The 144,179-nt window shown below is 42.5% G+C and overlaps 2 protein-coding genes across 4 annotated transcripts; both read right to left on the bottom strand.

The window, feature by feature from the left end:
* Positions 1-11,773: 11,773 nt before the first annotated feature.
* On the bottom strand, positions 11,774-12,469 carry Tpd52l3 (TPD52 like 3). Its single transcript, XM_075975062.1, has one exon. It carries the CDS (start codon positions 12,467-12,469, stop codon positions 11,774-11,776), a length of 696 nt encoding a protein of 231 aa, XP_075831177.1.
* A 38,976-nt stretch (positions 12,470-51,445) lies between these two features.
* On the bottom strand, positions 51,446-91,593 carry Il33 (interleukin 33). 3 transcript variants are annotated; one of them, XM_075973821.1, is made up of 9 exons: positions 91,136-91,593; positions 65,951-66,058; positions 63,347-63,469; positions 62,708-62,827; positions 62,091-62,159; positions 57,056-57,184; positions 56,587-56,637; positions 55,148-55,245; positions 51,446-53,567 (listed from the first exon to the last, which is right to left on the bottom strand). In XM_075973821.1, the coding sequence occupies exons 2-9, from the start codon at positions 66,045-66,047 to the stop codon at positions 53,379-53,381; spliced, it is 876 nt and encodes a 291-aa protein (XP_075829936.1). In that variant the 5' UTR covers positions 66,048-66,058; positions 91,136-91,593; the 3' UTR covers positions 51,446-53,378. The 3 variants fall into 3 exon arrangements, with proteins under 3 accessions (XP_075829936.1, XP_075829935.1, XP_075829937.1); XM_075973820.1 differs by lacking the exon at positions 91,136-91,593 and adding an exon at positions 69,294-69,413; XM_075973822.1 differs by lacking the exon at positions 62,708-62,827 and having other exon boundaries at positions 91,136-91,590.
* Between the last annotated feature and the right edge of the window lie 52,586 nt (positions 91,594-144,179).

The following is a 144,179-nucleotide window of genomic DNA, read 5'->3' as shown; positions in this document are numbered from 1 at the left end:
ACTGCCTAATATCAGCAGGATGACAGGGTTCCAGAATGACAGAAACCAGTGTCAGGACTTAATTCTGAGAGGCCAAATAACTGTAATTATTATAACAGGCATCCATGCCAGAGTAGCAATTAGAATGCTTTAATCTACACAGATTTGTGGCTATTTTAGGGGAAAGGCAGATGGAAAACTGACAAGGATATTGTTTGATTTGTAAGATGAAAGAAAGTTAAGACATGAAGAGCAGCAGGCTGATATCAGTGTTGCAGCGGGAACCCCGCCGAGTTTCAAGAGCTAAACTGAGTCACACACCACCCAGAGTCTCCTGATGAACTGTGAGAACCAAGAGTCCCTTGAGAAGGATCTTGACAATGCTTCCCAAGTAAATACTCTGAACCTTTCCTAAATGGACTCTGAGCATTTGCAAGAATAACTGTGTTAGTCTATCAACTTGCACTGGGAAAGATCCTGAACTGTGGACTAAGGGCTCAGCATCCTCCCACCTCAATCATGACCCTATATCCTAAAGGTTTGACAGCTTCTCAAAGCAGTGCCACCCAGCTAGGGACAAAGTGTTCAGACTCTCGTGTCTGGAGACAGTTCAAATGCTCCCTATAAAAACTGCACCAGATCTGTGAATATACAGTCTTGTATCTTTTCCTCTTTTTCAGCTTCGATGTCTTTTATCCCTCACTCTTGACTCCTTGGTACGGAATCTCCAATGAACTAGCACCAGGATTGTTTTGTGTTCTGTTTTCACAGAAATTTCAGCTTAGAGAATGGTCTTCATACTCTCTTTAGCAACTAAATAGATCTAGAAAGCAAACAAATGTGTAAGCAGAAATCACTTTTGAAAGACAGCTTCTCTTCACTGTTTATATGAATAGTTACAGAATGCGGTACAAATAAAATATTGTTATTGAGAGTTACCTTTTGAGTACCTGAATAGCATCTAATTATTTTTATTTATGCGTACCTTTAGTAAGTGTCAGCAAGCTAGTGTTTGGAACATTCTTTTCAAGGTAACAAAGAGTAAATATTCAAGTCTCTGCACCAGAATTGAGTTATAACTGGTCCTTTGACTTGGGAATAGTTTAAGGAGACCATTGTGTTAGTTACTGTGGGAAGGAGAAGGGAGGAGTCAGGAGGCACCAGCCAGACACAGAGTGAATAGGAGATGAATGTGCCATGATAATAAAAGTACCTCCACATGGCAGAGTGTAATAAGGAATTAATAAGAAATATGAGTTAACTTAAAGTGCAAGAGCTAGTTAGTAATAAGCCTGAGTGATTGGCCATGCATTTATAAGCAATATCAAGACTCCAAATATTAATTATTTGGAAGCAGATGCAAGGTTTTTGGTGTAAATGGAGACTGCTCTTTTATTTCCCAGCTGTCAGACCTGTATCACACAAAACTATACTAATTAAAACACTGCTTGGCCAATAACTCAGGTGTATTTCTAGCTAGCTCTTACATCTTGAATTAACCCATTTCTATTAATCTGTGTAAAGCCATGAAGCTGTGGCTTACCAGTAAAGGTTCCAGTGTGTCCTTTCCTTAGGCAGGTACAGAGTGTCTCTTTGACTCCGCCTACTCTATATATATCTCTGTTTGGATTTCCCTCCTGGCTTTACTCTGCTAAGCCATTGGCTGAAGCAGATTTTTTATTAACCAATGGTAATAAAACACATTCACAGCATACAGAGGGAAATCCCACATCAGGCAGGCAGGAAAGAAACATCCAATCACATAACACTGTACTGGCTGGATTTGTGTGTCAATCTGACATAAATAAGGCTCATCAGAGGAAAGAGCCTCATTGAGGACATACCTTGATGAGATCCGGCTGTGTAATTTTCTCAATTAGTGATCAGTTGGAGAGGGCCCAGCCCATGGGGGGTGCTGCCATCTCTGGGCTGCTGGTCCTGGGTTGTGTAAGAAGGTGGATTGAACAAGCCAGGAGAAGAAAGTCAGTAAGTAACTCCCCTCCATGGCCTCTGCATCAGCTCCTGCCTCCAGGATCCTGCCATTTGAGTTCCTATCATGACTTTCTTCAGTGATGACCAGCAATGCTGAAGTGTAAGCCAAATAAGCCCTTTCCTCTCCAACTGTTGTAATAGGGAGCTGCGGGGCTGCGTCCCCAGCACCCCGGCCGCCTGGCTAGCTTATGCCCCGAAATAATTACATGGACACTGTATTCTTTTAAACACTGCTTGGCCCATTCTGCTTGGCCCATTAGCTCTAGCCCTTACTGGCTAATTCTGATATCCCGATCAACCCATCTCTAATAAACTGTGTAGCTCCGGTCTTACCGGAAAAGATTCAGCATGTCTGACCTGGCGGCTTGCTTCATTGTGCGCGTCTACCCTGGAGAGCAGAGCATGGCCTCTCTGTTCCAAAGAGCAGAGCTGTCGAGTCTGAGCTCACTTCCTCTTCCTCCCAGCATTCTGTTCTGTTTACTCCACCCACCTATGTTTTAACCTATGAGGGCCAAGCAGTTTCTTTATTGCTTAACCAATGAAATCAACAGATTGATATATGACACTCCCACATCATCCAACTTGCTTTTTAGTCATGGTGTTTCTTCAAACAATAGAAACCCTAACTAAGGCAAACACCAATTTGATCATGGTCCATTTTTTTATGTTCTTTAGAATTTTTTTTTGCAAGTATTTTATTGAGGACTTTTGCTTCTACATTGCATTTATTCCATTTTTTTCTTCCTCCCATTCCTTTTCCTTCTTCTGGAATTCCCATATTATGTCTATTGGTTTACTTGATGACATCCCACCCCTTAGGCTCTGTTCACTTTCCTTCAGACTGAGTATTATTTAATTTCATTCTGCAGATTCATTGATTTTTTTTTTCATGGCAGATCTTCCTTTGAATCTCTGCAATGCATCTTCACTTGTTTACAGTACTTTTCAGCTTCCCATTTCTTGTTTTTTGAGGGTTTTCATAGCCTTATCACAATTCCTATTATTTATTGCATTGTGTTCCTGTGACTTTCTCCCAATCTCCCTTTAGTTCCTTGAGCATCTTGAAAAAAAATAGTTTTCAGAGTACTGTAGTAATATGAGCGGCAGCGGGGCTGCCTCCCCAACACCCAAGCCGCCTGGCTCGGCTAGCTTATGCCCCGAAATAATTACACACAAACTGTATTCATTTAAACACTGCTTTGGCCCATTTCTTTGTAGCCTCTTCTAGGCTAATTCTCACATATTAATTTGGCCCGTTTCTAATCATCTGTGTAGCGCCCCTAGGTGCGCTTACCGGGAAGATTCTAGCCTAAGTCCATCCTGGGTCGGAGCTTCATAGCGTGCGTCTTCCCTGGAGCAGGTAGCATGGCGTCTCTCTTGCGTCTGCTCCGGAGAGGAGAGCTGTGGAGTCTGCCCTCACTTCCTCTTCCTCCCGGCATTCTGTTCTGTTTACTCCACCCACCTAAGGGTGGGCCTATCCAATGGGCCTAGCAGTTTCTTTATTGCTTAGCCAATGAAATCAACAGATTGACATATGACACTCCCACATCAGAGTACTTGCTTAGTATATCTCCACTAGGCATTTTCGTGAGTTTGTTTTCGTTTATTGTCACCATTGGATGTACTACAGTTATTTGTTTCTTCATATGCATTATGGCTTGCTATAGTATTTAGTTGCCATTGAAAAGGGTAGACATTTGGACTAATAGTATGGAAGCTCTGGAAATCAGATTCTTGACTCTTCCTCAGTGTCTGTGTGTGTTCTTTCATGACTGTTGACTTTTGTTTTTTTCTTTTTGATTGCTGTGGCCTATCCTGCTGTTCAGCCTAATGTGTACACTTAAGGCCTATTAGGCCTTTTTCCTGGACATATGTGGTTATCATCTTATGCTCTTCCCTATATGTAAGCTTAAATTTTTTTTAGACACACCCCCACACTCTTGTGGGCTTGGGGACCAGCTGCTACCACAATGAAGAAGAATGGATTTGGGTGATGAAGAAGTGAGAAAGGGCTGAGGTCGATAGTGGAGTTGGCAGAGTGGTGTGCAGCAGCCTGCAGTTTACTAAGACACAGATGCAGCCCCCAAACATGCTGCAGCTGCAGGATTACCCTGGCTCTGGGCAAGGAGGAGGCCTGAGATGAGGAACAGTTCACTTTCTGGACTTCCTCTGAAGGACCACCATGGTCCATGATTTCACTGAGGGCTATGTGTGGGTCAGTGGCCCTGATGTGGCCAGGGCCAGGTTGTTATCCTAGGCGAGTGTTACTACCTAGTGCATACCGAAGTCCATGTTCCATGCCACGGCCTGAAGCCATGCTGCTGCCAGGGGCCATGTTGATGTGTATGGTCTGAACTGCCACCTGATGCCATGGTAATGTCTGGATCTGAGCTGCCACCAAGGACCATGTCTGTATCTGAGGCCCTCCTACAGCTGGGGTCTGTGTTGATGTCCATAGCCCATGTTACCACTGAAGGTCATGTGGATGCCCATGGCCTATGCTGCCACCTGAAGCTATGTTGTTTGTGTGCCATCGGGGCTCCACTGATCTGAGTGACCTGCACTACCACCTGAGACCATGTGATGTCCAAGCCCATGCTGCCACAGAGGACCATGGCTGGGTCAATGGTCTTATTGCAGCCAGGGTCTCAGTTGATGTCCATGGCTCATGCAGATGTCCGTGGTCTGTGCTACAGCCTGAATCCTGTTGATCTCTATGGTCTGGGCTGTGTCCGAGGTCCTTGTTTGAGTCTGTGAGCCAGGGGCTGTGTTCATGGCTGTGCTGTCACCAAGAAACACATGGAAGTCCATGATCCGTGCTCCTGCCGACTATAAAGAGCAAAAAAGCTACTCTGGCAGTGATCTGATGTCTGCAGATCTACAGTTGAAAAAGAGGGACATGGATAATTCTGTGATAATCCCCACCCTCCAAGCCCCCCAAAAATAACAGCTTAAACAGGAAGCTATCAAAGAAAACTCTTTAAAAGTGTGATAAGGATGCTGAATTGTAGCTCTCCACAATAGATGGCTTTGGATGGGACATGGGAGGGGAAGGACCCAGTTCTATTTAAGGAGCAGGCCACTGAGGTTTGACCACACTCCAGGCAGCATCATGGAAGGACCGGGAAGTGAGTGTGATCTTGTGTATGATGTGAGATTCCCAAAGGATCAATAAAAACATGTTGAAAAAAGTTCCTGCTAATTTTGTTTTTAAATTTTCTTTACATATTTATTTACTTCTACTGTTACTTCCTTCTTTCCTTTCTCTCTTTCTGTGGTGCTGGTGATCACGTCTAGGGTCCTGTCAATGCTTCTCAGGTTATCCACCACTGCACGGCATCCTTAGTCTCTGTGCACTGGTCTGTTAAACACCCCAGAGATTACTTTTGCCACAGTGGGGAGGTAAAACGGTACTGGCTTCCCGTTTCCTCCTGTGCACATCTGTGATCAGACGCAAGAATCAACAACGTGCTGGTGTTCTGTATTTGAAAGACAGCTCTCTGCCAAACCTGGCTCCTATAAGCTGTATTCAGAACACTCAGTGAGCATCGACTTAGCTGCCTGACACAAAGGGTCAGGTAAGGATCACCTGCTAGGAATTAAATTTCAAGAAAATTAACCATAATTTACAGTTCAAGCCTTATACTTAAGGTTGCAGTATCTCAGTAGTTTCCAGAGTCCATAAACTATCCCATCCAACAATTTTGCCAGTGAGACTGTTGTCTGGGTCAGAAGACAAAATTGCTGTGCTTTTTTTTTCTTTCTTTTTTTTAAATTCATTTTACAGCCGAGCGGTGGTGGCGCACGCCTTTAATCCCAGCACTCGGGAAACAGAGACAGGTGGATTTCTGTGAGTTCAAGGCCAACCTGGTCTACAAGAGCTAGTTCCAGGACAGGCTCGAAAGCTACAGAGAAACCCTGTCTCAAAACAACAACAACAACAAATAAAATAAAATAAAATTCATTTTACATAGCAACCACAGTTCCCTCTCCCTCCTGCTCCCCCACACCTCCTCCCATCCCCTATCCACTCCTTAGAGAGGGTAAGGCCTCCCATGGGGAGTCAACTAAGCCTGGAATATCAAGTTGAGGCAGGACCAATCCCCCCAACCCCCACATCAAGGCTGAGCAAGATATCCCACCGTAGGGAATGGGCTCCAAAAAGCCAGTTTATACACCCAGAGATAAGATTCTGGTCCCACTAGATTCATAGTCCATGAATCCCACTAGCTCAGGTCAGCTGTCTCCTGTGGGTTTCCCCATCATGATCGTGACCTCCCCCAACCCCGCCTTGCTCATATAATCCCTCCTCCCTCTCTGGACTCCAGGAGCTCGGCCCAGTGGTTGGCTGTGGATCTCTGTATTTGCTTCCATCAGTTACTGGATGACAGTTAGGGTATTCTGCTGCGCCATCGCAGCCTGGATGCCAAGTCTGAGCGAAGGACGCCAGGATTAATGAAACACACACTCTGGATGTTGCAAAAGCCCTTTATTGTACATCACCAAGGGGGTTTTATACCTAACCCAGACAGGTGGGTCAACAGGATGGAGACCTCATCGCGGGATCCCTGGGTTAGGGCCAAGACAATGAGTACTCAGGAAGCAGGGTTGGCAAACAACTCTGAAAGTAAGGAACTTGTAGGTTTCTCAGAAACCCAGAACAAGGTCAAGAAAGGTCACCAACAGGGGAGGTGAGTAGGAAGGCCAGGTCCCCAACTGTAGTCACCAATCTGATTACAGAAGGCTGGTTCAGGCACCTTCTCCACTATTGCTGGGAGTCATCGCTGGGGGCATCCTTGTGGATTCCTGGGAAATTCCCTAACACCAGGTTTCTCCCTAACCCCATAATGGCCCCCTCCATCAAGATGTCTCTTTCATTGCTCTCCCTCTCCACCCTTTCCCCAACTTGAACATTCTGTTCCTCATGTTCTCATATCCCTTCCCCCGCCCCCAACCCCAGTTTACCCAGGAGAGCCTATCTATTTCTCCTCCCTGGGGAAATCCATTTGCCCAGAAATTTCATGATATCAGTTTTTTTGTTTGTTTGCTTGTTTTTTTCCCCCTGCAAATCTACATTTTATTTAGCCATTCTTCAGTGGAAGGGCATCTAGGTAGTTTCCAGGTTCTGGCTATCCACACACCTGTAAACACCTGATTTTTGACAAAGAAGCAAACATTGTAGTGGAGAAAAGAAAACATCTTCAACAAATGGTGCTGTCATAACTTGATGTCAACATGTACAAGAATGCAAATAAATCCATATATATCGCCATGCAAAAAACTCAAATCCAAGTGGATCAAAGACCTCAACATAAATCCAGTTACACTGTACCTGACAGGAGAAAAAGTGGGAACTGCCCTTGAATGCACTGGCACAGGAGACCATTTCCTAAATATAACACCAGTAGCACAGACACTGAGAACAACAATTAATAAATGGGACCTCCTGAAACTGAGAAGCTTCTGTAAGGCAAAGGACATGGTCAACAAGATAAAATCTCTTCCTTTCCAATCATCTCTCTCCAGTCAACTCGATAAGAGTATTGCTCATCCTTTTTTCTTATAATTTGGCTCATGCAAGAATTGCAATTCTATAACCCAGGTGTAACTGGTCTTACTCCTTAGCACCACCTATCCACTATGTCAACATTCTCTTAGTGGGTAAGGCCATCAAACCCATCACTTAACACAGGCAACTTGTGCAGTTTGGGGTCAGTGGTTATAGCCGACCCTCAGTGATAGGTTTTCCTCAGATCTGGAAGTTTGCATTTTTAATTGGATTATGAGGTAGAAGCAAGGGCTACAGAAGCCTCCAGAAGTTTCTGGTATACTTTTTGAAAGTAATGCTGTGGTATGTAGGGCATGTATAACTTTACTATATATGAGGCTTGGTGGGCTAGCCCCATCCTTACCATGAAGCATGTGCCAAGTGAGACAGAACATTCAACTCTTGTGTCTTGGTTCATTTAAGCTGCTATAACAAAATAGTATAGAGTGGCTTATAAACGACAGAAACGTATTTCTCATTGTTTTGAAGGTCAAGAACTCCAAGATTGAGGCAGAAGGGTCACTGTTTCCTAACCCATAGATGGCACTTTTTAAATTGTATTTTCCTACAGTGGAAAGGGCAGATGTGTCCTTGAGTCCACTTATAAGAATATTCATGAGAACTGGGGTGCCCCATCCAGTCTGAATACGAGGGGAGGTGCCTAGTCTTACTGCAACTTGATATGTCATATTGGGTTGATATCCATGGGGGAGGCCTGCCCTTTTCTGAATAGGAATGGAGGAGAGGATGGGGGTGCAGAGGGGAAATGGGGGTGACGGGGAGGAGAGAAAGGACAGAAGATTGCAGTTGGGATATAAGAAAGAAAGAAAGGAAGAAAGAAAGAAAGAAAGAAAGGAAAAGAAATCCACACCCCCCCAAAAAAAAGAATATTCATGAGATTTAATTGCTTCTTCATAGGTCACATCTCCCTGCATCATCACCATGGCAATTGGATTTCAAGATATGATGGGGGAGGGCCGACTGTTTAGGCTACCTTCTAATCTCTACTCTCTAATCTCATATTTCTGCTAATATGGGTGATGCAAGACCAGAAAATGTCAAGTCACAGGAATTCTGGTCACTATTCTGCATCCAGTGCTTCTCAGGGTTGAGTCAACTTAGCAATGGGCATCTTTGAGCCTACCTATACTCCAGGAGCTGTTGGAAACTACATCCTAAAATAGATTTAAGATAAACTGCAAAATCCAAAGGCCTAAGTGCATAGAGGTGATTAGGAAGATACACGAGACAAGGAACTGAGGGAACCCAACACATGAGGTAGAAGCAGAAGGGGAAAAATGCAGTGGAGAGAAATCATTATAAACCAAACCCATGTTTTTGAAGGCATTTTGTATGACCCCCCCCATCCACTGTTACAGCTATGCTGAAATCAATTTAAAATCCAAAAGCAAAACGAATGTGCCATTTCTGTTTCTCAGTTACACATTCCTGATCACCTTGCAAATGTAGTCATCTGTTTCTTCCAGAGTGTTGGTTCTCACCCTGGGAGATTCTCTCTCTAAAATTGTTCTTAGTCTACTTCTCTGGCCACTGTCGCCTTTGAACTGAAGTGCTCCAATCTGTCCTCATTTCCCCCAGGGTTAAGTACCACTGCCTGCAGAACTGCACAGGGCTACTTACTGATGCTTTGGGCCTGCTTTTCTCGGTACCCATCACTCACCATGCCCTTCCATTTCTGGCTTCAGTGACTTCCAGGTATTTCCTCGAGTATGTCTTCTGGTGCATTCCTTCATAGCTCAGTTCTCTGCACACCACATGAATGTTCTGGCAAACTTCTACTCTTTTTAAGATTTTATGCTTCTGTGAAGTTTATTTCCCCCCCCCCCCCCCCAGACAAGTTTTCCCTGTACAGTTCAGGCTGGCTTCAACCTCTTAATCCCCTACCTTAGACCTGCAGGTACACTCACCACCATGGCTGACTCTAGTCTTTGTTGACCAAGACAGAATTGAACACAACCTTCCAGAGGACTTTGTCTGTGCCACACAGCTCTGTTTAGGCACCTACCACACTACAATCACAATTGATCCAGCAATCTGCATGTTTCTAAAGAACGTGGACCACATCTACATAATCTCTGTGCCTTCATGGCCAGGTACATACAGGAAGGCCTGTTTATCTTTGAGTACCTAAAATGCTTTGGACAAACATTATTTTTGTTTAAAATCAGGAGGTTCCTGTGCCAGTTTATATTGCTAATAATCTCTTGGATCCAAGATTTAATATCTAAAATATGTGATAATCTTGCATTAATTTAGTGAGAATGTATTGACTACTTACTTTAGACATGGTAGGATAATCACTGATCAACAAAATCAGAACTGTGCTTTACTGGTCTCACGGAATTGGGAATTTATTGAAGATATTCAGACATAGTGGAACATAAACATGAGTACTATAGTCCCGGTACTCAGAAGTCTGAGGCAGGAGGATCAAAAGTTTGAGGACAGCCTGGGCTATTATATAGTGAGACCCCCATCTCAAAAAATTATTGAAAAATGTTCTCTCATTCTTATGAGTTATTAAATAAGGGAGAATGTATTTTAGGTGTGGCCCCTGGTACCAATGAACTGTCCACAACGCAAGCCTTTCTGACTTGTAGGTTGCTTATTTTTCACTCTTTCTTGTTGATTTGTCTTTTGTTCTCCAGCCTAGAAAACTATCTCAGTCGATAACTACAATAAATCAAGAAACAAACAAGCAAAAGACTTGTACATCTTATTTTAATCCATATTTTAATCCAAGCAAAATATGGCCTTTGGGACTCTCTGGAGGGCTGGGATTTATCAATGGCCTTACAGTTTTACCCAGAGCTTCTGCACTGACAGCAGTATTTAGGTTCACTTTAGAGAACAAAAGGGATGCAAAAGAAACACTCAAGAAACAGCAAAATGGATAGGGTGCTTGGACGGGAGGGCCAGCTTGTAGGCAAGGAAGGGTTAATGAAATGTACTCAAGCAAACAGCAGAGGGCCCTGAATCAAGGCAGCACAAACGCCTATTTCAATGCAGTGGGAGAAAAGAAGGAAGACACTGGAATAGGTGTTTTGAAAGGGGGAAAGCAGGAAACAAAACCCAAACATAAACCAAAACCAAAATGTAGTTCCTGTGAAAATCAGATATTAGAAAGCTTGAACAAACTCAGACCAAGTTTCCACAGGTTCCTATGGAACTGCGACCTTGGGAGGACTGGCTCCTTCTTCCTTCTGAGTTGAAGTTAAAACCAAGGGCAGGTTGAGAGTCAAGCAGAATAATGATATGCATTCAGTTAGGCTGATTCAAAGGCATAACAGTCAGCATTATAGGGGGCTGGCAGTCTTTTCAAAAGGTTTAAAACGGAGGTTGGGGAGGCTTAGCTTTCTTAAATCTGGTTATATTGTGTCCCTGCTGTCCCTTAGCTTAAAGGTGATTACTAATTAGCAATTGCTGCAGAATAAGATGCGACTTGTGGTGGAGACATGCTGCCACAAGGGTCAAACGTCAAACCCCAACTTTAATATACAAAGAGAGCAAAGTACACACAATGCAAATTTGCATTTTCACTTTGAGTCCAAAATAGTAATTGCCTGAATCAAAGCTAATTTGATTTGCTGAATTAGCCACTCTAAAAAAGTAAAGTTTATAAAATGTAGAGGGTCTAACATTTTTTCCACTTTTCTGGGGGACTTAAGATGGACAATTTTCTTCACTGTTTTTTTAAAAACAAAAGCTATGAGACCAGGGATGTAGTTCGGGGGTAGAGAAATTGTACAGCATTGTTAAGTGCGGGACTGCATCGCCAGCACTGTAATAAAATAAACGTTGTAGGTCAAGCGGTGCTTGAAGGAAATGGGAAGACTATATAGCCAGGTTATTTCACACCTTTCCACAACCCCAAATACAAATCTCTCTGGCCTTCTAACAGGCTAATAGTCCAAAGGGTTTGGGATCTGGTCTACGACTCCTCTGGACCCATTGTCCTGTCCGTTAAAAGTAACCTCAGAAAAGCTAAGGGATGCATTTCTTCTAGAAACTCGTGTCAATCACTACTGTAAAACGTGGGCTTCTCTCTCACTGAAGAGCAGCAAATATCTATTCACAAACGGGCATGCCTGTCATCGAAACTGAACTGTGCCCTCATCCGGAATTATAATAGCTTTACCATCGCTGGTTATTTGCTGGTTTTTGTTTGGCAAGTGTGACGAAGGAAGAGGGCTTCTGGGCCGGTTTGGCAGCCACGCAAGGCTAACAAAGGGCTCACTCTGGCTTCAGGACAGAAAGCAGTTGATCTCCAAGTCCTGGAACAGTTTCACACCCACTCCCCGGAACTGAGTGTGGATCACTGCCACTAGCTGGTGAAGAAAGGAGGCCATTGCCAAGCTCTCTGCCACCTGCAACTCTGGACTTGACTGTCCCCATCAGCCCTTCAAGAGACCTGAAAGCAGACGAATTCTTCATGTCTTCAAGCTTCCTGCAGATGGTAGAGCCCACAGAGGACAGGGCCATTGAAGTCTTCTGCTTCATGCAGGTATTGGAGGCCTGGACGTCATGCCAGCTCTTGGACAGATTCTGCCTCAGTCCCATCAAGGCCATGCAGCCTAACTTCCTCCTGAGTTCCCCACGCCGCTTCTCTTTGGCTGCCAGCACATCGCGTAATGCGAGGATCTCTTCTTCCAGTTTAGTGAGCTCAGATTGGAGCTCCATTTGTTCCGCCTCTGACAAACCCGGTTCTGAAGCTGGGTGGGATTCAGAGGTGGATACAGACGTCTCTGTCATGGCCTCGGCAACAGACAGGGAAACATCTTCATCCAGGGAATCCAGGTCCAGTTCTTGGTAGAGAGAGTCCTGTTCTTGGTTTGGGGACAAATAGTTGGGGCTGGTGGAGTTGCAGTCTAGGTCTGCAGGCTCAGAATTCTCACCAGTGGGACAGGACACTAGGTGAGCCAGCTCCATATCTTGGGAAGTAAAACTCATTGGGCGGGCTGGCTGGCTAGTGAGTCTACGTCCTTGCGAGGAGTGGACACTTCCGGTGGGGATCCACTTCCTGTTGGTGGGGGTTGGATGTGCGGGAGGTGGAAGTCCCAGAGGTGGGACTTCCGGCCCAAAGGGCTGCCAGTCATTCAGCACCTCTCTCAATTACGGAATGCTCTGTGGAGGTATTTCAGGGGCTTGTTTTTACATCACAAGGACCTTGTGAGGTAGGCAGAGCTCAGATTATTATTGAGAGAAATCTCTTTTCCTCTAGTAGTAGTGACATAGGCCGGGTGTACACATCAAATTGTGTGGCGTCACTTTTCTACCACACGAGAGTTTTTCAGACCCCTGGAAATCAATAAGCAGTTACTCTAACAGAAATTTGAGAGGAAATCCAGCACATAATACAAGTAAGTAAGACGGAGTGTAGCACTCAAAGCCTCCAGACTTGCCTACCTCCCCGTCTTCTTGACCCAGGTTTCCGAAAAAGCCCTGAGAAACCATGGACTCTTAAGATAGATTTGAAAGTAATCAGTAGTGGGTAATACAATCTCAGTGAAGTATCAGGAGTGCCAGGGGACTGCAAGGCAGCGTTCAGAGTAAGTCTGGGCAGCCATGAGTGGATGGGAACAATAAGCCTGGAATAGTGGGGTTGGCTTAGGTTTTGCTTTGTTTTAGAATTAAGCTCATTGAAAGCAAAGACCTTGAGAATTTAGGGATAAAGCATTTGCAATGTCAGCATGGATTTTTAATACTGCGATTGTTTTATTTTCCATACTGCATCTCTTCATGTTTCTGAAAACAAGTCTGGCTATTTTTAACGGTTGCCGGTTGTGGGAGCTAGTCCGACCAGCAAACCAGAGTCAACTAGATGGAGTCTGAGAGGGTAGCCAGCTTCTTCCCTCAGTTCTCCCAGAGTTTGTAATTCACGGGCAGAGGAATCAGAACACTAATCCAGGGAAGGCATGTGTCAAGTATCCTGTAGCTCCTTGTCTGGTTGCCTGTTCCCAGGAAATACCCTTATCAAGTCATAGAGCTGATGATCTTGTAGAACAGTCTGCTCATCTTTGCGAGCATGACATTGTGGAACATAATTCATCCCTCCACACACTTAAGGAATTTGCTGTGCCCATGTCTGTGTGTCTACATCTTAGCCAACGTTAGCCCTCTCGGGTTTATATTCAATAAGCCTTTTACCCCACCTCATAATTCTTATAATAATAATAATTATTATTTTATTATTATTATTTTACTAGGGAGGTGTGCTTCCCTGGTTTATAAAAGGATAATTTTTTTTGAGAGTATAAAGACTGGTGGGATTTGGCTATATGTATGAAATTTTGAAAAATACAGTAACATGCCCCGTCCCTAAACAGCGTTTCTTCCTGGATAGACTTTTCCTTCTTTACCTGGTTTAAACTCTAGCGGTTTCAAAACTACTTCCAGTCTCTGACAGCACTCTGCTCATCCACAGCTGATAATGAAAGGTTTTCAAAGTGAGAAGTCCCTGGATTAAACTAGTTGACATGGACCATACATTGATCATTCAGAATTGATATTTCAAATTACTGGGTCAGAATTTCCACCTGATATTTTCCTCCTTGGATTGTTTAGACCACTGACCTCACTGCCCATTTTCTTGTATTTATGTTTCCCTCCTCTTCGATTAAAAACATGAATTCTTTGTTAGCTTTGATTCTATTTGATGCAATAATTTTTATTCTCTCCTAGGAAAACCGGGTTGGCCCTTTTCGAACACTTGTTTCCAAATCCCAGATCCAGGCATAGCAAACAAAGGAGGGCCCCTAGCCGGCAGCGTACGCACCTCCCGCATAAACCGAGATCAGTAAGTGGCGTAGTGGAAACCTTATCCTCTGATCCTCAAGGCCAAGGCAACCTCTTTTGGCTAGAGAAAGAAGAGCTGGAGAGATAGCTCAGTGGTTAAGAGCATTGGCTGCCCTTCCAAAGGTAACAAGTTCGATTCCTGGCAACGACATAATGCCTCACAACAATCTGCAATGAGGTCCTGTGCCCTATACTGACAACAGAAGGGAAAGGCAGGAGAGATAGCTCAGTGGTTAAGAGCATTGCTTGCTGAGTTCAATAAGGACCCAGGGACCCAGGGACCCAGGGACCCAGGGACCCAGGGACCCAGGGACCCAGGGACCCAGGGACCTAGGCTTTTGTTTAACTATATCCAGAAACATTTATATTTCAAGATACATCTACCAAACTAAACTTCATTTAATTTAATTCCTAATTGATTCCTTCATTAATATAATTCCTAATGAGTTGTTTTTAAAAGCTATCCTTTTAAGGTGTAAAAGTAGCAAACAGTGAAATAATCTGTGTGATATAAAAAGACACAAAACTCCTCATCAGAAACTAATGAAAACTTTTTGAATCTATTTAGGCAACACCAACAATCAATTCAGGAAATGGTGGTTTTTCTATCCTTTGCTTATAACAAAGCCAAAGCTGTTGATGACCTACATTTAGTAAATTATTTACCTCTTAAGAGTGATGGATTTATAGAAGTCTCTCTAAATGTAAAAAGTAAATAAAACTTTAAAGAAAAATTTTCTACTATGTATAGAAACCTATCTATTTTATCAATAAAAATTCCTAAATATAAATGCAAAACAATCCCCTCTACTAGAGAGCCTTCCTATCCAGACATTTGGACCAGAGATTCCTCTGTATGTACTGGGAAAGGAGAGCATTGTGGAAAATGAGCCCGGAGGGGGAGTGTAAGAATGTAGACAAAGCTGGCCTCTGAGTCAGAAAAGATTTGGTTCTTTACATGCAGTACATATAGGTTGTCTGCCTCTGTCAAGGGAAAATGAGCTTGGCATGTTTCTCTCCTTATGACCTGGAATTCAGAGGACCCTTTAGAAGGGAGCAGGGGCTGGACAGGATTGAGTTTGTCACTGGGTTCTCATGACCCTCTGTTACCTATATCTGCCTGCGTTGCAAGCCTTTCCAGCAGAGGCAGAGCCCATGCTGTGTTCAATGGGGCTAGTGGCATGTTTTCCATTGCATGGCTCATTAGTGAGAAGGAAAGATTATCTCCAGACTATGCAGCTCTCGAGTACCAGGAGGCCGGTTCTGTCAGGGCAGGGTTCCGAATGTTGGCAGGCATCCCTCTCTTCAGTGGCTGGCTACAGGGTGTTTATCTGCCTAAGGAGAGAACTGAGACACTGGAAGGGTTAACCATGAGCAGCGAGGACTCCCAGAAGTAACTAGGAGGAGAGTCAGAGTGGGGGTTGTGTGTGTGCATGCGTGCGTGAACAGCGTTTATATGTGCCTGGATGCTAAAGTCCTGAAGCTCAGCATTGAGGGGTTAGAGCTGGCAAATTGAGGCCAGAGCATTCCGACTTCCTTGTATCTGAGGCTGCAGGTGCCTGGAGATACAAAGGCTATTAATAGAACTTCCAGACCTCTTAAAGGTTAGGATCATTGTGGTGGATTTGCTGCAATGCAATGCAAAAAAAAAAAAAAAAAAAAAAAAAACCACCACACCCTGAACTACACTCGCTAGCAGCTTAGCTATTCCTGTCTCAAAACTGTCGTGCCTGCTATGGCAACAGCATATAATTATTTTCTCAATCCGGGGGCACAACCAATTATCAGACACATCTTCATTTTAATAAGAGGTTTCTAGAAGGAAAGCCCAACAATATTAAATTGCGCATTAGTTTCTAAGATGAAATTCTGATTTTAGGAATGCGGAAATGCCACACGAAGTGGGTGTTTTAAAATTGGAGCGATGCAGTCGTGATCAGCCAGCAGTAGACGTCAGCGCGGCTGCTTGGTTCTACTGCAGCTGAGATCGGTTATTCTTTCTTCTTCCCATTCTAAGAGAGAAGAAAGATGAGGAAGTGGTTTTTTTGTTCATTTCTGCTATAAAAATAGAACTAACTGAAGAAGAACAAAATATATTGATATTTATGTATGGAAATGCCACAATGAAACTCTTTATTTTACATGCCAACTTACAAAATTAAAACAACCACAAATAGAGACAGCTAATCTTACTATGCCCTAGGTATTGTTAATATTTTCACATGGTTCACTCAATATTTTTCTCCCTTTTTCTCTTTCTTTCGTTCTTTCTTTCTTTCTTTCTTTCTTTCTTTCTTTCTTTCTTTCTTTCTTTCTCCTTTCCTTCCTCCCTCCCTCTTTTCCTCCCTCCCTCTCTTCCTTTCTTTTTTTCTTTCCTTCTTTTTTTGAGACAGGGTTTCTCTGTGTTATCCTGGCTGCCTTGGAACTCGCTCTATAGACCAGACTTGCCTTGAACTCAGAGACTCACTTGGCTCTGCCTCCCGAGTGCTGGGATTAAAGATGTGCACCACCACTGCTTGACCCAATCCTCAATATTCTTGAGAAGGAAATCAGAAGTCTGGGGAGATGGCTTAACATGCAAAGTGCTTGTTAAACAAGTGTGTGAACCTGAGTTCGAATCCCCAGAACCCATGTGAAAGCTGGGCTCAGTGTTTCTACAGCAAGATGGGAGGTGGAGACAGGAGAATGCCCTGAGACTTGTGAGCCCGTCAGCTTGGTATATGCAACAATGAACAACAAAGGAGAGGCCCTGCATCAAACAGGGTGGAAGGCAAAGACTGACCTTCACATATGTGTCTTGGCATGCACATACATGAATATGCACACACATATACATCACAATACATGTATATATCATATACATATACATCATACACTTTTCTAGTTTCATTTCTGTTGCTGTGACAGATACCCTGACCAAAAATAACTTTGGGCAGGAAAGGTCACATTTTACACAGAACTGCAGGTCACAATGTGGTATTAAAGCAGGAACTTGCAGACAGACTTGCTTGGTATCCCACACAGCATTCATTACCTTTCACCATTTACTTCATAACAAAAGAAGCACAGCAGGAAGCACGAAGGATCCTGCTGGCTGGCTGGCAGGAAGGCTTTTGCTCCGCTGGCATTCATATACAGCTTAGGATATGGTCCTAGGATATGGTGCTACCCATAGTAGCCCGAGACTTCCTACATCAGTTAACAGTCAAGACAATCCCTCACAGACATCCACAATCCAGTCTGATCTAGACAATGCATCAGTTGAGATTCTCTTCCCAGATATTTCTAGATTACATTAAATTGATAGGTAAGGCTAACCAGATCCCTCCCTCTCTCACTCCCTCCCCCCTCTCTCCTTCTCTTTCTCTCTCCCTTCCTCTTTGTCTCTGTGTCTCTGTCTCTGTCTCTCTCTCTCACACACACACAGGGGTAGGAGCAAGAAATGAGTATTGTGAGGGCTAAGCACGTAGCTCACTGGCCCTGGTTTTGAAGTTCAGCCTTTCAGACACACAAAAAGCTATTAACATATTTGAGACAATGTCCCATGAAGTGACATTGCCTAGAGGATTATTTTCTGAGGATATTCAGTTATTATTTGCAAACTTGGGATATTAATCTCCTAAGCTAAAAGAAAAAAACCTCATTTTCAAAAAAAATCTTTATCTTAAACTTTCTGAAATGTATCATACATACAAAATAGGTATGTACCTTTGATGGTTATCAGCAAGCAATTTCTTAGCAGCCATTCGTCTAAGAAAATGGCATATTTCGATGATCTCATAGTTCTTTGCATGCCCTTCTTGTTATCTTTCCTTCTCCCCAGTTAATTGCACCAAAATTTTAGATGAGCCATTCCTTTTTTCTTTTCATTATTTTACCACCTATGTGCCAATAGAAAATGTTTTATTTAGTTGTGCCTGGTTGCCGGGTGATGGTGGCGCACGCCTTTAATCCCAGCACTCGGGAGGCAGAGGCAGGAGGATCTCTGTGAGTTCGAGACCAGCCTGGTCTACAGAGCTAGTTTCAGGACAGGCTCCAAAGCCACAGAGAAACCCTGTCTCGAAAAACAAAAAAAAAAGAAAAATAGTTGTGCCTGGTTTTAAACCATCTATAAATTGAATCATATCTATGTGTTCTTTCCAGACTTGCCAAGATCCATCCATGTTGATATTGTCCCTGTAGTTCATTCATTTTCGCTGATGTGTGGTATTTTATGATGTGCCTAAATCTGAATATATTTATATATTTGATAATTGATGGACACTTCCTGAAACACTGGGTGATTTAGCTTCTCCAATGTTCCTCCCCAAGGCTCAAGCTCATCTAAAGTATATTCTCATGCTTATACTTAATGTTGTAGGCATAAGTGATTTTATTCACAGTTAGACTTCCCTTTCCTGAAATATGTCCTGATGCTATTTTAAGATCTCCCTTCTCTAGCCCCGTTTCCTACCACTTCCCAGGACTCCTGGGCTTCTAGCCTCAGTTAATTGCATGTCTACAAACTGTAAGTTTCTTCATATTCTCCTGTTCCCAAGCCTTTGCCCACATCCTCTGCTCACTCTGCCTGGAAGTTCATTGCTTTCCTGCTGCTTTCCCACTTCTTAGGTGGCTCCTGGGTAAAGAAGCCATTTTCTAGTTTGGGTTTTCCTTGAGCTGGCAGAGGTCCTGCTGTTAGTATCTCAGGTTTATTCATTTGGCTTTCAAAAGCCGTCAGATGTCAGGAAACAGAACTCCACAGCTGTTTTCAGTGTCTGGAAAGGCATGCCAGTTCTGCTTTGTGTAATTGTCAGTGTAATGGGCAAGAACTATGGAACTGCCACTTAGCATTGTGAGTACCTAACTTCTCAAGCTTCCTTGGTTAGGGCAAGTATTGTGGGATGTAGAAGGAGCTGTGGGCTGCGTTCCTGCTGCCCAGCTCCTGGCCGCCTGGCTAGCTTATGCCCTGAAATAACAACACACAAATTGTATTCATTTAAACACTGCTTGTCCCATTAGCTTTATCCTCTTATTAGCTAACTCTCACTTCTTGACTAACCCATTTCTAATACTGTGTAGCACCACGAGGTGGTGTCTTACCAGGAAAGATTCAGCATATCTAACCTGGTGGCTGGATGCATCGCGTCTGACCCAGAGAGGAGAGGCATGGCGATTGTCTCACTTCCCTCTTCCTCCCAGCATTCTGTTCTGTCTACTCCACCCACCTAAGGGCTGTCCGATCAAATGGGCCAAGGCAGTTTCTTTATTAACCAATGACTTTCCTCCATCATTTCCCCTTTTTCTGTTTAAACAAAAAAAGGGCTTTAACTTTAACATAGCAAAATTGCATATAATAAAACAGTTATCAAGTAAGAATTACAGTTACAATATTTACATCTATTTTTATCTTTTATCATAACAAAGGAAAACAACTATAACTATCTATTCTTCAACTCCATCAAAGACTCCAGAAGGATATAATATTACCTAAGTATATGAGAAGTAAGCAGCTTACAAAACTCTAGAAATGACAGAGACATCTCGCTGCCTGTACAGTCACCCAAAGTTCCTCTGTACCATTGGGGCATCCATCTTCGGCCTACAGGCTCATAGTTTCCAGCAGACATTTCCATGAAGCAGGAAATTTCAAAGGCAGTTCAGTCACTATCTGCTGTGTCCTGCAGAATGTCTCGCAGACTCTTTCATAAGTCAGGAACCCCGAAAGATCATCTCACCTTTAGGCAAGTTCAGCAGTCCTCTTTCTGTGGGTTCTTTGTGTTCAGTTCATGCATCAGTCCAGGCAAGAGCAGTTTCTTGCCCAAATGGCTAACCAACTCCCTAAGGAGACCCTTTGATGCCCATCTTCCTCTTGAAGTAGATTGGTGCTGCCAGGAGCAGACATGTCTCATTGTCATGAAAAGTCTTAAGTTATTAAAACATTAAATGCCATATTCTGTAGTCTTTGAAAGATATAAAGAATGCCTATTTGAAATATATGATGCACATCTAGAAAGTCTAACTAACATGACTACAAGCTTGACTATTATTGATGATTATCCATTAACAACCTATATACATTACATTTTTTAATGAACTACACTATCACAATACCTTAATCAAGATCAGAAATATATATATACATATACATATATATACATATATATAACATTGACCTTAAATTTAAATCAATAGAGTAAAATTTATACCAATGTAAATTATTCATATCTATATAATTTCCCCTTTAAATGTAAAAGAACATTTATAAACAATATTTGGGAATATGGGCGAAGTTATTTCTCTCCAAACTGCTTCGTGCTGAATGGGGACACTGTTAATTAGATCTTTCATGGTGTAACCTGTGTGCTAGGTTCCTCTCAGTCAGCAGTTGAGCAAAGTAATTTTTTGAGGGTGTTCACAGCAACCTTTCAGGAGGGCATTGTCTATCATACCATATTGGGATAGAAGCAATCCACAGGATCTCATCCTCTGTGAAAACAAAAGAAGAATCTCTTTTCCCAAGTATCATATCCTTAGATTCAAATTCTGAAGTCAAGGTATTTTCAAAATATCTATGTTGGATTAGTTCAGCAGCATTTATAAACAAATATCTTTTAGCAGCTCTTGCTCCTTCCTCAGCATTCAAACAATTCAAAGACAGCATAATAGCACACAGTATCAAGATTCTTTGTGTATTTTCCATCTTTGTGTGGCTTTATTTTAACTCTTTTTCTTTATTTTTACTTTTATTTTTTGAGACAGGTTCTCTGTATATCTTTGTCCTGGAATAACTCTGTAGACCAGGCTGTCCTTGAACTCACAGAGGTCCGCCTGTCTCTGCCTCCACAGTGCTGGGATTAAAGGTGTATGCTACCACACCTTGAACTCACAGAGATCTGTCTGTCTCTGCCTCCCATGCATTGAGATTAAAGGCGTGTGCTACCACACCTTGAAGTCACAGAGGTCAATCTACCTCTGCCCCTTGAAGTCTCAAAGGTCAATTTACCTTGGCCTCTCAAGTGTTAGGATTAAAGGTGTGTACCACCACACCCAACTACTCAAAAAAAAAAAACAGTTCCTGTTTACTCTGTGTCCGTGTAAATGAAGGTGGACAGAAATTATAAGAATATATTCAGCTTTAATTAGGGAAAGACTCATAGAACCCGTGGTTCCAGAGGAGAACAGGAAAGCAGAAGAAGGGTCGGGGAAGAGCACACCAGCAATATTTATTAGTAAAAAATATCCTCAGGTGACCCCGCCCTACAAGCAAGGTGATTGGCTGGGGCTACCCCTACATTACTCAGGTAACATATCCTCAGGTCATTGATGGAGCTAGTATACAGTTTTCCATATTAATAAATTTTAAAAAATTGACATAAGAGATATAACATTTATAAGGTTAAGAAACAAATGCTCACATTGTTTATCTAAAAAGATGTTTTAAGGTTTAAAAGGACATTTTGGGATGGCAATAGAAGTTATGATAAAAATGGTTTAGATATAAAACTTTGGACTCACTAAGATAGCATAGATAATATAGTATTTTCTCCAAATTTGCCAAATACCTGTGGACTAAGCATTGTAAATGCAATTCTTGTCTGATAATGGTTCTCATTGTATATAGTTTTCCTGTGTTAAAATTAAAACCTTTCCTTTTTATTTAGACAAAAGGGGAAATGTTGCAGAATATTTGTGCACCGTGTGAAGATGTGTTTCTGTGATTGGTGTAATAAAAAGCTGAATGGTTACTAGCTAGACAGGAGAGACAGGCAGGACTCCCAGGCAGAGAGAGGAAGAGGAGACACACCAAGTGGTAGAATGAGTTGGGCACACAGAATGGGGGAGAGGTAAAAACTACATGGTAGAACATAGATTAAAAAATATGGATTAATTTAAGTTGTAAGAACTACTGGGGGCTGGAGAGATGGCTCAGTGGTTAAGAGCATTGCCTGCTCTTCCAAAGGTCCGGAGTTCAATTCCCAGCAACCACATGGTGGTTCACAACCATCTGTAATGAGATCTGGCGCCCTCTTCTGGCCTGCAGACACACATGCAGACAGAATACTGTATACATAATAAATAAATAAATCTTAAAAAAAAAAGAACTACTGGGAAAAGTTTATGCTAAGGCCAACCTTTCATAATTAATAAGTCTCTAAGTCATTTTTTCGGGGCTGGCAATTCAACGATAGTCCAACAAGAAAGGACACAAAGCACATTCTTGTTGTTAAAAAGGAGATAACTCGCCGGGCGATGGTGGCACATGCCTTTAATCCCAGCACTCGGGAGGCAGAGGCAGGCGGATCTCTGTGAGTTCGAGGCCGGCCTGGTCTACGGAGCTAGTTCCAAGACAGGCTCCAAAGCCACAGAGAAACCCTGTCTCGAAAAACCAAAAAAAAAAAAAAAAAAAAAAAAAAAAGAAGGAGATACCCACTTAACACAAGAGAAATTATGCCTGGTGATGGAAACCTAGCCAGCTACCCAGGGCTAGTGAAGTCATGGATCTTGGAAGAGAAACTACAACCACCACTTTACTTAACCAGCACAATCCCTAACTACATCCTAAATATTTACCCATCTCTTTACAACAAATGGAAGCTATTACAGAAAACCACAACCAATCACAATTCTGAGTTGTGGAGCCCAGTCCTAAGGGGGTTACATCCCCTGCTCCTAAGATCCAGGAGAAGAGGGGAGTGGAAATATTTTAGAACCAGAGGAGCTAGAAGTTTGCTGTGAGGTTGTATCTCCAAGAGATGTCAGAAGAGGCTACACCCATGGGCTCTCACCAGTATGGCTGCTTAAACATGAGCGGAACAGGAACACGGATAGACATGCTGAGTGGGAGCAAGGACACGGATAGACATGCTAAGTGGGAGCAAGGACACGGATAGACGTGCTGAGTGGGAGCAAGGACACGGATAGACATGCTGAGTGGGAACAAGGACACGGAAAGACGTGCTGAGTGGGAACAAGGACACGGATAGACGTGCTGAGTGGGAGCAAGGACACGGAAAGACGTGCTGAGTGGGAGCAAGGACACGGATAGACATGCTGAGTGGGAACAAGGACACGGAAAGACGTGCTGAGTGGGAACAAGGACACGGATAGACATGCTGAGTGGGAGCAAGGACACGGATAGACGTGCTGAGTGGGAGCAAGGACACGGATAGACGTGCTGAGTGGGAGCAAGGACACGGATAGACGTGCTGAGTGGGAGCAAGGACACGGATAGACGTGCTGAGTGGGAGCAAGGACACGGATAGACGTGCTGAGTGGGAGCAAGGACACGGATAGACGTGCTGAGTGGGAACAAGGACACGGAAAGACGTGCTGAGTGGGAACAAGGACACGGATAGACGTGCTGAGTGGGAGCAAGGACACGGATAGATGTGCTGAGTGGGAGCAAGGACACGGATAGACGTGCTGAGTGGGAGCAAGGACACGGATAGACGTGCTGAGTGGGAGCAAGGACACGGATAGACGTGCTGAGTGGGAGCAAGGACACGGATAGACATGCTGAGTGGGAGCAAGGACACGGATAGACGTGCTGAGTGGGAGCAAGGACACGGATAGACGTGCTGAGTGGGAGCAAGGACACGGATAGACGTGCTGAGTGGGAGCAAGGACACGGATAGACGTGCTGAGTGGGAGCAAGGACACGGATAGACGTGCTGAGTGGGAGCAAGGACACGGATAGACGTGCTGAGTGGGAGCAAGGACACGGATAGACGTGCTGAGTGGGAGCAAGGACACGGATAGACGTGCTGAGTGGGAGCAAGGACACGGATAGACGTGCTGAGTGGGAGCAAGGACACGGATAGACGTGCTGAGTGGGAGCAAGGACACGGATAGATGTGCTGAGTGGGAGCAAGGACACGGATAGACATGCTGAGTGGGAGCAGGGGACCTCGAGAGGCCTCAGACCGCAGAACTACAGGCCGCTGAGGAATGCGGGAGCAGGATCATCGTCTCTAAGGAAGGGCATTTCAATCAGTCATTCAAAAACCAGTAACCAGCCTTGAGCACACATACAAGTAACCTTACACAAACTGAGCAGGCTGTATTTTTATATTTAGGAATACAGACATGCACACACCTACACACACACACACACACACACACACACACACACACACTGCCACCAAAAACAATAACAACAATTAAAGAAAAAGAGGTCTTAAACAAGTGTTGGGGGACACATGGGAGGGAAGGAAGAATGATATAATTATATGCTAATCTCACAAAAATGGTTTTTGAAATGAAATGGATAAATCATATGTTATTTTTACTTGCTTTTGGGACAAGGAAACCCCAGGTTACTTTCTCCAAAAGTAACAAGGTAAATTCACCCCTTTTTCGTGGGAGTTAGTCTTATTGCATTAGAAAGGAAATCTCCCATTTGGGTTCCTCTGTGTCTATTTTATGCTGGCTGCTTATCTGCTGAACAACTCACTAAGAAATACCTGAATGGATAGGTGGAGATGGGAAGTAAACACTAAGTTAGTTAGTTGCATTTTGTTTATCTGTCTGTCATCTATTTTTGTTTTGTTTCTTTTTCGAGACACAATTTCTCTGTTTAATAGTCCTGGCTGTTCAGGAACTCACTTTGTAGACCAGGCTGGCCTTGAACCATCACAGACGTCTGCCCGTCTCTGCCTTCCTGGTGCTGGGATTAAAGGTGTGCACCGCCATTGCCTGGCTAAGTTAGCTGGATTTTTTCGAAATCAGCTTTACATTTTAGAGCAGCTCAAGCCCACGTGAAAGCTGAAAGAGTACAGAGACTTTCCCGGCCTGTCACTTGATTCCTTATCTGCTGCATACATTTGTCAGCGCTAAAGAACCGTTCGTGTGTTGCTATTCACTGAGCGCTGCAGTTTTACTGTTTAGGCCCTTGTGAATATTTGTATTCTCAAATCCCACCCACTGTATTTCACTTCATCTTCTCTTAATGCATCCCTGGCCTCCTCTAGTGTGTGACAGTTTTTCAGGCTTCTCTTAGTTTTGATGTCCATGGAGTCCTGAGGAATTCAGGTTAGGTATTTTGTAGAATGTCTGTCTATTTAAGGTTATGTGATGCTCCCATGTGCAGACAGCAGTGCTGGGTTTTGGAGACGGTGATCAGAGAGGTAGGTTAGCATTGTTTGTGCTGGGTTTGCTTCGATTGGTGTCTCGGTTCAAAAGCCTGGTAGTGAGGGCATGGAGAAGCCAGAAAACCGCTCACACAGAAGCTCAGCCATTTATTATCTGTGCAGCTTTGGAAAGTTACTCCATTTCCAAAACATGGTTTTTAACCTATAAAGAAAGACAATAATCGACTAAGTATTCAGTGTAGAAAGTGATTTAGAGTAGTGCCCGGCAGATGGGAACTGTCGTGTATGTGTGGGCGTATGTGTGCGGTTGGTAGTGTTCCTGGCTGGCATGAGATTTACATGCTTCCCTTATGTACAGCCACCAGCCCTCTTTATCTCAGACGAGTAAGCTATTTGTATTTAGTAGTGAGAGATTGAAATTGTAAACATTGGCAGTGAAAGAGCTTTGTCTTGCTGCTTCTGGGAATTGTGAGTTTACCTCCAAGTAGTTTTCCTTACAAATCGTGTCATCGGGACTGCAGAAATGGCTCAGGAGTTATGAATGTTTGTTGCGCAGTCATGAAGACTAGAGTGTTTGGTTCCCAGCGCCCAGCTCACAGTCCAGGCATCCTGCGGATGAAGATTCATAAGGCCAACTCTGAGAGATCTGAAGCCCTCTTTTGGCCTCCACATATTCATAGGCACTGACTACATCTGCATGTGTGTTTACATTCACAACACACACACACACACACACACACCATGCACCAGTGGGTGCTTCTGCAGAGACTATGGTGTGAATTTTCGTTGTCACTTTGTACAGTGCACGTTAACCTGGCATCTGTGTACCTATCATTTGCACACTCACTTGAGCACCCTGGCTCTTTTACCCACTGAGCAATCGATATGCTTTAGTTCCCTAGATCAGGAGAGTGCTTTTGACTGATAATCTATGATCTAGTTCTGACTGCTTTCTTCCCTTCAGCCCAAGCAGAAGGAGCCCCAGAGCTTACTAGTATTAGAAACAAAGACAACATTGTCCCTTGACTGTGATAGGTCGGTGTGGACATCCATACAGAGGAAGACAATTGCATTTGCAAACTGCTCAGTGTTCAAATGTGCTTCCCGGTTAGTCATCTGGGAGTCTACGTGACGATATGAAATGCTGGTTCCCAATGTGCAGACATGCCTAGGCTGTTTGAGTTTCTGAAAATTCCATTAGAAACTTCACGGAAATGTTTGTGCAAATCCAAATGTGCACTTCTTTCAAATTTTTAATAAAGACACAAGTCTCACTGTCTACAAGGCAAGTCTTGAACTCACTATGTAGCTCACTCTGGCTTCAGTTCCATGGTGATCTTCTTGCCTCAGCCTCCCAAATCCAAGGATTACAGGCATGAACCTCCAAGTTTGGAAAAAAAATGCATATTAACACATTTTGGCCTCAATCTTGCCTTACAATTTTTTTAAAGTCTGGATTTTACAATCTGCTCTGTTTCTTGGTAAATGGGCCAGTGGTCACAATAGAGCCTCTTGTGGAGACTCTTATGAGCTCCATGTGTATACATGCGTTTGCAGGTGGGTGACCACAGATGGGCGGTTCATGTGTTGAGAGGGAAAAATAATCTGCTTTCCTTCATCAGAAGGAGCTTTAACTGAGCACTTCCTCCAGCCCACAGCTTTAAAGGACACCACGTGCCCATTCTTACCACTGTCTTCTGCGCGGAGAACCATTGTTGCTCCCATCTCTGTAGGTGAGGGAGCAGAGGCAGGGAAGCTGAACAGCTTGCTCACATCCGCAGTGCTCATAAGTGTCACCTAGGCCTGTCTGAGTCCCGAGTCCATTTCTTTCCTGGTGCCTGATCTCAGTATATATTTGAGACGCGTATATAACCCACAATACATTTCTGCGGAGTGCGTGGGCATGAGTCCTAGAATTACTTTGAAAAGAAAGATGTGTTTAAAGTGCCTACATCTGAGGTATAGCAGTTGGGAACTTGGAGACACATATACACTCACGTCATCATCCCCAGATCAAGGTAAAGCATATTTCTAGTGCTCCAGAACACTCTCTGAAGCCCCTTTGCCATCATACCCTGCCCCCATGCACACCTAACTAGCAGCTTTTCTGGTCTCATACCAATACACAGCTTTTTCCTTTTTGTGAGCACATATGGACTTGACAAGAAACACTCTTCTATGCTTCTTTCTAAAATCTTTATTACATTATTCATGTGTATGCGTGTGCACACACACACATGCACACAGACAACTTATGAGACATGATTCTCTCCTTAACCTGCAGAGTGAACACGGATTGTCAAGCATGGTGGCAAAGTGACTTCACCCGCTGAGCATTCTCACCAGCCCGGCTTCTTTTATTTGAAACGGTTGCTAAGGGGATTGTTTCTGTTGTTCTTCTGGAGATTTTCTGTAGGTCTTTAAACAAATGTGGGGACGTGTTTCATTTGCATTATCCTTCTGCTAAGTGTAATAGGTTTTTCCTTTCCATGCTGAGGACTGAACCCGGGACCTTGGGCATAGTAGGCAAGCACTCTGTTGCTGAGCTACCTTCCCACCCTCAAGGCTGGCATTCCCTTTTGGCTTTGACAGTAATATTTTCAGAGCAGAACATATGGAAAGTAGGGAGAGGCGCACAGAGGAATTCTGCTACCCGGAGCTAATCATGAAAGCTTCTGATGGTATGTTCCCAGCATGAGTTCCCTCTGTGCTTGTGTGTGCTAGTTTTGGATTGTACGGACACTTCTGTTTTATAACCTGTTATTTTCCCTCAGCAGCCCGAAGCATCGTTTCCCATGCCATTTAACACGCATTCTTTTATAATGATTTAAGACTATTTTAAAAGTACCTTTTATTTTCAAAATTATCCTCTTTTTTATGTCAGTGGTAGGGAAATATGTAAAGTGGTCACAAGACATAATGGTATGACAGAAACCCCGCCTTTTGCCCCTGCTCCAGGCTCCCCAAAGTTCCAGGCCTTTTCCTTCCAGTGTGTTACTCTGCAGCTATTCTAGACGTATATAAATAGATATGGGGAAAAATCGTTTTTCTCTTCTCTTCCTTATGCACAAATGTCAGCACACTGAACTAATTTTACCCCATGCTTTTTTGGCTTAAAGCTTCTGAGAGAAAGCTTTGTATTAGTATTTAAAGAGCTTTCTTGTGTTTAAAATATAGGATTAAATGCTTGCGTGAGTGCAGAGCACAGTTACATAGGAGGCCATTTTTCACCTGATCGGCCCAAACAAATGCCATTTGGCTTGTCACTGGCATCATTCACGTAAGTAGACTGCTCTTATCTCCTCAGAGAGCAATTAGGCAGTGTTTATCAAAACCACGCATGAACTCTCACCAACAATCCACTTTTAGGAACCTGTTTCCCTGTGTGCTGTCTCCCATGTGGCACGGTGTCCAAGCATGAGCTTTGTTGTTTTCATTTCCTGTAGAAATATTGCATTCTATGATAAACATACAAGTGTTTCTTAACTGTATACACACATTTAAACGGTTATTTTTAAAAGATGGTCTGACTATGTAGCCCAGGCTGTAATATCCCTGTGTCCCAAGTGTTGGGATGACAGAAATGTGCCCCAATAATCAGCAGCTTACTTTTAAAAGCTGGAAGGTACAACATAAAATTTGTAACATAGTCTCTTTTGGGCTTTGGCTCCAAGATGACAAAAAACAAAAGAAAAGAAGAAAAGAAAAAAGAAACAATAGTCATGCCCAAAATGATTGTGGCCATGTGCAGTCAGTCTGCTGCACAAACTGCCCAGAGTGTGCCCAAGGACAAGGGCATTGAGAAGGTCATCATTCAGAACACTGTAGAGGCTGCTGCTGTCGGAGACATATCTGAAGCAAGTGTCTTCGATGCTTATGTGGTTCCTAAACTCCATGTCAAGCTGCATTACTGCCTGAGCTGTGCTGTTCATAGCAAGGCAGTCAGGAACCGATCTCACGATTCCTGGGAAGGACAAAACACCTCCATCAAGATTTAGACCTGCTGGTGATGCACCACGAGCTCCACCTAAGCCCACGTAAAGAGGGGACTTCATAAGAACAGAAGGAACGACACCTTAGAGAAATAAAATGGAAGTTACACTTTAAAATAATCTAACATAGACAACAAAATACACAAAGGAAGGTGTGAACATAGTCCCTGTCACCGCAAGTTAGTAGTCACAATGCCTGAGTTTGGGGAAACTATAGAGGTACTAGATCTAGTGGGGTGAGCCTCGGAGTGGGAAGACCACCTCTCTGGTCATAGTATCTCCCCTGCCATGTAAGCACCACACTTAAATGTTTTAGAAGAAAAACACTGGCTAATAGACTATAAAACTTTGAGAACAATCTTCAAACTATTTCACATGATGTGGAAGTTACAGTGTGACGTTGTCAAAGAAGGAATGTTTCTGTACTTTTTTATGAAGACCACTAGAAAGAAACATCATTTAAAAAAACTAAGGTAGGTTGCCAAATGGCTCAACAGGTAAAAACACTTGCTGCCAAGCCTGAAGACCTGAGTTTGATCTCTGAGCCCTACTTAATGGAAGGAGAGATTTGACTCCAGCAAGTTGTCCTCTGACCCCCCCACCCACATGCTGTGGCACAGCCACCCTCCATAAAGTAAATAGATAAAATGTAATGTTAGTGATAATAATAAAAAACCAAAGGGGGCTGGAGAGGGTGGCTCAGTGGATAAGATCTTTTGCTACGTAAGTATGAGGAACTAAATTTGAATTCCTGGCTCACACATTAAAAAGCCAGGTATAATGTGCAAGCCTGTAACCCCAGCTCTGTTGATGGCAGGGGCAGGAAGACTGTTGAGGCGTGCTGCTACCAGCCTAGCTCTGGATTCAATGAGGGACCCTGTCTCTCGGGAATAGAGTGGAGAGCCATAGAATTGCCTTCCTCTGGCTTCCTCTGGCTTCTGCATGCACTCTCCTGGGGACACACCTGGACACACATGTGTGCACACCACACACACAGAATGAGAAGTGCTAGAAGCTGTATCAAAGGCTTAAAAAATTCTTCCTGAATGGTAAGGTAAAAGTTATTAAATATTCCTCTCTTTTTGCCAAATCGTAGCCTGCGTCTGCCCTCATGCCTCTTGCCTTCTCAATGCATCTTTGTGCTTGACTGAAATCAAAGTTTCCCGAACATGAGTAGTTCAATAACTTGGAGCTGTTTGGTACACAGTTATGCTGGTACCTTCCTAGTGCCTGTGACAAAGCATTTCAAAAACTAATCGTCCCTGAAGAGAGCCGAGCTGCCCAGAAAAGGCAGCAGTCCTGTAATTCCTTTTGTGCTATAAGCAAGATATGAATCAAGAGAGAGCTCAGGCCACCCAACAGTGTTAGGTAGACGTCAAGTGGGTCCTAGCCAGTGTAGCCCTGAACTAGAGGTTCTTGTGGTTTTAGCAGCCAGAGGCCTAGGAAGAGGGCTCAGTTAGGAACCACATGCGTGCTGGAATACTGTCAGAGTGGAGAGAAGGGTCCTCAGGCATGCCTCCCTCTAGGGAACTGGGAAAAGCTGCTGTTGGTTGAGGCGTCCCCACTGCAAAAGAGGTGTCTACAAAAAAAGGTGTCTGAGCAAGGATGGATTTGCAGAAGGGGTCCAGCTGGCCAATGGGAGCTGAGTCCTTTGGTGTGAGAGGTCCTTCTGTCTATGTGTTGCTTTTATTGGTTAGAGAATAAAGAAACTGTTGTGGCCTGTGATAGGGCAAAATAACAGAGCTAGGTGGGGAAAACTAAAGTAAATGCTGAGAGAAAGGAGGAAGGGTCAGGAAGACACCAAGGAGCTACCACCAGAGTCTGACATGCTGAAACTTTGCTGGCGATACACAGATTAATGGAGATGGATTAAATTAAGATGTAAGAGTTAAGAAGAAGCTAGAGCTAATGGGCCAAGCAGTGGTTTAATTAATACAATTTCTGTGTGGTTATTACAGTTCCGGGCAGCTGGGATGAACTGGCGGCTCCTTGCAACATCCTTGACAGTGACTCCTGTCTGAGATCACAGTACCTTGGTTGTGCTCCAAGTCTGGCGTGGGAGGCCAGATATTTTCCCATGTGTTCTGTAATTGCCTGTGGTCAGGCTTGAGAGATCACACACAGGTTTCTGGGTAGAGGTCAACCTCCTCCCTAAGATTAGAAACAAATGTTCTCACTTGGGTATTGACTATGGCAAACCTGCACAGTGTTCTACAGTACAGTAGAGAAACCCGAGTCTGTGGCAGCATGGTCAGGAGTCTCGCCAGAGATAGATGGTTTACTTGAGATGAATGATTGAAGAGAGGGTCCAAGGGTTTAAGGAATGCGGTGTCAGCAGGGCTAGCAGCGTGGAGGCCGTTACTGTTCCTAGATTGGACTTGAGCCAGGAGAGATGGACTGGTGAGAGAAGTTTCTTAAGGGATGCGTGGTTCAGTAGATGAAGGTAACTGCTTCCCAGCTACAGCCCAGCAAGGTGCCTGGGCTGTTAATACCCAAAGGGGAGACTCCACAAAGAAACCATCTGTCTTTCGCTAATGCTGTGTATCTGCTTCACCCAACTGAAATCAGAGGGCCAGGAAACCTGTTTGATGTGGTCTGTAACGGAGTGGGACATAAAAAGTGGGGAAAGAAGAGAAGGTTGAAGTTGCAGAGGCAAACAGACTGTCCAGTTCTGCAGTGCAACTATATGCTTGCTCAATTTGGTATCTGTTATGCATTTAGTTTGCTTGCACATATACCTTTTGCTCACTATTAAGCCATTTGATCAATTATTTGCATGCCTTTCTACTTTCTATAAGGTGGATGGAGAAGAGTGGCTGAGAGAACCTTCAAAAAGCTCATATTAACTGCATGTGGACCAGCTTGTCTTCCTGTGCCTTTGTTAACTCTAAGTATAATTATTGATCTTTGCCATTTTAATAGAGGGAAATCCTGACTTGCTGTTTTAACCAGCATGTCTTTGACTTCAAGTTTTAAATAAAAATACAAGAACAAGTTGTTTTTGGCATACCACATCCCATATGACACTGGGGCATCCCATTTGAAAAGGGCCTCCTGATATATCTAATGGGGAAGCCCATAGCTCAGAGCTTTGCATCAATGTTCTAGATTCTCACTTTTATTTGAGGAAAGCTGTATGAAAAGAAAGGTAACAAAACACAGAGACAAAAAATAGTTTTGAGGGTTGGAAATACGATGAGGGAACAGAGGCTCTTGTCACCAAGTCTAAGGACCTGAATTTGACCCTCAATACCGACATGGTAGAAGGAGCTAAAGCACTGACCTCCACACATGTGCTGTCATTCACCCCCAAATAAATAAATCAATTTAAAATGACTTGGAGTAGACAAATCGTGTGGGACTGACGAGATGATAGCTCAGTTGGTATGTAAGCATGAAGACTTGAGTTTGATCCCCAGCACCCATGTGAAAAGTCAGGAATGATGGGACATTCCTGTAATTCCAGTATTGATGAGGCAGAGTCAGGTGATTCCTGGAACTCCCTGGCCACCGAGCTTAGCCTTCCTAGTGGGCTCCAGGTCCCAGTGAAAGACTTTATCTTAAAACAGACAAAGAAAAGAGATAAAAACAAAGTAGCTGGCTCTCCAGGAATGGTTGACTTCTGGCATCCACAAGCACACACCCATGCATGTGATGCGTATGTACCCAGGTGTGCATCCCACAGACATGCAAGCCTACTTCATGTATCCATTCCATTCCCTCACCAAAGACAACTGCGTTTTCATCTCTGTATCAGGATTGAGTCCTTGAGACCTAGGCCAAGGCGTGGTGGAGTTGGGCTGTAACAGAAGGTCTACTCTTAGCCTTTCTGAGGATTCTCCACACTGACTTCCATCGTGTCTGCGCCAGTTTGCAGGAGTGAGTAAGGGTTCTTTCTAGGCCTCCTCGCCAGCATTTGTTATTTGTCTTCTTGACCCTAGCCATTCTGACTGGGGTGAGATGGAATCTCAAAGTACTTTTAATTTCCATTACTCTAATTGCTAAGGATAGTAAACCTTAATTTTCCCAAACATTTCCCATAATTTATTGTACTTCCCAGAGAATGAAGAGCTTTTTTCATTCTTTTTTAAAATTAATTAATTAAAAAATGATGTTTTCTGATTTCACATACCTATCCCAGTCCCACTCCCTCCCCTCCTCCCACTCCCCTTGCCTTCCTCACCCCACTCCCTACTCACTCCTCAGAGAGTAGGTAAGGCCTCCTATGGGGAGCCAACAAAGTCTGACACATCACTTTGAGGCAGGATCATGGCCCTCCCCTCTGTATGTAGGCTGAGCAAGGTATATCTCCAAAAAGAATGGGCTCCAAAAAGTCAGTTCATGCACTAGGGATAAATCCTGGTCCCACTGCCAGTGGCTCTACAGACTGTCCCAACCACACAACTGTCACCCACGTTCAGAGGGCCTAGTTTGGTCTGATGCAGGTTCCCACACTGTCAGTCTAGAGTCAGTGAGCTCCCACTAGCTCAGGTAAGCTGTTTTTGTGAGTATCCCCATCATGGTCTTGACCCCTTTGCTCGTATTATCTCTCCTCCCTCTCAGACTGGTCTCTGGAAGCTCAGCTTAGGGCTTAGCTGTGAATCTCTGCATCTGCTTCCATCAATTGCTGGATGAAGGTTCTATGATAACAATTCAGGTCATCAATCTGACTACAGGAAAATGCCAGTTCAGGCACCCTCTCCCCTATTGCTTAGGGTTTTAATTGGCGTCATCCTTGTGGGTTCCTGGGAATTTCCGTGGTGCCAGAGTAAACACTTTTTTTTAAAAAAAATTATTTATTTTTATTTTGTGTACATTGGCGTTTTGCCTGTATGTATATCTGTTTGAGGGTGTCAGATCCCCTGGAACTGGAGTTATAGACAGTTGTGAGCTGGGGTGCTGGGAATTGAACTCTGTCAGCTGTCAGTCCTCTAGAAGAGCAGCCAATGTTCTTAACCACTGAACCATCATTCCAGACTGGCTAGTAAATACTTTTGAAAGGTATTTCTAGTTTTTCTTAAGGGTATTTATTATCTGTTTTTATTTCTTCTTATTAGAACTCTGCTAAGATCCGTAGCCAATCTGTGTTTCTTCTTCACTTCACTGACTGTTCTTTTGCTGTAGGAAAGCCTTTTAGCTTTATGAAGTCCCATGTGTCAATTGTCGGCGTTGATTCCTGAGCAAATGGAGTTTTATTTGGAAAGCCCGTTCCTGTGCCTGTGTCTGGTAGGGTCCTGCCTGTGTGTTCTTCCAGCCATTTCAGCTCTTCAGGTTTCACACTCAGATTTCTGATTCATTTGAAGTTAAATTTTGTGAAGTGATAGATACAGATCTAATTTCATTCTACTACATATTGGTAAAACATTAAGTTTTGCCAATGCTATTTATTGAAGATGCCATCTTTCCTCCAACGTGTGTTTCTGGCGTTTTTGTCAAATATCAGATGTCTGTAGTTACATGCATTTAAATCTGGGTCTTCTATATTTTCCCATCTATCTAATCATTTTGCATCTTATTGTCTATTTCCGTGTGGGCCAAATATAGCAATCTCTGAGGCCTCAAGGCTTAAGTTTGTAGTCTCTGTATTTAGACAGTCCCCCAATAGGCTCTGGCTTTCCTGACACTGCCAGTGATCATGTGGTTGATGTGACTGACCTATGAATGCCCTCACAGTGTCTGTGTTGGTGACATCACTCTACGATGGATTCTCCGATTACCAACTAGAAAAATGGCACTGCTTGCCCTAGTGTCCTTCTCATGCTTAGGCTGGACCTTTTGCATTTCTCGTTGTCTGTTTCTATTCACTTTCTTTTGCCTATTTTCTTGTATGAAGGGCCTTATTTTTAGTTTAATTTGTTTTCCAGTTTCTTCACGTAAATTTCACACAGTCACTTTAGTGTAGAACCAGTGTGATAGCCACATAGATTAGTTTTCATCTTTTCCTTCTTCTCTATTCCACTTTCCCTTCCATGTGTTTCTCTGAGATTTTCTACACGGGCACAGAGGAATTAGAAGCCCCATGTTTTGGGGGGAAAGAGCAGAGCGTAGTTTGAAGATGGCTCGTCATTGCCAGAGCTTCATGCTGGAACTCCTGAAACAAAGCACTGTAGGCCGTGTTCTAGAAGTTCTAGAAGCTGGAAGATGTACATCTGAAGATGGTGGGAGTTTGCTTCTTGGTGAAGACCTCCCTGCTGGCTTGGTGCCATCTCATCTTGTCTTCATATAGCCAGAGTTCCCTGGTGTCTCTTCCCCACCCCTATGACCTCATAGGGGTCAAATTTTCAATGCTGTGACAAAAACTGGAAGAACAATTTTAGACAAAGAAAGCTAGCCGGGCAGTGGTGGTACTCACCTTTAATTCCAGCACTCAGGAGGCAGAGGCAGGTGAATCTCTGTGAGTTCAAGGCTAGCCTTGTCTACAAGAGTTAGTTCCAGGTCAGCTAGGGATGTTACGCTGTGAAACCCTGTCTTGAAAAAACAAACAAACCAAAAACAGAAGGAGGAGAGGAAGAAGAAAGCTTTATTTGGGGTCATGGCTTCAGAGATTTCTAAGGTTGCCCAGATTCTTTGTTTTAGACCCGAGACAAGGGAGCACAGCAGGGCAGTAGGGGCATGTGGCAGAGAAGGTTGCCACCTTCTAGAAACAAGGAAGCAGACAGTGATAGGAAGGGACCTTCGAAAGTGTGCCACCAGAAATTCATTTTCTCTTGTTATACCCTACCTCCTACATATGCTTCCACATCCCACAGTAGTGCACAAGCTGAGGGCTAAATCTCAAAAACATGATGAACATATCAGGGACATTTCATACTAAGACAATAATGCCTTATTGAAATGAAATGAAAGAAACCATTAAATTGAGTTCCTTAAGGCTCTGTGTCCAAAGATATTACAAACAAGGGTTTCATCTTAGTAATTTGGGGAGCTCATTGAAGTCCTTGCCCAGCCTAAGTTCCATGGGAAATCCTAGCTTCAGTCACTGGCTAATTATTTCATGTCTAACATTTGTAAAACATTTGAAGAGCGGTATCTCTTAAACACTAACATACATGCAGTCAGCCTGGGAGCAGCCTCTGTGTGATGAAGATACCTCAGATCTTATGTGGAGCTTAAGAAGACCACCCTCCTGTCTTCCTCACGTGCTGCTGAGAGCAAACACTGGGCCTTACAAGCACTCTGAGCTCCATCATTAGTCCTTGGTCTTTTGAGATAGAGTCCCAGACTGACCAGGAACTTGCTTTATAGCCCCGAAGGGTCTCAACTTCACGATCCTCTTGTCTGCACTACTGGAGTACTCAAATACTGGGATTACAAGTCTGAGCTGCCATGACTGGAGAGAATCTGTTTCTAACCTTCTGTGATAAGGACTGTCTAAGGATTGTATTTCCAGTAGCTATGGTATAGACCTCGAATACTCAGAAGCATTGATTTGGAAACTTAAAAGAAAAAAGTTTTGAGCTTTATTTATAAGCACCACTTCATACATATGCATAAATTACATATGTATAAAATTATGTGTAAAAAAGTAATGACTGTTAAATATGGCTTAATATGTTAAGAAATCATAGTTGGTCTCAAATAGTATGCCAGGTGTTGTAGATCTTAGTCCTAAACATCCCAAGCGCTTCCTCTGCCTGGTTCTCTTCAGATATTCCAGCTCTATCCTCCTGAGATGGGAATGAACGAAGATTCTCTCTTCTGGGAAGAAGCTTGGAGCTAGAAGATAAAGACAGATGTTGATAGGCACAAACTGTATTGTGCCAGATATGGTAGTGCAGCCTGTGATCCATGCACGTGGAAGGTGGAGGCAGAAGGTCCAGGTTCCAGGTCATCCTCGGCTACGTAGTGAGTCTGGGCTACATAAGACATCGTCTCAAAAACCAAACATTCTGAACAGTGAAAATCCTTCTCATGCTCTAGTATCTATAACAACCTCATAGGACGCTTGCGGACACTAAAAGATGACTGGGCTGTGCTCTGATGTGTTAGTACCAGCAATGGCAGAAGCCAAAGACTAAGGCGGCACTCCAGGTGAGTCTGACAAGTTGGCCTTGGCCCCTGTTTTGAGAAACATGGATTTTCCAGACTGGCAATCACCTCTGGAAAAGTATAAGAAAACAGGCAAATATTCCCATCTGGTCAATTGTAGTTTTGAGTTTTAGTAAGAGAAAAATAAAAGAGCCCCTCCCCCCCCATCAGCAGCCAGACTGCCAGTCATCTCTCTGTAAATTTTCCAAATGCGAATCAACATCACCCCAAATCCACAAGAACCCAGGACTATAGATCTGTAGCCTCCAATGTTTCTTCCCTCATTTCTATATGATCCGTGTAAATGAGCACATTCTCCATGGGGTCCCAGGAAGTATACACCTAGAGGGCATGTTCACAGTGTACACACCACACACACACCACATATACACACATACACCACACACATACACAAACACCACATACACACACCCACCACATACACACATATATATATACACACACCACACATCACACACACACCACATACACACGCATACACAAACACCACATACACACACACACCACATATACACCACACACACACCACATACGTACACATACACCACATACACACACCCACCACATACACACATATATATACACACACCACACATCACACACACACCACATATACACACATACACCACACACATACACAAACACCACATACACACACATACCACATATACACATACACCACATACACACACATACACAAACACCACATACGCACACATACACCACACACACACACATATATATACACACACCACACACCACACACACACATCCATACACCCACACACTTGTCCGAAGCAGAGATTTAATCAGAATTTGTAACACTGACTTTGTGGTTGTTACCCTCAGATGTTTCGCTGCCAGGAAATGTTTCTTTTTTTTTTTGGTTTTTCGAGACAGGGTTTCTCTGTGGCTTTGGAGCCTGTCCTGGAACTAGCTCTGTAGACCAGGCTGGTCTCGAACTCACAGAGATCCGCCTGCCTCTGCCTCCCGAGTGCTGGGATTAAAGGCGTGCGCCACCACCACCCGGCCTCGCTGCCAGGAAATGAGCCATGACATGGGGTCGTGACTAACGTGCTGAACTCACTCCTTCAGAAGCACTAACCTGACATGGCCACGTCTTGTCGCAATGTCACAAGCTTAGGGCAGTAATAAGACTCATCTATGACCATGTAGCTTTGAATAGTGGACCTCAAAGCTAACACTCAGACACTAGACTCTTTATTCAGTGGTAAGTCCACCATGGCCTGATTCTGTAACAAAATGTTTGTTTCACAGAGCCCAGCCAGTTTTCTCCCAGGTCCGGGGACCTCTTTGTAGCAACTTGCCTCTTGAATTATTTTGAAGGGCACAAATGTCTTTTCCCTAAACAAGCCACTAGATGGTGGTGTAAACTCTCCGGACAGTGGGCTTATTAGTTGAGTTTAGCTGGGATAAATTCAGGTTTGGAGTCTGTATTTGTACCCATGTCCTGTGGCTTTCCGAATTGGTACTCCTTTGTTGGGAAGCTGAGAATTATTCCCACCCAGAGAAACAGTGATGCGATAATTTCTTTTAGCATAGAAAATCTAGGAAGTTAAACACATTTGTAGTAGCTTTATACTTACCATCTTCAAAGAAATACTCTGCTTAGGAGAAATAAACCCAATTTTAAAAATGGGCTACAGAATTAAGCAGAGAGTTCTGAAAAGTCAAAACACAAATGGCTGAGAAACACATAAAGAAATTATCAATATCCTTAGACATCAGGGAAATTCAAATAAAGACTACTTTGAGATTTTTATCTTATACCAGTCAGAATGACTAAGATCAACACACGACAGCTCATGCTGGAAAAGATGTATGGAAGGAAGAGCACTTACTCATTGCTGGTGGGAGTGCAAACTTGTCCAGCCACTACGGAATGTCAGTTCCCTGGGAAACTGGAAACAGATTTACCTCAAGATCCAGCTATACCGCTTTGGGCCTATACCCAAAGGACTCTACATCCTACTACAGAGACACTTGCTCATCCATTTTTTGATGATTTATTCACAATAGCCAGAAATTGGAAACAACTTAGATGTCCGTCAGCTGATGAAAATGTGGTACATTTACGCAATGAACTATTACTCAGCTGTTACAAAAAATATAAAATTTGAAATTTGCAGGCAATAGGATGGAATCCTGATGAGATGAACCCAGACCTAAAAAGACAATACTGCATGATTTCCCTTATATCTGGATGTTAGCGATCTACATGTAGCATGCTACGTTCCATATAACCGTAGAAATTAGGTAACTAGTAAGGAACTGGGGGAGGGGTCTTCTAAAGAAGGAGAAATAGAATATAGTGTTATGAAAAGACAGGAGTGGGGGCTGGAATGGGAGGATTAAATGTGGAGGGGAGAGAAAGGAGATTTGGTAGTTTGAGTGAGAATGATCACCATAGGCTCATATGTTTGAATGCGTGATCTCCAGTTAGTGGAACTTTTGGGGAAAGATTAGCAGGTATGGCTTGTTGGAGTAAGTATGGCCTTGTTGGAAGAAGTGTGTCACTGGGGGTGGGTTTTCAGGTTTCAAAAGCCCATGCCAGGTCCAGTTCCTGTTTCTCTGCCTGACACCTGTGGTCAGGATGTAAAGCTCTCAACTACTGCGCTAGTGCCATGCGTGTCTCCATGATGCTCATGGACTAACGCTCAAAAGTCGCAAGTAAGCCCCGAGTGAGATGTTTTCCTGTATAAGAGTTGCTTTGGTTATGGTGTCTCTTCACAGCAATAGAGCAATCACAAAGATGGGGTGGGGTAAAAGAGGGACTCTAGGGAGAAACAGTTAACACTAAGGATTATGTGAGGACCATATGGAAACCTACTACTGTAGATGCTTCCTAAAATATATACATATATAAAAGAAATCTAAATGGAGTCAGCAAACAATGGCAGAGACAATGCACCCAGTGAAGTCTTCACTGCCAGGAATAGGTGCATCCAGTCGGATTTTATACCAAAACGGCATCAAGAAAAACCCCAAACATCTTGGGCATTTGCCAAGACTCTTGGTTGTGCTCTACAAACTGATGGTAATGCCCTATTGCTGAAGACAACACTTGCATATCTCACTGAATACAGAGAGGTTGAGCTGGCTCCTCACTAGGGACTTTACCCCTGCTGACTGTTGTTCACTGTACTCTAAGGAACCTTGCACCCGATTAGAGGAGAAAGGTAACCATCAACCCTGAGATGCACAGTGGTGAGCTGCCTTCAAGGGATGGTGCTGGTGGAATACTGGCACACTGGGAGTAACCAGCTACTTCAATCTGATTGGATTTAAGACCCACTCCATGAGGTAGGACCTATCCCAGACACTGCTCTAGTGGCTAAAACCTTGAGACTAGAGAGGCCGTGGATCTAGGGGAAACCAAATACTACTGTTTCACTAAAGGAACATGGCAACAAGATGACTCCTGATGATATTCTGTTACACCCACAGATCAATGCCTCACTCAGCCATTCTCAAAGACGCCCCTTCTTGTGGGAGGTGGGGATTAGCACAGAGATGTACAACAGGACAACACACACACACACACACACACACACACACACTACTCAGTCCTAAATGGGATGTTCCGGGGAACTCTGCAGAAGAGGGGTCAAAGAGATGTTAAGAGTGAGAGAGGGTGGATGACGCCAAGGAAACAGTGTTCTTCCAACATAACAGGGCTGATGCACACATGAACTCACAGAGACTGTGGCAGCGCGCACAGATCTTGCACATGTTCAAGCCAGATGGGGTACCAGCCCTGAGACGGGAAACCAAGAATAAGCTATTTGCAAATGATGCCCTCTTTCAGAGGAAAATTAGTTTCTCCAATGGAATCTGACTGGGTTTGTTAGCCACATTTCAGATAGGCCTTATGCTAAGCAGTAGATGGGTCAACACAAAACGAACTCAATATTTTTGTCAAATTTTTGGTCTCATATTGCTTTATTTGGAGATTTTTTTTGTCTTATTGGCCTTCTACTTATGTATTTTGGTTTTTATTTTGAGTTTCTTATTATTTCTTTTATTTTTTAAAGACATGAAGGCATGGACTTGGGTGGCTAGGGAGGTAGACAAGATTAGGAGGAGTTGGGGGAGGGGGAAAGTTTAATCAGAATATATAGTATGAAATTTTTCTTCAATTAAGATTTTTTTAAGAATAATGAAAAGAGAAATGTTCTGCTTTTTATATTTTTTTTTAAAAGCTGCATCAAGGGTAGAAGCATGACCTATGCATGTACCACTAGCTAGTAGTCTCTTTCTCTGTGTTGCTCTCTTTCTCCTATTTCTTTATTTCTATCTCCTTTTCTCTTTCTCTCTTCTTCTCTCTTTCTCCATATACTGTTTGCACTTTTTCTTTGAAGAATCCCGATTAATACAACTAACAAGGGGATAGTTTCAATAGGCTACTTTAAAACGATCAATTTAGCATATGAAAAAGAAACTGGGTTAAGGTAAATGGAAAGATAACTGGAAAGCACTGCTGTATTCCCACCCCAGCTGCACTGCTCTGAGGCCTTGTGAGGAGATGCCCATCTGTGACCCGCACTGTTGTCTGCTGACCACAGCTGTACCACATCTGTGACCCGCACTGTAGTCTCTGTCCACAGCTTTACCACATCTGTGACCCGCACTGTTGTCTCTGACCACAGCTTTACCACATCTGTGACCTGCACTGTTGTCTCTGACCACAGCTTTACCACATCTGTGACCCGCACTGTTGTCTCTGACCACAGCTTTACTACATCTGTGACCTGCACTGTTGTCTCTGACCACAGCTTTACCACATCTGTGACCCGCACTGTAGTCTCTGCTGACCACAGCTTTACCACATCTGTGACCTGCACTGTTGTCTCTGCTGACCACAGCTTTACCACATCTGTGACCCGCACTGTAGTCTACTGCTGACCACAGCTTTACCACATCTGTGACCCGCACTTTTGCGTCTCTGCTGCTGGTCACAGCTTTTACCACATCACGAGCACTTGATAATAGTTTTTGGTTGAATGAGTGAGCACTTTTGAAGTCTTACAAACAGAAGGAAAGATGAGCATGTAGTGTCATAGGATCAGGAAAAACTTATGACAGCCATATACTCAACAAAAGGTCAGTACCCAAGATCTGCACATGAGTTCGACATCCCAGCTTTAAAAAGTTCAATAGAAAGATAAACATGGGGACAGGACGATACCAGCACAGGAAAGCTAATCTTATCATTAACACTTTAAACTTTATTAAGACAGTAACAGAATGGCATGAGACTGTCAAAAAGCTGCTAATCTAACAGTAAAGTATGGATAAGAATATGAAGTAAAAGAATTCATACATTATGCTTGTGAGTGTAAATTGGTATGACCACTTTAGAAAACAACGTAGCATAAAAATTCTTTTACCCAGGAGTCTTCAGCTCCACTCTATTAGTTCCATTGACAGAAGCAACATCAGGGAGAAAGATTTAATTTTGGTTCACAGTCCTTCATGACAAGAAGCTTTGGCAGCAAGCGTGGCACAGGGCTGGAACAGTGGAAGCATGAAGTGGTTAGTTACATGGTAGCAGCCAGGAAGCCGCATGTTCATCTAGAATGTAGCCCTATCTTTATGCCCCTGTGTGTGAAGATGGAAGTTTTTTGTCCTGCCTGGTTCCATAGCTGTTCAGTCCCATAGAAACACACAAAGGCATGTATTAATTATAAACTGTAATATATATATATCTGTTTATTATAAACTATTAGCTCAAGCTTGTTATTAACTAGCCCTTACAACTTAAGTTAACCCATAATTCTTGTCTATGTTCAGCCACATGGATACCTTTTCTCAGTAAGGCATTCTCATCCTGCTTCCTCTGCATCTGGTTGGTGACTGAGTCTCTACCTTTCCCCTTTCCAGAATTCTCCTAGTCTGGTAGCCCTGCCGATACTTCTTGCCTTGGCTACCAGCCAATCAGCATTTTATTAAACCAATATAAGTGACAGATCTTTACAGTGTACAAGAACATTATCCCACAACAGCCCTGCAGCTAAGTCACATATCCAAAAGGTTCTACAACCTCCAAACAACACCAAATGGGGACCAGGTATTCAGAGCCGCTAGCCTATGGAAGACATTTTTATCCAAACCATAGCATACTCCTAGAGAAACCCTTGCACATCCGTCATGGGAAACATGAGAAAAGCATGGGAATGTTCAGAGCAGTGCAGCTTAGCATGCAAAGAGACAGAAATTTGATCAGATATCTATCGATAGGTATGTCTAACTATCGATGAGCAAAGAAGAAAGGTGGTGTGATGATGCCAGCTATGGCATAGTCCCCGAACAATGTCTTCTCTGCTGTCCAACCAGAAAATGCAGAATAAATGATTTCTTAAACTCAAGCAATGTAGTTCAGCATGCCCTTTCGTTTTCCTTCCACTTTCAAAATGATTTATAAGCCAGATGTAGCGACTTTAATCCTGACTTTAAGCCCCTTGGAAGACAGGCAAAAGCTGTGAGTTCCAGGCCAACCTGGTCTACATAGAGAGGGTGATATAGCGAGATCCTGTCTACAAACAAACTACAAAAGCAAACCCAAACAAAAAACTTACAGTAGGAAGTACGGCTGTAAAATAGAAATAATTTGCCAAGTTGAAACTCTGACTTTAGAAAGTCTGCAGTGTGAGCGTACAAAAAAAATACTTTTAAAAACAATTTCATGACCAACTTTGGAATGTTTGTTAGTCTCTGACTTGCACACTGCCTTTGTTTTCATTTTGAAACCTACTTACACCCTAATAAAATGATCCAGAAAGGCCATGGGGAGGGTGTGGTCAGTTCCTTTTGCAATAGCAGTGACCTAATGCCTGAGAGAACTGCCCTTTCCACATAGCTGAGGCCACTTCAGCCACGGATGAGAATAGCAGATGCTGCAGGACGGGTCCCCTCCTGCTCAGCAGATGCTAATGGCTCGCTCATTGAAGGCAACAGTGCCAAGGAATCTGTTTACTCTGCGAAGCCCAGTAATGAGAATCCCAAATGTGCCCTCAAGAAAAGCAACAACAGGGTTAAGAATTGAATTCCATCTCTCAGGAACAGAAGGAGGGGGGTGGAGGAAGAAGAAAAACCTTCTCAGGAAGCAGTAGACTCAGTTGGTATGCTAGAGGAAGAAAATATTATCGAGTTCTTAGATAATCTTATTATATAAAACAATAATCTCCAAGCAAAGAGTGAGAAGATTAGCGGGGTCAGACACATTTGGCTCCCAGAGCTGGTAATTGCTAACTTGTCAAACTCTGTTACATAGTTTGAGAAAGCTGCTTAAAATGTTAAGTCTTGGCTCCTTTATTTGAAGACTAGACAAAACAGAAGAGTCACCTTGCAGATTTCTGAGAACATAATAATGTCCGTTTCTTTTGTAACCTTTTCCATGGAAGGCACACAACGACCTTAAGAGGGACTTCTGGGTCCTGAGTTGAGTGGCTTGTTTTATTTATCAAACGTTTCTTTAGAAGTCTCTTAAGGACTTCTAAAGAACACAAGTTCATGTGTTGTATTTAAGCCACAAGTTCAAGATGCCTATCCTGAAGGTACAATGACAATGTAAATCTGCCACTAGAAATGGGTTAGGTAGCAGATTTTATCTCTGTGAGTGAGACCTCGAGGCGCCACAGTCCTACGCAGAAGAACTTGTTTGACATCTGCATGTGGTGTGTTAGGCCTTTGTAACCTAACTCCTTCAAACTGGAGCTCTTCCCTCAATGCGTCGGTTCTCTCTATCTCAGTAAACTATGTTGTTGTACATCCAGATGCTCAAGCCAGAAATCTTTGAATTCTTTCCAAGTCACGCCATCCCTTTTAAAAAATGATATTTTTTAAAAATCTTTGAGAATGCCTAACAATATATTTTGACCACATACAGTCATCCCCCAACTCCTAGATCCATCCTTACGCCTATCCGCCCAATTTCTAGTTGTTGTTGTTTTTTTAACTCCTGAGTTCAATTTGTGTTACCCAACTACTCTTGGGACTGGGACCTGCCTTAGAATGTGGTCATCCTACCATGGGTCACACCATCTAAGAAAACTGACTTTCCTTATTCCAGCAACTATCAAGTGCCAATAGTTTTTAAGTTAGCGGTGGGATTTCATGTCTACCCCAACCCTTTCCCACGATGGCATTTTGGGTGGCACGATCTAAAGGAGGTCTTGTGTGTGCTGTCACAGTCACGGTGAGTTTATATGTGCGACTGCCCTGTGTGTCCAGAAAGTAGGTTCCTTGAAGTTATCTATCACCTCTGGCTATTGCAGTCTTTCCATTCCCTTTTCTTAAAAGATCCTTGAGCTTGAGTGGAGGGGTATGATATGTAAATCCCATTTAGGGCTGAACACTGCAGGGTTTCTTATTGTCTGTGTGCCGACCAGTTGATGGTCTCAGTCTCCTGTTAATTGCCATCTACTACAAGCAAAAACTTCCCTACGTTTATCCCTTTTTAAAATAGAGGGTTTTTTTTTTTTTCATATTAGAAAGTCAATAGTACGTAAACCAATCCTAGCTAAAGAAGTTCGATAATGAAGATAACTTTATTTACAGGTGAATTTCTCACGTAGTCTTTGTTTTCTCTTGATTTGTTTTGTGTGTTACTTAATGAGTCTGCTCCCCTGAGGGTTCTCTGTAAGCCCTTCCTCCCCTGTATATTGTCCACGCATGGCTTCAAGGGTCGTTTCTTCTATTCCATTCTTCACTGGAGCTAGGCGTGTCTCCCGTTGTTTAGCATTCCCAGGACCTCTGCCCTGGCGTCTCTACATCATGATAAAGCTTCTGCTTTCCCTCTCCTTCCAGGTCCTTTCTTCTCTAGGCCATGCTGATGTCTTCCAGTAGTTGATGGATCTCGTAGTAAGAATGTCTCCGTCGCTTATTCTCCCCAGAATCCTCTTAGTTTTAGAAACCTAGAATTGGAGCAATGGAGATGTAGTTTAGTGGCAGAGCACTTCCCTAGGATGGGTGAAGCCTTGTGGTGAGCCCTTGGTACTAAGAAGAAGGGAAGGGAGCATAGTGAGGGAAGAATTTTCCTCGGTTCTATTCTTTACTTCTAGAAAGTTCTTTATAAAGATTTCTTTCTTACAAACTTGACCTCTTCAGAGTCACTGTTATTTCCTGAACAGTTGTTTTTTGTTCCTTTCTTCAATTCTATATTTTCTTTGCGTCCTGAAATCTCAGAAGAGAAAGAGAGGGAGGAAAGAAGAGGAGGATTTTTTAAATGAGCATTGTGTGTGTTTAATTCTGCTTTTTTTGGAAACTTTTCTTTTTAATATACCTCCCTTCCCTTCCACTCTCTCCCTTCCTTTCATCTTCCCTTCCCTTTCCTCCCTTCCCATCCCTGTTCCTCTCCTGTCCCCTCCTCTTTTCTTTCCAAGTTTATCTAATTTCCTGAGAAGTTCTGCTTTTGTCTGGTTGTTGCTAGCATTAAGAATCCAACTAGGCAGGTCCTCTTCACCCTAGCGGCAGCATTCTCCTGTAACGAGCCTTTTGTAGCCATTTCTGTCTGCCAATGCAGTACAAAGCCACCGTTTCTCCTCTCTCCCATCGAGCTATGTTGACATGACCACATCCGGGACAGGATGCGCTGCACGTTTTGAACCTGAACAATTAATTAAGTGCCAATCCCAGATGTCTGTGTTACCTATGACATATTTTTGGGGGTAGCTCCTTTCTGCCCTTCTAATTTGTTTTATGTTTTAGTTCCTGATAGGACTTCAGCCAGGAAATTTAGACCATTCTTTCCTTATTCATCTCCCAAGAGCTTGATAATCATGAGATGGTTCTTATTCATCAAACAACAGCTGTGCCACTTTTTTTTAAAAAATCATTCAGTATTTTCTGTTCTGCCATCTACATCATTCTGATTCTGATTTTTGAGGTTAGATGAAAGTCCTTTTTGTACATGGGACTGAATGATGGCATTTTCCATCCTGGAGTCAGAGCTGGGAAGGGCAGTGGCTATGTCTGTGAGCAACATGACCAAATCCTACTGCCCATCAGAACTTCCTGTCCATCACTTCTTAACCTGGGATGGTATTTGGGAAATTCCAAGAATTTGGAGCATACTTCCCCAGAACTGTGGATAAAGGCCAACCAAATCCCCCATCTCTGTTTATGTATTCTGAGGTGAAATCATGCTTTTAAATATTTTAATAGCATAAACATCTGCTTCTTGGCATTGCAAAGCACGCTGGTTTCAGAAGGGTGTTTACAGCTAAGGGGAACTTGAAATCTGTCAACAAATCCCATCTGAAAATCTGAAGTGAGACAAATGGGCTAAGGGTACAAGTGAAATTAGAGGGCTGTTCATAGCAGAAACACAGTGGAAGCATTCTTCCTAATGTAACCGTGGTGAAACTTTAACACACTGCTGAAAACCAAGATGAACTTCTCTCCTTTGTGTATTACGTATATATGTAAATAAACACACACAGACATACAACATACACACACTTAGTCTCACTGTATGGCCCTGGCTAGCCAGACTTGCTATCTAGACTAGGCTGGCCTTGAACTCACAGAGATTGGCCTGTCTCTGTCTTTTGGGTGCTTAGATTTAATTTATAAATACCCAGCTTGTATAATATTTTTCATAAAGTGCTTCATCCGGTTAGCCAAACACCTTTACATATATAATCATATGTGGGATTTACAAGAGATGTATGTAGGCTAAAATGAGCGGTCTCCCGTTTTACAAAGCAGGTAAGGTGAGCAAGGTTGAGAGCAGTTAATGATTTGCCACTGGGTGGAACCCACAAGATAAACTCTGCTGTCTGCTTTGACAGACTGCTTTAACCTTCTACAGTACTCTATGCCAGCAAGGATGCTACTGACCCAGTAATGGCATGACTTAAAGTGGATTTATAAACATTAGTGATGAATGCCTGAAATTTATCTCTACCCTGAGGCAAGAGTTATTGTGAAACAGGAGTTAAGATGCTGTAACATAATGAAAATAAATATCCGGGCTTCTACCACAGTTATTGTGCATAGCTCCTTAAACACTTGGTAAGAGTGTCTTTTGTATGCTAACAAAAGAGTTGGTGCCTTAAAGGGCTCTTAGGGAACTTCCGATGAAAGAAAAAGACTAGGTCCTAAGTGGGCACCTGGCACTCTCCTACTTGCCCCTCAGACCGCGTGCCTAATCCACAGGAAAGGGTAAAGGGGTGAAGTGGGGTCAGCCAGCAGTGGCAATGATTATTCAGTATCTCTGTAATGGCATCAGCCTGAAAAATCTGTGAAAGAGAAACCTCAAAGGGCTTCCTAGGGGGTGAACACACAAGAAAAGTGGCGTTCCCAGAGAGACGGGTAACCTCAATACCCCTGCCCATACCTCTTTCTTCTTACTGTTCCCGGGCCGTATCCTTTATAATAAATTGACAATGGCAGGCAGAGTGGTTTTTGAGTTCTGTGGATCACTATAGCAAATTATCACAGGGTGTTCCAGGAGCCCCTGAAATTAACCAGATTGGAGGACCAAGGATAGGGTTTAGGGTATGGCTCAGTTGGCAAAGCGCTTGCTTGGTATACACAAGACCCTTGGCTCCATCTTGAGGACTTGGGGTAGACGAAGATAAGGAGAGTGCGGCATCAACTGTGGACTTGTGTGTAGAATATATGAGGTAAGGGTGGTTTTGTAAATCTGAGCTTCTATGTCAGAATTAAACTGTAGAATAGACACTCAGTATCTGGAGAGCTGGAGAAACAGCTGGTCAGAGAACGCGGTATCAGCAGCGTTGTGGGTCGCAGCAGTTTGGGATGCTGCTTGCGCTTGCGGGCAGAGAGAAATTTACATAGGACCTGGAATCTTGATCTTATTTAGACCTCTGTTGTTATCACACAATCTCCTATAAGATAAAGAGCCTCAACAGTAATAGGAAATCATGAGGAAAGTAAACTTGGGTATTGAAGTGTTATATGTTGAAAATAGGGAGCCAAGCGATGAAATAAGTAAGCACCTGTCTTACTTCAATTGAATTTCCACCACACACACACACCAGACGGTTTCTCTGTGTAAGCCTTGGAGCCTGTCCTAGAACTTGCTCAGTATACCAGGCTGGTCTCGAACTCATGGAGGTCTGCCTACCTCTGCCTCCCAAGTGCTGGGATTGAAGGTGTGTGCCACCACCACCCGACTTCATTTATGTTTGTTATGGAGTATTTTCTTTCTCTCAGGAAAACGCTGACAAATATTTATACTCGAGCACTGTACAAACGTTTTAGAGTAACCAACCTTTTTTTCAAATTTGATTTAAGGCATGCTCCATGAGATGGAACCCAGCCCTGATACTGCTAAGGTGGACAAAGACCTAGGAATAGAGAGGTTATAGGCCTAGGGGAAAACCTACTATTTTCTGCTAAGGGAACATAGCAATAAAATTATTCTTAATGACATATTGCTATACCCATAGAGCAGAATATCACTTAGCCTTCATCAGAGAAGCATCTTCTTGCAAGTAGATGGGAATTAACAAAGAGATCCACAGTAAGACAGCATGCAGAGTGGGAGACTTTGGAGCCCTTAGCCCTAAATGGGGTGTCTTTATCAAACTCTTCCCCTCAAGGGCTAGGGATCTATGTGGAAGGGGAGGGAGAAAGATTGGAAAAACCAGAGCTGGTGGATGACTCCAAGGAAACTGTCTTCCAGACACGGCAGTGCTGAGAGGCATAGGAACCCCCAGACATAGACGGTGACAACATGTCCCAGACCCGCACTGTTTCAACCCAGATAGAATCCCAACATTTAGAGGGGAAGTGGACATAAAGTACCACCTCTAACCAAGACGCTATTCGTAATTGATACCTTTTGGGAAAGGGACAATCAATTTTTCCCCCAGTGGAGTGTCCCTGGATATGTCAGTCACACTCCAGGGCAGGACCCATGCCCAAGAGTAGCAGGGGCATCACAAAACAGACACCATGCTTTTGTGTACGCTTTTGGCTTGATTTTGGGAGATTTTTGCCCTAGCTTCTTTTCTTAGTTTGTCTGTTTTGATTTTCATTTTTTTGTTGTTGTTGTTTTATTGATTCCTTTTTTTTTCTTTAGAGAAAGGGAGCAAGAAAAACAGGAAGTGTTGTGTAGGGAGGTAGGTGAGAATCTGAGAGTTGGGGGAGGGGAAAGAAAAAATTATAATTGGAAAACAAAAATCCCCCCGAAACACAGAAACATAAGGAATATAAATAAAATTACAAACTGTAAATTTTGAGATAGCTATAAAATAAAATTATCATTTCTGATATAATTGAATGGACAAATGACTTCCAGTAACATGTATTAAGAGCCAGCAAAGCAATGCAAGTAAGACAAAATGTCAGTACGCATTTGAATATTTTAAGCATGAAACACTGATTGTAATAATGTGGAAAAGATGTATGTATGTGGGATGTGTGCATGAGTACGTGTGTAGAGGCCAGAGGTCAACATCAGGCTTGCTCCCCTACTGCCCCTCTGTATCTGAAACAGTGTCAGAATCGGGGGCTGGGCAGCAGCACCCCAGGATCAGCCTGTCGCTACCCCTCTCCTGCACTGGGGTTTACAGTCACTCTTGGCTTCCATGTGGGTGCTTAAGATCTGGACTCTGTTCCTCTTGCTTGCTTAAAATCTCCTCAGCTCTGAAAATATCTTTTAAAAGAAAACAAAACAGAAAATCAGGCAACCGAGAGAAAGACACCTGAGTAACGAGTTGGAAATTTTAGGTTAATTTCTGAGGCGGGAACGTGTGGGTGTGTGTTTGGGCTGGAGCAAAAGTCAAAAGTCACTTGGGGGAGGGGAGGAGGTCTATCCCAGTGGACACTAGGGTGATGAAGCAAAACAGGCATAATCCCTTTGCTGGCAAATTTGAGTTTTAAATATCCTGAGTTATGAAACAAACTGCTCAGTTCCCTTGTCAATCGTGATGGACTGGAGCATGCCCATTTTCATTAAAGACTCAGAACATTGGAACATTCTGTGATAAAGTCATGGTCACACGTGATTTTGATAAATAGTTTATTCAAGGTTATAAACAATGTCATGGACATATTTGACTACTTAATTATTATTTTATGTATATTGTACAAATTCATATAGTTAACATCGAGGTTTCCAGGGAGATGACATAGATTCTGGTTTCACTTTTGTCTCTATAGTAAAACAGTAAAAAAGATTAATGAAACAGTTATATCATGCTATAATTGTATGATCGTATACAGCAATCCCCAGCCTTTTTTTTCATACATCCAACCAGGTAATATCTATAATAGCTTTCATCAATTGAAATTAAAAGCTTGTACTTTTAGAAGTATGCTTTCTGTTATTATCTTTTGCATTTACTGTAAATTTTAAGCCAATAAAAATGTAGTAGAAATTGCTATTGTCTATATAATCCAGCTATTCCTTTAGTATCTTAAAACATTACTGTACGGTTGAATATAAATCTCACTACTTCAGTAACAGTAAAACACACAAAAACGTTTAGTGAACAAGTTTGTAACTAGTCAGTATATATAAAATTCTAGAGTGTAAAGTAAAACCTCAGAATAAAAGTGTTAGTACATAGGCGTCAGAGAAAACAAAAATGAAGTTTAGGGAGTAGGAGATATGTTAAAGATACATTGGTCAAAAGACCAGAGAAAGGGAGAGAGTTCAGCTAACATATCCCCCAGTGAACAGTGCTACTGTGAACCCAAGCAACGAAAGAATTTGTGTGTAAGAAAAGCAAGCCATAGAGAAATTCCCTCCAAGTTGATGCACACATTCATAGTGATAGCTCTTTGGAAACAGGCGAGAAGGACACAGCGTGCCACAAACCATAGGCCACAGCCAGCTATTGAAAGACACAGTGTGCTACAAGCATAGGCTACAGCCAGCTACTGAGAACGTGAAGTTAGTTCGGTGTCTTCCTAGTAGGAGGACTTCTGACTGCCCTGTGAGGTCCCATCCTACGTGGATGCCCTAATACACGGCCTGGTCATACTCACAGAAGAGTTGAAGTTTAGTAAAGATAGCCAATGATTTCAACCACAGTTGCGAACTAAAATGTGTTCTTTTTTTTTTTAATGTAAGCTTGGCTTGCTTAAACTTAAACTGTTACCTTAAAAAGATATCAGAATTTTCAAAAGGAAACAGAGAGCTGGGTGGTGGTGGCACACACCTTTAATTCCAGCCCTTGGGAGGCAGAAGCAGGTGGATCTCTGTGAGTTTGAGACCAGCCTGATCTACAAAGCAAGTTCCAGGATAGCCAGGGCTACACAGAGAAACCTTATCCCCAACCCCCTGCCCCAAGGAAAGAAGTAGAGGTAACATTATTCCACTTTACAAATACTGGCTTTCTTTTTCTTTCTTTTTTTTTCTCAGTTATCCTGTGTTTTCACAGATTTATCTTAACCTGTCTAGGTAGGAAGGCATTTGGAGCACTAGGTTTCTTGACAGAAAGAGGTGGTCTGAGGGTTGCCCCGGGGGCAGCTGCCGATACATTTGGTGTTCTGTTCTAATTGAGATGTGGTCAGTCTGTGCAGCGGCTGGTCCTCCGCTAGCTGCTCTAGGATTTCAACCTTCTGTTTAGAACTGGGGAGAAACCACGTATTCTTTTTAAGGCTTTTAAAATGAACCCTTGTCTAAAGCCTAGCATGAGCTATGGTGCTTGCTCACCTGAAGAAATCTGGAAGTGTGAATTCATTCAGGTCTCGGAGCAGACAAACGTAGAAGCCAAGGCTGAATGTCTCTCAGTTTCTTTACCAATGCCCTGTGCTATATATGCGTGTTCTTATTGAATGCATAGTGGTACAGAAAAAGAAAAGAATTTTCATATATAAAAAGACAACACTCCACAGCATCTTAAGCCATTCCCTTAGATGTCTATTGCTTTCTCTCATCCTTTCTTTGGTGGTAACATTAAGTCGTTCAACCCAGGACCCACAAGCTTCTTATTTAGAAAGCTTAAACATGATATTTTCATCGTCATTTTTCTCTCCTTCTAGCAGAGCCAGCTTATTATCTTTCACTCCTATGTATGTCCCAGGCAGATTCCTACATTCGAACGAAACATAGTCGGAGGCCTTTTGGTGAACGACGAAAAAGACCGCTGGCGGCAGTGGAGCTTGACACTTTTCGAGCTGAGGAGAAGAAGGAGAGAGAAAGCCGATATGTGAATGGGAAGTCCAGGGCTAACGCTGCCCCCGCCCCCAGGTGAGAACCCATGGGAGAATAGTCACGTATAGCTTGGTCTGTCTAGCAGGTCGGTTTACTGAGTTGAGGAGGGAGCGGGGAACGGCAGAGGGCAAAGGACGTGTGTGGCGCCAGTGGAAGTGATTGACAGGGGGCAGATGCACTTAGAGATGCTGCTTGGTGTAGACTGAGCAGATCTGTATGTGGCCCTTCTGGATTTGTGCCCCTCTTTTGCTACGCATTGTCTCTAATACAAAGAACATGCTGCTTTATCTGGCAAACCTTGACTTTTCAGTCGAGCCAGCCCTCCCTACAGATTGGTTCATTTCCACTTTCACTACAGGCATATTTTTATTAAATTTTCATTAGATTAAATTATTTAATTAAATCCTTAGTGACAGACAAATTATGCTTTTTATTCATGTTATCTTTAAGGGTTTATCTTATTTTAAATTATAGACGTGGGTACGTCTCTGTGTGGGTGTGTGCACATGAATGTAGATGCCTATGGGTGGGCAGAGGCATTTGACCATCTTGGTGCTGGAGTTACAGGTGCTTGTGAGTCACCTGACAGTCAATACTGGGGACCCAACTCAGGTCTTCAGTATAATCTCCCAATCACTATGGACCTATGAACAATTATTATTTTAATCCATTGAGTTTTGAGGCAGTTGGTTGCACAACAGCAATAGATGAGCAGTGTAATTATTCCATTATGAACTTGCTTTGAGGGTTAAAAGAGGCAGGGCTGGTGAGGCATTAAGCAAGGACTTAGGATGCCATGGCACTCTGCTTTTATGTTTTATTATGTATGCTAGAGCTTGCATTATATACACTTGAGAATATTCTCTGGAGCAGAATGCTGACCACTGTCCACTGTTTATGTTGATGTTATATTTATGTGATCAGTGAATCACTTAAATTTTGCCTGTTTCTAGAAATTGTCTTCTTTATTATGCTGTTCTGTTTTCTCCCTAACTTCTTGCTCTGACTCCTTTGCTCCTTGACCTGCTCATAATTATTTGTCATGACCAATGACACCTGCCATTGACTAAGTAAGAATGGATCAGATGCAGAATTTTGTGCTATTAATAACTGGCGTTGTATGGACACTCTTGCTGTCCTCTCCTTGACAGACTTGGAGCCAGAAGTTATTATACACAGAGAAAACAATTCCTGGAAGAACACAGCCGATCGGAAAGGCTGTGAGATCATTCTGCATTATCTCTCAAATTGGAGTGAAGTGATGAAGCTCCAGAAGTTAGTTCTGATTCAGTTGTGGGGGAGTCTGAAATCCTGCTTTCTAGCAAGTTCCCCGGTATTCTGTGCTACTATTGGAGACCAGACTTGTGGTACAAGGCCACATATCACACTTCTCTCCTTCCCTCCCTCCCGAACAAACCCTTAGAACCTGCCTGTGTTCCTTTACAATAGTATGTACACAACTCCGTCTTCACAATTCCCCTAACACCTAACTCCACATAAACGGAATGCGCACGCGGCAGCCACCCAGTTACAGTTCTGTTACCTTCACACAGTGGTTCTGCTTGTTGGCATGCAGCCTGATGTCTGTGTCTTTCACAGGACTCATGTCCACCATCAGCAACTTCCCATCCACACCATCACCTTACAATGAGAAACAATAGCATGTGAGACAATGCACTTGCCATGTGGCTGGATTCTACCATTCTACAAGACAGAGAGACAACAGCTACTTCAAAAGCTCCTGGCAGGGGCTGGCGAGATGCTTCTGTGGTTAAGAGCACCTGATGCTCTTGCAGAGGACCTAGATTCAGTTCCCTGAACCCATAGAGTGGCTCACTTAGCAAAGGGTCATTGCTCTCTGCTGGCTTCCTCAAGTACTGCACATACATGGTATACTTACATACATACACATAAGATAAAAATAAAAAATTTTAAAAGTTTCCTATTGTACATGATTAATACAATTTTACCTGTCAATTAAAAAGAACAAAACAAATTATAAGTAAAAAAAAAACCCTAAGTCTTGTAACTCATCTTAATTTAACTTAACCCAAAGAATCCAGGAAAATGGTTCGTTAATTTCCTTCCTTCCTTCCTTCCTTCCTTCCTTCCTTCCTTCCTTCCTTCCTTCCCTCCCTCCCTCCCTCCCTCCCTCCCTCCCTCCCTCCCTCCCTCCCTTCCTTTCTTCTCCTCCTCCTTCTTTTCTTATTCTTTTTTTTTAAGACAAGGTTTCTTTGTTTAATAGCCCTGACTATCCTGGAACTTTCTCTTCAGATCAGGCTGGTCTTGAATTTAGAGATTGGCCTGCCTCTGCCTCCTGAGTGCTGGGATTAAAGGTGTGTGCCACCAAGCCTGGCCCAAGGGTCTTTCTAAATTCCTCAGAGGAGAAGCTTAGGTTTTGAATTTCTGTTGTTGCTTTGATCTATTCTAATTGAATTGATTCCAACGGACACTGCTGTGAACATCAGCTTCCCTGTGTGCATGTGAAGCCACTGAGTTGTCTTGTAATAGCTGTCATTTCCCTGCCTGTGTTCTCATGGCTTAGTGTTGCTTTTAGGCTAAGTTCTGACAACTGAAGATGAGCAGACGTGATGTGTAGCTTCTAGCTGTGCCCTCAAAGGGAAAAGGAATGTATTCACCCGTTTCCTCTCTCTTGCTGATTGGGCATAATGATGAGGCATTCAACACGAACAGAATGATATAGAAGGAACTGCCTCTGGACAACCTTTGAGCACAATATTTTTAGCTGTGTCTGAGGAGGGCTGTATTATTATAGGTACTATATGTATCTAAGCCTTTATCTTATTAATTCAGAAAGAGATGAGGTGGAATAAATGCTCTAAGAAACTAAGGTCTTACATTACAGTGAGCATGGAGTTGAAGATAATCTTTTGAGCCTCTCTTTATTATGGGCTATTTTAGATTCATCTTTGTTCTGAATGAGAATTCAAGCAACACCCCTCCACCCTGCCTCCACATTACCTGATTCACTTGAGGACTCCGAAGACTCATAGTAACGTAGCAGCATCTTGTCTGAAAGACAACAGGGTATCACTTGGTGAGAAGCAATTGTATCTGAAGGTTTCAGTTCCATCATACACAGGGCCATAAAACCTTGCCCTAAACCTTGTCATATACCAATAAAAGCAAAACTTTGGAAGTTCCTACAAAAATCTCAAAATACATTATTATGCTCTGATGAGTTCCCTAATATGGCTGTTATTGTTTATGGCAGAGAAATACTCTTTCACAAAAGACTTATGCTATGGGACACTGAAACTGTTGGAAAGATCTAGTGAGTACTCAGCATTAATGCACACATGTGGCTTCTCTGTCCATATTTCTCAATAGTTGTTTCTCAACATCTGTATTCTTCGGTAGATTTTTTTTTTGACCTTGCCAGTCATCATTACTAAATATAGACATGAAGAAATAGTCTCGAATTGCCTACCATTTTCTTGGAGCTTTCCAGAATCTTCAACATTGATCACATAGCGTCCGTCATTCAGAACTTTGAAACTAACAGATTGGTCATTGAATGTGCTCAGGGAGGCATGAGATTGTGTAACAGGTAAAATCTCTGTTAGCAAGACAACACACAAATTTGTCAGTAAACAAATTATCCTATGAACAAATTTCTTGGCTATGTTTTGAAGTAATTCCTCAGAAGAATTTTGTTTATTTTAACAAAACATATATTTCGTCATTGTAACAAAAGCAAAACTCATGTACCATAGTTGGTACCAGGGTGGGATTAAAGGTGCTAGCTTCCTGCATGGTGAATCTGGGAGTGAGGAAGAGGACAACTCCATATTTGCCTTCCTACAGTCTAGGGACTGTGGAAAAGAATGGTCATATTTGGGAAGACATAGGTGAACGTATGTCCCTTTATAAAGCATGCCTACTTAGAGATTTCCAACATGCTAGACAGTGGTTCTCAACCTGTGGGTCGCAACCCTTTTGAGATTTGAATAATTCTTTCACAGGGGTCAAATATAAAATATCCTGCACATCAGATATTTACACTATAATCCACAACAGTAGCAAATTTATGATTATGAAGTAGCAACAAAAATAATTTTATGGCTGGGGGTCAGCACAACATCAGTAAGGTTGAGAACCACGGCTCTAGGAGGATGCAGAGGACAGCTAGTTCATGCCTTTGCCTGAGACACATACAGAGCTCATGATAACGTTTTGAAAGCATATGTGGGGAAATTGAAGCAAGCTTGGACCATATGAGGATCCTACTTTAAAATTTATCTTCTATAGGTTATTGAGTTTTGCAACTAAAAATAATATACAAAATAAGCATTTGTATGTTAACATCTAAAGCAAAATAATTTCAAAACAGTTTGTGAGAAATGAATATTGATTAGAAGCTTAATATTATTTGTGTTAAATATATACTAAATACATACTATATATGATACATACTAAGTTGCTTCATATAATATTCCTTATATAGAAAATAATATATATTAAAATAACAACACGTGATTCTTAATCAAGTTCCTTAGTGGTGGGGTTTTCATTTGTTAATTAATTGATTAATTTTGGGTTTGTTTATTTGTTTGTATGTTTGTTTTTGAGACATTGTGTGACTATACAGTTCTGGCTGTCCTGGGACTCACTATGTAGCCCAGACAAACCCGATCCCACAGAAATTCACCTGCTTCCCAAACACTGGGATTAAAGGCACATGCCACTATGCGCAGAATTCACTTTTATTTTTCTCCCACATTGGTAGAGATTAAACGCAGAGCCTTGCACATGAGGCAAGTGTTCTACCACTAACCCACATTTTCTGGACTCTCTTCTCTTCTCAATTAGCGCCGTTTTACTTGGAACTTTGCACAAATGGTGAAAACTTAAGATGAAACTATTCTTCAAGCCATATCGTATAAAACAGTACTTTAAAAGATAATAGTTCTTTATCCTCTTTTATGGTGAACATTTTGAAATTTGGGGATTAATGCATTTTTTTTCTCTCAAACGATAATTCCTCTAGCAGGATTAATGTGGACATTATTGCAAGCTGCGGCAAATATTCTAAAATATCAGTGGAGCGCTAACCAGAGATGGCACGGGCACAGCATCAAAGAAGTCCCTTTCATGCTTTCTACTTGCAAGACAACAGTAGGAGTTGGGGTGAGCCATCCATCTTCATTCTGCAAAGATGCCATCCTTTTGCATGGACAATATGACGACAGTGGAAGTGATCCCAGGTTGGTGGTCACCCAATGGTCTAATGGGATCAGTACCTCCTTAATGCTGAGGTCTTCATGTTAATACCATTTTTTTCATTCACATCCCAGCAGGGCACACCAAGAGGAAGAAAACTACTAACACTTGTGCAACACTCAAAAGCAGCCACTGGGAACCATTTACTTTACTTCCTCCATAGTAAAAATATCACCCCAAGTGATGACGTTCTTATTTAAAATCTTGTGTGTTGTTATTTCGGGTGTAAAGCTAACCATGCAGGAGCCAGGCAGGACAAAAAGCAGGCCTGTCTGCTGCTCCTTCTACAAATGGCGCCCACGTGGATAACTGAATCCACAGAAAGCCTGAGAAAGCTTGGGAAAGAATTGAGTAAAGCATGTTTTCTTGGTAGCAGCAATTTGTTGGGTCTGCTGTGCTTGCTAGAGGTAAACAAACACTCTCATCTAAGAGAGGCTTCCTGACTCAGCTTTAGCTGCAAAACCCTGCAGCTCTTTTAAGAGGTCTTGCCATGAAACACTTAAATGTTGTTGATGAAAAGCTGAACGCATGCTTTTCGGTTTTCAGACATAGCAGGAAAAAAGCTTTGCCATTGTAAAATGCTGGCTTTCTGGGCTGTCCTGCCAGGGCAAACTCTGACTCTTTCAGACAGGCAGGCCGATTGAGTGTGGTCTGTCAGCAGAATGCTGCAGCTTGCTTACTGGCAGGGACCTTGAAACGCCATGGAGTTGTGGCGATAAACACAGCTACAGCTGGTACCTCCACCATGAGGCTGGAAAGCTAAGGAATGGGCTGGATCTAGCTGGCAAAGCCACGGCTTTAATCCTACCCATATTGCTCAGTAATTTAAAGGCTCATGTGGTCAGAAAAAGAGAGAGATACAGTAAAGAGAGATTCAAAAACAAAGAAAACCTCTAAATGATTACAGTATCTTAAAAATATATACAGGCTAAAAGTTAAAGTTCTTAAAAGTAAAAATGAAAAAAGGGAGTAGTTGGGTGTGGTGGTACACACCTTTAATCCCAACACTTGGGAGGCAGAGGTAGATTGACCTCTGTGACTTCAAGGTGTGGCAGGACACACCTTTAATCCCAGTGCCTGGGAGGCAGAGACAGAAGGATCTCTGAGAGTTCAAGGACAGCCTGGTCTACAGAGTTATTCCAGGACAAAGATATACAGAGAGCCTGTCTTAAAAAATAAAAGTAAAAATAAATGAAATAGAGGTTAAAATAAAGCCGCACAATGATGGAAAATACACAGAGAATCTTGATACTGTATGCTATTATGCTCTCTTTGAATTGTTTGAATGCTGAGGAAGGAGCAACAGATGCTAGAAGATATTTGTTTATAAATGCTGCTGAACTAATCCAAGGTAGATATTTTGAAAATACCTTGACTTTAAAATTTGGATCTAAGGACATGATGCTTTGGAAAGGAGTTTCTTCTTTTGTTTTCACAGAGGATGAGACCCTGTGGATTGCTTCTATCCCAATATGGTATGATAGACCACGCCCTCCTGAAAAGTTGCTGTGAACACCCTCAAAAAACTACTTCACTCAACTGCCGACTGAGATGAATCTAGCACACAGGTTACACCATAAAAGACATGATTAACAGCGCCCCCATATAGCAGGAAGCAGTTTGGAGAGAAAAGACTGTGCCCTTATTCCCAAATATTGTTTATAACTGTTCTTTTACATTTAAAGGGGGATATGATATAGATATAAATAATTTGCATTGGTATGGATTTTAAGGTTAATTTTGTTATATGTATATGTATTTCTGATCTTGATTAAGGTATTGTGATTGTGTAGTTCATTTAAAAATGTAATGTATAGAGATTGTTAATGGATAATCATCTATAATAGTCAAGTTTGTAGTCATGTTAATTAGATTTTCTAGATGTGCATAGATATATTTCAGATAAGCATTCTTCATATATTTCAAAGACTACAAAATATGGCATTTTAAATGTTTTAATAACTTAGGGATTTTTATGACAATGAGACACGTCTGTTCCTGGCAGCATCAATCTACTTCAAGAGGAGGGTGGGCATTGAAGAGGCTCCTATGGAGTTTGATAGCCATTTGGGCAAGAAACTGCTCTTGCCTGGACTGTTGCATAAACTGGACACAAAGAACCCGCAGAGAGAGGATTGCTGAACTTGCCTAAAGGTGAGATGATCTTTTGGGGTTCCTGATTCATGAAAGAGTCTGCGAGACATTCTGCAGGACACAGCAGATAGTGAATGAACTGTCTTTGAATTTTCCTGCTTCATGGAAATGTCTACTATGGACCTGTAGGCTGAAGATGGATGCCCCAACGGTACAGAGGAACTTTGGGTGACTGCCCAGGCAGCAAAATGTCTCTGTCATTTCTAGAGTTTGGAAGTTGCTTATTTATTGTTTGCTTAGGTAATATTGTATCCTTCTGGAGTCTTTGATGGAGTTGAAGAATAGATAGTTATAGTTATTGTTTTCTTTAGTTTTGATAAAAGATAAAGTAGATATAAATATTGTAATTGTAATTCTTGCTTGATAACTGTTTTGTTATATGTGATTTTACTATGTTAAAGTTAAAGCCTTTCTTTTTTGTTTAAACAGAAAAAGAGGAAATGATGGAGGAGTTACTTTCATTGGTTAATAAAGAAACTGCCTTGGCCCATTTGATAGGCCAGCCCTTAGGTGGGTGGAGTAGACAGAACAGAATGCTGGGAGGCAATCGCCATGCCTCTCCTCTCTAGTCAGACGCAATGGAACAAGCCGCCAGGTCAGACATGCTGAATCTTTCCTGGTAAGACACCACCTTGTGGTGCTACACACATTATTAGAAATGGGTTAAGCAAGATATGAGAGTTAGCCAAGAAGAGGCTAGAGCTAATGGTCCAGGCGGTGTTTAAAAGAATACAGTTTCCGTGTAATTATTCTGGGGCATAAGCTAGCCACGCAGCAGGGAGCTTGGACGCAGGGCAGCTCACAGCTCAGGCACACCTTTGATACTCTCTATGTCAAGTAGTCTGGCACCTTCTTTAGAACTGTCACACCTTCTTTAGAACTGTCACCTCGGGGCTGGAGAGATGGCTCAGTGGTTAAGAGTACTGACTGCTCTTCCAGAGGACTTGGGTTCAATTCCCAGCACCCACATGGCAGCTTACAACTGTCTGAAGATCCAGTTGCAGGGGATCTGACACATACACACTAATGCGCATAAAAAAATAAAGTTAAATAAACCATAAAAAATATTAAAAAAAAAGAACTGTCACCTCTTGCACCGACTGCACCAGACCGGTTGTTCTTCACAGCAGCAGAGACGTCCTTTTCATGCTTTCTACCTGCAAGACAACAGTAGGAGTCGGGGTGAGCTATCCATCTTCATTCTGCAAAGACGCCATCCTTTTGCATGGACAATATGGCAACAGTAGAAGTGATCCCAGGTGGTTTCTACCACTAACCCACATTTCCTGGACTCTCTTCTCTTCTCAATTAGCGCCGTTTTACTTGGAACTTTGCACAAATGGTAAAAACTTAAGATGAAACTATTCTTCAAGCCATATCTTATAAAATGGTACTTTAAAAGATAATAGTTCTTCATCCTCTTTAATGGTGAACCTTTTGAAATTTGGAAATTAATGCAGTTTTTTTCTCTTAATAGATAATTCCTCTAGCAGGATTAATGTGGACATTATGGCAAGCTACAGCAAATATTCTAAAATATCAGTGGAGCGCTAACCAGAGATGGCACGGGCACAGCTACCCGGCACCCAGTTTGGATGCCACTGAGCCGGCACACGGGCAGGAAACAAGATTCTGAGTAGCACTTGCCGAGGCCCCATGTGCTAGCCCACACCTCACCCCGCACGGCCTCTGTGCTCAGGCACACCTTTGGTAAGCCTTAAGCTATATGGTTGGACCCTTTCTTTAATTCTGGCATCCATAAAACCATCTGGATCAGGCACGTCGTACTGCACAGCATCAAAGAAGTCCCTTTCATGCTTTCCACCTGCAAGACAACAGTAGGAGTCGGGGTGAGCCATCCATCTTCATTCTGCAAAGACGCCATCCTTTTGCATGGACAATATGACGACAGTGGAAGTGATCCCAGGTTGGTGGTCACCCAATGGTCTAATGGGATCAGTACCTCCTTAATGTTGAGGACTTCATGTTAATACCATTTTTTCATTCACATTCCAGCAGGGCACACCAAGAGGAAGAAAACTACTAACACTTGTGCAACACTCAAAAGCAGCCACTGGGAACCATTTACTTTACTTCCTCCATAGTAAAAATATCACCCCAAATGATGACGTTCTTATTTAAAATCTTTTATCAACTGTTGTCACTCACCATAGTACCTATTTCTCTCACGTCACTAAAACTCCTCTCTAAAACAGCCAACATGGTGTCTGTCATCTTTATCATTTTTCTCAAGGAGAACTTGGATGAGGAAAACAACTGTATATATAACTTTGGAAAGTAAAAGCTGCTAGGTGCCCATTCGTCTGTCCAGGAATGAACTTACGTGATTTTTGCGGATACTTTTTGGTGGATTCTTTCTCAAGGTAACAGGTCTTTCCTATGATGAGGCCAGAACGGAGCTTCATTTGGTAGATGTGGCAAATTTCTCTGGTTTTCTGTTGGTATTCTAACAATAGAGGAACAGTGTAGATTTATGTAGGTTATATCCTATAAATATACCCAGCACCTCCAACAGAGAGGTGTTTTATAATGAATCACAGGATATGGTAGGCAAAATGAAATGAAGTCTTGTATTAGTTACTTTTCTCGTTATTGTGATCAAATTTTTGACAAGAAGCAACTAAGAGGAGAAAATGTTCATTTTGCTCGTTTCAGATCCTTTGTAAAGGGAAAGAGGCAGCGAGAGGCTGCCTGCTCACATCTCAGCAGACCAAGGAGAATGGAGAAAGCTGCAGCTTAGCTGTCTTTATCTGGATCTCTTTTAATTGGTTCTGGATCTGGACCATGAGATGTTGCAGCTGCCCATTTTCAGGGTGGGTCCAACATTAATCGTTTCTGGAAAATGCTGTCCTGGGCATACCTAAAGATATGCCTCAGAATTGTAATCAAGTTGACATTTGAAATTAACCATCACGGATCTTGGGATTTAACAGACAATAGGCTGGGGTTGTATTCTGCTGCCAAATGAGTTGTTGAACCGTTTAGGCCTTTAGAAATATTTTTATTGTTGTTTTCATTGTGCCATTTGAGGGGTCATAGCTCTGCATTCAGTAGGCGTCAGCCGTTGCCTAACTGAGGGGACTGTTGACATCCTTATAGATTGGAACTGTTCTCCTGTCATCTAGAATAAACTCTTAGTAATTTTTGGAGGATGATTGAAAACCGTAAAGGGTGTTGATACTAAAACAACTGCCCTTATCCAAGCATCAGCACCAGGCCATTGCTCTGCTGTGTTTCACTTTATGTGCCTTTTAACTTAGCCGCTCATAATAATCTTGCAAAGTATTATTATCATAGTTTTACAGACTTTTCGGGATCACAACACTGTCCAAGTTTACATGGCTCATGAGTTCTGTTAAGGAGTGTGTTCAATGTCCCCACAGACTCTTGTTCTTGAACACTTGGTCCTCTCTGGTGACACTGTTTAAGAGGTTACAGAACCTTTGGGTGTAGGACACCTGCGGATGTAGCTACACCATAGGGGCCAGTCTCAGAAGACTATAGCCTGGTCCTTCAGTTTTCTCCTCCTGGCTGGTGCCATAGGAGAAGCTGCTGCAAGCTATGACTGCCAAAGATCAAACTGATCCAGCTGCCATCCATATCATGATGGACTGTACATTCCAAGACATGAAGCAAAATGAATCGCCGCCTTGAAGTCATGTCTGTAAGCTTTTGGCCATAGAGACATGAAAATAATTAATGCAGTATGTTTAATAACAAAGCTCTTCATTAGGTTTTACCTCCACTGACAAAAAATGACCACAGGCCAGATGTGGTCACACCCCTAGTCCTAGCGCTCAAGAGGTTAACGGAGGAGGGTCGGGAATTCCCAGATAAGTATGAGTTACATAGAGTCTTATTTATCTGGGGTGGAATCTGCCCTGTAGCCTAGGACTAACCAAATACAAATTCTATCACCTGAACTGAAAAAAAAAAAGTCAGCCAGTTATTCAGTAATCTTCATTTTGCTTAGCCAAAGAAAAATTTAAATCTCCTGTGGAAAATCTCATTTGTGTTTTGGACATCATAAATAGTCTTTCAGGGTCAGGTTGTAATAAAGACCGTAACATGTGAGTTTTAAGATCTCAATATTCAAAGTGAGCTCTGGCACCAATGCCAGAAATTCTGGCATGTCTACTCCATAACGCGGTGTCTATGAAGGGCCTCATTTTCTGGATATTAAGACAGCACATTCTTTAATATGAGGAAAACTGGAAACATTGGGTCATTTCTACTGAGTCACTATTTCTGCACATAAGTACAAATGAAAGGATCAGTTAAACTGGGATTTCCTGACCATTCAGTAACCATTGTCAAATTGGTTTTTAAAATCCTGATTACCAAAGAAGTATGTGGATGGTTCAGAGCCACGGGGAGAACAGAAGGGGCATTGCTTTCTCGTTAGGCCATTCTTAATCACTCTCTAGTTTCCTCCCAGGCCACCAGAGCTCTGTTAGCCTTCCTGGTGTGGCTGTTCCAGTATCAAAAGCATGCTGCAAATATTAATGATTCCTTCCTGTATTGTTGATATTAAGACTCAAGGATCCTTACAGCCCCTTCTCATCAGAGGTATACCTAGAATTTAACTTCATTTCTCTTTCATCGAATTCCAAACATTTTAGTTTTTGATGGCAGGGGCTGTGAGAAGTGTGAGGGGACTGATTAAAAAAAAAACCATATTTCACTAAGTCAAAGGTAGAATGATCTAAGCTAGCACTGTCTTGTGCTGTACCCAGTAACAGCAGTGACTATAAACTCTTCAAACACAAGGCTTCCATATCCTCAGGAGTCACCTCTTTTTTTTTTTTCCTGTCAGTTCTTACATTCTTAGGTATTTTCGTAAGGTGGCATGTCTGGGCATTGGCATAGTAAGTGTTTGACGACAGATTTTCAGTAGTGTGTAAAACAGGAATGCGGACGCTCTTACTTGGTAGCTTGTGAATTTTTACCAGGGTTTTGCCTGTTGCGTTGTTCAGCTTGGCCGAGGAAATTTTGGAAGTTGAATATTTCATTTTAGGTCTCATTTTTCAAGTTTCTATGGGATTAAAATATAACATTAGTCCAGCTATATGTACCTGAAATCACCAGAAACAGTCTTGGCTAACTCAACATGAAATCCTTAGTCATACAGAAAAGTAAATAAAGAAATTTGAGCATAGCATTCTGGCTGTGCACTTGTGCTAGAATGTAGCCATAGAATACTAATAAATAAAGCACAGAAAAAAAATCTCAAGCTGAGCAGACTTATTGTTAGTGGCAATATTTATATTGAAACCTTAGGGTTGTTTTGCTCTAGTACATAGCAAAAAAAATAGTCATACAAATATGGCATGATTTTCACTGTAAGGGAAAAGAAACACAAATACATGTAATGTTAAATTTGAGTCAGTATTAAAGGAATGCCCAGCAGTGTGTGTACATAACGTATTTTCTAAATATTTTCTCCACTTAAAAGAATCATGACTCCAGATATAAGGCCAGAAGAGTCATAACGAACATGAAACATGTCATGGCAGAAAAAATTAATGAGGTTGTCGCAAAGCATTATAGCCACCTTGGAGTTTCTGCCTATCAGATCTGGCACCCACTCAATATTCGAAAGAGTCATGGTGGTGAGCAAGAATAAGCTTCATTTCTCAAGAACAAACGAAGGGAATAAGATTGCTGGATTTCTTTGCGCACTCCCAAGTAAGAAGATCAGGGTGACAAGAGAGAAACTATATTCCAAGGAGACAGAGTGGAAGATCACGGGGAACCAAGGGGGGATGGGTAGCTAAAACGCTTGGACAAACAAAAAGATAACGCGGAGGAATAGGAAGCAATACAAAACCGGCTCCCTGCAGGGGTGGAGGATGGGAAGAGGGGCTGGGAGGGGTCAGGAGGGAGGGAAACAGCAATCACGTGGTTAGCCTGGGTTTGGGTGGCCATCGTGAGACCAGAGGAGCCGTGGTAGCAACGGGGGAGAAGCCCAGGATTGACAACACAGTTCTCACAAGCGTTAAACCCAGGGCAGGAATTTGGTCCCAGGTGAGTCCTCTCTCACTGCTGACTAGCGTTAAGGAACCATTTCCTCACTCCCGGTAACTTAGAGCATTGCGAACAGGAGCTAACTTCAAAGGGGGCCTCTTGTTAAGACTGAGTAACCCTGGAGATTAGAAAACACAGGCAGGTGACCAGTCAGGGTGCCTGGGAACACTCTGCCATGGTGACTGTTCAGGAGAAAACCCCGTGAGGAGAGGGGATGGCCGATCCACTATGAAGTTTCAGTAACCCGGAGCCTGGGCTGTGCAAACCACAGGGATCAGAAGTCCTGCCCTCTTGTGGCGAGGACAGGCCTTCAAGCCGGCAGCTGCAGGTTTCTGAGAATCCAAGGCAGATTGATTGCCCTCACAGCACTCTCAGGTGAACCAGGTGAACTTTGCCCCGTGGAGGAATGCAGACCGAGGCTCCCTGGAGTGAATGGGAACCTGCCCAGTCTACAGGACGGAGAGATCAGCGTGGGGTGCAAAGGTTCCACAAATGCAAAGGAAGAAAGCCTCTAGACTTTTATTAGACGGAGAAATCTCTGTCTTATCCAGTGCAAAATAAATCCCACGAAACTCAAAATGTTGTCTATTCCCCCCTTCAATATCGTCCTATCTCCTTTTCCTGTTCAGACGGATTAAAAATTAACTACTCTATAAAAGTTACAACCCTAAATTAAAGGAAATAATTCATTCTGAGCCAGTAATGATGACTGTTCCTGGCTCAGGAGCATGGATTCAGGTTATTCAAAAGGATACATTCCCAAGTGAAGGTGTGGTTACATGAAGGTTTGCAGGCAGCAGACAAAGGAAGTCTTAAAGCTGATACATTCAACAACTGCATTAGTTAATAACCATGGGGAGGGGTCGAGGTTGAGTCAGAACTTGGAATTTTGTTTTAAACAGTCTGCCCTTCTTATACTCAAAGCAAATACCCATCTTCTTTGAAACAGAAATAATAAATTTTTGAAGATGTTAGCATAAGGCAGAGTTCCCTGAGGAAGCTATAGCTGTGTTAGTTACCTACCCCACACACTCTTCATACAAGGATTGACTGAGTAAAATATTATGGTTGTGGAGAGGTGTAAGATTAAGAGTCAAAATTATCTCGGGCTGCCTTAGACTCTTTGTGCAAGAAGCCACCTTTTTTTTAAAAAAAAAAATAATAATGACATCTGATTTGATGCACTCAGAATGTGCTGTTTATGCTTAGCGCAAAGCCAACAAACTCTAAGATGACATATAAAGCCTACAAGAAATATTTCCTCATCTCTCTGTGTCTACTGTTTGTTGAATATGTTATTTATGGCTAAGGCAGTTATTGAATGTATCGGCTTATGATTTCTTTTGTTTGTGGCCTGCAAACATTCATGGAACCACTTTTGCTTAGGAATGCATCGTTTGGGGTAACTGGCATCCATGATCCTGAACTGTAAGTCACCTTTGCCAGTTTAGGAAAATTGATTTCCTTTAAAACAGAGCGGTAACTTTTACAGAATAGTTAATCCTTAACCCTTCGGCATGGAATAATTGAGGTCAGGTACACATATTAAGGTTAGATTTTCAGTTGACAGAAAATAGTTTAAATAGTAGCCCGGACCAGGAGGAATTAAGGTAGCATGGGCCTACTGAACCTTACCCTTCTGAACAGCTTCAAAAACAGTGATAGGTTTTGTTTGCTCTTTCACCCAAGGGTACACGAGTGAAACAACGCTTTCTGGTCATAAAAATTGCCATTTAAATAAATCAGTGTGTTCCCGTCTATAACCTGTCTCCTTGGAGAATTAGAATTCATGTTAGCATAACACAGATGCTGTATTCCCCCCCCACCCCCTCTGAAGCATTGTGCCCAGCTTTGCTTTTCTCTATGCCCAGTGGCTATCATAACCTTCTCCTCTCTTCCTGACTCCCATGGACTAGCTTGAGCAAATACCCGTGGAAAACCTCTGTTCTACAGCACTGTTTGCTTGCATGGTTGAACAAGATAAGAAACTAAGAAATAAACGTTTATGACGGAGTCATCAGCCTAGAAAGTCAGCATCCTTATCATAATCACAAATCGAAACTCTATAATCCGGAACTGTGTTCAAATCCCATTCTGAAAGACAAACCACTTTATTCAGTAACAAGTCCTTTATCTTTTTATATCAGAATTGTTAGAGAGCTTAGAAGAGGTCCTGTTCTCTCCTCCCCACCAACCCTCCACAACAGAGAGCAACTCTGCTGGTAGACTGGTGTGGCACTCACCTCGGCAGGGACACGGAATAGCTGGTGTTGGATAGCCAGTGCACTCACCATCCAGATCTATTTATACGATAGGTCGGATTAAGCAATGTAGGTGTCAGTAGCTGAGGCACGAGCTATGCAAATAGAGCCGGCTATCTAAATGGATTAGAACGTGTGGGTGTGGAGCCTTTCCTTACAGACAAATCCCAACAGAGCACTGCTTTCAGAGTTACACTTAATTGCTAATTTTTTTTTAAAGGTATGATCTTTGAAAGAGATGCTCAGAGGTGCCTGTTCTGGAATGTGCAATATACAGGAACAGATTGTCTCTTCTGGAGAAAGTTGGCTTTTCTTTTTCTAGTTAAATTTCTTTTTTCTAAGTGTAAAACTGACATATGTGCCCTTAGAAAAATATATAAATATCTGGAATGCATCAGTGCTATCAACGTTATCCCTCAATGCATCTGTTTTTAATTAGACTGTGTAGAATCATACTGTGCACATTTGGTGAGCCATCATTTTCAGTCTCTAAAATTAGCACTGCATCCTGGGTGTTCTCTGCTTTTCAGTCATATGAATTGATCTTTAACCGACCCCTTCTTGATTAACACATTGGCTGTTTTCAGCCCCCCCCCCCATTTCCCTAATGTTAGTGTGTTGGTGTTTCCAGCTGAAGGGGAGAGCGCATGTGCATGATTCTTAGAAAACTTTTTGAAGTTTATCAGTAACATGAATTTCATAATAGTGGAATTTACCCTTGGATCACGAGGTGGTTGTATGTATGTATGTATGTATTTATATATATATACATTTGACTTCCAAGAGCCCGTGTTGGTCTATAGTTAGTCAGCACTCTGGCTGAGTTTCCTTACCCCTGGCCCTGAAGTAGCAATAGTTGCTGTCACCTTTGACACGTTTGTATTTCTGAAGAACAGGAAAATTTTACGTCATAACTCTATGTGTCAGGGTCTTGGACCTACCTAAAAAGGGAAAATGAGCCAAACACCAGTATCCATAGCTTTCTGCTTGCTGGGTGTGGACACCATGCGACCAGCTACTCAGTGTTCTCGCGGCCATGCGTTTCTCCGTCCTGACGAGAGGACGGACTGTGAGCCAAAATAAACCCTTTCCTCAGAAGTCACTTCTTCAGGAGTTTGTCACAATAATGAGACACACACACACACACACACTATAAGCTAAGAAATTAAACCCCTATCAGTGATGCTTGTTAAAATGCTGTCCCGTCGTGCTATTTATCAGATTTTTAAATGATAATTTAATCCATATGGTTTTTAAATATTATGTGGAAATGTTTACTCAGAATTTTCATTTAAAAACTTCTGGGTTTTGTATCTTAAGACATCTTTCTCATCTATGACGGAAAGCAAATTTGCTTGTGTTATTTTCTAAAATTTTATTCTTTAATGCTTTATGCTTGGATCTTTGATTGATACACTATCACTGTTAGCACAGAAATGGAAGTTATGGCTAGGCATAGTGGTGCACGCCTTTAATCCCAGCACTTGAGGAAGCAGAGGCAGACAGATCTTTCTGAATATGAGGCCAGTCTCAAATCTCTCTCTCTCTCTCTCTCTCTCTCTCTCTCTCTCTCTCACACACACACACACACACACACACACGTACACACATATATGTACACACACACACACGTACACACACACACACACACGCTGTTGCTGCTGCTGTTGTTTTTCAGCTGCTTGTCCCAGTTACATCATTTGTGACCCCGTGCAGACAAAGTGAAGCTTTAGTGTGTTAGGTTGGGCTCAGTACGTACAGAGTTGTGCATGGACTAAGGAGAACTGAAAGCCAGAAACTTTTAAAATCTATTTATTTTTGTCTTTGAAGCAGGATCTTAGTATATAGCCCTGGATGGCCAGGACTTCTCCATGTAGACTAGGCTGGCTTTGAACTCACAGAGATCCGTCTACCTCTGCCTCCAAGTGCTGAGATCAAAGTGTGCCTGGCTGACAGCAGGAAGTTTTTAAAAACATTGAGAAATGTTCAGTGTGTTTTGTGAGCATAATTTTCTGAATATGTAAAATCCCCAAGGAAAAGAGCGGAAAGAAGATCAGGTCTACGGCCAATAAAAATATTCAAGACACAAAGCAGTGCACGAAGAGCCGGGGTCATGTTAGTAGGACCAATACGAAGTGTACGGAGCTGAAGGCGGGCTACCCACACACTTCCCAGAGTCCTTAAGCGTCAGTGCGAGGAACTCCACCGTTCCGAGTCTCCAACCAAACAAGAGTGAACTGTAATCCGTCCTAAAGTGCAAACGCGGAGGGTGGCCTCTTTGGCTTTTAGAAAGCTACATTTAACAAATATTGTTTTCCCATTTTAGGCCAGGGACCATGCATTTCATCAGCGTGAGCCCACAGGACACTACCTGACATTTCTTTTCATGTTGTTGTATTATCTACATCTGGTCAACCGCCAAACCTCTTCCTGAAACACCTATGTTCCCCTAGGTGCCAGGAGATTCCCTCCGCCGATCAGTGAAGATGATGTATTGCCAAAATGTTAACCCGACTGCTGACCTTTCTTTTCTTAGTGAGAATCTGACTTTGAAAACTTGTCGGGTCGGATCCATTTTCTATAACTGATATCGTTAAAGTGCAAGGTTCTTAAGAAAATTTTTATGAAACGTGCCTTCTCAACTTGGAAGATCTGGATAATACTGAAAAGAGGAAATTCAACCTTTGACACTCAAGAAAGCAATTAAGTGCTTCGGAAATCATTTCAAGAAAGCCCAACTTGCCCGAGGTCCCAGGTCATAGTTATCCTGGGATGTGTTTACAGAGGGCCGCCTCCTGATAATAACAGTAATAAGTCAAACACTTTGTTGCTAGGCTGGGTACTGGGGCTGCGGTAGTGAATCAAATCAAAGTTCTGCTCTCTTTAAGTTTACTCCCCATTGGGGAGGTAGCTACTGAGTAATATTTACACAACAAATACATTCCTGAACGCTGACGTCAGAAGCAAGCATGGAGCAGTACTGAGGAAGTGTGGCCACAACCTTAAATCTAAGGTCCGTCCAAAAGGTGCAAAGAGCATGGGGGAGGGAGGGGCAGAAGTGCCTTCTAGGCAGAAATCTCCAGGACAAGGCACTCAATTCAAGACAGACACAGTCTGCTTAAAGCACAGGAGGCTGCCAGGAGCACAGTACCATTGCACAGAGATGGTGGAGGCTGGAGGCAGGTTTGGCTGGGCTCAAGAAACCAGTGGAAGTAGCTTGGCTTCTATTTAGAATACAGAAGGAGCCAAAGGGGAAAAAAAAATTAAGTAATATGGATTTTCTTTTCTTTTTCTTTTTTCATTATTTCATTTTATTTTATTTTTTCATTTCCTCCCTTCCTTCATTTTCTACTCCTCCTCTTCTAGACAAAAATTCATGTATCCAAGACTCATATCAAGGTTACTGTATAGAGGACCTTATAAAATTACGTCTATTTATTCATTCATATGCCATGGCACCAGAGGACAATTTGCAGGAGCCACTATTCTCCTTTCACTATGTGGGCCCAAGCTTTGAACACAGGTGAGCATCCTTAGCCACTGTACCATCTTAGTGACTCAGCCTTGGACTTCCATCCTCCCAACTCTACGTCACAAGCACTGGAAGGGCAGTCTGCCACCATGCCCAGTTGTAGGATGCTGGGATTTATACCCAGGACTCTGTGATTGCTGAACAAGGCCCCTACCAACTGAGCTGTGGGTCCTGGCCTTTCCAAAAACAAACAAACAAAAAACTAAAACTATGACTACCACACTAGAAACATCTAAAGGACAAGAATTAAAAAAATTATTTTTTAAATTAATGTGCAAGTGCCTATGTGGATTTAAGTTTTCTCTCTTCCTCTCTCTGGGAGTGTGTGTGCGTGTGTGTGCGTGCATGCGTGTGTGTGTCCACAGAAACTAGAAGAGGGTGTCAGATCCCCTGGCACCAGATTTACAGGTGGCTGTGAGCTGCCAGACGTGGGTGCTTGGAGCCAAGCCCAGGTCCTCTGCAAGAACAGCATGCACTCTTAACTGCTGAGCCAGCTCTAGCCCTCAGGTCAGACTCTTAAGGGAGTGAGGACAAGGATGGTGATAGCAGCCACTTTGGCTTTGGCCGCTGGAGGCTTTTCCAGTAGTTGTTTGGAAATGATTATCTCCCTTTTATAGGTGAGTGAGTAGCTCAGAGGGATGGTCTGGCAAAGGCTACATTGATAATAGTAAGTGAAGCCAGATCTGATGTCAAGATCTTTTCCTTAGGATACAGGGAACAGTGATAGAATGGGGTGATGCCAAAGTCCAGGGCCTCAAGTTCCAGTTCACTACTGTGCCGAGCTCTGTGCTCTGTCATGGGAAGAAGATGCACGAGTCTGTGATAGGATCTCTGTTGAAAGGAGCTGCGGGCTTGCTTTTCGTCCTGCCCAGCTCCCGCCACCGGCTAGCTTTACCCAAAATAACAACACACAAACTGTATTCTTTTAAACACTGCTTGGTCCATTAACTCTAGCCCTTACAGGCTAATTCTCATATCCCGATCAACCCATCTCTAATAATCTGTGTAGCATCAGTCTTACCGGGAAGATTCTAGCCTACGGTCCATGCTGGGTTGGAGTTCATTGCATCTGCCTCAGAGAGCAGAACTATCGCGTCTGCCCGGGAGAGGGGAGCATGGCGTCTCTGAGCTCACTTCCTCTTCCTCCCAGCATTCTGTTCTGTTTACTCCTTCCACCTATGTTTTAACCTATGAGGCCAAGCAGTTAGTTTATTACTTAACCAATGACCTTCCTCCATCAGATCTCAAAAACCCGTTGCTAGTTCACAGAAAAAGACAGCATCCCCACCTCCCCCCAATGACCCACCCGAGTTTTATTTTTAAGCTGTGATAAAATATTCCCACAAAAAGCAACGTGGAGAAACAATGGTTTTCCTTCAGCTCATACTTCCAGGTCATGGAGTCCATCACCGTGGGGAAGTCAAGGCAGGAACTTCCAACAGCTCCTCACATCACCTCCACAGCCAGGAGAAGAAAAACAAATGCTTATATATTTGCTTGCTTATACTCAGCTCAGTTCCTCCACTCCTGTACCTGTCCAGGACACCCTGCTAGGGAATTGTGCCACCCACAGTGGGCTAGATCGTTTTACATCCGTTAACGCAACTGCGACCATCCCCCGTAGACATCCATCCAGTCTGGCCCACTGCACACAATCCCTTATTTGGGTTCTTTTCAGAATGGTTGTGGGTTGTGTCAAATAAAGACCATCACACGGTCCCAGCTGGGAGAAAGGAGAAGAAACCGGGACCATGGCTGTTTTCTCACACAGTATGACATCATCCCAGGACTGTAATGACGCAGAGTGGCCTCTCACACAGCCCTCTGCTCTCTGATACAGTGGTTTCACTTCTTTTTAGTAGAAGATGGATTAGAGGATGTATGGGATGGGAAGACTGAAGTGAAAGGAAGCTTCCCATCTGAGCTGAATTGCTTTATCTTTCCTTCCTCCCACCACTCCAAAATTTCCCTCTCCCTGGAGAAAGCTGACAAATCAGAGTGTCAAGAAGATCCACTCAGAGAGGGTCCAGTGGCCTTACAACTGGGAAGATTTCTTTAAAGCCTTTAAAGTGGGGTGGGGAGGTGGTGGCATGTACCTTTAATCCCCAGCACTCCAGAGGCAGAAGCAGCTGGGTCTCTGTGAGTTTGGGGCCAGCCTGGTCTAAAGAGCCAGTTCTAGGACAGGTTTCAAAGCTACACAGAGAAACCTTGTCTCAAAAAACCAAAATAAAAAAGAGAGAAAGAAAGAATGAAGAAAGAAAGAGCCTTTAAATTGAGAGACACTCAGTGTTTTTTAAATTATCTTTTTACACACACACACACACACACACACACACACACACAGTCTCTCCCTCCTTCCCATCCCCCCCCTCTCTCTCTCTCTCTTTCCTCTCTCTCTCTCATGCATGCATGCGCGCGCAGACTACCTGTATGTGGGTACCCAAGGAAGTCAGAAGAGAGCATCATCAGTTCTAATAGAGCTGGAATTACAGGCAGTTGTGAGCTGCCTTACATAGATCCTGGAAACCGAACTTGGGGCTTCTGGAAGAGTGGCGAGTGCTTTTAACCACCGAGCCATCTCTCCAGCCCCAGCCCTTTCCGTCTGTGAATCTCTGCTGTGCTTTTCTGTTCTCTGGATCCGGGGTTCCTCAGTCACTTTCACACCTGCCAGGATGGGCTCCGCCAGCTTGTGTCAGTTCCCTCCACACCCTCTACCTCTGACAGGACAGACTCGTCTTCCTCATGGCCCACCTGCTCTCACACCTGTACGCCTTTGCCCACCTGCTCTCACACCTGTACGCCTTTGCCTACCTGCTCTCACACCTGTACGCCTTTGCCCACCTGCTCTCACACCTGTACACCTTTGCCCACCTGCTCTCACACCTGTACACCTTTGCCCACCTGCTCTCACACCTGTACACCTTTGCCCACCTGCTCTCACACCTGTACGCCTTTGCCCACCTGCTCTCACACCTGTACGCCTTTGCCCACCTGCTCTCACACCTGTACGCCTTTGCCCACCTGCTCTCACACCTGTACGCCTTTGCCCACCTGCTCTCACACCTGTACGCCTTTGCCCACCTGCTCTCACACCTGTACACCTTTGCCCACCTGCTCTCACACCTGTACAACTTCGCACACCTGCTCTTGCCCGAACGTTTCAATTTGACCCTTGGAACATAATTCAGATGTTTATCTCCCTAACAGCCTACAATTTCTTACTTGCTTATCTGCCCCTTTCATTGGGAGCCGGGGCTGTGCTGGCGTCATCGTCATTTTCCAGGGAACTATCGTAGTAGGTACTTAGTACATATTCTGTTATTTGGAACGTTGCTTGTAAAAACCTCCAGGGACTGCTTAAGACAGGTGTCAGCTGCCGACGACAGATAGGACACCACCTAAACCACAAAGGTCTAGAGAGCAGGGCAGATGGAACTTGGGGTTGAAGCTGTACCAACCTGGCGCCACCCCGCTATCTTTGACCTGTAGAGTGATGATTTTATCCATCTTAGCCTAATGGAACTCACACTTCTTGTTCCTGGGTAACAATTCTTCCTAGTGTATTTAAAGTAGCTGACCTTCTGACTGGACCATGTTCTACGATCTTAGGTAGACCATTCAAATCATTCGGTTCAGGACGTCCCTTTATTTCTCATCTTCCCCTCGAGCCCCACCCTGTATGCTCTGTGTTGGATGTTCCCTATGTGGTGGGTGCGTTAAGTCTGTAGTGATTTTGAATCCCTCTCTCCCCCCCATGCGCCACTGCCCCCTCTTGGTCCTTTCAGTGTTTCTATTAGGTTTTCCCATCTTAAAAGCGAGGAGAGTGCATTTCGCGATGTGTGCCTTGCTTCCTGTCTCCCAGAATTTCACACCTGCCCCCCCCCCCCCGCCCCTCTCTCACCCTAAAGATGCCATCCTGGCCTCTTCCATCTACTATTAGCTCCTGCACACAGGAGGAGGCAAGCAACTCCAAACTGGTGCTTGCTTTCTTTTGTTTTTATGTGCTCAGAAAGCTGTCCGTCCTGGAAGAAAGTTGTGTGTAATGGTACGAAGGGTGTGTGTGTGTAACAAAAAGATCTTGGCTTTCGTTTAAGTCTGAAGGACAAAGCCAGTTTTTCTTCTATATTTAGAATAGGTTTTAAATAAAACTTAACAAGTAAATACAAAAAATGACTTTTATAAAAATTCAAAATGAATATGAAAGATGCAGTGAATACCACTTTTCTGTGTTTGTATCATTCATTGTCTCTCTTTTTCCATGCCCAACCAGGAACATGCTTTAAAATCTACACAATAGAAATATAATTAACACTTGAATAAGCACGTGTGACAAGTGTGCTTTACATAGTTAACTATATAATATATATATAATCAGCACTCAAATAAGTACCGTGTGACAAGTGTGCTTTACATGGCTAGCTATATAATATATATAATCAACACTCGAATAAGTACTGTGTGACAAGCACTTTGCTGAGTGCTTAGCATAGTTAACCTGGTTATCATAGCAATCTCACCGGGAATGAAGAAAACGAAGCACAGACCTGTAAGTCCTTTCCCAAGGTACAACGGCTAAAAGCCAAGCAAACACTTTAAGGAAATGGGTGGAGTAACCCAACCCTGTTACATTCCAGATCTCCCTCACCACCTGCACGTCTCAGCAAACTTCCGCTTCCAGGCTGGGTCTACGCTTTTCTAGGTAAGCAAAGGGTTTTGCTGCTAAGAAAACAAAAGCTGGAAGTTTGGAAAGGTGTCTTTAGCTCAGTGTCATCTGGATCATTTGACCCCAGGAGTGAGGGTCATATTCAAGATTCAGGGGGTCATGGGGTCTAGTCTCCGTAGAAAGCAGATTTAGCAGTCTATGAAGAGAAATCTATGCGCTGTGGTTAGAAAAGGGAGCTCTCAAGATATTTCAAGGCAGAAAACCTTTTTTCTGGAAAAAGTAGCATTTCATAGAACCCTAGTGGATAAACAAATAGCAAGATCATTGATTTATTAAGAAGTGTGTGGTTTCTTAGTTTAAATTCATGTTTGGTCAATGTAAATCAATTAGGCAAAAATTTGTTTCCAGCGCAATAGTGAATTAGTTACCATGGAAACCTTCCTGATGAGCGTGCTGAAACTCAAACGCACAGGCAGGCCTGGGAGATGACTTGGTGGTGAGGAGCACACACTGCCTTTGCGGAGGCTCTGGGTCCGTTCCCGGTACCCACGTGTGGATACACAACTGTCAGTAACTCCAGTTCCTGGGGACCTAACACTCTTCTGTTCTCCAGAGGCACCAGATATGTATGAGGTACATATACATACATGCAAATGAAACATTCATACGCATAACGTAAAAACGAAGAAGAATCAAAGAAAGAGTTAAAGGCTGTAGTGGTGCACAACAGCAATCTCAGAACTCCGGGGGAGGGAGCCGGAGGATCTCAAATTTGAGGCCAGTCTGGGCTGTAGTGTCCTGGACAATGGCGAGCAGATGAGCTCGGTGTCCTCTAAACTCATCTTTATGTCTCAGAGAAAAGCTAGACAGTTACTCAAAGTGCCAAGGTTGGGGGATAAGGTCCCGGACGGGCCTAAGATGGAGCTTCTAACAGGAAGTTCATGCCTAGAACAAGAGTTCTCAAGCGACTGCGTTCAGATCAAAGACTGAAATAGATAAAGCCGGAACAGTAAGGGGACAGCTACGAAGCCTGTCTCAACCAGATCCCTTTGAGAATTTGTTTTCTCCTGGTGAGTCAGGCCCCACATGAGTGTGCATTCTGACATCATTCTGTCCCTGCGCTTCCAAAATATTAAACTAGAGAATTAAATGCAAAGCAGTTTTAGTATAGCAGTGTCCTAAAACAAATGGGAACAGCAAAGGCAGAGCTAAAGACATTAGCCAGGCTGAAAACCACGGCTACTCCATAGGAGTTCTGGGGTAAGTGGATATTCTATAGTCAACATTTACAAAGGAAGAGTTCTGATGACGGTGAGAGCCCACAGAGAAGAGGAGCTGAGAACAACCACAAACGCCTCATTCATTGGAGAGTCATGCAAAAATAACTGGCTTTAATCTGTTTATCAAGTATTATCGAAGAAATAGAAAAGAGGAACTTGGAATAGAAGCGGCACAGAAGCTAACACTGTATCAGTTAAGAAGCAGATCCGACACAGGTGGAGCAAGCCCGTGACCTAGGAAACAGATGAAAGCATTTGCTCAAATGCAATCCAGAGGCACCACCAGATGGGGCATGTGAAAGAGAGCGGAGGAAATTTGGAGGGTAGATGAGACCGCCTAACGCTCACCCAAAGGAGCAACATTGAAGATAGAGTGGATGAGAACATTTCAGAACTTTTTGAAGGCAACAATTCACAGATCCAAAGATCCCAAAAGATCTTGAGCAGAGAGGAGGAGGGGGAGGAAGGACTCTATAGCTTGTTTTTGTTGTTGCTGTTATTACTGTTTTTTGTTTTTTCTTAAGACAGGTTTTCTCTGTGTAGCCCTGACTGTCCTGGAACTCATAGAGGTCAACCCGCCTCTGCCTCCTGAGTGCTGGGATTAAAGGTGTGGGCCACCACTGCCCAGCCCATAGCTTGATTTATCACTTGTGAAACTGATGAATATTAAAAAAGGAGATTCTAAGGTTAGTTCTCAAAGTCAACGGAAATATTTGTGAGAGCATAAAGTCTACAGCAGGCTTCTGGGTAAATGATTATGACTTGTGTTAGCTCTGAACCTTAATGCTAACACCTGATAGTTGCAGGCACGGTCTAGTAAGCACGACAGAGGCTGCAGTGATGGCCTGAACACCATGTTTTGCTGACGAGGCACACGACACAGTGAGCTAGAGTCTGCTGGACCTGGGCCAGGACTCAGGTCGTTGAACTCAGCTCCAAGGGCAGTCAATCAGTTGTTGGAAATATTTTGCTCCTGTTCTCCTGGTATTTCTTTAGTATGTTTAGCAAAAGCAAAGAAAAAAACAAAATGTGAGGAACATTACAGTTTAATATATCAGGACTTTTTTTTTTAGGTACCGTTCTTATTTCGTGTATGGGATTTAATAGTTGGCCACATTGCTAGTTTCTAGAAAGACTGTGCTCTGCTGCTCACCCTGTTCACGGTGGTAGGGAGTGAAGCCTTGACGGGTTTCCTTCTAGTGTGGAAGAAGGTATAAGGTAGGAGAGGAAGGTCGTAGACACAGGTTTAAAGCTCAGGCACAGAAAGTTTGGCACAACATTGGCTGGAAGGCAACAGACAACAGGCAGGAGACACCTCAGTGTATACAAAGGCTTTGCTGAGAACTAAATATACAGGGAAAGGGGAGCCAAGCCGTAGAGTGGCTTTTGAATCAGTCAGATCAGTGAACAGAGGTAGGGGCAATCCGATTTGCTTTACTTCAGCTCACATTAGAACTGGTGTGGCCCGCTGACTAAAATGTTTACGTCAAAGACCCACAAGGAAGACAGTTTACAAGGAAAAGGAACAGTGACTTCAAGATGTATCACTCTGCTACTTCTTTGCAGAGAGATACGCACTCACCACAAAGCGTTTCTTGTTCTTAGCTAATGTACCGTACAGATAGCCTACCAGGTTTGAGGACATCTGCAGCTAGCAGCAATACAGTCAAAAGAGATTGCTTAACTGAGGATGAGAAGTTGCTCACTGATGTGAGCCTGGACACGGTACCGAAGTTTCTGCAGAATGTACAGTTCCCGATTCTCACAAGAATAGCTTTCCTGGCAGGGCCCTGACTTCCATCGGCTGGTTTGTTGTTTGTTTTTGAAGGGAAGCATGAGATTTTCCAGGCTGCAACACTTTGGATTTGGAAGCTCGGCCTCAAAGTAAAGTATACTGTCTCTTTAAACTGATTCTCTCGTAAAGGAGCAGGCTTGTTTGGGCCCAATGCATTTCTCAGTGACACAAAACACTAAAAAAAAAGAAGTTTGTTTTTCTCTAGATACCACGGGCTTATATTTAGAGCCAGTAAAAGTATCACTAACTCCATTCTTGGCGTACAGGATGCTCCAAGACGTTTCTAGAACAGACCCTATTCACTCGTAGGTATCATTTAAAGGCAACCTTAGAGAACAATAAGGACCAGCAAGAGGAGTCCGTGAAAGGGGAAGGCATGTGTTTATAGAAATGAGGAAAGAAGATTCTAGACTTTAGCATTTAAGACCCAAAGAAGGAAGCTCAAAGTAGTAAATACAATAGCAAAATTGCCCTGGTGGAAATGTGCCAACACCATTTAAAAAGTTTATATAAATATATCATATGCCTTTCTCTGTTTTCAAGCCAGGCAGATTAGTTCACATCTGTGACCAGCACTCAAGAGGTTTAGGCAAGAGGATTGCCACAAGTTCAATACTAGCATGGGCTACATAGTGAATTATGACCAGCCTGGGTTACATAGAGAGACATTGTTTCAAAAATAAAGCAAATATGTGTGTGTGTTCTGATGTGTGTGTTTTCAAGAAAGGAAGTCAACTGCAGTACTGGCTAGTTAACTAAAAGCAAGGTTCAAAAATGGTCTTTGCCTGCTTTTAAGAAAGAATTTATCATTTAATGCATATGTTTTATGTGTACCACATGCACACCGTGCCTGAGATTCATATACATCACATGCATGCAGTGTCTGTGGAAGCCAGAAGTGGGGACCAGATCCCCCAGGGAATTGAGTTATAGACAGTTGTGATTTGTCGTATGGGTGCTGGGAACCCAACCCAGGTCCTTTGCAACTCAGCCAGTGTTTGTAAACACCGGGCATCTCTACCCCAGTGCCTGAACTTGCTATCCTGAGGATAACACGCCCAGCAAGAGGTGAAGCTGTCATTGATGGGGTGTGAGGGAGAAAGCTAGCTGGCTGTGCGGACTCACTCTGTAACCAGCCAATCAGCTTGAGGTGCTTAAGTGTCACATGTGTGATTTGCTTCATCAAATGTGGTAAAGCAAACAAAGCAACCATTTATTAAATAAATTTCATATCACCCCAACAGTATCGCAACTGTGAAAATTAGTGGGGCAGATTATGGTTGATTTGTAATGACTCGATAATAACCCTAACTAAATTTCCTTAACATATAATACCTTCAAAAGTCTAAACATTCATTGTTCTTGTTTTTTTTTTTTTTAATTGTGGGATTAGATTAACCCTCTTCTTTTTTAACTTTTTGTATCTTTCACATCATGCCTCCCGGGTCCCAGCTTTCTCCCTCCCTACTCCAGAATGAACCAAATTACAATTTAAGAGAGATAAAGGGGGAGGGAAGGGAGAGGTAGTGAGAAATGGAAAATCAGGTCATAGAAGCGTCAGTGTGACACGGTGAGTCACGCAGTAAATCTCTTTATCTGTACATTTTTACATGCAGCTGTTCATCGCAAAGAATCACCGCTGTGGGTTCAGGTCCCTGATCTCTGCTCCACCTCCGAAACTGGGCCCTCCCTGGGACTCACCATGGATGTCCATGGAGGTCCTGCAGCCCTCCTAACTCTCTTCTTTATAAAGAAAGTCCTGCTCCAGCAGAACATTTGAGCAAGGGGTTATGACAAGATCTCACTATGTGGCCCGGGGTGACTTTCAGTCCTCCTGTTCCCACCCAAGTGCTGGGATTAAAACCCCGCTGCCACACCCAGCAGGAGAATATTTCTAAAAGTGCTTGGATCAACTGTTTCCCTCTGAAACACAAGCGCAATGTGCGAGCTAGCTTCTTTCACTAATGTTTTCTTCCCGTATTAGCATTGCTTTGCAACTAGGCCAAGGTGCAGGAGTGCTCTGTCCCCAAACTCAATTCTAGGGGAGACTTTCTTTTCTTTTTTTTCTTCTTTTCTTTAAAGTGTGTTTAATGCAAGTCTGGGGTGGGGGTGGGGAACCAAACAATATTCCTCAGACTGGCAGAACATGTTTTCAGGCAAGGTATCAGAATAAGTAAAATGAGATAGATAGGGAAAAAAACCCACAAGCATTGACAAGTTTGGGTGGGGTAGAGCTCGCATTTTTATGTATGACTGTAGAAGTACAAATTGCCACACCGCCTGTGGAAAGCAGTGTGGCCTTTCCCGACAATGCTCGACAAATGTACCGTCCTGGCCCAGAAGAAATGCACGCAACACTGAGGCCCAAAACATTAACCAGAAGGTCCACAGGAACGCTGTGAGCAGTCTAAGTAGGGAATAGCATATATGTCCATTCATGTTCTGCCAGATTTGCTGTGCTGGATTTATTTAGGGGAATTCTAATCAGTTATGTGAAGTTAAAAACTTCTGCTACCAAGCAGTGGTGGTGCACGCCTTTAATCCCAGCACTCAGGAGGAAGAGGCAGGTGGATCTCAGTGAGTTCGAGGCCAGCCTGGTCTATAAGAGCTAGTGCCAGGACAGGCTCCAGAACTACTGAGAAACCCTGTCTCGAAGAACAAACAAACAAACAAGCTTCTGCTACTTGAACAAAAAACAAAACTGCATCTTAGAAACATGATGTTGAGGGAAAGGCAGGATGCAAAGGACGCATTGTTCAAAACTGCAGATGTAATACTGTTGTACATTGCTTAGTGATGGGGACACATCCCCAGTACATCACCGTGTAACTATTGTAGGGTGTAGAACACAAACTGAGATGGCTCGTGTACCACATTGGCGCTATAATCGCATAGGATCACTGTTGTGGTCTGTCATTGACTGAAGCGTCATTGTGCACAGAGGACCATATACGACATCGGGAAATCTGATAATGGTTACCTCTGAGATGGAATAATAGAGGGGTGAGTGGGGAGATTTGGGGTGCAGTAGTCGTTATAAAATTACATAGGTCTGTAGAGTTCATGACAGTTCATTAAACAAACAATTGGTTCAATTTTGTGCTTATTCTGTATCTTTGTTAAAGATTATTAAAATACCAGTTTATTGTTGTTGTCGTTAAAGGAGCAAGAATGTCAGTAGATTCTAAAATACATGGGTTCTACACTCATGGTTTTCATGGTTAGAATCAATAAGAAAAATTAAAGTAATTCTTAAGAATTATTATTCAGTTAACAAAAATTAAGTAACTTAAAAATAAATTTTAAATTAAGGGAACTATCTGAACTAATGATAGGAAATAGTTGACAGGAAAGACAAAACCCTCTTTTCTATTAGTCCGAAAATGAGCTACTTATATGCTTGATTAAACACTAAGTTTTCTGACTTTAAAGAACTGAAAGTTAATCATATTTAAGGGAATAGCTGAGGTGTCTATTAGGCTATGGCAGAATCCTTGGAGCAGCTTTCAAAGGCTTCAGCTGCCCTTCTTAGGTGTAGACATGAAGCCACTAAAAACGAAAGCAAAGTGGGAGAGATGGCTCAGTAGGTGAGGATCTCTGTTGTGCAAACATGCGAGGACTGAGTTTGAATTCCTGGCAGTCAAAGAAAAGGCCAAGTGAGGTCACTTGTTCCTGCAACTCCAACACCATGGGGGACAGAGGTAGGAGAATTCCTGGGGCTTGTGACTGCCAGAGTAACTCTAGGTTCGTGTCAGGGTATAGTGATATTTTGTTTGTGTTTTAACAAATAAAGCTTGTCTGAAGATCAGAATGCAGCGCCAAGCCACTAGAGGCCCAGGAGTGGTGGCACACACCTTTAATCCTAGGACTCTAGGACTCAGGAGACAGAGGCAGAGGGATCTGTGTTAGTTCAAGGCCACCCTGGGCTACTCGGAGATTGAATTTGTCTAAAAGAGAAACAGAACTCACACAAACGTGATCTCAGCAGTTGGGATCACATGTCCTTAATCCCAGCACTAGGGAGACAGGAGTGATATGGCTGGGCAGAGAAATGAATATAAGGTAGGGGGAGACAAGAGCTCAAGGCAGTCTGAGGTTTGGTGGAGACAGTTGCTGTTTGAGATGCAGTCTGAGGTTTGGTGGAGACAGTTACATTCTGAGGATCGCTGCTCCTTCAGTCTGAAAGGCAGTCTGAGCCCAGGATCACCCCTTTGGTCTATGAATTCAGAAGAGGTCTCTCTAGTGGCCCGGTGCTCTGCTTCTCTGATCTCTCAGTTTTACCCCCTAATATCTGACTCTGGGTTTTTAAGAACAGTTACAATTTGGTGCTAAATCGGGGCATCAGGCAGAGTGACAGAGCAGGATACCCCTGGCCTCCATGTGCGTGTACCCCCCTCACGTATGTGCATACCACACATACACATTCACGGTGTATGCAATCACTAGAATTTCTCAGATAAATCAGATAATTTTGAGAGTTGCAGAGATAAAAAAAATCTCTTTTCAAATATACACTATTCATGGCAACCTCATTTTTAGCAGTCAACAGTGAGTCTAAGCCAGGTGTGATGGATAATTCCTGTAAACCCTGCACTTGAGTGACTGAGGCAGGAAGAGTGTCATGGGTTTCACGTGAGCACGGGCTACACAGTGAGCTCCAGGCCATCCTGGGCTGCAAAGCAAGACCCTATCTCAAAAGAAACAAGAGCAAAACAGCAACAAAGGATGCTACAACCATAACAAAAGATCCCAGTGAGTGTAAGCATAGACATCACACCCTTATCTGACCAACAAATGGGAAAGGACCTTCACCTGTAGTTGCAGAAGTTCCATTCCTGTGTGATAGGCAGCACCACTTTGTTATTATGGGATAGTAAAATACCAGTCAGCATATTCACCAAGAATGTGTATATATATATAATGATTGTGGGCATCCCATGGGACAGATAGTGACAAAATGACTTTTCAAGGCTTTGAGCTGGAGATGATGGTCCCTGTAGTCCTAGCACTTGAGGGGGCTGAGGCAGGAGAATCATGAACCCAAGGGTCAGCCTAGGCATCATATGTTTACTACATAATGAAAATTCTGTTTTCCACAAAACATATTCTTAGGTCAGTGAAGAAAAAAAAAATATGTGCTTTATTTAATAAAAAAAGAATCTATTTATTCATTCCAATAATAGGGACTTTTTGTTAAGGAAGTAAAAACAGGAAGCTGAAGACTGTCACTAAGTCAGAATCAATATCTGTACCAGTTTCTCTGGCTGAAATTTTCAAAAATATTTGAGATAATTAGTGTTAATAAAAGCTTAGCACTACTAGTAATAATTTGCCAATATGAAGACATTATATAGAGAGCTGGTGAAGTGTGTTTTTGCTTCTGCTTTGAAACAGGGTCTTGCTATGGAGCCCTGACTGGCCTGGAACTTGTTATTTAAACCTGAGAAGAACTTACAGAGCTATGTATGCTTCTGCCTCTCCAGTGCTTTGATTACAGGCATGATCCCACACCTGGCTGCAAAGCATTTTTGCACACACATGATTGGTATGAACATGGACTGGTCATATACATTATGTATGAAAGATAACAGAAAATAAAACTCCAAGGAAGAGAAATCTTGAACTAATAAATTTAGGTTTGAAGAAGTTATGTTTGGTTCTGAAAAGCTCCAAGTGAGAACAAGTGATGAAAAGCATATCATCCTTTATGAAAAACAAAACAAAACATGCGTGGTGGCTCATGCCTGTAATCCTAACACTTGAGAGACTGAGGCTGAAGGATTGCCATGAGTTCCAAGTGAGCCTGGGGGGTTCCAAGCTAGCCTGGGCTACACTGTGAGACGTTGTCTCAATACATCAAAACTTTCTTTAAAAAGGAAAAGGGGGTGGGGCTGTCAAGAGAGCTCAGTTGGTTAGAGCATTTAGTATGCAAGTCCAAGGACCTGAGTTCAGTCCCCAGAATCAACACAAAGGTGGAAGGAGAGAAAAGATGATACAGAGTTGTCCTGTGACCTACACACACACACACATACACACACACACACACACACACGAGAAAATATAGCTTACTTAAATATCATTTAAAAAATATCTGTCATTAACAAGTCAACAAGCTAAAACTGGTTAAGACTGAGCAGAGTAGCCATACACAACTACGAAGTTCTGTGGGTGAACCTGTCTAATTCCTAGCAACAAGAATAGCAAGAGAAAAAGAAGGGATGGTAGTTGGTGGAAACTTCTCCCTCAGGTAACAGTGGGTTAAGCCCTCCCCAAAGATGTTGAAGACTCTAGTGTTTTTTCACTAATGTTTTACATTAGAAAACTATGGGAATTTGAAACCAAAAGCATTTCTCCCCAGAGACACTTAGAGACATCTATGACATTGGTTTAGAAGCATGCTTACTTCTTTGTCTTTTTTTTCTTCTTAATGAAACTTAGCCTTGGGTTTTAATCTCCGACCTAAAATTTACCAACTTTGCCATTTGGGCTAAGTATGGTCTTTCCAAATCTCACTTTCTGGTTTTCACAAATCAGGATGGTAACATTTACGTCACAGAGGTACTGCAATAACTTGAGGTCATCTCACATCCAGTGGATGCTGAGAGGTGGAATCGTAACCTCTGATGATCGATCACTTCCAACTGTGGAGCCAATCACAGAACTTCTCTTGAAGGGTTCTTATGATGTTTATTTGATAGTGTTATGCTGTTTCACATTTCATACCAGAGGGGGCAAATTAGATATAGGAATATTGAGAAAGATCCAAATTCATATAGCTAACAAGTATAGCTAGCCCCATAAGAGTTCCCTCAATCAAAATATCTCTTTCCTTGCTCTCATCTCTGTCCTTCCTCCATCTCAACTATCCCATTGCCTCAAGTTCTCCTCCCCCTTCCCCTTCTCCCCTCCTGTTCCTCTTCTGCCCTTACTTCTTCCCCCACCTCCATGCTCCCAATTTTGTCAGGCAATCTTATCTATTTCCCCTTTCCTGGGGATCTATGTATGTTTTTCTTAGGGTTCACCTTGTTACTTGGGTTCTCTAGGGTAATGAACTATTGGCTAGTTTATCCTTTGCTTTACAGCTAGTATCCAGTTATGAGTGAGTACATACCATGTTCATCTTTCTGGGTCTGAGTTACCTCACTCAGGATGATTTTTTTCTAGTTCCATGCAAAACCTGGTACTAGAAAAAAATCCCAGGAATCCACAAGGAATGACCCCAGCTACAACCCTAAGCAACAGAGGAGGGGGTGCCCCAACTGGCCTTGCCCTGTAGTCAGATTCATGAACATCTTAAATGTCACCATAGAACGAGTACAGAGGCAGAGACCCACAGTGGAGCACTAGCCTGAACTCCTAAAGTGCAGTTGAAGAGCGGGAGGAGGGAGAATATGGTCAAGACCATGATGGGGACACCCACTGAAACAGTTTACTTGAGCTGATAGAGCTCACCAACTCTAGCCGGATGGGGAAGAAACCAGCATAGAAGCAAACTAGACCCTCTGAATGTGGGTGACAGTTGTATGACTGGGGTAGATTGCAGGGCCACTGGCAGTGGCACCAGGATTTATTCCTAATGCTTGTACTGTTTTTTTTCTTTTTTGGAACCCATTCTCTTTGGATGAATACCTTGCTCAGCCTAGATATAGGAGGGAGGGCCTTGGGCCTTCCCCCGAAGCGATGTGTTTTACCCTCTCTGAAGATTGAGTGGGGTTGTGTAGGGGGAAGGTGGAAGGAATGGGAGGAGGAAAGGGAGTGGGAACTGGTATTGGTATGTAAAATGAAAAAAGATAGTTTGTTTTCTTTTTCAAAAAAATAAAATAAATTATAAAAAAAGAAAAGGTAGCTAGAAGATGGACTTGAAGCTGCCACCAGAAGCTGTGTGTGTGCGTTTCTATTATATTACATTGCATGTTTCCCTAAACAAAAGGTTAAAAAACCTCAGGGGTATAACCTACCAGTGTCAAAAGCAGTATTGCTGGGAGTCTGCAGCAAGAAGAAGGTAGAGTAAACTTCCCACACCCATTGGTCCCTTCTCATCGTGAGACCTGCCTGCCCTGTATGAGATGTTTGCTTAGATATGCCTTTTGTGGGGTATTCAATCATACTGTGAACCCCGAGTTTGCCTTGGGGTTAGTTAAATAAAATCTACTTTGTGTCAGGAGACTGGGTTAGCAACTAGTTGACAGAAAGTAATCATAGAGGGTATCTATAAGATAATAAAGAAATGCATAGGAAGTAGTAGGGAGGGACTTAGTTAGCATGAGTTCTTTCGTTTTGACAAAGCAGAAGGAAGCTCTCTTTTAGAGAGAAGTCAGCTAGTTGCTACTCAGCCTCTCTGAGCTAGCAGGTTTTCACCCCAGCCTTTGACTCCCAAGTCAATAATTATTAATAAAATAAATAGAACAATAAAGATTTAATTAAAAGCTATATTTGGCAGCAGTGACTTAGTCGGTGCCTGTGGGAACAGAATTTCCACTAGACAGCAGCCTGAGTGGCCCAGCTGCTACTAGAGCAACAAGTTGGTAATTGTGGAACCACATTTGCTGGCACAAGTTGGTAACTGTGGAACCACATTTGCTGGCTAAAACGCGGCGGTTTAAAGCGCCGACAGAAAAACAAGTACCCAAGTGCCTGTCATAGGCTGGAGAGATAGTTCAGCGGTAGGGTGTTTACCCACTGTGTCCAAAGCCTTGGCATTAAGTCAGAGCACCAGAAAATAAACAAAAAAGATGCTCCCTTTGACCCAGACACCAACACCAGAGACGTGGTAAGGAACTGATGAGGCAAGCAGTTTTAGCACAATTTCCTGATGTCTGTGAACCAAGCATCTTTTTGTGTTGTTCCACAGAATTACACTTCCATTCCACTACTGATGGAGTTCACATGTGACCTTATAGTATCTAACTGTCCCTTCAGCAAACTGGTGCTTGGAGGGGAAATTCTGCCCCCTACCTTTGGACTCACCTCACAGAGTTTGCAAACATGTCAATACTCAGGTTGTTAAAAAACGAAACAAAATACTCATTATTGGACTTCCTCAGCAGAACTAGTCCCAATTACATATTTATCTCCTCACAGCACTGCTTTTATACCGCTTCCTTTTGACTCGATGTCTGGATTGAATGTGACACTAGACAATTCCTGGATGCATCTCATAAACCTCTTTTCCTGTAAACCTTGGCAGACGCTGAAGAGAAATCCTCATTATTTACTGTTTCAAATTCACTCCCAACCCTATTTCATTCTGTGCATGAAAGTTAAAGTTGAGCATGGAATTGTTTTTTTTTCTGCAATGTAAAGTATACGCCGTAAGTTAACAGAGATCCAAAGAAACAGCATTTAGGTCGCTGAGGAAATCAGAGCTCACCTTTGCATGGGAGATGGCAGAACCTCTCAGAGAAAAGGGTGGTGGTGGGGTGGATGTGAAATTTGAGCCAGAGAGCCAGTGCAATCTGCATGGCATGTTTATTAACTGTTTAAGGGAACTTGCTCACTGTGAGATAAGTTTCAGGGGCCCCTAAGTCTGAGAAATTAGGGGGATCTGAGATGTTTGAAATGTAGAACTGTGTATCATCTGGGAGGAAACCAGAAGGGGAGCGTTGAAGACAAACATGAAAAGCAGCTGTCCAGGGTCTTGGACCCAGCCCTGGACCACAGCATCAAGCAAGGATGAGGCCAGGAAGCAGGCACATGTGGAAAGCAACTGCAGCTGGGGAAGGCAGCCATATGCAGTCTCTGGCTCCCGTGTGACCACAGTGTAGGGCATGGCAGGCTGTGTTCCTTACTAAAACAATCTGAAGGGCAGACATGCATCTAGATCAGTTTCTCAACCTATGGGTTGCGACCCCTTTGGGAGGGTCGAACAACCCTTTCACAAAGGTCATATATCAGACATTCTGCATATCAGATATGTACATTACAAGCCAAAACAGTAGCAAAATTACAGTTATGAAGTGGCAATGAAATAATTTTATGGTTGGGGGCCACCACAACTGTTTTAAAGGATCAGAGCACCAGGAAGGTTGAAGACCACCCACGTACAGGGAGGTAGAGAAAAGTATGAGGAAAGATTGTCAGGAGCATAAAGGACAAGCAGCCTTCAGAAGAGAGTCTCTTAGGTGAACGGTAGCAGAATGGGTAAGTTTTTAAAATGAATCCATTTAGGTAATCAGTTCCTTACGTGCCCCCTCTCCCAATTCTGTATTCACAATTTTCCCGTGATCGTCCTTTTACTGAGAGCCATTTGCAAGCAATTGCTGAACATAAAAGCAGGAAGTCGAATTATCATCTTGCTTGGGAAAGTTTCACAGTGGGAAGGGATTTAAATGCTAACATTATCCAGTCAGACAATTTGTCAATAATTGTAAAACTCACCAGAAGGAAAGCAGACGGTGTTCATGAGTTAGTAGTGGCTATCTCTCATGGGCTTTACTTCTCTTAGCAACGACTTCTCTCCCAGAATTAGGGAGGGAGGGAGAGCTCCATAGTTCCTAAGGTTTCTCTTTGCAAAACCTGACTAAAACCTTCGCACGATTTTGGTCTCCGTCTTACCTTGGTGATCTTGTCCCGATTTCTCTCTCGAGCAGCTGCAGTTTCTCCTCCGTGCAGAGCAACGCACGCTCTTTTCATTACCCAGGATTTGGCAGAGAACCAGGTAGTCTTCGAACGGAGATGTGGGAGGCAGGAGCTGGGCCAATTTTTCTCACTTCTTTTCAAAAAGCTAATAGCATTATTGTTGTCAACATCTATGATTCACTGATTTCTGCCTTTTCTTTTCATGTTGATTTGTATGTGGGGGTCAGGGAGGGCAGAGAGGGACAAGGTCATGCTATCTAACCTTGGCTGGCCTTTGATTCAGGATATTCCTGCCTTGGCTTCTAGGGCTAGAACTACAAGGTTACCACATCTGCATTCTTCTCTGCCTTGATTTTAAGTTTGAATTGCCCACAATGGATTTTATGTGTTCCCCCTTTCTCTCTCCCCCCTTCTTCCAGACCTCATGCCAGAGTTATCTCACACGCACCCCGCCTCCCATCTTCATGCCCCAATTCTTTCTCTGCCCCCACCCATCACAGTTTGGCTCATGAATTCCAAACTTCTAAGTTAAACTCCTAAGTGTTACATTATCAGAAATATGCAGCTTATCTACAAAAAAAAAAAAGGTCTCAGAGCTCCACGAATCTCAGCTTAGCTGATCTGCCTCCATACTCTGACCACAGCAATTAACTGGCAATGATAACGATTATGATAATAGGAAAGAAAGCAAACACCAGCCATTTGAAGAATCCATACAGGAGAAAAGAAAAATCCTTCAGGCGAGCTAGACTAAGGCGATTATTTCCTAGGCTGTAAAGCTGTCATTAGACAATATAGATCTGTGGTTCCAACACAGACCAAACAAGCTAGCTTGAAGAAAAAAAAATAAAGACATGTTTCTAGGGATAAGTAATGTTTACCTTCTTGCATAAAGAAACTGATCTGGAGTTGAAGGAAAGCCAACCTCCTTGTCCTTTCCAAGGGACCCATATACCTTTCCCTCATTCACTAAGCAGTACCAGGAACAGATCCCTAATGACAGCCAGTCAGAGCCTCAGACGGCAGCTAGCCAGGCTGGATGAGCTCAGAGGAACACACTGTGTGGTGGCAAGGGCAGGGTGGTATTTTTTAAGAAAGTAACCGGAATGCCAGGCCAGCACACCTTCAGCTCTGTGAGATGTGTCTGGATGGGGAGGGCAGGGGAGGAGAGCAGCTAAAGGATAGATGGTTGATTTTCTCAGAGTGCCCACCCTCCCCACAATGGAGGAGGAGGAAATTATATGCCTCACAACTTAATTCTAAAAAGCAACGTTTGGTGCATTCTCTATTAAGAAAACAGTTAGTGAAATCTTTCCTGGTTTGCTCACTAACGAACCACGAAAGACCCATAACTGAAGGGCGATGGCTTCCAGTAGAAGTGCCCTCATTTTTCCTTCAGGCAGTCTTCAACCTACTGAACAATGGGTCAGTGACCATCAGACAGCGCCCCATCTTGGGAAGTCTTCAAGCTAAGATGTGACATCATCCCCAACATCTTTGCTAGTTCCCTTTTTTCTGTGACAAGAACAGGGGCTGCTGACCACAATGTGTGGGAACAAGCTCACTGATCAGCCCAGTGTTTGCCCTGTGGAAGTCACTGTCATTTCTCAAGGTCCCTCTCTCAGTTCTCCACATTAGGACCTGGAAAATAATCTACAATTCACAGTCACTCAGAAGCAGGAGGCATTAGTGGCAGCAAGAGCCTAGTCTGGTGCTTCTGGCTACAGCCTGAGGTGACTTAGGGACTTCGGTGGGGGTGGGGGGAACTTAGGGACCCCACCTTTCTGTGATTGAGATCTTGATTTACCCTGTAGGAAAGAAGTCATTACAAACAAAGTTGGATTTTTTAAGGATAAGAGAAAGAGATAGCATTCATTTCAGATATAAACACAGGCATTTGGAGTGACAGATATGACTTAACAATAGCATTGTGGAATATTTTACAGCTTGTAAAGTCAAACTGTTTAAAGTATCCAATTTCCAGTCAGGGCCAAAGATAAAGCAAAGTTTAAAACCTAAGTAACAATTCAACATTGTAATGTTAAGTTTAAAACATGGGCCAGCTGACTGATTTCTCTTTGCATAAGGGATTTCCTTTTGTAAATGAAGTTATGAGGTAGATGATGAGGTGTGACGTTCAGATCTATGGGTGCCTGTGTAAGACTTTAAGACAATCCTAAAGCCATTTTTGAATCCTCTCAGCCTCTGTGCCATAGTGCTTCCCCTCCTCCCCTGGGAACCAAGGACCTAACAGCTACACTCGCACGTACTCAGTTCCTGAACAATTACCTATGTACGTATGCTTTGGTTCGGTCCCCTGGGAAACGGGATCCAAATGACCTCTTACCTCATCTGATCTGGCAACAGCTCTCCAGTCAATTATTGGTAATAGCCCTTTCAAATAAGCCAATCAGAATAATCAAAGAACAACCCCCCTTGTTTAAAATTAGACTGTACCAGCTATTCGAGGTTTCTCGGCTTCCCGAATGCTGAGGGACCTTGCCATGACAGAATTAATAAAATCCTCATGCTTTTACATCGGCTGTGGTGTATGAGATGGTCTCTGGAGGTGACTCCTTCTTGGTGTTTGGATGCTAGAGTCCAACACCTGTTACGGTCAACTCAAAGGTAACAGTGCATTTTGGCTCTGAGTGAACACAGTTTGGTACTAGTGAGCACTCTCTTCTAAGAGGAATCTCTTGGGAAAATGAGCACTTCTCAGTAAGCAATCTTCTGGAAGCAACATGGTTTTCAGTTGTGTTTAAATATTTTATTTTCACCAGTGAGAAACAGAAACCAGATCCAAATGAGACAAAGGACTTTCTTCCCTTCTCATATTCATTTAACTTTTCCAGTGTCTCTGTCCCCTCTCAGGAGATACTGGATGCCAGATCCCCTGTGTCTTTTAGTTAGACCTCAGACAGTGCTGCTGCAGATTCTACCTCCTTTAGTTTGACCTCAGACAGTGCTGCCCCAGAGAGGAGTCTTTCCATGCATCTGACTAGTTTAGCCAGTCCTCAGAATTTCTGAGAACCATGATGTGGGATTCCCCTCTGAATGCTGTGATTACCATTGGTTAATAAAAAAAACCTGTTTTTGGCCTGTGATAGGGCAGAAGAGAGGTAGGCGGGGAAAACTAAACTGAATGCTGGGAGAAAGAAGGCAGAGGCAGGAAAAGCCATGTAGCCCTGCTGGAGACAGATGTCAGAGGGAACTTTACCCAATAAGATGCAGCCATGTGGCAATACACAGATTAATGGAGATTGGTTAGTTTAGGATATAAGAGTTAGCCAGAAATACACTTATACTATTGACCAAACAGTATTGCAGAAAACATAGTTTCTGAGTGATTGTTTCATGGTCTGGGAAGCCGGCAATGAACAAGCGGCCTCCTACTACAGAACCAGAAACATTTTCTAAGACGATTTTATTTTTGAGATAGAGTCTGGCCTCAGGTGGAACTCACAGAGATCCACGTGCCTCTGCCTCCCTGCTGGGATTAAAGATGTGTGCCATCATCCCAGACTGTAAGACTGTGGAACTCTGAAGCCATTTCTGATAACTCTCAGTCTCAGCAGTGATGCTCCTCCCTCCCCTGGGAACCAAGGACCTAACAATTGCCCACACATGTACTGAAATGTTGGGAACTTTCCATCATCTCCCTGAGTCCTTGTGAATGTTCTCCAAATAGAACTCAGTTTTTGAATAGGGGGCAAGATAACCCTTAGGTGTTGACTCAGTTACTGGTGTTTTGACTCAGGCCCTGGAAAAGGGGCAAAGTGACCCTCAGATGTTTCCCCCTTACCTCATCTGATCTGGCAACCACTCTCCAGCCAATTATTGGTAATAGCTCTTTTGAATAAGCCAATCATAATAGTTAAAGAACAACCCCCAGACACCCCCTTCCTTCTGTGGCTTTTTCCTTTAAAAATAGACTGTACCAGCCATATGGAGTCTTTCTAACCTTCTGAATGCTGGAAGACCCTGTCATGATAGAATTAATAAAAATCCTCATGCTTTTACATCAGCTGTGGTGTGATAGACAGTCTCTGGGGGTGACGACTCCTCCTTGGTGATTGGACTCTAGGGTCCAACAAGATAAAAGTCTTAATGAAAATCTGCCAGTATGCTGACCTGTGGGTGTAAGTCCCTATAGTTGAAGAGACAATCACTATTGTTCAAGTCATTTAATCTTGGAAGGCTTTAAGACCCTAGAGTTCTGCAGAAGAAGTGCAAAAACTGCCAATCTATCAGGATGTCCTGCTGTGCCCCATAGCTAAGGATGTTCTGAGAAAGGCAGCCTTTTCCATATTTCATTCCTGGAAAGAGAGAGGATAGGTGAAATGTCATCAAAAACCTGCCTTCCTTGACTACCCCACTCCCAAATAAATACATAGAGACATATTCTTACTTATAAACGCTCAGGTTAGCTTGGCTTATTTCTAGCCAGGTTTTCTTAACTTAAATTATTCTGTCTACCTTTTGCCTCTGTGCTTTTCTCTTTCTCTAGTCTATATACCTTTCTTTACTTCTTACTCCATAGCTGTCTGTGTAGCTGGGTGGCTGACCCCTGATGTCCTCTTCTCCTCCTTTTCTTGGTTCTTCCATCTCCTCTTTTTCTTCTCCTATTTATACTCTCTGCCTGGCATCCCCACCTGTTCTTTCTCCTGCCTAGCTACTGGCCGTTCAGCTCTTTATTAGATCAATCAGGTGTTTTAGACAGGCAGAGTAACACAGCTTCACGGAGTTAAACAAGTGCAACATAAAAGAACACAATACATCTTTGCATCATTAAGCAAATGTTCCCCAGCATAAACAAATGCAACACATCTTCATCTAATGTTCCACAACAGGACTGAGTGTTTTGAAGGATAAGGATCTGTACTCTGGCTGTCGGTACAGCATCTGAGCCAGCCAGTGCCCTTCCTTCCTGGTCTCTTGTCAGTGCAAAACTTCTTTGGGCAACTTCATCCTCACAACACTCTTAACTCTCTTGTCCAGTTTGATTGCTTGTCCATGCCACTCACTTATGCAGAGGCATTTCCAACTTCCTCAGTTCATAATCACAATCACTTATTTCCTGTACAGGCTCTGCTGTGCGATTACCAGTCTGTTGCAGCATAGTGTAAATAATGCTTTATAGAGTGTACAAAATTGCCTCATGTTCTTATTTTTTTCAATAATTTATGTATGTGTGTGCATATGAATGCATGTAGGTGCACCTGTTCAGGAGCCTGTGGAGGTCGGAAGAGGCATCAGATTCCCTGGAACTGGAGTTCCAGATGACTGGGAGCCACAGTGTGGGTGCTGAGACCTGAACCTGGGTCCTCTCCAAGAGCAGCATCAACTGCATTGTCCTTAGCAGCTGAGACATCTCTCAAGCCCCATCCACTCATTTTCAGTAATGCAGTAGACAGTGCTACCACAGCGCTGCGCTGTTTTCAAGTAGGCACCAGATTACTGGAGAGAGTTGTAGTTGTTTTCTCTTCAATGCAGTTCTGTAGCACGGATAATAAAAACCCAGAGACAGATATTGCAATTCAACCTGAAGATCAGAAGAGCTTTTACCTCTACCAAATCTTCAGACTGAAAGGGTGAGATCCTGTCTCCATGAATCCTCAGACTCCACTCTCCAGTGAGTTACTGTTTCTTACCCTTTGTATTCCTCTTTCTGACCAGCCATATCACTCCTGTCTCCACCTCCTTAGTGCTGGAATTAAAGGCTTGTGATCCTAAGTACTGGGATCGCCTTTGTGCGAGCTCTGTTTCTCTTTTAGACAGATTCAATCTTGTGTAGCCCAGGGCAGCCTTGAACTCACAGAGATCCATCCATCTTTGTCTCCCAAGCCCTGGGATTAAAGGTGTGTACCACCACTCCCTGGCCTATATGGATGACTAGTATGGCTGCTTTGCCTTCTGATCTTCAGGTAAGCTTTATTTATTAAAACACAAATAATATACCACTATACAGCAACCCTGAAGGTATATCTCCCAAGGCCCACAATTTTCTACACCTAAAACTGGAAAAGAACCATTTTTTTTACTGCTGTCATAGTGACTTATCACAAACCTAGTGGCTGAAAAGAACACAAGTTTATTATCTTATATTTCTAAAGCTCAGAAGTCCCCCACCAGGCTCCTTAGACTGAGTCTGAGGCTGTGCTATGGCTTCATTCCTTTAAAGAATTCTAGGAGTCGAGGCTGTGTCTGAGGACCACAGTTCCAGGAAGTGATTTACAGATGAGAAAAAGAACCTACCAACTCAGAGAGACCTGGAAGGAAAGGTTTGGATCTTCCCCCACTCTGATCTGTTCTGAAAGTGACTGACCCTTGAGCTGGAGTCTCTTGAGGAGAAGGTGAATGTGTTTATCAGACCCCAGGGTCTCACATCCTCAGCTAAGCCAGAGAACCACAGATGTGGTGTCTCCCTTGACTCCAATACAAGAGAAAGAAATAAGTCCTAACCTTACCCACCACTTTGCTTCTGCATCCCATCACTCAGTGAAATCTTACTAAACCCTAGAAGATATTTTTCACAAGGACAGCCTATAAAGTCAGGTTGTATGGACCATGAACAGAGTTGAAGCACACAGAAGCCACCCAGCCCACAGTTTAATGGGCACAAATTGGGCATATATGAGCCCTCAAAGCCCATCTCAACAGTGACACATTTCCTCCAGCAAGACCATGTTGGATCCTAAAGCTCACTTACCAAGGAGAGGTCACCCCCAAGAGACCACCCTTACACCACAGTTGATGCAAAAGCAAGAGGAATTTAATTTGACTGGTGCATCAGGGTCCTCAGCCTTGGGAGGAGGACCCTGAAAAGCTATTACAGGCTTCTTTTAAAAAGAAAAACCGCAGAACCAAAAGGGGAGTGCAGAAATCGTTTGTCAGCTATTGTGATTAACTCGTTCAATGGTCAGCTAACTATGATTGGTCATTGCTATGGTGATTGCTGGGTTGGTTGAGCAAGGAGAATCACCTGCAGGTCATCTGAAGGTCATTTTACCCCAGTTCCAGGACCTGGGTCTATTGAAGAAAAACTACAAAGGGAATGGAAAATTTCAGGGAAAAGTACCCAAAGCTGTAGTGCACACGTGGGTGATTATCAGGTTCCTGGTTCCCAGAGGAGTGGCAGTAATGCTGAGCCCAGGGTCTTTCAACCACACTTGCTCCAAAAAAAGCCACACCTCCTAATAGTGCCACTCCCTTTGGGGGCACATTCTCTTTCAAATCACCACAATACAGTTGGGTATGGAGAGCCATTAACTTTTCATCTCAGAACTTGCTACTCTGAGTAGAGATTCATCTGCCTAATCTGTGATTTAAACCTATTGATATGTTTTGGGAAGTAGAGCAGATGGGGTTTTCCAGCTTGTGCAGGGACGAGCCAGAAACTTTAACAGAACACCCATAGCAGATAAGCAGATGGTGGGTGTCATTGCCAAATCAAAGCCCTCTTCAGAGAAAGGTAACTTGCCTGTATGTACTTATGTAGGAAAGCATTTAAAAGGTGAGCATATCCCTGAGTATGTTCATGAACCACATCTTTAAACTGAACATACCTACCACACTAATCAGTAGCTAAAGAGAAAGTCAAAAGAAAAAAGAACTCATTATAAACAAAATTCAACAAAATGTCCAAAGAAATATGTTCATTTCCTCTTTTTCTGTTTAAACAAAAAAGAAAGGCTTTAACTTTAACATAGCAAAATTACATATAACAAAACAGTTATAAAGCAAGAATTACAGTTACAATATTTACATCTACTTTATCTTTTATCATAACTAAGGAAAACTATAACTATCTATATATTCTTTAACTCCATCAAAGACTCCAGAAGGATATAATATTACCTAATTAAACAAGAAATAAGCAACTTCCAAAACTCTAAAAATGACAGAGATATCTTGCTGCCTGGACAGTCACCCAAAGTTCCTCTGTACCGTTGGGGCATCCATCTTCGGCCTACAGGCCCATAGTATCTAGAGACATTTCCATGAAGCAGGAAATTTCAAAGGCAGTTCAGTCACTTTTTGCTGTGTCCTGCAGAATGTCTCGTAGACTCCTTCATGAATCAGGAACCCCGAAAGATCATCTCACCTTTAGGCAAGTTCAGCAGTCCTCTCTCTGCAGGCTTTCTTTCTCCTAGCATCTGTTCTGTCTATACCACCTATCTAAGCTGCTGTCCTATCAAAAGGGCCAAGGCAATTTCTTTATTAACCAATGACCTTCCTCCATTAGTAGTTCACTTTTGAGTTAGCTAATATTAGACCCATCCATTGTTCTTAAAATGGAGTCAGGGTACATAGCATAGGGTATCAATTTGGGTATAGTTTCTGTGAAATTCTGCTTGCTTCTGTGTTGCCTAGAGGACTAAGAATGAAGGTGGTGGAGAGGCCGATCAGTGTTTGCATAAAAAGACTAGAACAGAACAGGACTAGAGTTGGGTCTTGTTGGTGGAGTGCATGTCTAGTATGTACACAGGCCTGGGTTTAATCTCCAGAACTACAGAAAACTGGGCACTGTGGGAAATGCTTGTACTCTCAAGGGAGGTAGAGGCAGGATGACTAGAAACTCAAGGTTATGATTGTCTATATAACAAGTTCAGTGTCATGCTGGTCTGTCAAAGAAAATATTAAATCCAACAAATTCTTAACACAAAACATCCAGGAAATCTGGTACATCATAAAGTACAAGTTAAAGTCTTGAAACAGAAGGCAAACAAACAGACAGAGAACTGTATAGTTTTTTAAATCTTGAAAAGTTGACCAGGAATATATAAGATTCTGGACAAGCCTGAATACCACTTACTTACACTTACTCATGTTACACTTAAAGTGAGACCTTACCTCTTTCTTGGGATATATTCAGTTGCTCTAGTGCAAGTCCTAAGGAGACAGAATTGTATTCAGCTAGGATCAAGTGTAGGAGATGAGAATAAAACAAGGAAACAGAAGTGAAGGAGGAACTGAAGGTGTCTGTAAAGAGATGAAAATGACTGAGCACGGAAAGTAAACTAGGCCTGAGGATTCAGTAGCTCAAGAAATGCACAGTGCCAACGGATAGGTCAGGGGGTTAAGGACCCATGTGATAGTATTGCATGACTATTCAGATAGTTAGGATGATATAGGTGGTGAAGACAGAACGTTTAAAGCAGGTATTCAAGTCTTTAATGATGACAAAAGACCAACCAATACAATGGTACATGGAGGGAATCAAAAGTGGGAGGATGGCAGGCTGTGTAGTCTGATGAAATAGGTCTCATTTGTGTCAATGGCTTCTAGTCTCAAGTTTTTCACGTGAAAATGAGAAAGTCTCTGTGTTAGTATAGAAATTACCACTGCCTTATGTTTTTGTTGATTCCTGCTCTAGATTTTATTTAGCTTTATTATGTCTTTAAAATTTTTGCAATGAGACTTCCGTAATGGAGGCCCAAATTCCCAAATATTGTTTATGAATATTTGTTTACATTTAAAGGAGTATGTGGTATAGAGATGAATACTTTGCCTTTGCATAGATCTTGGTCAATTAATACAAATTTAAAGTCAATTTTGTTATGTTATTTCTGCTCTTGTTTAAGGTATTGTGTTTGTGCAGCTCATTTAAAAATGTAAGGTAATTAAAACTACAGGTTAGTAGATAGTCATCCATAATAGTCAAGCTTGTAGTCATGTTAGTTTGGTTTTCTAGATGTACAAAGGTATATTTCAGATGGATAGGTATTCTTCAAACATTTCAAAGACTAACAGAATATAGCACTTTAAATGTTTTAAAAATGTAGGAGTTTTCATGACAATGGGACACATCTGCTCCTGGCAGCAGCAATCTACTTCAGAGGATGATGGGCACTGAAGAGGCTCCCTATGGAGTTTGTTAGCCATTTGGGCAAAAAACCGCTCTTGCCTGGAATGCTTGATAGTACATTGTATGAACTGAACATGTAGGACCTACAAAAAGGTAACTGCTAAACATTCCAAAAGACGAGACATTCCTTCAGGATTCATGCTTCATAACAGAGTCTGCCAGATATTCTACAGGACACACAAAAAAGTAACTGACAAACTGTCAATATAGGCAAAACTGTCTTTAAATTTTTCTGCTTCATGAAAAAGTCTTCCAGGTACTATGGGACTGTAGGCTAAAGATGGATGCCACAAAGTTACAAAAAGCTTTGGGTGACTGTCCAAGAAAAGAGATGTTTTTGTCAATTCTAGAGTTTTAAAAGCTAGTTACAATGCACTTCCTGCTAACTTAGATAATATTATATCCTTCTGGGGTCTTTAATGGAATTAAAAAATAGATAGTTATAATTATAGTTTTCCTTGGTTATGATAAAAAATAAAAAAGACATAAATATTGTAACTATAATTCTTGCTTGATACATGTTTTGTTATATGTAATTTTACTATATTAAAGTTAAAGACTTCCTTTTTATTTAGACAGAAAAGGGGAGGTAATATGTGATTCCTCTCTGAATGCAGTGAACATGTTTTATTACCATTGCTTAATAAAGAAGCTACTTTGGACCTCTGGCAGTGCAGAACAGAGCAAGGCAGTAATTCCAAGCAGAGATAGAGGAGAAAAGAAGGTGGAGTTGGGGAGACATCATGTAGCCACCAGAGGAAAAAGACACCTGCCCACCAGAAACTTACAGGTAAACCACGAGCCTCGTGGTAAAATATAAAATAATGAAAATTGGTTAATTTAAAATATAAGTGTTAACAGAGAGGACCAAGAGGTGAGTAACCACCCACCCAGCTGGAAATCCCACTTTCTAGACCCTCCATATTAGGGCATAACTCCGGGCCCTTCCCCCACCTGCCTCAGCTTCTCTAGTCAGACAGCAGGCAAGTTTCCTGCAGGTAGGCTGCTCCAACACTCCCACCCCATCCATCGGACTTTGCAAGCTACAAGTCCCACTCTGCTCCCAAACCCTTCTATCCATACCTCCCCAGCAACCTCAGAAGAACACAAGCCACAACTACACAGAGAGTACCAAAAGAGGAACTCTGAAGCACAAGCTGTGACTGCACAGAGTGAGCCAAGAGAGCAAAACCAAGAGAACAAGAAAACACATGAAGAGACAGGGCCAAGAGAGACCTCAGTGGCTCCCTGAGACACAGAGAGTGACAGTACAGAGCAGACCAAGAACAGTTCCCAAAACACAGACAGCCACTGCAAAGACACTGCTGGCACCAATTGGAGGAATAGATAGGTAGGCACCAATGCAAGAATTTATTCAACACCCTAAAAAGGAACATGGTAACACCAGAACCCAGTGGTCATACAACGGGAAGATTTCATCATCCTAACCAAGAGGAAGCAGAATAAAGTAAATTTAAATGTAACTTTATGAGGATAATGGAGACCTTTAGAAAAGCCAAACAAAAAATTGGAAGAACTCCATAAATCTCTCAAATACACCCAAGAAAACCAAGAAAAAGCAATCAAACAGGTGAAATAAACCCAAGAAAAAGCAATCAAACAGGTGAAGCAAACAGTTCAAGATTTCAAGACTGAAGTAGAGGCAATAAAGAAAACACAAACCGAGGGAATTCTGCATTTAAAAGATCTGGGTAAATGAATGGGAACTACAGAGGCAAGCATAACCAGCAGAATACAAGAGATAGAAAAAAGAATCTCAGATATTGAAGATACTATAGAGGAAATAGATTCATTGGTCAAAGAAAACATTAAATCCAACAAATTCTTAACACAAAACATCCAGGAAATCTGGTACACCATAAAAAAAAAGACCAAACCTAAGAATAATAGGGATAGAAGAGGGAAGGAGAACTCCAGTTCCAAAGCACAGAAAATATATTCAACAAAATTATAGAAGAAAAATTTCACACCCTAGATATCTCTATGAAAGTACAAGGAGTGGCCTTGCTCAGCCTAGATAAAGTAGGGAGTGTCTTGGACCTTCCCCAAAGAAATGTATCTTACTCTCTCTGGGGAGTGCATGGGAGGAGTTAGATGGGGAGGTAGGTGGAAGGAAAGGGAGCAGGGTAGGGAGTGGGAACTGGTATTGGTATGTAAAATGAAAAAAAAGATAGTTTGTTTTCTTTTTAAAAGATAAAAGAAATTATAAAAAATATAAGAGTTAGTTTAATAAAAATTTTAAGTTAATAGGTCTAGCAATGTTTTAATTAGTATAGTTTCTATGTTTATTTTGTGTATGGGCAGCTGGAAAACAAACGAGCAGCCTCTGCCTACACCTGTGAAACAGCTTTAAGTTGTGAAAAAAAATTAAAGTCTCTGAAAATTGTTCTAAGTGCGTCCAGCAAATGGTGAAAAGTATATTCAAGAAATCTTTTAAATAATTTAGTTTTTAATCAGGCACATGAAAATATGTAATAGAAAATGTGATGCTTTGATATATGTATATATTGCATGTATTCAAAGCACGTTAAACCTGTCTATATTCTCAAACAATTGGGATTTCACAGTGGTGAAAATTTTTCAACATCCTTTTTTCTAGCCGTTTGAACTGTCCAGGAAATGACTGTTCTGTAGAGTCATCACACTCCACGTAACGGTAATGTAATACAACAGTCAGCTTTGCCCCCTCTCTCTCCAGCTGCTCTCCTTGGCCTCTGGTGGTTTCCACATTGCGAGTTCAATCACGATTATGTGGTGCTTGTCTTTCTAAGACTGGTTTATTTCACTCAACACAGCGATCTTCAGTTTTATCTACATTGTCACAAGATTTCATTATTTGGGTGATTGAATAGAGTTCAGCTGTGTGAATTTAACACATTTTTAAAGGAACAAATGTTAGACTAATATCAAGAAGATATTCAAATTCCTAGACTCTGCAGTAGTATTTCTTCCATGAGCGTGGTATTGACAGTACTGGATTAGCCCTCAAACACCCGCTACCTTTCTTCCCTACTCCTTTGTACTCTCCCCAGAACAACACCCCTTAAACCAATTTGCCTGTAACTGCATTTGTCAGAGTACTGTAATTCACTAGGATACACACAGCCAGAACCTTTCCAAAGGACTTCTGAACCTAACATGAAAATACCGTCCTGTCTAGCTGTCAAAAACAATATTAGTCAAATTTCTGTACTCAGCTAGCCTTTGCATTGAAAAGATTTGTGATGCTCAGAACAGCAGTGGTTATCTGACAACTTCAAAAATGGGGCATAAACTGGGGCTCGTGCTACCACCAAAGGCCACGTGGATGGGTATCCGTGGCCTGTGCTGAAACAGAGGGCCCTGTTGATGCTCACGGTCTGTACTGCCCCATTCACCATGTTGAGGCCTGTTGCTCATGCTCACCGCCACTGGAGACCATGTGGGCGCCCTGGTTTGTGCTGTTGCCCGAAACCATGTGGAAGTCCGTGATCCCTGCTCTCGCTGACTGTAAAGGGCAAAGAAGCCACCTTTACGGTGGTATTGATGACTTCAGACTCACAGGCTTCTGGGACAACTCCTAGCCCCATCCTCCCCTCCCCCAGTGAAAACAGTAACAGCCTAGCCAGAAAACCATCGAAGAGAGTTCTTAAAATTGTGACAAGGAGGCTGAAGGATGTGTAGCTCTCCACAGTTGAGGGCTTCTTGTAGGGGCTTGGGGGTGGGGGAGGACTCAGTTTTCTTTAAGACGTTGAGCACAGGGAGTTTGACCTTGTCCAGGGAGTATATGAGCAACATGAAAGGGACATTTTTTTTCTTTTTCTGGGGTTGGGGAGTCACAAGGCTGGGGGCAGACTTGGGAGGACTAGGAAGTGAGTGTAAATGGGGTGCATGATATAAAATTCCTGAATAATCAATGACATATTACAGTGGGAAAATAAAGTAAAATAAAAGAAGCGGATATAAAAAAGAAAAAAAGCTATGCGCTTGCATCTTAAACTTGTTGACTAGTTCCCACCTGCCTAGCATTTTTGGTCTCAGTGAATCAAATCGAGTTTCCAAAGGGAATATCCATCTATGGTTTCACAACCAGAGCAATTATATTTCTTTTCCACAGCTCTCGATCATCATCCCCCAAGTTCAGTGTTCACGTTGCAGCTTACGGGAGGAGACTGCAGGATCCGGATATCACATGCCCTGCAGGACGTGTATGAGTAAGAAACTGGTGACGCTGTGGACGCTGCCAGTCTTCACTGCGTTGTCTTATCATTTTTTATCAGAATCGACTCAATTAGCCTCTTCCTTTCCTGGAAGAACACACGGCTCCCAATCTTGGAGAGCTGCTGACGGGAAGTCTGTGTCATCCGGCCCCAAACACAGAAGGGCATTCTTCTGTTCTGCGGCAGTGATTTGTCTCAAAAGGACCACTCTCCCTATCGACTTCTGGGGAAAAAAAGAAATTCCCCAAATCATCCATGCACTTAAAATTTTTCTTTATTGTTCAGAGCTTCATATATATTTAATTTAAGATGGTGAAATACTCGCATTTCCTCTCCCATTCTACCCATACTCATTCCAACTTCATATCATTTTAAAATGATATAACCCATTAAGACTGCTTATTGCTGCCCATATGAGCCTGGGGATGGGGTTATCCTGGAATTTTGGCTGACTCCAATTACTATTTTTTGATTGGATTTGGTGATAGTAGGCTGATATGTGATATGGCTGTTCATATGACTCCTCCTTTGGGTTAGCCCTCCCTTCCACATCCTAATTTAATGCCCCATGCCCCTACGCGCCTCCCTGCTTGATCCTCTCTACCTGTACCGTTCTACAGGTCTACTTCTGCTTTACTTAGAACCTACTGCTTCCCCTCTTTAATGTGTACCCCCACACACACAAACACAAAGGGCTTCTTCCTAGTTTTCTGGCTTCCACGTGTGTTACAACTTAAACACAAAACAAAAAGTTAGAACCAGGATCCTCACATGAGGGGGAACATGCAGAATGTGTCTCTCTGGGCTCACCGTGCCTCATTTAGTATCTTTCCAGATGCAGTCACTGACCTGCCAATTTCATAATTTCATTCCTTTTAAAGCCAAATGATGTGCCATTGTATCTATGTAGCACTGTTTTCTCATTCATTCATCTGTTGATAGACACCCTTAGCCATCGGGGATTGCAAGTTAAAACTACTTTCAGATTCCATCTGACCACAGCAGAAAAGGCCCTCAGCAGGATTACAAATGTCAGCATGTAGCGGCATTTCATTTGTATTTTTATAAACAAAGCTTGCCTCAAGATCAGAAAAGTAAAACAGTCACGCTGGTCAGTCTTACAGACCAGTCAGCAATGCCACACAACTTTGATCCCAGTAGCCATACTAGCTTGCCATAGAAACCAGGTGGTCGTGGTACCCACCCTTAATCCCAGCGCTAGAGAGGAATATAGATGAGAGGAGACTCTTAGTCTCATTCTGAGGTTTTCTGGAGGCAGGATCACCATTTTCAGACTGAGGTCGAGGTAAGAGCTGGTGGCTGACTGCTTTGCTTTTCTGGTTTTCAGGTTGAACCCCAATATCTGTCTCTGAGTTTTTATTAATCATGTTTCAGCAACAAATGGTGTAAAGGAGACTCATATACTGTGGGCAGAGTATAAACTAGTCAAGCAACTTTGGGAATCAGTTTGAAGGTTTCTCAAGAAGGTAAACATAGAACTGCCATATGACCCAGCTATACACACTCCTGGCATGTACACAATGGGCTTTTATCCTACTGCAGAGACACTTGCACATCTGCGTGTACTGATCCTGTGTTCACAATAGCTAGGAAACTGAGTTGACTTCGGTGTCTATCAGCAGATGAATGAGCAAGGAAACAGTGCTGCATATATACAATGACGTATCATTTGGCTGTAGAGAGAATGAAATTTTCAGGAAATGACTGGATCTGGCAAGGAAAGAGACTCAATGAGACAAGGCAAGCCCAGAAATCAGTTCTACTTTCCAGCTATTGTGAACATAGCGGCAAATAAAAACTATGTGGCGTGCAAAAAAAAAAAAAAAAGAAGAAGCAATCAATAAAAACTGCCTATGAGCTATGCGAAAGTCTAATGGACTCAGCATCAAAGGAATTCAAAGATTCAAGTATGATCATGTGCCTGTAATGCATGCACACACAGAAACACACACACATAATTAAAAATAAACCTTGGGATCAGCAGTTAAAAGCACTTACTACTCTTCCAGGGGAGTCAGGTGAGGTGCAGTTCCCAGCACGTACGTGGTGGCTCACGATCAACTGGAAGCCCAGTTTTAGGGAATTTGATGCCTTCTTCTGGCCCCCACAAGTACTGCATACATATGATACAAGTGTCTATTGAGGCCAGAAGAGAGACTCGGGCCCTCTGGAATTATTGGGAGTTGAGAACTATCTGATGTAGGTACAGTAACCGCTCTGCACTGCTAAGCCATCTCTCTGGCCCCTTGATCGTAATTTTAAAAGCTTCTTGGGATTCTTCTTATGTTGGGTCCATATAGACATCCCCATAGGCGGCTTTTGTTGCATGATCTTTTTCTTGTATGTGGACATTCATGCTTTAAAAAATAAATAAGTAGCCAGCCGGAGGTGGCGCACGCCTTTAATCCCAGCACTCAGAGGCAGAGGTAGGCAGATCTCTGTGAGTTTGAGGACAGCCTGGTCTACAAGGTGAGTTCTAGGACAGCCAGGGCTACACAGAGAAACCCTGTCTTACAAAATGAAAAAAATAAATAGATAAATTAAATTTTAAAACATATGTGCTCAAAATCTAAAATAACCATGATTAAAGAAGTTTAAAAAAAAGAAGTGGTTGATGGCAATGCTTTATGAAATAAAGAGACGAAAATCAGAAATTCTAGAGGTGAAAGCTATAATACCTGAAGTGGGAAGCTGGCTGGAAGGACTCAGTAGGTCTGAATGTGCAGAAGAAAAGCAGCATCAAAAACATAGCATGTTAGAGATTTTGCTATCCAAAAAAAAAAAAAAAAAAAACAGGGCGGAAAAATAATAAACAAAAACGGCAGGTGTATAGGCAGTATGGGGCACCATAACATATACAAATATATATTATAGTACAGTAGTCTAAAGAGCAAAGGGAAATAGTCAAAGAATTATTGGTCAAAGATACCCCAAATTTCATGAAAATCTATATGTCCACCTGAGATAAATGCAAAGATACACACAATGCAGCAACAAAAAAATTTGAAAAGCCGAGACAAAGACAGATGAGTGGTGACGGAGGTCTGGACTGGGACAAGGGAAGGGACAAGAGTGGCAGGACACGGGGTGGAGCTTCCCTTGAGATCATGAAAATGTAAGCTTGATCGTGGTGATGGCTATATAGCTGAACATGTTTTAAAATATTGGCCTGTATGTCTTTACACGGACAAATTATGTGCACATAAATTGTATTTCAGTGAAGCTGTTCGATTTTCACTAGTGATTGGGACAGTTGTAGCAATCACTATCAAAGGCCGATTTCTCACATAAAATGTCAGGGCTGTGTCTACGCATTCATTCTCTTAACTGCCACGCTTAGTTTTCATGTTATCCCCAAATAAGTATTTTCATGATAATATTTCATGGCCATTTGTATAAGATGAAAACATTTTCTTTAAATTCTTTTGCTGTGCTTGATGACACTTAGAGCACTTACGACAACTTACTTTCAAGAAAGAACAGAGACTGCTTCTCAGATCTGCGTAAAACACTGTGTTTTCACACCTTTTATCCTCGCTGTTATTTGCTTTGGAGAAAGTGGAGGAGTGTTGGCCTGGCTATCCAGAGACTTGCTTTCAGGTCAGGAGCAGTGGCCCCTGCCTGGAGTATTCAGATAGCAGAGGCAGTAGATTGTCAGCTCAAAGCCAGTGTGAGCTACATAACAAGATCCTGTCAGAGAGAGAGAGAGGGAGGGAGAGAGAGAGAGGGAGAGAGACAGAGACAGAGAGAGACAGAGATGTTTGACTTTCTAGGCTAAGCTCTACTCTTTGCTAGGCAAGACAGAACAGCAAACATTCTTAATTTTATGCACATTTGTCAAAAGTGGGGGTCTTTTTGATAATTAGTAGTTACGATAGTTCAAATTACAATGAAAATATATGGAAGGAAAGATGTGAAATCAAGAACCTTTATATTGATTACTACATTGAAAACAAGTGGCTGTAACCAAAGGCTGGTGCGCTCTCCTTAGGGGTTCCCTCTCTAGACAGAGTCACAGGTTTATGCTGACCTGCCTCTTTCCTGGGACTCCCCTTAGAGGCAAGAGAAGCCGCCCCAGCCCAGCCCAGCCCAGAAGACAAGAGCTGGAGCCTTAGGAGGAAAGCTCCCTCCCAAGTACAAGAACCCTTGCAGACTCCTGTGACTTAGGATACACAGAGCCTTGTGTATTCTCATTTGACCAGAGGTGAGGGCCTGAAAGCATCATCCCTGTGTGATCAACGAACCTAGAAACAGCAGCTTTTTGCACAATGGCGTTAAACAGGCCTCTGTTTATTTCCTTTGGACTCCAAATGCCTCTTTCTAGTGTCTGTGCTCTGAAAGGAGATGTTATGTTTGTTTGTGTTTTCTCTCCTAACATCTGTTACAACTCATACAAAGCCTTAGGGAATATGAAGTTTCTGTCCAAACACATAAAAAACCCACTCCAGCTCCCCAGCTAAGGCCATAGTTGTAGTTAAGAGCTACAGTGAGGTTCATCCTTCCAAACATGTATTTTCCATCTTACCCATGGCCACACTTTTTTCTGCGTGTGACTCCTCACATCTGAACTGGGTTTTCCCAAAGTGAGGATTTTGCCTTGACATCATCACATTTCTCTTCTGAGAAACGGGCTTTCTAGAAACTTCGTTCAGCATTTCCTGCCAAATACACTTCTTCATTCACCCTGTAGTTGACTTTCTCAGAGAATCCCCTCCTGCTGTGACCTAGGTTTCTGTTGTTGTTATTTTATTGTATCTTAGGTCTTAGGATAAGATTTGCTGACCTGAAATCTCCAGAATCGATGTTCATAAATCCAAACTATGCTCTGGCAAGTACCAAATGAGGGTAATATAGGTAATAAAATGCCTAGAACACTCACTGAACGCCAGGCACTTTTTGTAGGTCATATCATCATGTGCACAACTTTATGACATTTCATCTACACAGTGGCCCTGTGAGGGAAACTGAGGCCTAGCTGAATTTCTTGCCGGAGATAACAGTGTGAATAGATAAGGGAGCTGGCTTTCCACAGAGGGCTGTCTGCTGGCCTTTCTGTGGTGGCTGCTGCCATGTAACGGTGCGCTGTTAGCTTCTAAGCTGGAGTTTGCAGGCTCAGGGGAGCTGGAAGCAGTTGGCATTCCTCTCCACAAACTCTCCGCCCCAGTTCTTACTCCTAGCTCCCCATTTCTCCCATTCTTCTAGTCTTTCCCAGGGGCAGCCTTTGAGGAAACCTAGCTGCAGCTAGAGGCAGCCTAGGAAGCTAGTTGGCTGGTCTTTCACACCCTGCCCCCCAGGAAGCAGCCTCATAGGGTTGAGTCTTGTCACCCTCTTGGTTTTTACAAACCTCTTTTTCGTGCAAACTGTGTGGCAATTTAGCGTTCCGGGTCTGAGTGGCTTGGGGTTTTCTCCCACTGCAGGAGGAAGGGGATATTGGAAAGACATTGCATGACTCACTCTGCCAGGAAACCTATAGAAACCAGCTTATGAAACAGCTGGATCCGAGAGCTGAGACACGGAGGAGCTGAGACTGCGAAGCACTTCTGTGCAAGGGAAGCCACAATAACCAGTTTTCCTTCTTTAGATCTTGAAAGATCCAGAGGAAGAGAACTAAACTGGAGAGCAGCCCCTTCACTAGAAGAGGCAAGTTTTGCAAACCGATGCAGGAATTCTGTCACTTAAAGTTAGAGAAATAGTTGCTGGGCAGAAACAAACCAACAACAACCACAAAAGATAGGAACCAACAAAACCAGATAACCCTATAGACCTGCTCGCCGATTCTTTTCTCCCACCACGTGGGTCCATTTTCTATTCCTCTAGGATAAAGAGATCCCCTCTCCCTTGATGGGTCAGGGTCATCTTCCTTCCCTTCCCTAGCTGGTTGCCTAGAGCTTGGTGAGGCGCCCTGGACATATTGCCTGGGAACCACTTTCCCCTTGAACAGTTCTTCTTAGCCCCAGAGCAGACATTACAGTTTGAATGTGACATGCCCCCATCGGCTCATGTGTCTGAACACTTGTTAACCAACTGGTGGTGCTGTTTGGGAAGCTGTGGAACTCTGGGGACTCAGGAATGGACGCCCCCAGGAGTGAACCACAAGCTGGCCTTGAGGCCTATATCCCAGTCCTCCTCCAGGTCCCATGCTTAGCTGCTTCTCTGACACTGGGATGTGAGAAACCCCAGCCGTCCACCAAAGCCTGTACTGTGAGCCCAAATAAAGCCCTCCCTTCCCTCAGTGCCTTTGTCAGGGAATTTGTCATAGCAGCCGAAAAAAGAATAAGATCAGGTTTTGTGTACACATGTTGAACCATGTGTTTATTTAACTTGGAACTTCTGGAGAGGATCCCTTAGGAGGAGTTCAAACTTCATTTGAATGTGAATAGAGTTTTAATGAACTTTGAATTATCGAATCTGATGAAGATTTCTTACCATCTTCTGTGTTCCCTATGGAGAATGATCTACGACCGTCATTTTGTTTGCTTTTGTTTGTTTAGAATTTATTTGAGTTTATTAAGTACACAGCAGGAGTAAAAGACTAAGACAGTAAGCAAGCAGCAGATGTGAGACACCGCTGTAACAAAACAGCCAGCTGGAGCCTCTGGTCCACAAAGAGGGTCCTGGGCAGAAAGTCTTTTCCTGGGTGAGTCTTCCAATAAGCCGTTACTCCAGATGTTTTTCTCTCAGGGCACAAACTGCAGCCGAGCTTTTGTCTGGAGAAGGTGCCTTAAAATGATTTGCCTGTTTAAGAACACGGGGTTTTAACTCTGGTCTCTTTGTTTTTAACGCCTCAGTATTTTTACTCTTCAGCTGTTTATTGTTCCCTTTAAACCGTGCTGTGGGGACCTGCCCACCCCTGAACAGGGGCTCGTGGAGGACACTCTAAGGCAAACACACTTAGGTCTGTAGTGTGCCTGTGTAGTTGAGTCGGGGGAGAGGGGAGGGGAGCTGGGCAGAGCTCATCTCCAGAGTCAGCCTGGCAGGGAGCTCAGCATTGCTATTCTGGGTCTTAATAAAAGCAGCTGTGCCCACCTCTTTTGCAAAAATGTTCCCTTTCTGGAAGGATGAGTTCTTTAGGTGGATTTTGATCAATTGTGACAATTATTATTTATTTGAGTTCCCAAAGTGTTTCTCCTAAATAGCAGTGTGAACTACTGTCTTGCTGGACCTTGTCGTCTCTCCTCTCCTTCTGGGATCAACTTGCTGCAGATGGCGGACACCCAAACATGTCTTCTTCAAAAATAAACCAAATAAACAGGTAACAGTGAAAAACTGAATGGGAGGAATTATTTGGGATGGGCACATTGAGAAGACGGAACTGGGAGCTCATTGGATCTTTGTCTCTCTTCCCAACGTGGCCACATAGAACAAATCTCCTTTATCTGCTTTTCACTATTAGTTGTTTGCATGATTGGCTAATTAGGGGTAGGTGGCTCTGATACAGTACTGTTCTCCAAGCCAAACTGCCAATATTATCATGAGTTCAGTTGTGACTGCTAGTAAGACGTAGCCACAGCTGGCCTTGTTGACTATTGATAACTTCACACAACATAATAGTTGGCTGTCATAGGATGTGGCTGGGACTGTCCTCTGAGCCAAACCGTCATCGTCTTCACAAGTCCAACTGTGCCACTTGCGAAAGGTCATCACAGGTAATCTTGCGGGGTTGTTGACTGTTGGTAGTCTCCATAGGAGGGGAGGCAGGGAGGTCTTGGGACTCCCACCCAAGTATCCAGACATACCTCTCCAAGAATATGCAATTTCTTCCTAATTGCAAGCGGCCCCAGAAAGGGAGTAGAAGTATGTAGATCGGGAGGGACCAGGAAGAGGGCTCCATCTTCGGAGCCACTGGAAAGTTATTGTCCATGTGGAGTGCTTTTAGGACCACCCTCATTGCTGCCCCTAATTTCTTACCTGTAAGTAAACCTAATAAATTCATTGGTTCCCCCAGAGGGAACTGTGCTGGAAATGTACCTCAGGTTGTTTGGGGCTTTATAAGGAAGGGAGGTAGATGTTGCCTAGTTTCTCCTTACCACAGAGAAACTTACAGCAGTGACTGAACCTGGTTTATTGAGGCAGGTAGGGCCCAGGCTGATATCTATCACCTGTAACTATCATCTTTAGGAGGCATGGTGGGCCTCAGCTTCCAGCAATCTTTTCTCCTTATGCAGTTTCCTTCTCTAGGACTATATTCTATGTTCATACATCTACAACTGCCTTAGCAGTCAGTGACTCTCAAATCTATGTCACAATATGGGACATAGATGTTCAGTATTGAGATTCCCTCTTGATGGATTTTTCCTGTGGCTAATATGAAATGTCCTTCTTTGACTCTTTTGATTGATTTTAGTTTGAAGTCTATTTTGTTAGATATTAGGATAGCTATAGCTGCTTGTTTCTTAGGTCCATTTGATTGGAAAATTGTTCCCAACCCTTTACTATGAGGTGATGTCTGTCTTTGAGGTTGAGGTGTGTTCCTTGAATGCAGCAGAAGGATGGGTTCTGTTTTTGTATCCAATCTGTTAACCTGTGTCTTTTTATAGGTGAGTTGAGTCCACTTATATTAAGGGATATTAATGATCAGTGATTGCTAGCTCCTGTTATTTTAGTTCTGGTTGTTTTGCGTATCTTTCCCTTCTTTGGGATTTTCTGTTGCGAGATCATTTATTCTGTGTTTTTGTAGATGTAGATAACTTCCTTGGATTGGCATTTTCCTCCTAGTACTTTGTGTAGGACTGGGTTTGTGGCTAGGTATTCGTTAAATCTGGTTCTGTCATGGAATATCTTGTTTTGTCCATCTATGGTTATTGAAAGTTTTGCTGGGTATAATAGTCTGGGCTGGCATCTGTGGTCTCTTAAAGTCTGCATAATGCTTGACTGTGACCTTCGGGTTTTCATTGTTTCTACTAAAAAGTCAGGTATAATTCTGATAGGTCTGCCTTTATATGTTACTTGGTCTTTTTCCTTTGCTGTTCTTAATATTCTTTCTTTATTCTGTATGTTTAGTGTTTTGATTATTATGTGGCAAGGGGACTTTTTCCTTTGATCCAGTCTATTTGGTGTTCTGTAAGCTTCTTGTATCTTCATATGCATATCTTTCTTTAGGTTGGGAAAGTTTTCTTCTATGATTGCATGAGAAAACGTGTAAAGTTGGAGTTACCAGAGAGTGTTGCCAAATAACACTTGGCATCAGCATCTTGCCTTGCCTTTGTTAATCCCAGTCACAGGAGCATGATATATGGAGGGTGGGGTGAATACACATTTTTAAAAATGTAATTATTTTATGTTCATAGATTTTTTTCTGCATGTGTGTCTGTGCACCATGTGTGTGCAATGCACACAGAAACCAGACAAGGGTATCAGACCCTCTAAAAATGGAGTTACAAACAGTTATGGCTGCCATGTATGTACTGGGAATTGAACTCCAGTCTGCTGGAAGGACATCAAGTGCTATTAACTGTTGAGCCAGCTCTGCAGCTCCCAGACACACTCTTTTTTTTCAGATTCAAATAGACAGAGGTCAAAGTAGTTAGTATCTTTGACGTGAGGATATGCCTAGAAACTGTGAGACTTTCTGTGGGAACTGAGGTTTGGGGGAACACCAAGAGTCTGCCTGGACATTTCTCTTCAAGAATTTGAGGCTGCATGGCCATCTTGGAATATGACTGTGGTGCATGTTGGGGTTTGCAGAAGTTAACTATTTTCAATCACATGAGAAACCAATTATCTTACTCACAGGTAATATATCATTTCTTTCTCACTCATTCACATGAAAAAAAAAAGCGTTTTTAAATTCTGCCTTTGCAGTCGATGTATTCGGACTGGCAAATCACATTCTTGTTCTTCAGAATGATTGCCTGTGGCTTGGGACCTGAGGAGATCCTATAGGAGCCATGACTCAAACGCTGTTCCAGGCACATCTCTCCAAAACTAACAAAGAAGAGTCCAACTGGCAGGGGCCTTCTAGAGTCTGATTTCAGCCAAATTCTTGTGAGCACAGAAAGAATCCAGAAAAGTGAGCAGGTAACCTTTTCCATCTTTTTGCTTTTCCCTGCAGGTAGAAAGATCTGCCTTCATTATTAAGAGTTTGCAGATCCTTTGTTGTAGGTGAAGGGAATGTAGGTGAGATTTAGGAAATAAACCAGCATGTCATAGATAGTGTGACCACATGCAGCTATTGTAAAAGAAGGCTGGAAGAGGTTTGTGTTTCTTGAGCTTTTTAGTGATTTAAGAGCCAATTTTATGGTTTTTTGCTGTCCCTGTGTTCTTGTGTTCTATTTTCATATTAACACGTTGTTACTGTGATGTCCCATTTTAATGCATTAGCTGTATTTTCCCACTATGAAATGGCACAAAATCATGCTCATTATAATCTTGGGATGGGGAAGAGTCCCTTATAACTTAGGTTAGCCTGGACCTCTTATGCAGGGGAGACTGACCTTGAATTCTGGATCCTTTTAACTCCACCTCCCAATCACAAATGTACTGTGATTACAGGCATTTGCTACCATGCCTAGTAAACACTGCAATCTTCAGTGGTTATCTCTATACCCAGACAGGCTGTATGGACAGACTTTGGGAAACTAGCTTGCAGGCTTCATGAGGATCCTTTCAGCTTTGACATTCTAGCTGGTTGTCTCTTGCCAACTGGAGATCTGGTATCAGATGACTAGGCCTGGGGGTTTGTCTGTATTCCCTTTGGTTCTGACTGGGCAAGTCGTTTGAAACCTCTTACCCACATTGGCTTTTCCCACCTCACTGGGTTTCTCTGAGTCAATGAGACAATAAGTGCCAAGTGTTTACTAAGTGCTTATCCCTGCAGCATGTGCTTGAATCAACCATTACTATCAATGGAAAAATCACAGTACAACAGGACCAACTGGGCTTTGCTGCAGGGCACCATGGTTCTGAACACTTCAGCTTTAAAGCTACTGAATGCATGCATACTTGACTGTCTTGGGAAATGGCTTACTGGCACTTCTAGCTAATGCTGTCTGGCTGTCACAGAGCCTAACTCCAGTCGCCTTGACACCAGGAGAAGATGAACATCAACAGGGACTCTGAGTTAAAGAGAGAAACTCTAGTTGTCATGCTTTTGTTTAGAGACTCCATGCTAGTCTTAAAGTCACAAAACCTCTGGCTCAGCCTCTCACGGGCTGGAATTTCAGACCTCCAAACCCTCCTTAGGTGCCTTTTTAAGTGTGATGGAACCGTTTCCTCCTTACAACATGAACATCACACCACTGATTTGAAGGGGATTTGTTTCTGTTTGCTCTTAAATGAGTTTGGGCTAGTTCTCATGAAGGGTGGACATAAAAGTCGAGGTGAGCTTTGTATTTTCCTATGGGAGTTTTTCTAAAATTCAGGAGAATAACCCTGCCTTTGACGTAAGTCCCTTTACGAAAAGTGACTGTTTTCTGCATATTTGAATCTTTCATGCTCGGTCCTGACAGCATTATCTGAAGTCAGCGTTGTCATTAGCCCTCTTCCACAGATGATAAAAGTGAGACAGAGAAAATGAACTAACCCGAAGCTGTGGGACCGTTGAGCAGCCAAGCGGCTGTTCGAAACCAGATGTTTTGGCTTAGAAAACGTGCTCTTACCATACCAAACCCAGTGTCTCAACAGTTGCCTTATTATGATGGAACCTCCTTATCCCCACTTAAAATCAGTCTAGCCCCCGTTCAGGGGAATAACATGATGATCAAAGGTAGACTCAGATGCTCACCTTACCTACCCGCATACTGTGTGACTCTGTGGGCTGGTCATCTGTCCCTTTGTTTCCCTGCACAGAAAGTGGAAATGGTTTCATGGGGCCCTTGTGGATCATAAATAAAGGGCTTGCAACTCATTGTACCTGCTGGCTATAATTAGTTTCTGCCTGCAGGATTGAATATAAATTTGTCACATTCATCAATTTATCACAAGATGCTTTAAAGTTAGATCCTTCTGTGGTTTGTCTAAAGTGTCACGACTTGGAGTTTTGGAGAGGTTCCTTTCCTTGGAGCAGCTGGAGCTCCTTGTGGACTGATGTCATGGTTCCTCCCTGGTCTCTGTGTCCCGGCTTCCTGGCAAAGATTAAATGTGGCTCATTCTTGAAGGGAATTCTTTCTTGAGTCTTTTTCTACAAGCAAGAGCCTTTCTCCTCACTCAAACTTTTATTTTGCCTTTTCATTTTAGAGTTTTCTTTTCTTTTCCTTTTTTTGTGTTTGTTTGTTTTTAAATATCTTCCTTCCTCCTCACCAGAAAGTTAGTTTGGAGAGCTAATTTGCAGTGATTCTCTGAACTTCTACAATGTCATGCTCACTCATCCTCTTTAACTAGCTGTGTTCTTGCCAAAACAGAACTTTAAAAACCTCTGAGTTCAGACATAGTGAGGTCCTAAGAAAGCTTTGAAAACCATCTCTCTAAAGATCACAGAAAATGGGGCACTCCCAAGAAGGGACTATTTCTTTCCTTTTGCAATACGTGAAATAGGAAAATAATAATAAAAAACCCCAGAGTACTAGAGGGGCTCAGGTTTTTTTTTTTACAGGATTTCTTTGTGTAGCTTTGGCTGTCCTTGAACTTCAGTCAGGGTCTGTGTTAATATCCATGGCCCATGTTGCCGCTAAAGGCCATGTGAACACTTGGAGTCTGCGGGCACCTAGGACCAAGTTATTGTCTGAAGGCCATGCTGCTGCCACAGCCATAGAGATCTGTGTGACCTACACTGCCATCCTGGGCCATGGTTTTATCTGGGTCTGGGTTGCTGCCAAGGGCCATATCCATGTTGATGTTCATGGCTCATGTTACCACTGAGGACAGTGAGGATAAGGCTGCAGAGCTGCCTCTGCCCCGGCTGGATGGTTAAGATCCTTCCCGGTAAGCCACCACCTCATGGTACTATACAGATTTTTAGATATGTGTTAAAGCAAGATGTGAACATTAGCCAATAAGAGGCTGAAACTAATGGGCCAGGCAATGTTTAAAAGAATACAGTTTCCGTGTAATTATTTTGGGTAAAGCTAGCCAGTGGCTGGGAGCTGAGAGGTGGGAAGCAGCCCACCACTCCTACTACACATGAGGCTGTAACCTACTGGTAAGGTTTTTTCAGCATCTTCTCCTTCAGCAGCTACATGGCATCTCCTTGACTCTGCCTACCCTCTCTCTCTCTATTTCTTATAGCCTGGCTATATTCTGCTTAGCCATTGACCAAAACAGCTTTATTCATTAGCCAATAAAAGCAACACATATACAGAAGGGCATCTCAAATCATCCCCCTTTTCTGTCTAATTAAAAATAAAGGTTTTAATTTTAACATAACAAAACAGTTATCAAGTAAGAATTATAGTTACAATACTTCTTTGTGACTATAAAGTTTCATATCTAATTTATCTTTTATCATAACCAAGGAAAACTATAACTATCTGGTCTTCAACTTTATCAAAGACTCCAGAAGGATATATAATATTACCTAAGTAAACAGGAAGTGCATTGTAAGTAACTTCCAAAACTCCAGAATTGACAGAAATATCTCGCTGCCTGGACAGTCACCCAAAGTTTTTCTATAATGTTGGGGCATCCATCTTCAGTCAACAGGCCTATAGTAACCAGCAGATTTTTCCATTAATCAGGAAATTAGAAGATCTGTTCTGCCTATATTGGCAGTTTGTCAGTTACTTTTTTCTGTGTCCTGCAGAATGTCTGGCAGTTTCTTTGTGAAGCAGGAACCCTGAAGGACCATTCTGTCTTTTGGAATGTTCAGCAGTCATTTTTCTGTGGGTCCTGAATGTCCAGTTCTTACATCATATCATAAAGCAGTCCAGGCAAGAGTAGTTTCTTACCCAAATGGCTAGCCTTGTCACACTGAAGGCAAATTCCATAAGAAGTTTCTTCAATGCCCATCAACCTCTCTGAAGTAATTGGTGTTGCCAGATGCAGACATGTCTCATTGTCGAGAAAAGTCTAAGTTCTTAAAACATTAATGCCATATTCTGTAGGTCTTTGAAAGGTTTGAAGAATAACTGTCCATTTGAAATATATCTCTGTACATCAATAAAACCTAACTGACATGACTACAGTTTGATTATTATATAGAACTATTTATTAATCCATAATTTTTAATTATACATTACATTTTTAAATGAGCCTCATGGACAGAATACTTTAAACAAGATTAGAAATATACATACAACAAAACTGTTTGTTCTGCCCAGTCCAACATGGCAGAGGTATGTTCACCACATCTGCGAGTCAAGCACAACGCCCCAGCTCAGGGGAAGTAGCAGGTCTACATTGCCATTAAGCAATTTGTAACACATTGCTCACAAACCCCATTTAAGTGCAAGACCTCCAGAAAGAGCCAGAGTTCATTCTGCCAGCACAAACCAGGAAACTGGATCTTAAAGAAGCCATGCAATTTTTTTTTTTGCTAACACTGAGTCAGAAAGACTTCTCTTAAAGGAGCCATGTTTCTGCTTGCCACTAGCAAACAGAGTCTATTTGAAAAAAATGTGGCTACCAAGAAGCTGTGCTTAACTCTTTTATTTGTGTCTAGAATTCCTTTCCAAGCACTCTCAGCTTTTATGTGGATGTAGTTTTCTCATGTTGTGGCACCATTTGTAGACAGAGACTGCTCCTTTGTTTCCTGGTCACTCAGATCATATAATCACACAGAAACTATATTGATTACAACACTGTTTGGCCAATGACTTAAGTGTATTCCTAGCTAGCTCTTTTCTTAAATTAACCCATTTCTATTCATCTGTGTATCACATGAGGCAGTGGCATCTTTCTCCTTCGGCAGCTACATTGACTCTGTCTTCTCTCTATATCTCTTTCAGCTGGCTATATTCTGCTAAGCCATTGGCCAAAACAGCTTTATTCATTAGTCCATAAAAGTAACACATATACAAAAGGACATCCCACATCGCGTGTACACTGCCTCACATGTAGAGGTCAGAGGTAAAGTTGCAGGAGTTTGGTCCTCTGCTTCAACAGTGTAGATCCTGGGACCCAAACTCAGGTTTCCAGGCTTGACAGTAAGTGCCTTTACCTGCTAATCACTGTTTTGTAGACTCCTGAATGGATATGTTAAAGATTCCTTCAGGGAATATTCTCAAGGGGGGAAATTTAGTACTACATTCTTGTAATTAGGATTTTTTTTTGTCTTTTGGAACAGAGTTTCTCTGAGTAACAGCCCTAGCTGTCCTTAAAGTAGCTCTTGTAGACCAGGCTGGCCTCAAACTCACAGAGATCCACCTGTATCCAATTCCTGAGTGCTGGGATTAAAGGTGTATACCACCTCGCCTGGCTGTAATTAGTTTTTAAAACCAGATAGTGTACTCATATGACTATTATACATAAAAATTGACACTAAATGCCTTCAAGAAATGAACAAATTGGGGGTGGAATTCAGCAGTTAAGAGCTTTTGCTATTCTTGCAAAAGACCTAAGTTTGGTTCCTAGCACCCAGATCAGACAACTCACAACTGTCTATAACTCCTGCTCCACACACAGACACACATACAGACATACACACACACACACAGACACACACACACACACCATGTACAAATTGTAAAATAAAACACACACACATATAGTTTTAAAAATAAAATAAATCTTTAATTTTTATTACAGAGTGAGACTACAGAAATGTCTCGGCAGCTAAGAATACTTACTGCCTTTTCAGAGAACTCAGGTGATGTGGGAGTGTCATATATCAATCTGTTGATTTCATTGGCTAAGTAATAAACAAACTGCTTGGGCTCATAGCTTAGAACATAGGTGGGTGGAGTAAACAGAACAGAATGCTGGGAGGAAGAGGAAGTGAGCTCAGACGGACAGCTCTGCTCCCTGGAGCAGAGACGCCATGCTCCCGGCTCCTGGGTAGACACACGCGATGAAGCTCCGACCCAGGATGGACTTAGGCTAGAATCTTCCCGGTAAGCGCACCTAGCTGTGCTACATAGAATATTAGAAATGGGCTAGTCCAGGTGCGAGAGTTAGCCTAGAAGAGGCTAGATAGAAATTGGCCAAGCAGTGTTTAAATGAATACAGTTTGTGTGTTGTTATTTCGGGGCATAAGCTAGCAGGCAGCCGGGGTGCTGGGGACGCAGCCCTGCCGCTCCTATTACTACACTCAGGTTCCATTTCTAGCATCCACATGATGAATCACAACTATCTATAACTATATTTCCAAGGCTTCTGCAGGCTCCAAGCATGTATATAGTACACATATACATGCAAGCAAGACACTTATGCATAGAAAATAAAAATAAACTTTTTAATTATTATTTAGAAGGAGTGTACAAATTTTCGTTCTTTGACCTGGCAATTCCACCGGAATAAAATTATCCCAAGGAATAATGTAAAATATGTAACTATGTAAAATACTTAATACTAGTATACACACAACATTATTGGTAGCAAATAAAGACTTGAAAAAGGCCAGAAGTATGTTAGTAGAGAATTGGAATAAGCTATTTTTAATATGCTACAAGCCACAATATTATAGAGTAATTGCTCAGCCATCTTTTCACAAGTGACTTACCAGAACCAAGGAATCTGGTAAAGGCTAAACCAAAAAGCAAAGCATTTTTGGCACTTTGTGAATAAAGTGGCTGTCTTTGCTGTAGGTTTTTTGCTGTAGCTAACTTCCCTTTCTGCTACATTTTGGGAATTAATTCCCTAGTTCAGAACAGTTTCCTACTGCCAGGCCCTGTTTCTCTCTCCTAGGTAAGCACAGAGATCTGCCTTCCTGCATTTATCTTTATCACCAGGCATTTGGGTCCCGGCATAGAACATCCCACTTAAGATATTCACCGGTCTCCAAGGACCTAGAATTACAACTGCCCAAGCTGCTGCTCTGGTTTTATCCCACTTAAAAGATTCTTAACTCCTTATGCTCACTTTTACCTCAGTTTACTGATGGTTTTAGTTCAGGACTCTCAATGACAGCAGAAGGGATAATTAACTGCAACCCAGAGAAAGACCCACAACCCCCACTATCAGAACGGCTGATAACAGCATAGCCCGGAACTGATAACTTAGGGGCCTGGGCCTCTTCTTGACTAGAGCAGTAAGTCTAACTCCAGACCTAGGCCTGTAGAAACTGTAGCGTCTGGTGAATGTACTATCTGGATAAGGGCCATCAGCTTCCCCTAGGTTGCCTGGTTACCTGGTGGCCTCTGTGTATACTGGGAGAAAAGAAGCGCCTGCTGATTTAAACAATCCATGCCCTATTCATAATTTTACTGACAATGAACTTTTCTAACCTCCTAAAAATGTAGTGTAGTGTACTAACCTTTTCCTCTAGAATCCCCTGATAGTTTACTTCCTTTCTTAACTAACTTTCTCCGTTAAGGAGTTCACTGGACATGTACTAACCACTCCCAAGAATTTTTCTTCTCTCTTCTCTTCTCTTCTCTTCTCTTCTCTTCTCTTCTCTTCTCTTCTCTTCTCTTCTCTTCTCTTCTCTTCTCTTCTCTTCTCTCTCTTCTTTTCTCTTCTCTTCTCTCTCTCTCTCTCTCTCTCTCTCACTGTGTGTGAAAACCCATATCTAATTTTCTATGGGGCAAAAGAATTTCAGCCCTGGAACCTGCTAGGGCTGGAGAGTTGCTAGTTTTAAGGGTCTATATGACTAGAAACATTTGTAAATGGGTAGAATCATGTAGAGCTAAGAACTAAGAACAAGGTAAAACAAGAGAGATCAAGGAAGAATAAAGAATGAGAGAAGAAAAAAGAAACGTAGACAGACAGAACCTGTCATGAGTAGATTTTTTTACTCGTCAGATCTTTACCCTCAGATTTTCAGCTTCCTTTAACTCAGCCTGGTGTCTTTAATTGAACCCTGAAAGGAAGCCTTAAAGGCTAAAAATTTTAAGGCTCCGTTAATAATACACTTGTATCACAGAGTGGAAAGTATCTATTACAATTTGGTCAGTGGAAATTGAAATTGAATGACACAGGGAGTTTAATAAATAAGATTTTTTTATTGATATGGAGTCTCCCTGTGTAGCTTAGGCTGACCTCAAACTCAGATTCACTTTGTAGCCCAAGCTGGTCATGAACCTCCTGCTCTAGCTTCTCAGATTCTAGGATTACAGATTCATAACTTTATGTCTGTATAAGGCATGAACTAATTAATATGAAATTTTATATGTGTTCATGTAAAGGTGTATCTTGAATTGTGTCCACCTCAAAGGTACCTTTGCAGGATTTTTTGTTTTGTTTTGTTTTTGTTATTGAAAGAAAAAAAAAAGAAATTCTCGCCTCCTCCCAGCCTCCCATTTCCCTCCCCCTCTTCCCCCACTTCTCTCCCCTTCCCTGTCCAGTCCAGAGAGCAGTCAGGGTTCCCTGCCCTGTGGAAAGTCCAAGGTCCTCCCCCCTCCGTCCATGTCTAGGAAGGTGAACATCCAAACTGGCTAGGCTCCCACAAAGCCAGAACATGAAGTAGGATCAAAACCCGAGCCATTGTTCTTGGCTTCTCATCAGCCCTCATTGTTCGCCATGTTCAGAGAGTCCGGTTTTATCCCATGCTTTTTCAGTCATAGTCCAACTGGCCTTGGTGAGCTCCCAATAGATCAGCCCCACTGTCTCAGTGGATGGGTGCACCCCTTGTGGTCCTGACTTCTTTGCTCATGTTCTCCCTCCTTCTGCTCCTCATTGGACCTTGGGAGCTCAGTCCAGTGCTCCAGTGTGGGTCTCTGTCTCTATCTCCATCCATCACCAGATGAAGGTTCTATGGTGATATGCAAGATATTCGTCAGTATTGCTATAGGATAGGGTCGTTTCAGGTTCTCTATCCTCAGCTGCCCAAGGAGCTAACTGGGGACATCGCCCTGGGCACCTGGGAGCCCCTCTAGGTGCAAGTCTCTTGCCAACCCTAAGATGGCTCACTTAATTAAGTTATGTGATTCTCTGCTCCTCTATCCAACCTTCCTTTCTCCCAATCATCCCGTTTCCCCAAGTTCTCTCCATTCTCCCCTTCTTACTTTTCTCTCCCCATCTCCTCTTACCCCCATCTCACCCCACCCCCAAGTTCCCAATTTTTTACCCGGCAATCTTGTCTACTTCCCATACCCAGGATAACAACTATATGTTTTTTGGGGGGTTCACCTTCTTATATAGCTTCTTTAGGATCACAGATTATAGACTCAATGACCATTATTTGTGGCTAGAAACCAATTATGAGTGAGTGCATCCCATGTTCCTTTTTTTGGGTCTGGGATACCTCACTCACGATAGTGTTTTCTATTTCCATCCATTTGCATGCAAAATTTGAGAAGTCATTGTTTTTTACCGCTGAGTAGTACTCTAATGTGTATATATTCCACACTTTCTTCATCCATTCTTCTATTGAAGGACATCTAGGTTGTTTCCAGGTTCTGGCTATAACAAATAATGCTGCTATGAACATAGTTAAGCAAATGATTTTGTCATATGATAGGGTATCTCTTGGATATATTCCCAAGAGTGGTATTGCTGGGTCTAGGGGTAGGTTGATCCCGAATTTCCTGAGAAACCGCCATACTGATTTCCGAAGTGGTTGCACAAGTTTGCATTCCCACCAGCAATGGGTGAGGGTACCCGTTCCTCCACAACCTCTCCAGCAAAGGCTATCATTGGTGTTTTTGATTTTAGCCATTCTGACAGGTGTAAGATGATATCTCAAAGTTGTTTTGATTTGCATTTCCCTGATTTCTAAGGAGGTAGAGCATGATCTTAAGTGTCTTTTGGCCATTTGAACTTCTTCTGTTGAGAATTCTCTGTTCAGTTCTGTGCCCCATTTTCTAATTGGGTTAATTAGCATTTTAAAGTCTAGTTTCTTTGGTTCTTTATATATTTTAGAGATCAGGCCTTTGTCTGTTGCGGGGTTGGTGAAGATCTTCTCCCAGTCAGTGGGTTGCCTTTTTGTCTTAGTGACAGTGTCCTTTGCTTTACAGAAGCTTCTCAGTCTCAGGAGGTCCCATTTATTCAATGTTTCCCTTAATGTCTGTGCTGCTGGGGTTATACATAGGAAGCGATCTCCTGTGCCCATCTGTTGTAGTGTACTTCCCACTTTCTCTTCTATCCGGTTCAGTGTTTTCGGGCTGATATTGAAGTCTTTAATCCATTTGGACTTGAGTTTTGTGCACGGTGATAGATATGGATCTATTTTCATTCTTCTACAGGTTGACATCCAGTTGTGCCAGCACCATTTGTTGAAGATGCTTTCTTTCTTCCATTGTATACTTTTAGCTCCTTTATCAAAAATGAGGTGTTCATAGGTTTGTGGGTTAAAATCTGGGTCTTCTATACGATTCCATTGGTTGACTTCTCTGTTTTTATGCCAATACCACACTGTTTTTATTACTGTAGCTCTGTAATAGAGTTTGAAGTCAGGGATGGTAATGTCTCCAGAAGTTCCTTTATTATATAAGATTGTTTTGGCTATCCTGGGTTTTTTGTTTTTCCATATAAAGTTTATTATTGTCCTCTCAAGATCTGTGAAGAATTTTGATGGGACCTTGATGGGGATTGCATTGAATCTATAAATTGCCTTTGGTAGAATTGCCATTTTTACTATGTTGATCCTTCCAATCCAAGAGCAAGGGAGATCCTTCCATTTTCTGGTATCCTCTTCAATTTCTTTCTTCAATGCCTTAAAGTTCTTGTCAAATAGATCTTTCACTTCCTTGGTTAGAGTTACCCCAAGATATTTTATGCTGTTTGTGGCTATCATGAAAGGTGATGCTTCTCTGATTTTCCTCTCTGCTTCCATATCCTTTGTGTATAGGAGGGTGACTGATTTTTTGGAGTTGATCTTGTATCCTGCCACATTACTAAAGGTGTTTATCAGCTGTAAAAGTTCTTTGGTGGAGTTTTTGGGGTCGCTTATGTACACTATCATATCATCTGCAAATAACAAAAGTTTAACTTCTTCCTTTCCAATTCGAATCCCCTTTATCCCCTTATGTTGTCTTATTGCTATTGCTAAAACTTCAAGCACTATATTGAAGAGGTATGGAGAGAGTGGACAGCCCTGTCATGTTCCTGATTTTAGTGGGATGGCTTTGAGTTTTTCTCCGTTTAATTTGATGTTAGCTGTCGGCTTGCTGTAAATAACTTTTATTATATTTAGGTATGACCCTTGTATCCCTAATCTCTCCAAGACTTTTATCATAAAGGGATGTTGAATTTTGTCGAATGCTTTATCAGCATCTAATGAAATGATCATATGGTTTTTTTCTTTCAGCTTATTTATATGATGGATTACATTGATAGATTTGCGTATGTTGAACCAGCCCTGCATCTCTGGGATGAAGCCTACTTGATCAAAATGGATAATTTTTCTAATGTGTTCTTGGATTTGGCTTGCCAGTATTTTGTTGAGGATTTTTGCATCAATGTTCATGAGCAAGATTGGCCTGTAATTCTCTTTCTTGATTGAGTCTTTGTGTGGTTTTGGTATCAGAGTAACTGTAGCTTCGTAAAAGGAATTTGGCAAGGACTCTTCTGATTCTATATTGTGAAATACATTAAGGAGTATAGGTATTAGGTCTTCTTGGAAGTTCTGGTAGAATTCTGCATTGAAACCATCTGGTGCTGGCCTTTTTGATAGGGAGGTTTTTGATAATAGCTTCTAATTCTTCACGACTAACAGGTCTATTTAGATTATTCACCTGGTCCTGGTTTAACTTTGGTATATGGTATTTATCTAAAAAAGTGTCCATTTCTTTTACATTTTCCAGTTTTGTGGCGTACAGGCTTTTGTAGTAAGATCTAATGATTCTCTGAATTTCCTCTGTGTCTGTGGTTATGTCCCTTTTTTCATTTCTGATCTTATTAATTTGCATATTCTCTCTTTGCCGTTTGATTAGTTTGGATAGGGGTTTATCAATCTTGTTGATTTTCTCCAGGAACCAGCTTTTTGTTTCATTGATTCTTTGGATTGTTTTCTGTGTTTCTATTTTATTGATTTCAGCCCTCAGTTTGATTATTTCCAGTCTTCTACTCCTCCTAGGTGAGTCTGCTTCTTTTTTTTCTAGAGCTTTCAGGTGGGCTGTTAAGTCTCCAATGTGTGCTTTCTCCATTTTCTTTACATGGGCACTATGAGCTTTCCTCTTAGGACTGATTTCATAGTGTCCCATAGGTTTGAGTATGTTGTTTCTTTATTTTCATTGAATTCAAGGAAGACTTTAATTTCTTTCTTTATTTCTTCTTTGATCCAGGTGTAGTTCAGTAGTTGACTGTTCAGTTTCCATGAGTTTGTAGGCTTTCTGGAGGGTAGCATTGCTGTTGAATTCTAACTTTAATCCATGGTGATCTGACAAGACACAGGTGGTTACTAATATTTTTTTGTAACTGTGGAGGTTTGCTTTGTTACTGAGTATGTGGTCAATTTTCAAGAAGGTTCCATGAGCTGCAGAGAAGAAGGTACATTCTTTCCTATTTGGGTGGAATGTTCTATAGATGTCTGCTAAGTCCATTTGATTCATTACCTCCATTAATTCTCTTATTTCTCTATTAGGTTTCTGTCTGATCGACCTGTCCATTGGTGAGAGAGGAGTGTTGAAGTCTCCTACTATTAGTGTGTGCGGTTTGATGGCTGCCTTAGTTTTTAGTAATGTTTCTTTAACGTACGTGGGTGCTTTTATATTAAGGGCTTAGATATTCAGGATTGAGACTTCATCCTGATGAATTGTTCCTGTTATGAGTATAAAATGTCCCTCTCCATCTCTTCTGATTTATTTAAGTTTGAAGTCAACTTTGTTAGAAATTAGTATGGCCACACCTGCTTGTTTCTTAGGTCCATTTGCTTGATAAGCCTTTTCCCAGCCCTTTACTCTGAGTAGGTGCCTGTCTTTGTGGTTGAGGTGTGTTTCTTGTAAACAGCAGAATATTGGATCCTGTTTTCTTATCCAATCTCTTAGCCTGTGCCTTTTTATAGGTGAGTTGAGTCCATTGACATTAAGTGATATTAATGACCAGTGGTTGTTAACTCCGGTCACTTTTTTAGTAGTAGAGTTTGTGTGTTTCCCTTCTTTGAGTTGCGCTGGTGAAGGGTCTCTAGATGTCTGAGTTATTGTGGTCATTGTTGGACTCCTTGGTTAGTGATTTTCCTTCTATTACTTTCTGTAAGGCTGGATTTGTGGCTACGTATTGTTTAAATTTGTTTTTATCCTAGAAAATTTTGTTTTCTCCATTTATAGTGAACGAAAGCTTGGCTGGGTATGGGTCTGGGCTTGCATCCATGGTCTCTTAGTTTCTGCAGAACATCTATCCAGGACCTTCTGGCTTTCATGGTTTCTTTAGAGAAGTCAGGTGTAAGTCTGATAGGTTTACCTTTATAAGTAACTTGGCCCTTTTCCTTTGCAGCTCTTAATATTCTTTCTTTATTCTGTATGCTTTGTGTTTTGATTATTATATGGCGAGGGGATGGTTTTTTGATCCAGCCTATTCAGTGTTCTGTATGCTTCTTGAACCTTCATAGGTACATCTTTCTTTAGGTTGGGAAAGTTTTCTTCTATAATTTTATTAAATATATTTTCTGGACCTTTGAGCTGCACTTCTTCTCCTTCTTCTACTCCTATTATTCTTAGGTTTGGTCTTTTTATTGTGTCCCATATTTCCTGAATGTTTTGTGATGAGAGTTTGTTGGACTTGCTGTTATCTTTGATCAGTGCATTTATTTTCTCTATGTTATCTTCAGAATCTGAGATTCTTTCTTCTATCTCTTGTATTCTGCTGGTTATGCTTGTTTCTGTAGTCTCTATACGTTTACCTAGATTTTCCATGTCCAGCCGGTCCTCTGTTTGTGTTTTTTTGCTTTGTTTTTAAATTCTACATTTTGAAATAAAATATAGTCAGAAGTTTTTGCTTCAAAGATCTTACTGGCAAAAATGAATATATAAAAATATAAATATGTACGTAATTATTAGAGACAGGATTGAAACTGCATCCTCAATTCTTTGACTTCTTACCTAAGCAAAGACCCCTTGGAGTTTGCCATACAGTTTTTCCTGGGATGCAGTAACTCTGTAGCAAAATGCCACCACCATCCATGTTCCTACAGGTCTTTTTGACCTTGAATCATGACTACAACAGCAGTATAAATGGCACTGTCAGCTCTTCAGTTATGAAGTATCCTGGAACCAGAACTCTGCCTGGAATTTAGTTATTCAAAAGCTGTCTCACACACAGCAGGCTAATGTCTTCAACTGTCTTCACTTAACATTACTCAAGCAATACTTGTGCCAAGTGTTTTCGATTATTTTATTTTAATTTTAATTGATTTTTACATTGGTTCTTCTTGACTCTCAACTTGAGGGAATTGAGGTATGCTTAAGAGATTAGTAACGTGCACACCCGGGTGTGCCTGGGAGGATGTTTCCAGAAAAGATTGAGTAAGTGAAAAACAATCTACCCTAAGAATGAGCGACGCTATCAACAGGTGGAGGGCCTGGGAGGAAGAGAGGACAAAGGAGGAAGGCACAGTGTGCAAGACTGACACCTTCTGTATCTTCTTCCTGGCTGACACGATACAAGCGTCTCTGCTCCATGACACCTGCCCCACGATGAAACCTCTAGGACCATGAGCCCAAATAAATATTTCTTTTAAGTTATCTGCATCAGATGGAGCTTATAACGGCAACAGAAAGCTAACACAGTTTTAACTAATACATGAAGGCATAAGACTTGTACACATCTGTGAGGTGCCCTGTCATTTTGAAACATTACATACTGTGCAAAGATCAAATCCAGTTGCATGTCTATCTGTTCAGACATTTATTATTTCTTTTTAAAATATTTATTTGTTTATGTGTATGGGTGTTATTTGTATGAATGTATGTATCCAATGCATACCATGGAGAGATGCTTGGGAAAGCCAGGAAAGGGCACTGGATCCCTGGAACTAGACTTATTAATGGTTTAAGCCTCCATCTCAGTGGTAGTAATCGAACTTGGGCCCTCTGGAAGAGCAACCAGTGCTCTTAAACCACTGAGTCATCACTCCAACTCTAGTACTTCTTTACAGCAAAAAACAAAAACAAACAAAAAATGATAAAAAAAAAACTTTTAAAATTCTCCCTTCTATTTCTTTGGGGTAGACAGAACATTATTATTATTATTGTCTACAGTTGCCTTAGTGTACAATAACACTGCAGAAAATTTTATCCTAAACTGGGCCTCCATATCCACTCATCAAACATTTCCCATCCTCATTCTAATCTGTAGCTCTGTACCCATTATCAACCATTCCCATACCCGTTCTAATCTGTAGCTCCGTACCCATTTGCCAACTATTCCCATCCCTGTTCTAATCTGTAACGGTGTATCCATTCATCAACCATTTTCCATCTTCTTCCCCAAGTCCTCAGTTCCTTTTAGGTTGAGAATTCAAGATGCCTTAAATTGAGCATTTTAATGAAAATATGAGAAACATCTTTTGGGTTCATGTATCAAGTCCCAAGCCAGTTGTACCACTTTGTGAAATGCTGAAAACTTAGGAATTAGGGCCTGGCTAGAGTAGGCAGATCGCTGGGGTGTACCTGTAAAGTGTATCTTTTCCCTGGCCCCTTCCTGTCTCCATCTGTCTCTCCTGGTTGTGATGATTGAACATCCTTTATTACATGCTTCTTGGCCATTGCTGCCCACCGCAACCCCCGTCTGTGCTCTATGCGCTAGAACCCAGTTTGCAAGCTTCCGGCAAGGGGCTGGAGGTTGAGAATACACACAGAGAGACACACCGACACACAGACCTTCCAACACTGGTACCAAAAAGCCCTCTTTAATAGCACCATGGAGGCTTAAATACCCTGCAGTCAATGGCCAACAGGTGAAAATCCCATCCTCTGATCCTCTAGGATGGGGAAGAGCATCTGAAAGCCAGGACTCAATTAGTCCCAACAGGCCATATATTTTCTCACCTCAGGCCCAAAACAATAGAGCCATCCAACTCTGAACTGAAACAGAAAGAAAACATTTTCCTTTTAAGATGCCCCTGATAATCTGTTTCAACAATGAAGAAGTAACCCAGAACGCTAAAACTTCAATCCACTCACAGGTATTGCAATGTTTAGTCTTGACTCTTGGTTTGATCGATCGAGACATGCCCTAGAATTTAGTAAAACGCTTTGGTGGGCTCATAAGGGCATTTCCAGAGAGGATTTTCCAGGGAGGGAAGGCCAAGCCTTGCTGTAGAATAATCTTTTGATACACTGTGAATATGTGTCACTCAGATTGGTTTAATAAAAAGCTAAATGGCCAATAGCTAGGCAGGATTTTCAGGGCAGAAAGAACACTTCTCAGAAGAAGGTGGCGTTACCAGATGGTGAGGGAGAAAGGTGTACAGGAAGACAGGTAAAAGCCACAAGTCACGTGGCAACATGTAGATGAATAGAAATGTGTTTATTTAAGTTATAAGAGCCGGTGGGACAAACCTTAGCTATAGCCCGAGCTTCATAATTAATAAGAAGTCTCTCTTGTTTGGGAGCTGGCTGGTGGGACAGAGGAAGACTCTCTATGCACTCTGAATGCAGGTGGCCCCATCCAGTAAACAAGGAGAACAATCACTCAGACAGGCATTATTTCTCTCTCCCTGCTTCCTGGCTGCCGCGATGTACTGCCTCACCACAGGCAAGAGCATAGGACCAGGTGAAGTGGACAGAACCTTCTGAAAGTGTGAACCAAAACACCCCCCCCAGCTGTTTTCTCTTGTATATATCACAGTGACAAACATCTAACACAGACCTACCAAGAGGCATGTCTCCCAGTTTATCTCAGATCTAACAGCCTTGGCAACCAAGGCAGACAGTCCTACTATGTATTAATCTCCAACCACATCTCTGATTTACAGTATTTCCTCTCATTCTTTGGACTGCCTTATTTATTTATTTATTTATTTTTTGGACTGCCTTTTTACTTTGTTAGTTGTGACCTTTTTCTGCACAAAATTAAAAAAATTTTTTTACCACTTTAATTAGTTAGGTTTTGGTGTGTGTGTATGTATGTATGTATGTTACCGTAATCAAAAAATTATTGAAAATTACATTTCATTATGCTGTCTCCCCATGCTTTAATACAAAGGGTTTTTGTTTCTTTGTTTTATGAGACAGGGTTTCTCTGTGTAGCCCTGGCTAATCTGAAACTAGCTCTGTAGACCAGACTGGCCCTGAACTTACAGAGATCCGTCTGCCTCTGCCTCCCAAGTGATAGGATTAAAGGCATGAGCTACCATTGCCTGGCATACAAAGATTTTATTATTTTAGAGTTTATGTAGCTGATCCATTTTTAGCTAAATTTTATGCATAGTAAAATAAGATTCCAACTTCATGCTTTTCCACGTATGTCCTTCAACACACTTTAATATTGGTGGCAAAACCACTCTTCTAAAGAATTGTCTGATCAAACATGTAAGGTTTGCAATTGTACTTGGTAAAGCAGTGGCAGTTTGGAGGAAGTTCTTCCAAGTCGGGGAAAGGAGGGGCAGCACAGAAAATGAGCATTTACTGTGACAGAGTAGTCAGATTGAAAGGGCCAAGGAAGAATCAAAGTTAGGTGTCAGGGGCAATTCAAGCATTCAGCTTTATCCTGTAGTTACTCAGTTAAAGTCTGTCAATTCTTACCAACACTGAGCAGTGAAAAAATAAATACAGTATAACATGAATTCAAAATTCAAGTCTAATTCAAGGTCAGCCTGGCAGAGACAGAAAATGTATTCAAGAAAAAGTCAATTCTTTGTGACTTGATGGTAGATAATTGAGTGAGTTACTCTGCCTTGGCAGACCATCTGGGTAGTGGATGTGATAGTGACTGTCTACCCCACAAGACTGTTCCAAGAATCAAATGAACTGATATTTATGAAGTATTTCAATGATGCCTGGCAATTAATCACTTAGTCTTATTACTCATTCTGAATCAGTCAAGCCAGTTTCTTAAAGCCCAACGCTGTATAGGCTTCAATCTCACAAACATTAGTATGTGAGTCGTGAGTCATGCTATCTCAAATTGACACCACTGATATGATCAAAGAACATTAATACCTCCATTGATTTTATAGAAAATGTTTAATATTTCACTTTTATTCCTTCTAATTCCATGTGTGAGTGTGATTATGTGCGTGGAAGTGCAGCACAGAAGGCAGGGTGGCTGATCTCCCGCTTCCCCGAGCTGGAATTGCAGTGGTTGTGAACTGTCAGATGCGAGGGCTACGAACCAACTTTGGGTCCTCTGCGAAAGCAGGATGTACTCTCAACCACTGAGCCGTCTCTGCTTCCATCACGTAGGTCCTGGTGATTGACCTCAGGGGTCAACCTTGGCACCAAGAGCCTTCTCTGGCTGAATCATCTCACCAGCCCTAGTCTTGCCCTTAAAAAATATTGCTCATGAAACATGAGTTTGATGTCTTGAAATCATAGCAAGTTAATCAGACTAAGGATTGAAAATTCAACTGTGGAAGCATCTAAGTTCGTTTCAGATCACAGCCACCCAGAATAGATTCTCTGACACCTAATCTAAATTCTTGGCTGAAGTATTAAGCTCTTCGACTAAGATTTCTTGCGAACGGCTGCTGAGTTTTTCTGGTTAGGATGAAGTGAGATGCTGTCTCAAAAGCCTTTTTGTTTGGAAGAGCACTTCCTCTTAGCAACCCTTCTTAATAGTTCCTCAGAAAAACAAACAAACAAACAAAAACTACTTAAAGCATCTGCCAGTTCCAAACTCTAGGTGTTGTGGGGTATCGACCAGAGAAGACTGCTCGGACATGGGTTTAAGTCAACAGAAAGTCTTTATTAGTCAGTTGGCAACTACACTGGATGTTTGGGATCCCAGTGTAGCCCCAAGATTGGAGCTGGTGAGATGATTCAGCAAAAGAAGGCTCTTGGTGCCAAGACTGACCCCAGAGGTCAATCACCAGGACCTATGTGGTGGCAGGAGAGATGGCTCCGTGGTTGAAGGCTCTTGGTGCCAAGGTTGACCCCAGAGGTCAATCACCAGGACCTATGTAGTGGCAGGAGAGATGGCTCCGTGGTTGAAGGCTCTTGGTGCCAAGGTTGACCCCAGAGGTCAATCACCAGGACCTATGTGGTGGCAGGAGAGATGGCTCCATGGTTGAAGGCTCTTGGTGCCAAGACTGATCCCTGAGGTCAATCACCAGGACCTACGTGATGGAAGCAGAGACGGCTCAGTGGTTGAGAGTACATCCTGCTTTCGCAGAGGACCCAAAGTTGGTTCGTAGCCCTCGCATCTGACAATTCACAACCACTGCAATTCCAGCTCGGGGAAGCGGGAGATCAGCCACCCTGCCTTCTGTGCTGCACTTCCACGCACATAATCACACTCACACATGGAATTAGAAGGAATAAAAGTGAAATATTAAACATTTTCTATAAAATCAATGGAGGTATTAATGTTCTTTGATCATATCAGTGGTGTCAATTTGAGATAGCATGACTCACGACTCACATACTAATGTTTGTGAGATTGAAGCCTATACAGCATTGGGCTTTAAGAAACTGGCTTGACTGATTCAGAATGAGTAATAAGACTAAGTGATTAATTGCCAGGCATCATTGAAATACTTCATAAATATCAGTTCATTTGATTCTTGGAACAGTCTTGTGGGGTAGACAGTCGCTATCACGCCCACTACCCAGATGGTCTGCCAAGGCAGAGTAACTCACTCAATTATCTACCATCAAGTCACAAAGAATTGGCTTTTTCTTGAATCTTGCCCTTAAAAAAAAAACACTGCTCATGAACCATGAGTTTGATGCCCCAAGCCTTTCTAAGGGTGAGCTTTTAAGCATAAAATTCCTGTTTTGGGTTGACATACTTTGGTTAACAAGAACAGTTAGCCAGAAGCAGAGCTACAGAAGCCAAAAAGAAAGGCTAGTACATTTAAAGATTTTCCGAGGGCTACGAACTTGGAAGAGTTAGGTCTTTGTTTTAGTTTTGGCAAGTGGTTACTGTCTACATGCTGAGTTTTATGGCCTGAATGGCACGTGCATCATGGAGTCAGTTGTGCTAATGTTTGGGGGCCTTTTACACTGGGGAATTTTGGTTGACTTGTTTGGTCAAACATAATTATGGAAATCGTCTCATAAAATCTCTTGCTAAGGAAATTTTGAGAAGCTCTCTGAAGAAAATCTCTGGACAAGTCACTGGCCTGCCAGCAGAGCAGACAGTTTAAAAACTGGATCTTTTAATGACTGTTCCCTGCACTTGTTCAGAAACAGATGCTCAAGTCTCTTCTCAGCTTCAAGGTCCAACTTTATCATATATTATGGTTTTAACTTCTCTCATGACTCTGAGGGTTAGTTTTGAGGCACACACATTAAAGTCGTCAAGATGTGTAACAGCTTCAGACTGTCTTGGTGTAGTAGCACACACCTTTATTCCTAGTCCTGGGGAGGCAGAAGACGGTGGACCTCTGTGAGTTTGAGACCAGCCTGGTCTGTGTTCCATAGAGGGGTTTCCAGGACACTCAGGTCTCAAACAAACAAACAAGGCTGCAGCCCAACAAAACGTCACTGTACTGTGGAAGTGAGTGAGATAGTTTTGGACAGAGATGGAAGAAACAATTCCAGATGAAATCGGAAACTTTTTTTGGTGGCAGTTACCGTTAACTGGGGTTTCTCGTTGCCGCCTGCCCACGATTGCTCATTGTTCACCACTGTTTGGACTGAAACTAGGGAAATCCTCTATCTTCGTTTATGTTTGGTTGCTTTTAAGTATTGCTCATTTAGACAAACAGAGCTGAGCAATGTATTATTCATCCCCTCTCTAGTTTTGCCCGAGATGGTATTTTCATCTGAAGCTCCCAAAAGGGTTAAAATACTTTCCCTGGCATAAGGTGTATTATGTATTGTCCATACCGGTCTGTGTCTCAGATGGTGGAGTTAGACACTTGTTGCCAAGGGAGACAGAAGTCATACAACTTACTCGCCTGCGACTTTTCTTTAGATTCATAGATGCCAGCACATGTGGCGTCTTCAGACATTAGGATGATGCCAAGGACTTGCTAATCATGTTATGTAATTAAAAGTACAGTGATATTTGACTTCCAGGGAAATGATGTATTTGCTTTTTTAAAAAAAAATTTCAGATACTAGCCCAGGAGATGAAAAGCATTTATTAATATGAAGATGTCCTAGAGGAGGCTAGAGAGATGGACAGCCAGCAGTTGAGAGTATTTGCGGCTTTTACAGACGTCTGGAATTTGAATTCCCAAAACCCACGTTGGCCAGCTCACAACTGACTGAACTCCAGCCCCAGAAGATCCAGGATCCTCCTCTGGATCTTTCAGTACCTACACTCCATTTGTACATACTCACATACAGACACACACACACACACATACCCCATATCTATACCTTTTTAAAAAAATGTTCTAGAAGAGTAAATAAAAATGACAAGTGGCAGAGATGGGTTCAAGCCTGGATGTGTGTGACTCAGTCTGTAATCTTGTGCCTGTTACCTCCATCCCCTTTCCTCCATATGAATGGTATTCATTCTTGGATTTCCAAAGATCAGCTTCTGCTGTTAGGGCCAGCCCTTGAATAAAACTTAAATTTCTGAGTTGGAGAGATGATAGTTCAGCAGTTAAGATCAGGTACCAATCTTCTAGAGAACCCAGGCTGTTTCCAGCACTCACAACAGATAGTTCAAAATGCCTGTGGCTTCAGAGTCAAGGGAACCTGACACCTCTGGCCTCCCTAGGCACCTGCACTCACATACCTACGCATGGGTACAGAAACATAATTTAAAATAAAATAAAACTTTCAAAGCTTGATTCCCTTCTCACGAGCACTCAGTCCTTGGATACTGGCTTTTCAGCAGTGAACAGCTGGACTTGGGTTCAGTCAGGGTACCAAGTGTTCTCAACTACTCTCCGACTGGTTCAGACCAAAGATAATGTTCTCACTGGCCTAGAACAACATGTGAAAAATGGAAACAATGTCAGCCTAATGTAGGAGTAGAAGCTGGCAGCAGCTCCCTCAGGGGCAGTAGTAACCTTTATGATGATTTACTCCTGCGACTTGATCAGTGAATGAGAGGGGTTTGACCCTGTGTACAATCTGCTAAACTTAACTACAATAAGGCTATACTTATGTGCTGCCCAAAACTAAGACAGTTATACTAATTATTCAGCAGGTCATTCCTAGTGTGGATTTATTAATTCAGTGGAAATCAGTATGAACTTGGGAAAGAATCCTAAAGAATGTAAACTCTCTTCCCTTAACATGGCCAAAAGTACCTACAAGTGGCCTCAAGATTCCTTAAAGATGAGGAGGGCTCTGCCCTTACATAGAGTTATCAAGAAAAGAGAATTAGGGCGTGGTGGTGTATTTAGTTGGTAGAACAGTTGTTGTATACACAGAGCCCCGGGTTTGTTCTCCCACAGAATGAACTGGGGGGTCACTGAATACACCTCTAATCTCAGAGTTTAGCAGGTGGAAGTAGGAAAAGTCTGAGGCCATCCTTAGTTTCATAACAAGTCCAGGACCAAACTGAGATGTAAGAGACCCAACTAATTAAAAGGAATATTGTTTAGCAGGTAAAGGCATTTGCCAGCAAACCCGAGGACATGAGTTCAATATTATGGACCCACACGGCGGAAGGGAGAGAACAAACTCCCAAAAGCTGGCCTCTGACTTCCATATATAACCTCATACACAAACTTATAAGCAATGTACAAAATAAAAATGAAAAGAATATGAAGGAAATTGATTGATGGGCCTTTTCAAATCAAGTTTTTCATGAGAAAAATATATAGCTTATAACTTTCACCTGTGACTTCAGAGAAGCCCCGCCCTACCTTATCACTCCAGGTTTCCTAGAGTCCAACAGTCCCTGATAAAGTAATAACATTCTTGAGACTGTCATAGCACCCGTATCTGACAATGTTATCGGTGTCTATGGCCGTGACATCCGCTCCTTCCCCTGTATTTCTCAGATTACCCTGTGATTCAGTCCCACACTTGGCCATCTTTGGTATCCAGAACCTCCCTTCCACATCCCCCTTCTCAGATTTATATTTCTCAATACTCCCAATTCATTCACTAATTTGTCTATCATATACTGCATGTTTTCCTGGTTCCGACCTTTCCCTAGGTTCTGAGGCCAAAGATGATTAGTTTGGATTCTTTCAAAAGAAAATATTTGTGTGTTGGAGTGTGTACACAGACGTCATGGCATCCCTGTGGAGGTCAGAGGACAAATTAGGAGTCAGTTCTCCCCTTATTTCCATGGAAGGATCTAGGAATCAAATTCAGGATGTCAGGTTTGCCGAGTGGGTGATTTTACCCCCGAGTCATCTCACGGGTCCTAGTTTTGGTTCTTGAAGAACGTCTGGCTTGGTGAAAACCAGGGAAACAGCAGACATACTAAAGGCCATTACTGTTGCATTCTTCTGATTAAGGCTGAGGTTCATGCTTCTGTTCCTCACAGCGCCGTTTCTGCTCAAACTCAACCATATCATTTAGTCACAGTCCAAAGAGAACAGAGCCGAGGTGAACTAGTCCAGAGGCTTTCAAAAAAGGCTGGAAGTGCTTTGCTCAAACAATTTCCCCGGGACTCTGTTCCACACTGCTCTCACCGTGATGGTCCCCAGAGCCCTGGCTTTTCCACTTCTGTTCAAAGGGAAGTGCCCCTAGCTCTCAGTCAAGTCCTCAGGGATGGGTGCCAGCAGGGTACCAGTGTAGTGGGAATTTAGACAGACACAGTACAAAACGCACAGGACTTTGCAAGACACTAAGAGTGTTTGAAAAAGAAAAGAGAGCATTTTATCAGATAATATATTTTAAGGATTTAATTAATTTAAATTTGTATTGAATTTTTTCACACAGCATATTTAGATCATTTCTTTCACCTCTCCCAAATCCTCCCAGATCCTCCCCAGCTCCCTCCCCACCCAACTCCATGCTCAAGTGTGCACTCCCTAAAAAAAGATTAAAAAAGAAATCCAAAAACGAAAATCAAAACAAACTAAATTTAAAAGCAATAAGCAAAAAATACCAAACCAAAACAAAAAATACATACACAGACACACAAACATAGAGGCTGTTTGCCTTGGTCAACTACTGAGGCCTAATGGAACCAGCTCCAGAATGTGGTTGACAGACCCAGTGACATTAGGAGAATATTTCAGTCTGTTTTCTCTATATAATAAATAATCAAACCAGGTGTTGTGGTGCATGCATTTAATCCTAGCACTTGAGAAGCAGAGGAAGGTTTATCTCTGTGAGTACAAGGCCAGCTTGGTCTATACAGTGAGTTACAGGTCAGCTAAGGTATACATAGTGAGACTTCTCATGAAAGAAAGAAAAGAAGGAAGGAAGGAAGGAATGGAAGGAAAAGAAAAGAGAGGAGGGAGAAAGAGAAAAAAGAGGAAGAAAAAGAAAGAAGGGAGGAAAGAGGGGGGAGAGGGAGAGGATAGTTTTGGATTTTCATTTTATCCAATATACTTTTTGAAAAAGCATCTCCAGCAACCAGATAATTTATAAGGAAATGGGGTTTGTTTATCTTGTAGTTCTGTAGATGGGGGAGTCCAAGGTCTTGGAACCAACATCTCTTGAGGTCTTCTTGTTGCCCAGTGAGACAGCATTCAAGACAGAAAGCCTGCTGTTCCTGTCAGAACCCGGTCATCCACGAGTAAAACACCTCAACGTATTGGTCACTCTCTGTTACTACAGTGAAATACCAGCCACAGCTCCTTAGGAACAACAAGTTTATTTGGTGCACAGCTTTGGGAGATTTAAGCTCACAGTACTGTAACGTCTTACATTTTGGCTATGTCAAATGGTGTGGATGCTATGGTGCGAGGACTAGAAACGAGCTATATCTCAAGCCAGGAGCAGAGAAGAGCATGGCTCAGGCTTTCTCCTTTTATAGTGACACTCAAAACTACCACAAGGGTCATATGGGGACTGTATAAAAGTTCCCAGAAGACAGCCCTTATGTTCTTAGTGACTTCAACACTTCCCACTGAGCCCTGCTTCCCAAGAACTTCCCCTAGGGACCGAGCCTTCAGCCACACTGAACCCTTAGGGAATTCTGATCCAACCCATGGCACAATTTAAAATGGAGAAAACTTCTCCATCTTAGGCTCCTTCCTCACAATACCATTAAATATGAATGTGGAGATTAGGCTTAATACAAATGTTGGGAGCCACATCCAGACCATAGCAGGTACTTGCTTGCTGCCCCAATAATGTATAACTAACCATTACCTAATTCAGTAACTCAGTACAAGCATTAAGTTCAAGTTGGATGAGCATTGGGGGCTTCTGCTGATTCTGGTAGTACTCTTGTCATGGGTGGGGCTCATCTATTGGCTGGCTGGCTATTGGTTGATCTAGGATAAGCTTGGCAGGAATGCTCTGTTGTCTTATCCTCCTGCAGTTGAGCTGCTGAATGTTCTAAAGCAGTGGCTCTCAACCTTCCTCACACTGTGACCCTCTAACAAAGTTCTTCATGTTGTGGTGAACCCCCCCCCCACCATAAAATTGTTTTCATTGCTACCTCGTAACTATAATTTTGCTATTGTAGAGAGCTGTGTGGAGCCACACCTGATAATCAGCTCCTAATATTGGCTAAGGCCTGATCACGCAATGATTGTCAGCTGCTTGCATATGCGTGAACCTATGGGCAGTGCCCACCTGGCAATCCGGGGTTGGCTGCCCGTGCCTTTTTAAGGGCTGGGAGAAGTTTTCCCGGGGAGAGAGAGAGAAAGAGAGACAAGGTCCTGTATAAACTACAAGCAAGAAGAGCTCCGGTGTTGTGTCTTCCTTGCTGGTCCAGGCGGGCGTGACATGCTATTGTTATGAATCATAGGGTAAATATATGGTACCCAGGGTATCTGATGTGTGACCCCTGTGAAAGGGTCGTTCCACCCCAAAGGAGTCAAGACTCACAGGTTGAGAACTGCTATTGTAATGAATGCAAAGGAATAAGAAAGAACAGAAGTGTGTAGGATTTGAAGCCTAGGCTTAGGGCTAGACAAAGGCACTTCTGTTGTGTAGACAACCTTTAGGCTTTAAAGAAAACAGATTTAAAGAAACAGATTCCACTTCATCTAGAGCTCGCCTGTTGCCTATACTAGCCTCAAAGCAAGTCTGGAAAATTCTCCTGGGCGCCCCCATCCACCACTAGAGTGACAGATGTACCATGCCCACGTTTTTACATAGACTCAAGGGGTAGAATTAAGGTTCTCATGCTTTCACGGCTCCCCTAGTTTTAAAAAACAAAACACCTTTCCTACCTTGGTGCTATGGCAGATAGGAGAATTGATTAAAGTAACATTAACAGTAATGTCAAGGTAACAGTCACCATACCAGAGAGTAAAAAATACCAGATAAAAGAATAAAGCATTGCTAGTGGCCTATTGGAAATGTTCACAAAACATCTTCCAGAGCTACTCCGAAATACAACACACATAGAGGCTTTGTCAGCTCTCCGTCCCTTTGACAAAATACCTAAGAAAACAACTTAGAGGGAGGAAGATTCATTTTCGCTCATAGTTCCAGACATCTCAGCACATGTTGCATTATTTATGGGTCGGTGGCAAGGCCGGGCATCATGGGAAGACAGAGGTAGCGAGTAGACCTGTTCTTCTGATGGCAGCCAGAAGGGAAAGAGAGAGCCGAGAGAAAGCAAGAATGAGCAAGGCGCACCCAGGGCATGGCCTCAGTGAGCTACGTGTTCCAAGAAGGCTCTGCCTAGTTCAGTTCCAAGCACTGCCCAACTGTCCCTGCAATCATGAATACATCAACAGATTAATCCTTAGGGAAGGTTAGAGCCCCGTGATGCAGTGAACTCTGAGCGCTGTTACCTGTGGGGATCAAGCCTTCAACACATAAGCCCTTGCAGCTGTGTCTGACCCAAACCCTAAGAAGGTTTAATCCAATGGCTTTAACCAGAAACGATTCTGGAGAATATTATAAAGTTTTCAGTAGTTTCTTTTTCTCCTTTGATATTTCCTATCTCCTCACTTCTCCCACAATCCCACCCCCACTACCTTCCTTTAAAAGGCTGGCATATACATTAAGTTAGCATTCGCACAATGTAGCCAGTGCCTGGCACGTGGTAAGCCTAGGGAGGGATAAACTGTCCTTGCCACTGTCGCCTCAATACTGTGTCTGCAGTCATGTTTTTGGTCCTGTGACTAGTTGGGCTTTCGGGTGTCTCTGAAGGTATCTGTGGTGGCAGTTGTCACTCAGAGGTGTCCATCGCTCATGTTTTCTCACTAAGTCCCAGAAATTCAGAATCTTTCCCTGGAAAAAGAAGAGAAGAATCTTAAGTTTGCTAAAATTTTGTTTCTGCCACTCTGTGAAAATAAAACTTTCAAATGAGGATGAAAGTGACTTTGGAAAAAATGAAGCAGTTTTTCCTTTTCTCTTCGTGCTTTGGGATTATCCTCACTCCACGTGTGCGCCTCCTGGACTGGACTGAGCGCCTTCTGGTTAGACTATTGGCCTCTTATGTGCTGAGGTGACAGACCCGGAGAAGTAATCAATGGGAAGTAGATGAGTGAAAGAAGGTGATTGATTCATTTCCCAGTTTTAAAGCAAAATTCATAAAAAATAATCTTAATACGTAGAGTAGGCATCAAAATTTCCCTCTTTTCTGTTTTCAAGTATTAAGTAATATAAATATATTTATGCTATTGCGCAATTACTACCTCTGTATATTCTGAAAACATCACCCTAAAAAGAACAAGCAAGCTACTAACCATGCTCCTCATACACCCCTTCCCAGCCCCTGAAAACCTGCTTCATCTCCATCTGTGGATTTACCTACCCTAAGTAACCCATGTGGTGGATTCATACGACATGTAATCTTATTTCTGTTTTGTTTTTTTAACTAGAATGTTTTGAAGGTTCATCCATGTTGTCACATATGTGTGTTCTTTCTTCCTTTTCCCTCCGACTCACTCACGACACATACACACTACCATGTATCTTTTCATATCTTTTTATCCTCGTATGAAATGGATGTTCATGTATTTCTTAGAGTGCCTGCTTTCAACTCCGCAGGAACTGAGTAGCTGGATGATGTGCTGATGTGGTGATGATCGTATGTTTAAATCTGAAGGATGGCCAGGCTGTTTCCACAGCAGGATATGCAGCTGCTGATTCGATCAATCGCAGTATATCATATTGTCCTTTTAACGTGTTTGGTTAATCAGACTGTAATCTGTATCAACTTTCCTTCAGCTCAACACTTCCCAGAATCCCTCCATTCTCTGGTCCCTAGAGCTTGCGCTGGACAGCATGGCTGCTATTTCCCAGCCAAAGACTGGGGCTTCCCTTTATCTCTTGGAATAACTCCTGGAACAAGATGACCCGATCCGCCCTGCCCACATTCCCATCCAAGCACTAAGTCTTGTATATGTTATTACAAACTGAAATCTGCCATAACCTTCTTCAAACTAACTGATGATTTGAAGATGCTTTGTGATTAAAATAACATGAATAGAAAAGAACGCAAACCCTCCAGTACAAAGGTTGTGGCAGATGAGCAAATGTGTCCCTCGGTTACAAAGCACGTCTTTTGGTTTGGGAGCTAGAGATCAGACCTAGGACCGTGCGCATGCTCAGAACACACTTTACCTCTGCTCAATACCCCTGCTCTGGCTAGCGTTCTTTCGACTGCTTTCTGCTCAAGTAGAACTCAGCCAGCGTGCCCAGAGGCCCTGCTTGTGTGGCCTTTCATGAGAGCCCCAGTCCTAACCTTAAAGGAATCACTCACTTCCTTGCTTTCTTTCTAGCCTTTTCGCTCGGTTGTGAATCTTTGCCTTCTGTATTTCCGATTTGCCTTCTGTATTTCCGATGCGTTAGTAATTGGGTCCCAAGGAAGTGAAGACAGCACAGGCTCTGTGCCGTTCACCTGGAGGCTCCCCCTGTGTTTGTTGTTCGGAGTCCTGGAGACTTGATATCTATAT

The sequence above is a fragment of the Microtus pennsylvanicus genome, chromosome 5 (genome assembly GCF_037038515.1).
Source record: "Microtus pennsylvanicus isolate mMicPen1 chromosome 5, mMicPen1.hap1, whole genome shotgun sequence".
NCBI classification, from domain to species: Eukaryota; Metazoa; Chordata; class Mammalia; order Rodentia; family Cricetidae; genus Microtus; species Microtus pennsylvanicus.
The sequence above is the reverse complement of the archived record's forward strand: the minus strand, read 5'-3'. Positions and strand labels throughout refer to the sequence as shown.

Bases quoted from the DNA above. Each gene is read 5' to 3' on its own strand.
- Tpd52l3 (XM_075975062.1), bottom strand. From the start codon at position 12,469: ATGGAGCTGGCTCACCTAGTGTCCTGTCCCACTGGTGAGAATTCTGAG.
- Il33 (XM_075973821.1), bottom strand. From the start codon at position 66,047: ATGAGACCTAAAATGAAATATTCAACTTCCAAAATTTCCTCGGCCAAG. The intron at 62,828-63,346 runs GTAAGTTCATTC...GTTGTCTTGCAG, and splicing joins AAAGTATCCGCAAAAATCAC to GTGGAAAGCATGAAAGGGAC. The intron at 53,568-55,147 runs GTAACAGAACTG...TCTTCTCCTCAG, and splicing joins AGCAGAACCACTGTGTGAAG to CTCGAAAAGTGTCAAGCTCC.